General features: G+C 44.2%; 1 protein-coding gene across 1 annotated transcript; it reads right to left on the bottom strand.

The window, feature by feature from the left end:
- Window positions 1–11768: 11768 nt before the first annotated feature.
- Window positions 11769–78945, bottom strand: pkdcca (protein kinase domain containing, cytoplasmic a). Its single transcript, XM_078229712.1, has 7 exons — window positions 78047–78945; window positions 65209–65331; window positions 62255–62526; window positions 55177–55256; window positions 51105–51212; window positions 17209–17382; window positions 11769–13212 (listed from the first exon to the last, which is right to left on the bottom strand). Exons 1-7 carry the CDS (start codon window positions 78740–78742, stop codon window positions 13127–13129), a joined length of 1539 nt encoding a protein of 512 aa, XP_078085838.1. The 5' UTR covers window positions 78743–78945; the 3' UTR covers window positions 11769–13126.
- Window positions 78946–144179: the final 65234 nt, after the last annotated feature.

Consider the following 144179-nt stretch of genomic DNA (forward strand, 5'->3'; position numbering starts at 1 on the left):
CCCCACCCTCAGGGCCCAAGGTGAGGGTAAGGATGTCAGTGCCAGGCTGCCAGGGGTAGCATACCATTGGCACTGCTAAGGTGCATGCCTGAAGGTTGGCTGAGTGGGGATTTGAGGGGGAGTAGGGCAGTGAGGGGCCTGGGGGATGCGAGGGACTGAGTGGGGGGTCTGATGGGGGAGAGGAAGCTATGGGGTGTCTGAGGGGGGAAGGGAACTGAGTAGGCGTGGGAGGTCTGAGGGAGGGGGCTTTGGGGGATTGAAGAGAAAGGGGGCTGAGTGGGAGGTCTGAGGTGGGCTGAGTGGGAGGTCCGGGGGAGAGGTGGCTGAATGGGGGAGGTCTGAGGGGGAGGGGACTAATTGGGGGGATCTGAGAGAGGAGGGGGGCTGAGGGGAACCTGAGGGTTGGGTTGGGTCACCTTCATGCCTGTTATGGATGGACCCATTATTTGTGGGTGTGGGGGAGGATGCCCCTCTTTGCCAAGGGGTTGGTGATCTGGTCAGTGGAGGGATCACCATTTCATTTTCTGTGGGGAGGAGGGACCTGTCTCCCATTGCGGATATCGGGGCACCTTTTAAAACCAGCACCCTGATCTCTGAACAGCTGGGCTGGCCGGCGACCTTCCTGGAATGGGCTCATTTGCATCTTTCAGGTGGGTGAATCCCAGGTGACAGACGCTGCCAGTTCCAATGGGAAATTCTTCTGTTTTCCCACTGCTGTGGGCACTTAGCTTGAAACGGGAGAATTCTGCCCAGTACCTCTTACTGTAACTCCCGATTCTCGGCATTTCTTTCATTTGTGCCTCTGAACTTGCCAAAAGCTTATTAAAAGCAATTTGCAGAGAGTACAGAGAATGATATGACCAACTCATATCGTAAACCAATAATGCAGCCTCCAAGCACATTCCTCAGTTTCTCTTCTTTACAAAGACATCTGCTATATCGCTGTTTTACAGAAAACCTCTTGAAGATTTCTATGAGAATATTTGATAGATTCTTGCCCAGTAATATTTTGCAACCATCTTTAAAAAACAGTTTGGGCCCTGATAAACTATGGTACCCTGAGTTGGTGCGAACTCAATCTTTCCAATATGACACAAGACATCAACGTGCAATTAAAGGCAGCACGGTGGCACAGTGGTTGGCTTTGCTGCTCCTCAGTGCTAGGGACCAGGGTTTGATTCCCGGCTTGGGTCACTGTCGGTGCAGGGTCTGCACGTTCTCCCCATGTCTGCGTGGGTTTCCTCCGGTTTCCTCCCACAGTCCGAAAGACATGTGGTTAGGTACATTGGCCGTGCTAAATTCTCCCTCAGTGTACCCGGACAGGCGCCAGAGTGTGGCGACTGAGGGATTTTCACAGTAACTTCATTGCAGAGTTAATGTAAGCCTACTTGTGACACTAATAAATAAACTTTAAAAAGGTTGTGACAGATTATCAGCAGTCCCGATATACTCACAAATCCTACAATTGGCAGATTTCTTTTCCACAGTGAGCAGTTCAAGCAGAAACGTAAATGTGTACAAAACTGTTACTGCTTTATCTTCTCACCTGAAACATGGCATTTAAAAGAATCCTGAAAATCTTGGGATTTGTGAATGAATTGAGTTTTACTGCTGCTACGTTTAGCACCAGACATCTAAGCTAAAAGTGTTAAATCTCTCACTGCTGAGGTGCCTCCTCAATAACTACTCCACAGCCAGGCATCAGGGAACACACATCTTTATTCAGTCTACTCGCTCCACACTCCAAATGTTGACTGCCCACTCGGGGTGGTTCCCAACCAGCTCACACCACACCCCAGGTCACATGACTTGTTCCCTTAAAGGGGCTATGCCCCAACATACATAACAAAAAGTATTTGTCATTTTGTTGCGACAAAAAAAAATCCTTTAAACTCCGAAATAAACCCAGAAAATGACCAATGCGTTAATCTGTCACATGGGTTTGGCATTGAGGAAGCCTATGTTGAATTGCTGTTGAATTAATTGACTTCACTGGAATGTTGCATTCAGCCTTGTGCCCCAGACCCAGTTCCTGATCCCAGTCACTATCCAGGGGAGCCAGCTTATTGAGCTTGTGAATGGTCCTTGGATGGGTACAGGATCATGGCTGCTTGCGATGTCCTGTGGGGTTGCACAGACATGTCGCCCTTTACTGTTTTAGGTGCCATGTGAAGTCTGGCCAGATTGTTTCCCTGCAAAGATATATAGAGAGGAGAAGAGAAATGTCAGAAGAACAAGTCAGTCAGATCTTTTTAGTTTTTAACCAATTGTTTGTGGAATTGCAGCACGCTTGCGACTAAAGATTCTCAATTATGTATATGAGTCTCTCGAATCTCCCTGGAGGATGAAAGCAAGAAGATAAAAACAGATGCCTACTTTTTCAGTCAGCTTGTAGTGCACTTTCCCTCACTTCATAACAGAAGATATAATTCTGTACCAGAGAGGTAAAAACACTTTGCACAAGTGACTAACAGAGAGATATGTGTGGAGCTTGTTGGGGAAACATCAATTTTTGTGACTGCTACAACTGCATGTTGGAGAACATAAACTGAAGTCTATATTAAATATTGCCAACAAATTACATAATGGAATCATTAGCTTTCTTTAGTGATGGGCATCTATCCAGCTTGGCTGAAAGTTTGAGAACATTAAGCTCCTGGATACCTACAACAAATAATTCATGCTGACATTTTTCTCTATTCAGCGCTTCAGTCATCATCAAGTATTTAATTTCCTAAATCCCTGGCACAACAGAGCTTTCATTTATATTTTGATGACTAATGGATCTCTCTTAATAATCTGTGCTTTACGGACACTGACACTCATGGCTTTGATTCTGCATCAGTACTGATTGATCGGGGGAGGTGATGGCCTAGTGATATTACCACTAGACTATTAATCCAGAAACTCAGCTCATGTTCTGGGGACCTGGGTTCGAATCCCGCCACGGTAGGTGGTGGAATTTGAATTGCATTGAAAAATATCTGGAATTAAGAATCTACTGATGACCACAAAACCATTGTCGATTGCCGGAAAAATCCATCTGGTTCACTAATGTCCCTTAGGGAAGGAAAATCTGCTGTCCTCACCTGGTCTGGCCTACATGTGACTCCAGAGCCACAGAAATATGGCTGACACTAAACTGCTCTCTGAAATAGCCTCGGAAGCCACTCAGTTTAAGGGCAACTAGGGATGGGCAATAAATGCTGGCCAGCGGCGCCCGTGTTCCATGAATGAACTTTTAAAATGCCGAGGGAGGGCAATCGGTGGTAATCAGCAGAAAGTTTCCTTGGCTGTGTTAGACATGATTCCATGAGGCTTCATGGAGTTGGCATCAATGTTGAGGACTCTGATGGCAACTCCCTCCTGATTGTCTACCACCCTGTGCTGCCACCTCCGCTGGGTCTGTCCTGCCACAGAACATACCCAAGAATGGTGCAGGTGGTGTCTGGGACATTGTCCATAAGGAATGATGAGTCTGACAATGTCAGGCTGTTGTTTGACCAGGCTGTGGGACAGCTGTCCCAATTTTAGCACAAAGCCCCCAGATGTTGGTAAGAAGGATTTTGCAGGGTTGACAGAGCTGTGCTTGCTGTTGTCATTTACAATGCCCGGGTGGTGCATCCTTTTTGACTTTGCTTGCCGGGCCATTTAAGTGCCAAGCACATTGCTGTGGGTCTGGAGTCACATGTAGGCCAGTCCAGATAAGGATAGCAAATTTCCTTAGTGAATGAGATGGGGTTTTTTTTTACAATAATTGACATTTCATGGTTTTAATTTAGCTTTTATTCAGCTTAAAATAGTTTTTAATTCAAGATTTATTAATTAATTGAATTTAATTTCTACAGCAGCTCTGCTGGGATTTGAACCCATGTCCACAAAGCATTAGCTTGGGCTGCTGGATTACTAACCCAGTGATGTTACCACTATCCTACCACCACCTTAAATAATGGCAGCAAATATCCTGTACCAAGAATATAGGGTGCTCATTACTATTTCCCAAATTAGACTTTGATATTGCTCAGTTCATCGATGATTCTATGAAAGCGTTTTCCCACAAAGTTAGGTGGAGACAGAAGACATTGACACCTTTTGTCACAGAGCCCAGCCCCAAGGAGAGCAGCAGTGGAAGGATTTGGCCAGGGTAATCAGTGCCAGAGAGAGTTTAATGACGTTGCCAAGGGTGGCAAAGTAAAACGAACTAGCTAAATCTTTCAAGAATATATGAAAGATTGTTTGTCATTTACAATCATCTCTCCCTCAGTGCTGTTAAGCCTGTGAATGACATGCCAAAAACATCCATGAAATGAGATAATGCTCCTTATACCTCTAGCCTTCACCTGCAAGTACTCCTCCCCTCACATCTTTATATGATTTCAGCCTACTGAAGCATCACATGGCATGTAATTGTCTGGTTCACGTACCTGTCATCACCCCATTGTAGGCTGCATGCAAACATCTGGGTTTGACTACATTTTCACCAGAAGACATTCTCGCTTTTTGGAATGTTTTGATAGAAGAAGACGCCTATAACAGCTGAGAAAAAAATGGGAACAGGCAGTGAACCACTAAAGCGCTGCCTACCCATCCCAACAAAGAGGAAGCACTGGAGCACCTGGGAGAGTGGCCATAGTGGGAGGTAGAGAGATAGCGAGGCAAGTGCCAGCTGTAGATTGTCATAATATTCTACTTCTCTTTTTTTCTCATCCTATTGTATTGAACATTAAATAATGTCACAAAAACCTCAAGTTATTCGCATTACTCAAAACGACCCGTGAAGTGCCCCCCTCGGCATTTTAGACTCTTTTCCTTGTCAAGATGTGTTTGAAGAAACTGAAGAAGACTCAGGCCCCTCTCTCGGCATCTGGCCCTGCCAGCACTCCAGTGTATGTGTCATCACTCACTCGCTCCCCTTTCAAGTGCTAACTGCGAGACGTCTGAGGAATAAGAGAATGTGTCAAAGGGGAATATATTGAGATAAACAGGCATGAATGAGCAGGAGCAGCTGTCAGTGGATGGTATTGAAGAAGACATTGCTCATTGGAATGTCTCCCCTCGATGGAAGAACCTGGAAGACTAATTCTCACAGATCTAGCAGGGGCGGCACAGTGGCACGGGGTGGCATGGTGGCACAGAGGTTAGCACTGATGCCTCACAGTGCCAGGGACCCAGGTTCAATTCCAGCCTTGGGTCACTGTGTGGTGCTTGCACGTTCTCCCTGTGTCTGCCTGGGTTTCCTCCAGGTGCTCCGGTTTCCTCCCACAGTCCGAAGGACGTGCTGGTTAGATGCATTGGCCATGCTAAAATGTCCCTCAGTGTACCCGAACAGGTGCCAGGGTGTGGCAACTAGGGTATATTCACAGTAACTTCATTGCAGTGTTAATATAAGCTACTTGTGACACTAATAAATAAACTAAATAGATCTGCTTTTAAAATGCGGATGCTTGCAGAGACTAGACTTACGTACAAGAACTGAGGATCATGTTAGACAGTGTGGATAAGTGGTGGAATCCGCTACCAGTATGAATGGTAGTGTGATGGATACTTCAGCTTGTGCAGAAGCCTCCACCAGGTCTGCACTGAAATTCTGTAAAACAGAGATCCTTGCTCAGTGAATACTCAGACTGTTGTCTTCGAGGCCATGAGCATCAAACTGGGGAGAACTTTCTTGTCTAGCCCCAGAGTGATTGGCATTATAATATAGTCATCTGACTTTACAGATATCATTCATACTATTAGGTCCTCCTTTCCACCGATAAATGGCCATTGGACAGCTCTTAACAGTACGAGTGTTGTGCTTTCTCTCACAATTTCAGTATGTGTAACCATCAACAGACCTTTCCCCAGCCCCTCGCCCTTTTAGGTGGGTTTCTGATTTAGAGGCGTCCAGCCTTAATCCCACAATTGGTAGCTTTGCATCATTGGCTCCTCAGCCAAGCCCATACACATACACCAAATGTCTGAACCTGCGGTTCCTGCGGGGACTGAGTCTAGGGTAACAACGTTTGCAGACGACACAAAGGTAAGTGGAAAAGTGAATCGTGCGGAGGGCGTAGAAGGTCTGCAGAGAGATTTGGACAGGCTGAGTGAGTGGGCGAGGATCTGGCAGATGGAGTATAACGTTGACAAATGCGAGGTTATTCACTTTGGAGGAAATAATAGCAAATTGGATTATTATCTAAATGGAAAAAAAATTGCAACATGCTACTGTGCAAAGGGACCTGGGAGTCCTTGTGCATGAGACGCAAAAACCCAGTCTGCAGGTGCAACAGGTGATCAAGAAGGCAAATGGGATGTTGGCCTATATCGCAAGGGGGATAGAATATAAAAGCAGAGACGTCTTGCTGCATCTGTACAGGGTATTGGTGAGGCCGCAGCTGGAATACTGTGTGCAGTATTGGTCCCCTTATTTGCGGAAGGATATATTGGCCTTGGAGGGAGTGCAGAGAAGGTCCACCAGGTTGATACCGGAGATGAGGGGTGTTGATTATGAGGAGAGACTGAGCAGATTGGGTTTGTACTCATTGGAATTTAGAAGGCTGAGGGGGGATCTTATAGAGACCTATAAGATAATGAAGGGGCTGGATAGGGTAGAGGTGGAGAGATTCTTTCCACTTAGAAAGGAAGCTAGAACTAGAGGGCACAGCCTCAAAATAAAGGGGGGCCAGTTTAGGACAGAGTTGAGGAGGAACTTCTTCTCTCAGAGGGTGGTGAATCTCTGGAATTCTCTGCCCACTGAAGTGGTGGAGGCTACCTCGTTGAATATGTTTAAATCACGGATAGATGGATTCCTGATCAGTAAGGGAATTAGGGGTTATAGGGATCAGGCGGGTAAGTGGAACTGATCCACTTCAGATCAGCCATGATCTTATTGAATGGCGGGGCAGGCTCGAGGGGCTAGATGGCCTACTCCTGCTCCTATTTCTTATGTTCTATGTTCCTCTCGTACTGAGCAGTATTACTATTGTAACTGTTTCTGAAATAGTAAAATTAACCATGGAAGGGTGTACAAGAGGTATGGACTTTAGCAAGTCCATTTGACTATGCGTCTGGGGCCATCTCAGTTTCAAAAGCCTCGTGAAAGATCATATCGGAGAACTAGTTCCTGGAATGCTGCTATTCCTGTAGCACTGTAACAGGATGTTGCCTGGTACGGAGGGCATTAGCTATGAGGAGAGGTTGGAGAAACTTGGTTTGTTCTCATTGGAGCGATGGAGGTTGAGGGGAGACCTGATCGAAGTCTACAAGATTATGAGAGGCATGGACAGAGTGGATAGTCAGAAGCTTTTTCCCAGGGTGGAAGAGTCAATTACTAAAGGGCATAAGTTTAAGGTGCGAGGGGCAAGTTTTAAAAGAGATGTACGAGACAGATTTTTTACACAGAGAGTGGTGGGTGCCTGGAACTCATTGCCGGGGGTGGTAGTGGAAGCGGATATGGTAGTGACTTTTAAGTGGCGTCTTGACAAGTACATGAATGAGATGGGAATAGAGGGATATGGTCCCTGGAAACGTAGGGGCTTTTAGTTAAGTCAGGCAGCATGGTCGGTGCAGGCTTGGAGGGCCGAAGGGCCTGTTCCTGTGCTGTAATTTTCTTTGTTCTTTGTTCACTCAGGAGGAGACAGGATCACAGTGAAGAGTTTACATTAGTGCCAAGGTGACGCATGGTGATAACACAGGATGTGCACACAATATGTTTTTGTTAAATTAAAACAGTGCCTGTGTTGCATTTGGCTTTTGGAAAGATTTAACAGTTTATTTAATCCAGGAATGGGAATTTTGTACTTTGTAGCATGCCCAGAAACTTCTATGGGTGAAAGAGGAGAGAAAACAACACAGGACTGTTGATGGAGAGCTCAGATATTTAATTCATTCATGGACAAGGGCGCTGCTGCCTGGCCAGCATTTATTGCCCAACCCTTGTTGCCCCGAGAAGTTGATGGTGAACTGAATGTCTCACTTGGTCATTTCAGAGGGCAGCTGAGAGTCAACCACATTGCTGTGGCTCTAGAGTCACATGTAGGCCAGGCCAGGTAAGGACGGCAGATTTATTTCCCTGAAGGACACTATTGAACCAAATGGGTTTTTCCGACAATCAGCAATAGTTTCATGGTCATCAGTAGATTCTTAATTCCAGATATTTTTTAAAATTCAAATTCCACCATCTGCCCTGGCGGGATTCGAATCTGAATCCCCAGAACATTAGCTGAGTTTCTCAATTAATAGCCTAGTGATAATACCACTAGGCCATCGCCTCTCCCATTATAAGGAGGAAGTTTCCGAGATCATGAATGGCCTTTCAGCGGACTAATGGCTATCCTTCGTTACCTTCCATTTACTGTTCATGCTCATGGAATGATGGAATGATAAAGCACAGAACAAAGTCATTTGGCCCATTCTCCTTGTGCCTTGAAGGAATCACCCTCTGCCATTTCCCCAAAGCCCTTCAAAACCTTCTCCTAGATTTTATCCAATTCCTCTTGTGAAAATTATTGAATCTCCTTCCACCATCCACCATCCTTGGGGGTGTGGTGGGGGTGGGGGGTGTGGAGGGGGTTTGGGGATGTTGGGGTGGAGGCGTGTGGTGAGGGGTGGGGGTGTGTGGTGGGGGTGGGGTGGGGGTGAGGGGTTGTGGTGGGGGTGGGGGTGTGTGGTGGGGGTGGGGGGGTGTGGTGGGGGTGGGGGGGTGTGGTGGGGGTGGGGGGGTGGAGGGGGAAGAGATGAGCTGGGATATACATTATAGCTCCACAGCAAGTGACAGTAATTCAACTCAGAGTTGGGTGGAAAGAAATGGTGAAGGTGAAAGATTTAGTCAAGCTTTCAATGATCTGCACTAGGCTCGAGAAAATAAATGGAGAGGACTCTCTGACCCCTCCCCCGCTCAACAACTCCCTAATTTTCACCCTGTCATCACGCAAAGTCTGAGGCATTAAAATGGGGCCACATCAGAAAGAAGTTTGGGACGCACTGACCTAGTGACCTTTATTTCACAGTCACTATCACTGCTGAACTCAAATGTGGTACAAATGATGATGAATAGAATGCACCATGTTAGCAAGTCGTTAATTGCCCATTCACTTAAATACTGGGACTAACAGTGAAAACTTCAGAAAGGTGCCAAGGGTCTGGTGTAATCATCCCTGCGTAATACCCCATCTACCTGAGGGCAATGTGAACATCAGGCAGAAGGGTCGAGGCTGAGTGAAGGTATAATCTGGCTCACTGTGTGAAAGAAAGAGCCCCAAAACCTGAATGACCTTGGCTCCCGTATGAACAGTGGTTAGGCAAAAAGGTACTTGTCCCTTTGGGAATTTGATTGCGGGATGAACGTCTGAATTCAGAAGAGGGGAACACAGGGAGGGGTCAAGGGAAGAAATGTAATGAGCTGTGTAAAAATTTTATTCAATTTTTTTTGATGAAGTAGCATGCGATAGCTTGCCCTCCCCTCACCACTTTAAATTCAACAACCTCCCAACAAGTGGCACAGTGGTTAGCACTGCTGCCTCACAGTGCCAAGGACCTGGGTTCAATTCCAGGCTTGGGTGACTGTCTGTGTGGAGTTTGCACATTCTCCCCGTGTCTGCGTGGGTTTCCTCCGGGTGCTCCTGTTTCCTCGCACACTTCAAAGATGGTGGACTGGCCATGCTGAATTGTCCCTTAACGTCCCAAGATGTGCAGGTTAGGGGAATTAGTGGGGTAAATGTGCGGGGTTACAGGGATAGGTGATGCGCTATTAATAAGGCGAAAGACTACCGATATGCCAATATAAGTGTAGGCTTTTATTCACAACAGAATCAGGAGCAGATCCCAACATATAACCAACCTGGACTAAACAAGGGGGAGGAGACAGCCACCTTTATACTAGGTGCCGTGGGGAGGAACCAAACTGGAAGGGGATGTGTCCAGGTATGACAAGCACACACAACGGTGGTCCATATAGGACAAAGGCACAACTGAGGTCCACCACAATAGGGAGGTGGACCTGGGAAAGATGCTCTGTCAGAGAGCAGACTCAATGGGCCGAATGGTCTCCTTCTGCACTGCGGGGATTCTATGATAACCCCAACCCCCCACCTCAAAGCTGAATCATTTGTCAAATATCCACCTCCAATGCTTATTAGCAAAATGGACATTTTTACTCCATTGCTACTGCATCACATATCACCCTCCACAAGGCGAAGATGTGAACGTGGATTGTGTATAATAAAATGCCAGTAGCAATTCGAAGTTTGAGGAAATGTATGCTAAATCATTGTGCGTCCCTATTCCAATCATCCCTTTGTCCGACAGTCACTTTTCATCAATGGCTTGCTGGTCTCGTACTGAGTAAATATCATTCAGCTGCTTTTCCCCCCCAGATTTGTTTATCTTGTGCTCTGGGTCAGCCATTCAGCAGACCCTGGATCTTCTTTCAGAACAAGGGTTACAGCGTCTCAGGTCTGAAGTGGAATGAGTGAGTGGATGTGTTTGAAAAGGCAAAAGGGCAGGTCAGCCTGTTTGAACCTCACAGTGAGGATAGAGTAACAAGCAATCCATCACACCTGCCCCATTCAACACGCACATTGCTTTAATGTGAAGCACTGTCCATCTGTTAACTGGTTTAAACACATTATTTGTCTTACAAATTTATCTATTTCAACCGGCAGTTTGGGATGCTTCTTTCCCCTCCCCCATATTTTAAAAGGCTTTGATGGACTGTGCTCTGTTCTGGTCTAATCGAGTGTGTAATCAAAAAATCATTTTGTCCTGGCTACACACAGACCTCACCACACTTAGCACATCCTTTGTAGATGTGGTTCTGCGGTTGCCAGACTGAACATGTCAGTCACACTTTAGCTTTATGGGATCCACAGTACACTTTGCACCCAGCGCTCCTAACTTCACCCAGATCACACAAGCAACCATCACAGAGCATAGGTGGCAATTAGTTAAGTTTCAAATTGCGTTGATACAGTGAAAATGCCATTGCATCATACCAACACAACACTAAGCAACTTGCCCACTGTGAGTTCTGACAGTCATCCAGGCTTGAAACTTGTGTGCCATGGTGTGGCACAGTGGTTAGCACTGCTGCCTCACAGCGCCAGGGACCTGATTTCAATTCCGGCCTCAAGTCTATGTTTGCACGTTCTCCCCGTGTCTACCTGGGTTTCCTCCAGGTGCTCTGGTTTAATCCCACAGTCCAAAGCTGAGCAGGTTAGATTGATTGGCCATGCTAAATTGCTCCTTAGGGTCAGGGGGGCGAAGGTAAATATATGGGGCTGGGTGGGATTGTTGTTGATGCAGGCTTAATGGGTTGAAAGGCCCCCTTTTGCAATGTAAGGATCTGTGATTCGATGAAACGTTGCTCTATTCTCTCTCCACAGTCAAACCTGCTGAGATTTTTCAGCATTTTCTGTTTTGTTTCAAATTCCAGCATCCACAGTATTTTGCTTTTATCCCCAATGTGTTGCTACATGGTACCTACCAAGTGACTTCCACTCCCCAACATCGCCCACCCCTCACCCACCAACCCTCCCCCGCAATCCATCCCCTCAACCCCCTTCCCCGCCCACCTCTGTCCACATCCCCTGCCTAGTTGTGGCCCCCACACACCACATGAAGCAATTCATCCCAGATGTGGCTCTCAGGCCAACTTATTCTGCTACAACTGGAGTAAATAAAAGCTGTTGAGAAGCATTATGTCCGCCCTTGGAGATGTTCCACACTACAGTATTCACACAGGAACTCACACACTCGCACTCAACAAAATACGCTCGATGTTCATGTCATCAGTTTAATGCTGTTTTAATACAAAAAAATAAATAAACGTTTACTAAAAATATGTATATCACATGTTAAAAAATATTAGAGGTGATTTTCTGACTTTATGCGCTCAGTAGAAAGCCTCACCCATATCAGAAATTCAGGCATGATTCTTACGATGCCTTAAAACAATAAGCAGAAAATCATGCACAGTGCACACCCCAATTTCCAATATGGGCTCTGATGAGCAATATTCCTTCACTGAGGAGAAAAATTGGAAAATTACCCCTTGGAGCCAGAAAGGATCATAACAGATGTCATTGCATCGATAATACTTTCACTGAAAGCAAATAAGCAAGACAAATTTTGTCCATCAAAGGAAGATAAATTTAAAAATACACCTGATTAGTCGTTTCTTGGTGTACATTAATGATTTAATTTCCTTAGGTTTTTAGGTTCTCCTGCTCTGCTAATGTTACTGAATGGCACCGAATCTTCAAGGGATAGATTTCAAACCTGAGATTCCCTGAGATTTTTTGGAGGAAAAATTTCACCCACATATACTCCCCTTTCAGTAAGAAGACTCACAACACCAGATTAAAGTCTAACAGGTTTATTTGGTAGCACAAGCTTTCGGAGCGTTGCCCCTTCATCCTGAAAGCTCGTCCTACCAAATAAATCTGTTGGACTTTAACCTGGTGTTGTGAGACTTCTTACTGTGCCCACCCCAGTCCAACACCGGCATCTCCAGATCATTCCCCTTTCAGCTATGAGGAATAGCTTCAATGGAGCCTTGAGCACAAGATTGTGCAGGGAGTGACTGTGTCGCAAGTAGGGTAGGGAATGGAGAGACAGTACCAGGAAATAAAAATGAGGGCAAATAAACTCTTGTTATATTCCAATGTTGAAAATGCCAGGAGCTCACTGTGACGGAATTCATTTCTGGATCCTGATAGATGGGAAATTGTTATTCTTAATGCACAATCATTTTCAAAACACCGGTTTCATCTACTTCAAGCAACGTCTTACAGTTTGGCCTATTTCACATGGCATCCTGAGATGATCTTTCAGCTTGCTCAGTGACATGAGAAGTGGAGATTTGCCCGACTGAATAACGTCCAAACAAAATGTCAGTGGCCTTGCATTAGAAAGCCATGTACACGTGTGTGGGCTGTTCTTCGGTACATTTTCCCCACCCTCACAGTATTGCACGTTTTCCGGGTCATCCCGATCACCTCTCTTTCCTCCCATCTTGTCATGCTGTAGTGGAGGGAAAGAAAGTCCCACAAGCAACTGTGTGCATGTCACCCCATCGAGGGCCTCGCTTTTTTATTCCCTGCCAGGTCCGCTTGTGCTCTCGAGAGTGGTGAAGCTCGTCTGGTACTCAGTCCGTCACTTTGACGAATGTTATCCTCTCCGCAGCAGGCACCATGTGATTCGAGCCGGTCTTGAAGAAGACAAGATGCCGCCCTGTGAGTGGAAGGAAAGTAATATCGGGTCATTTTCACTCATAAGAGTAAACTAATCCTGCTGGAATGCCCACTCCAGCCTGTTTCAGCAAAGACAGTCAAATATGCCAAATGAGGAGCTTCCTTCACCTGCCCACTTTTATTAGACAGGCCTTTATTTTCAAAACTTCCTGTTAAATTACTGAAGCAGCGTATTATGCTGACAGACAAGCACCCATTACAGTCACTGCTACACTGGTTATCCTTCTGCAGCTCATAGAAGTAATTAAAGCCATCTTTCAGTACAGCGTCATTTGCAGATTTCATCGGTGCCTGGTGTTTTCACACTCTGACCTCGTACAAGCTGAACTGAGCTCCCACTCGCATTCTCCAACAGCTGGACTGGATCCTAGCCTGTGCTGGCAGTGATCACTGAAGCATGCATCAAGAAATGACAGAGAATGATAGATCAGTGGTTCACGCAGCTCCCCATTGGAATGCAAATTGTGGCTTGCTATGACTTTCTTTTTAACTAAATTTCCTTCCTCCTCTATGTCATCCAATCATACTGCATAGCACTTTATCTTCAGAAATCTTCTTTATTTTCAGAATATTCTCTTCATTTAAGAGTTTCCTTAAAACCTGAATACATATTAAACAAAAAAACTCATAAAACTGTGGCATGGTGGTACAGTGGTTAGCACCACTGCTTCACTGTGCCAGGGACCCGGGTTCGATTCCCGGCTTGGGTCACTGTCTGTGTGGAGTCTGCATGTTCTCTCCATGTCTGCGTGGGTTTTCTCCGGGTGTTCCGGTTTCCTCCCACAGTCCAAAGATGTGCGGGTTAGCTGGATTGGCCATGCTAAATTGCCCCTTCGGGTCAGGGGGAATAGCTAGGGTAAATGCTTGGGGATAGGGCCTGGGTGGATTGTAGTCAGTGCAGACTCGATGGCCTCCTCCTGCGCTGTAGGATTCTATGATTCTATGTTGTATCTTGTTTGAGTTTGAAGGGGAGGCTATGGCCCCACGGTATTATCGCTTGATTATTAATCCAGAAACTCAGCTAATGCTCTGGGACCCAGGTTCGAATCCCGCCACGACAGATGGTGGAATTTGAATTCAATTTTAAAAATCTGGAATTAAGAACCACTGTTGATTGTCGGAAAAACCCATCTGGTTCACTAATGTCCTTTAGGGAAGGAAGTCGGCTGTTCTGACCTGAATGTGACTCCAGAGCCACAGCAATGTGGTTGCCTCTGAAATGGCATAGCAAACCACTCAGTTGCCTTGAAGGAAGCTCACCACCACCTTCTCAAGGGCAACTCAGGATGGGCAATAAATGCTGGCCAGCCAGCAATGCCCACATCCCACGAATGAATAAAAAAACAATTTGGATGCCCTACAAAATGGAAGAGTGATTACTGGGGTTCCTCAAGTACCCTGAATATTATTATTACACTGATGGAACCATGCCTGAAATTGTTATCATGATTCCATGCTAGTCAAAGAACAAAGAACAGGACACCACAGGAACAGGCCCTTCGGCCCACCAAGTCTGTGCTGACACAGATGCCTCTCTAATCCAATATTTTCTTGCCTCTAAGTATGCTTACATTAGCACTGCAATGAAGTTACTGTGAAAGTCCCATAGTCGTTACACTCCGGTGCCTGTTTGGGTCCACTGAGGGAGAATTTAGCATGGCTAATGCACCGAACTAGCACGTCTTTCAGGCTGTGGGAGGAAACCGGAACACCCGGAGGAAAGTTACATAGACATGAGCAGAATGTGCAGACTCCACACAGACAGTGACCCAAGCCGGGAATCGAACCTGGGTCCCTGGCGCTGTGAGGCAAGAGTGCTAACCACTGTGCCACCATGCCACCCATCTTGCTATCTCTATCCTTCATTTTTACAGGGACATACTTGTCCTGAATTGCTAACAACTGACTTCTAAAAGACCCCCACATATCGGATGTAGATTTACCCTCAAACAGCCACCCCCAGTCTGTTCCTGCCTAATACCGTCGTAGTTAGCCTTCCCCCAGTTTACTACTTTCACTCTGTGTTTTTGTTTTACGACTTCTATCCTTTTCTACAAGTATCATGAAACTTATAGAATTGTGATCACTGTTCCCAAAATGGTCTCCCACTGAGACATCAATCACCTATCCAGGCTCGTTTCCCAGAACCAGGTCTAAGATAGCCCCTTCCCGAGTTGGACTATCTAAATGTTGCCTCAAGAAGCACTCTTGGACACACTGAACAAACTCTGCCACATTCAAGCCCTTGGCACGAAAGGAATCCCAGTCTATGTTGGGGAAGTTAAAATTGCCCATCACAACAACCCTGTTGTTTTTACATCTTCCCATAATCTGCTGACATATCAGTTCCTCCACTTCACACTGGCTGTTGTGAGGTCTGTAGTACAACCCCAACGGTGTGACTGCACTGCTCCAGTTCCTGAGTTCCACCCATAAGGCCTCACTGCATGATCCCACCAAGGTGTCCTCCTCTGTACAGCTGTGATATTCTCCCTAATCAGTAAAGCAACACCCCACCTCTTTTGTCACCCACTCTATCTCGCCTGAAACATTTAAATCTTGGAATGATAAGCTGCGAGTCTTGCCCTTCTTTCATCCAAGTCTCCGTAATTGCCACAACATCATAGTTGCATTTAGTAATCCAAGCTTTAAGTTCATCCGCCTTACCTGTCATGCTCCTTGTGTTAAAGCGAACACACCTCAGACCATCTGTCCTGTCATGTTTTGCACACTCTCTCTGTGTTTTATTTCACTTAGTCTTACTGGACCCATTCTCTGAGTTCTCCACAGTCTCTGTACTGTGGCCCTTTTTGATTTTGATCTTTGGTTTCTCTGCCTTCCACTTTTCTCCTTACTGCCTTTTGTTTCTGTCCCCACCTTACTTCCCTCTGACTTCCTGCATTGGTTCTCATCCCCCTGCCGCATTAGTTTAAACCCTCCCCAACAGCACTAGCAAGCACTTCCCCTAGGACATTGGTTTCAGTCCTGCTCAGGTGCTGACCGTCCGATTTGTACTGGTCCCACCTCCCCCAGAACCAGTTCCAATGACCCAGGAATTTGAATCCCTCCCTCTTGCACCATCCCTCAAGCCACGTATTCATTTTAGCAATCCTGACATTCCTAATCTAGCACATGGCACTGGTAGCAATCCTGAGATTACTATCTTTGAGGTCCTACTTTTTAGTTTAACTCCTAACTCCCCAAGTTCAGCTTGCAGGACCTCATCCCATTTTTACCTATATCGTTGGTGCCTATATGCACCACGACAGCTGACTGTTCACCCTCCCCCTCCAGCCACTCTGAGACATCCTTGACCCTTGCACCAGGGAGGCGCCATAGCTCTGGAATCTCATTTGCATCCGCAGAAACGCCTGTCTATTCCCCCTACAATTGAATCCCCTATCACTATAGCTCTGCCACTCTTTTTCCTGCCCTCCTGTGCAGCAGAGCCAGCCATGGTGTCATGAACTTGGCTGCTGCCACCTTCCCCTGGTGAGCCATCTCCCCCAACAAAATCCCCAAACGGTATATCTGATTTGGAGAGAGATGACCTCTGCACTGCCTTCCTACTCTTCCTCTGTCCGGTGGTCACCCATTCCCTATCTCCCTCAGTACTTTTTAAAAATCCTATTCAAATGAAATAAAGCCCTATCACTGTGACAAAGATACATGCCATGCATGTCCTGGGATACCCCTGAGAGTTGTTTCATTCAGGTTTATCTTCCACTTTGAATGACTCATTAAGGTTATGAGCAAGGCGGCCATTTTATCTTTTTTATGAAAAGACAAAGAGAATAGAAAACTTCGGTAAAGACCCAGAATCGCAAAGGAAAACCCGATTCGTGAATATTGTCAGGTAAACCTAACTCTGACCAGCCCAATATTCTCACTAAATTTGCCCTACTATGGCAAGTCTTTCACTCAACCATTGATGCCACACTAGATTGGATATTGTCTGGGCTAGAATAAGGTTTACCTGTCCAAGTTGTCTGATTGGTTAGAACAAAAGCATGGCACTGGGAATGATTATCACATATCTCCATGGCCTCATTCAGATCATAGATGGACAGCAGGCAGCCGTCATGGTGGTAGGATGGCCAACACCTGTAGTTTTCATCTGGTACAGCAACATTGGCTAATTGTTTGTATTCTGTAAACCAAGCAAATAAGTGAGGTTAACATCATTAATCTAACCAAACCAATCTGCACGATACTGGTGGAACAAATCCCGATTTTCAATTACGAGCAGTGTGTGTGTGAGGTACTCTCAAACTGCATCATTTTGATTAATTGATCTTATTCACCACCTTTTGGTTTCTTGGTCTCTCTCGCTCTCTTTATTCCTATAAACTCTTGTCTCCACAACCACGTTCGTGCTTTCTTATGCTTTCCAGCAAGAGAAATGCAGTACATCATAAGCACAGTGTACATGATAAGTTTTGGCAATTCCTAGGAGGTCACTATCTCCCTCATTGTACTCCCGTGGTCAAGAGGAGAGTTAGTCAGCCTGGACAAATTCCATATCAGGGAAGAGTGCAAAATGCTCGAATGACCAACAAACTGTGGAAGAATCTGATAGTACAGTTACCCAAGCTTTCACATATCTTAGTGGATGGTCAAATGGTCTAGTTATTCTGAACAAATTACCTGTGAGAATACATTAAGTACAATTTCATGTAGCCTGGAGTCCAGACACAATCTCAAGCTTGATCATGGCCGCCACTGTACTTTGCGTTTGATCTATTTTCCAGCAATGGTGCAAGTGTCTACCTCAAACATCCAGGCACTCTATTTAATACTAAATTAAGGTTTGGAATGTCCAGTTCCAAACATTCTGACATGTAGGACATCAGATGTAGATTGTGTCCCGTGTAAGTGAGTTGCTACACAGGGGGATTAAATATTACAATGTGGAAAGATACTGTAAAGTTCAGGTAATTATATTTTGAGTCATTTTTTAAGCCTTCCTTTTTCAATCTTCCACTCCTGCCACCCCAACTTCCTCATCCTATCCCTGCCAATGAGCCTTTTGTCAATTGTCATTTTTATTTCCATTACTGGCACCAATGTCTTGCCCAGTGGGAATTTCTTTATCAAGCATATTTAGAAGATAAGCAGCAACAAGGATGTCAAGCAGTTTAGGCCAATTGCTGATACCATGCCCCTATCCCCACCCTCATCCCCCAACCCCCTCACCCACTCACCCACCAAATCCTCCCAGGCACCTCCAGACACAGCGTACCACTCTTTGGCTGAGACTCCTTTTCCGATAGGAAGTTGGTATGGGGACTAGGTGGCATCACTAAGATGTGTGAAAGCTTGGGTAACTGTACTATCAGATTCTTCCACAGTTTGTCATGTTTTTAACATCACTGAATGTCACGCCAGTGTGAACAACAGCTAATGTACCATGATTAGCTGCACTTGCCAAAGTGCACTGGGTATTTCTACAAATCCTGGCATACCAGTGATAAAAAGACTTGCCTTTCAAGACCTCAGGATGTCACAAGGCAATCCGGAAAGTAATTTTGAAGTGCAATTGCTGTTGTGATGTAAGAAACAGAACAGCCAATTTGTGCACAGCAAGCTCCCATGAACAGCATTGGGATAACGACCGAATAACCTAGTTATATTGGTCAGAGGATAAACACTGGCCAGAAAAGTGTGGGGAATTCCCTAGTTCTTCTTTGAAATAGTGACCTGTGTGGTAGTTGCCATCACTTTCTCAGTGATGGGCTGTAAATGTGGCCTTACCAAGAACAAAAGGGTCTTAGAAATGATGCAGTGAAGTGACACAGAGTGCAAATCTTCTTGTAACCTTCTCCACTTCAGTACTCATCAAATAGGGTTGGACACTCCTTAAAACCTACATCATCTTTCCCAATATGTGGCTCAGTGGGACATTTTGTTTCATCAGTGCCTCCTAAGCCCTTTAAGACATTTTAGCGTGGTAAAAGCACTATACAAATATATGGTATTTTTACATAGGACATACTTGGAACTCCCTTCACAACAGCACTGTGAATGTGCCTACACCACACGAACTGCTGCAGTTCAAGAAGGCAGCACACCACCACCTTTTCAAGGGTGATTAGGGATGGGCAACAAATGCTTGTCTTGCCAATGATGCTCACATCCCACGAAAGAGTAAATAAAAAAAAACAGCAGAGAATTTATTTGCTTCGACCATTTCTGATGGTATCCAGTTCCACATTTTCACCACTCAATCGACAAAAAAGTTTCTTTGGAGTTCCCAATTGGATTTCTTGGTAACCATCATGAATTGATGACTCCTGGTTATATTCTTTCCTACAAGTGGAAACATTCTCCCTGCATCCACATGATCATAAATCTTTCAGAATTTTACACGCCCTTATCAGGACACTCCAAAGCATTCCTTTTCAAGACATAGAGAGCCAGGCTATAAGACATAGGAGTAGAATTAGGCCACTCGGCCCATCGAATCTGCTCTGCCATTCAATCATGGCTGATATTTTTCTCATCCCCATTCTCCTGCCTTTTCCCCATAACCCCTGACCCCCTTATTAATCAAGAACCTATCTATCTCTGTCTTAAAGACACTCAGTGACCTGGCCTCCACAGCCTTCTGCGGCAAAGAGTTCCACAGATTCACCACTCCTTGGCTGAAGAAATTCCTCCTTATCTCTGTTTTAAAGGATTGTCCCTTTAGCCTGAGGTTGTGCCCTCTGGTTCTAACTTTTCCTACTAGTGGAAACATCCTCTCCCTGAGCACTCTATCCAGGCCTCGCAGTATCCTGTAAGTTTCAGTAAGGTCCCCCCTCATCCTTCTAAACTCCAACGAATACAGACCCAGAGTCTTCAACCGTTCCTCATACGACAAGCTCTTCATTCCAGGGATCATTCTTGTGAACAGCCTCTGGACCCTTTCCATGGCCAGCACATCCTTCCTTGGATGTGGCGCTCAAAACTGTTCACAATGCTCCAAATGGGGTCTGACCAGAGCCTTATACAGCCTCAGAAATATATAATATATTGACAGCCTCAGGCTGTCAATCCTTTGCCAATATGTACACCCCACACATTTCTGTACATCTTCTTAGCACCCTTTATATCCATTTTATGATTTGGCAACCCCAGCAGACGTCATGCGAGGATCTGATAATGATGATGGTGACCAGAACTGAATGTAGTCCTCTAAGAGAAAAGCCAAAGTGGTCCTGAGAGGGATACCACCAGAGCAGGTCAAAGACAACTTGGCGTAGAACTGTGATGGCCAAGCTGAGTGAGATGGAGCTCTCATGGGGTCAAGCACAAAATGTAGCTAAAGATTGAGAAAGGTGGCAAAAGCTCATAGCTGCCTTATATCCCTCAAGGGACGAAGAGGATAAGTGAAGAAAGAAGTGGGATCTAACCAAGGTTCGCTACAAGTTGAGGATAATTCCCTTACCCTTCAATTCTATTCCTCCAGAAATAAAGTCTACTGCTAGGTTTGTTTGTTTTTATCATCTTGCTAATCTATGGCTCAACTTTTAGTGATTGACGTATTGGAACTCTGAGATCACTTTGTTTCTCGATCCCACATAGAATTGTACCTTCCGAGGTATAAGTGATCTGCTACTCTTTCTACCAAAATGGGCTACCTCATATTTACCTACATTGAATTCATTTGCCAAGTATTTGCCCACTCTGTAAGTTTATTAACGCCTGCCTGAAAGTTTTCGCAATCTTCCTCAATAACACCACCCAATTGCAACCGCCATTACCCACCTCCCCTCCCAACCATAAGGTGCCCTTTGCAGATTCAGGTATTGTGTTTTTGGTTCCAAAGTCTAAATCATGAATGTAAAATGTGAACGCCTGTGGTCCCAGCACCAAATCACCGTGGAACGCCACTTCCCACACTCTGCTGCTCTGAGGAACCAGCTTTCATCCCCAGTCTTTGTCTGGGAGCAATCCATTCTCGCTTCTCCTGTGGCTCTGCACTCTCAGACCTTATTCGTTAGCTTATTATGGGGCATCATGGAAGGCCTTTTAAAAATCCAGTTAACGTTTTTGTTGATGGTGTTTCATGACATGACGGGACATAACCTGAGTCTGCAGTAATTTGTAGCCTGGATTCCCCAAGTATGAACAAATGCTACTTTGAAATGAGATTTCATTGAAACATACTGCTTTGGAATGCTGCTTTAATCTCAGGGTCGTGCTTCTGCTAATCAAATACAAGGTCAGTAGGTTAAGATGAACGGCGACAAATAATTACAATTATAGTTGCATTTCTTTTAACCTCCTATTTATTTGCAATTATAAGAGCAAGTACTATATTCATTCTTGCGTGAGATTGATATCTACCATCAAATAGTGCCATACTATCACAGATCAGGACATGGAAAGATTAAATATCTGTAATTACCTACTGTAACCTATGAGTCTTTGAACTTGAAGGCCTGGTCTGATTTTGATTTCAAAAGAATGTTAATTGCCTTGCCTTTATCACTCAATGAATATTATTGAAATTTCTTCTGTTTCTCCCATTTTAGTGAATAGAGAAGCAACATTGGAGCTGGAATATGGCTATTCGGCCCCTCGAGTCTGCATCATCACTCAATTAGATACTGACTGATTTGTATCGTAATTCCATTCATTGCCTTAACTCCTAATCAATTTATCTGACAGAAAAAAGAGAATTTGCTGTAAGCATTTAGTGCAAATCAATTTTCAATCGAAATATATTCCTTTTCACATTAACTTTAGTTGAAAACAGCTTGAGAGCAACTGGAATTACAGAATTCTCTTGGACAGGAACTATAATAACTCATAGTACAGTAAGCATCACAAACTCCAAAGTTAATGGTATTTTTTGGGGTGATCCATATTCTTTCCTGATTTTCTAATATCATAAAGTCATAGAATCATACAGTGCAGAAGAGGCCCTTCGGCCCATCGAGTCAACACCGACACATTAGAGGTGCCTGAACTCCCACCTAATCCCATCTGCCAGCACTTGGCTCATAGCCCTGAATGTTTTGATGTGCCAAGTGCTCATCCAGATACTTTTTAAAGGGTGTGAGGCAACCTGCCTCCACCACCCTCCCAGGCAGTGCATTCCAGACCATCACCACCCTCTGGGTAAAAAGATTTTTCCTCACATCCCTCCTAAACATCCTGCCCCTCACCTTGGACCTATGCCCCTCGTGATTGACCCTTCAACTAAGAGGAACAGCTGCTCCTTATCCACTCTGTCCATGTTCCTCATAATCTTGTAAACCTCGATCAGGTCACCCCTCAGCCTTCTCTGCTCCAATGAAAAAAACCCAAGCCTATTCAACCTCTCTTCATAACTTAAATGTTCCATCCCAGGCAGCATCCTGGTGAATCTCCTCTGCAGCCCCTCCAGTGCAATCACATCCTTCCAATAATGTGGCGACCAGAACTGCACATAGTACTCCAGTTATGGTCTCACCAAAGCGCTATATAACTCCAACATGACTTCCCTGCTTTTGTAATCTGTGCCTTGATTAAGGCAAGTGTCCCATATGTCTTTTTCACCACCCTACTAACATGCCCTTTTGCTTTCAGAGATCTGTGGACAAACACGTCAAGGTCCCTTTGTTCCACACAACTTCCTCGTGCCCTACCATTCATTGAGTACTTCCTTGTCAAGTTACTCCTTCCAAAGTGTATCACCTCACACTTTTCAGGGTTAAATTCCATCTGCCACTTATCTGCCCGTTTAACCATTCCATCTATATCTTCTTGTCGCCCAAGATACTCCGTCTTACGGTTAACCACCCGTCCAATCTTTGTGTCATCCGCAAAATTACTAATCCTACCACCCCCCCCCCCCCCCCCCATATAGTCACCAATGTCATTTATATTTAGGATGAATAATAGGAGGCCCAACACAGATCCCTGTGGTACGCCGCTAGACATTGGCTTCCAGTCACTAAAGCAGCCTTCTGTCATCACCCTCTATCTCCTACAACTGAGCCAATTTTGAATCCACTTTAACAAATTAGTCTGTATCCCATGTGAATTTACCTTCTTTACAAGTCTTGCAGATGGGACATTGCAAACACTACCCTCATCTACACACCTGGTCATCTCCTCAAAAAATTCAATTAGGTATGACGTCCCTCTGACGAAACCAAGCTGACTATCAGTGATCAAGCTTTGCCTCCCCAAGTGGAGATAGATGCTCTCCTTCATAATTTTCTCTAATAGTTTCCTTACCTCTGACGAGAGACTCACTGGTCTGTAGTCCCCTGGTTTATCTCTACAATTCTTCATAAATAGCAGAACCACATTAGCTGTTCCCCAGCAATCTGACACCTCCCCGTGGCCAGAGGGGAATTGAAAATTTGGGTCAGAGCCTCTGCAATCTCCTCCCTTGCCTCCCACAGCAGCCTAGGGCACAATACATCTGGACTAATCCACATTTAAGGCTGCCAACTAATATCGACTAAGGTTCCAGGCTGGCAACATCCCTGTGGGCTCACAGCAGAAGGAGGCCATCCGGCCTGCCCTGCCTTTGCTAGTATAGTACTCAAGTGGCCATCTTTGTTTAAGTGTGAGTTTCAACAGTGTTTCCGTGTCAAGCCAAACCACCACAATTAGACAAATGGAAAGTTAAGACATTTTCAAATGTGAGCCATTTATTGGTGATAGGAAGGCTTGTCTTTTCACCCTTGAGGTAGGTCACAGGAGTTGGGAAAATTTCCAACCCTGCCAATTTCAGGAGAAAATGCCGGCAAAGGCAAAATCTTCATTGTCAGGGGTGTGGGTATGGGCTGTTGTTGGGCCAACCAATCCAGGAACATGCTTGGAAGGGCGAGCTATTTAAAAGACCTGCGTTGGTGCTGTGGGACTTTGACAACAGTTAAAATAAAAACAAACAGGCAGTCTCACACCCTCTCATCTTCCAAACAGATAACCAAATAAGTGGGGCAGCTTCTCTTAGGCCAGTAAAGCAGGCTCCTAAAGTCAGGTGGAACGCCTGACTCCGATCCAAGACTGATAAAATGAGATGGTTAGGTAATAGGTAGGGCACAGCACCCGTCACCATGCCACCATGTATACCCCCACCCAGCCCCTCGCTTGCCAGCCTACTCTTGGGAGTGGGGTGAATGGGAGGCAAATAATTCCAACCTCGTCTTTTCTTCCAAATACTCTAGACTATAAAGAGGCACGCAGCTTAGTGGGTTAATTGAAAACAAATGAATTAGTATATTGTGGTGATTTTCAAGCATGCTTGAAAAAAAACTGCCTGTAGCCTGTCCAGCTCTAGAAATGTTTCCTTTATTTCATGAAGCATGTTCTTTAGCCAAGCAGCATTACCTTGCCACGTGCAACCGAAATGGATGACTAACAGATTTATAGCCACAGGATCAGGCCAGTTACATTAGTTATTGGCAAACAGATATTTTGGACTGTCCATTCAATGCTGTTGGATTGGGTTCAAAGTATCAAAAGATGAACTTTGACTAGGGAAAAGAGCAAACAGTTAAATTCTTGGCCACTGAACTTCGTACAAAATGTATTTCCTCTTATAAAAAATGTTAATTCGTTGCATATCCTTGATAAATATACCGCCTAGGAAGCTCTTGTGAAAGTTTAGTTCCTGGCAAAGTCAGTAACACGCTGCCTGGAAACCCCAGTGTTCGTCAACAATATAAATTGATTTAAGATCAGATTTGACGTATCTTTTGCTGGGCAGTGTGGTTTTTCTGTTTGCTTCTCAATTTGCCACACTTTCCAAAGGCAGGAATATACTGCTGAGATACTGATGAGACCACATTTAGAATATTGCGAGCAATTTTCGACCCCATATCTAAGGAAGAATGTACTGGCCTTGGAGAGGGTCCAGAAGAGGTGCACGAGAATGAAAAGCTTGACGTATGAGAAGCGTCTGGGGACTCTGGATCTCGATGGAGCATAGAAGGATGTGGGGGGATCTCATTGAAACTTATAGAATGATGAAAGGTCTGGATCGAGTGGACGTGGGGAAGATGTTTCCATTAGTAGAAGAGACTAGAACCTGAGGGCACAGCCTCAGAGTAAAGGGACGACCATTTAGAACTGAAATTAGGAGGAATTTCTTCAGCCAGAGGGTGGCAATCTACGGAACTCATTGCCACAGAAGGCTGTGGAGGCCAGGTCATTGAATGCATTTAAGACAGAGATAAATAGGTTCTTGATTGGTAAAGGGATCAAGGGTTACAGAGAAAAAGTGGGAAAATGGGGTTGGGAAACTTATCAGCCATGTTTGAGTGGCGGAGCAGACTCGCCGGGCTGAAAGACCTAATTCTGCTCCTATATCTTATGGTCTTATGGAATCATGCTAGTTCATACAGATTACACAGTAAGTTGCCCGGGTGACCATTCTCTATGTATGAACTGTGTCGTTGGGATTAGCCAGAGGTCCGCTGACTTCAGGTGGGAATCTCCATTCCCGTGGTGGGTGAGCAGACTATACTTCCTCTCAGGTTCCCTCAACCCTTTCACACCCAATATCCAAAGATAAGTATTTATTGGACAGCGGCCAGAATGGTAAACCCTCATTGATCTTAATCCTTCCTAACACAGGAGTGCTAAACACAAATATCACATCTCTACCATCACCAAGGTTGCGACCAACAGGCATATCAGAACAAGTATTAGACCCTGGACCTTTTTAATTTGTGCAGTGAAGTATAATATCAGATGACGAACCTATGTAGTAAGCCATTATTGGCAGAGCATGCCAAGTAACTTTTTATATATGCACCATTGTATGTTTGGTATACAAACACAATAAAGTGTTTACAAGATACAATTACATGGTTACACACTCCCTTAAACAGTTGTTTAATGGTGTTAAGAATAACAACAGGCTAATCTCAAGCATTTTCATTTCACTAAGGTAATTCAGTGTTCGTGATGCTAAGAGTGTACTAAAAACCAGCCTCTCCTTTTCTCAGTGTGCACACAGGCAGTATAGTGGCACAGTGATTTAAAAACATAACACGCCATGGTCATATGCTCAGGCACAGTCGTATTTCGGGCAGTAAGTTCATATTTGGGCCATATCGGCAGAGCAAGGAGTCAGCTGGAGGCTAGGCACTTAGAGGAATGGAAAGCAATTTGCTTCAACATAATCCATGCCCTTGGTCACTTTCATATAAAACCTAAAACCTTCATGTCAATCTTCCATCTCCATGGGGGGGAGGCAATGGCCTAGTGGTATTTTTGGTAGACTATTAATCCAGAAACCCATCTAATGCTCTGGGGTCCTGGGTTCGAATCCTGCAACGGCAGATGGTAGAATTTGAATTCAATAAAAGAAGTCTGGAATGAAGAATCTACTGATGACCATGAAACCATTGTTGATTGTCAGAAAAACCCATCTGGTTCGCCAATGTTCTTTCGGGAAGGAAATCTGCCGTCCTCATCTGGTCTGGCCTACACGTGATTCAAGAGTCATAGCAAGGTGGTTGGCTCTAAACTGCCCTCAGACAACTAGGGATGGGCAATAAATGCTGGCCAGCCAGCGACACCCATGTCCCACGAATGAATGAAAAAAATAATACGGGGACATTTCGCTGATCCCACCCTCCCAGGATAGTGAGCAACACTCAGTAATAAGATGATAAACTGTGCCAATCTTTTGAAATCAAAATGAGAAATGCACTGCTGAAATGAACAACTTTGATATACCTTTCCTTTTTCAGATGCTGATTGACCTGCTGTACACTTTCAGTATTTTGTGTGCTTATTTCTTCTGAATTCCATTTGCTTTACAGCTAATGATGCTTTAGTTAAATGAACCTGATGAAAGGGCAACGCTCCGAAAGCTCGTGCTACCAAATAAACCTGTTGGACTTTAACCTGGCGTTGCGAGACCACTTACTTAGTTAAATCCAGCAGCAGTTTAAAAGCAAGCTTCTCAAAAGCAATACAACTAATTGTGGTTTTTCAATAATGGAACAGGACAAGATGTTTAGCATACTTCAGCAGTCGAGTGTTTAAATGTTTAATCATTGACTTTTCAATTATTCACAAGCGTGGAGGAAAAAGGTGTTTCTCAACCATCTCAAAATAAAATGTAAGAAAATGGCACTAACTGCAACCTCAAAAGTTCCTTTATGATTCACTGCACAAAGCTCTATCTATTAAATCTGCAGAAAGCCGACATACTTCTGAAAAAGATGTTGCAGATAAATTTGGTTCAGCAAATTCAATATCCATTACTCTGAGGTGCATGTCTCTATTCTATTCAGTTCTCACAGAAAGAATGCAGCTTTTAATAAGTAGCATCCATTCAACTGAACTATTTCTTCATCAAATCCCAAACACTGAGTTTGATTGTTGCTGTTAGAGCTGGACTGGCGTCTTCTGCTCCTCCCCCCAAATCAGAAGCGCAAAACTATTTGGCTTTTTCTTTCCCCTCCCTGCACATGAATAGTGCAGAGGCTTTTAATTAACAAAACGTTTCTTGCTCTGTTTGACAAAAAAAGGTTTCTTGATGGGATTCTAAGAAAGGAGTACATGAAGCATGTCGGTTTGATACTTGCCCAGTTCTTCTGGCCTGCCCTGCACTGCACCCTTGGCTGCCATTCAGTCTCGCTTCCCTTCATGAACTCTCTCTATTCTGTGTGGTTCAAGGGGAAAAAAAAATGTGTCCTGTCTCTCAACTCCCCAGCTGCCTCTGAACTTTAAAGCTAAGCCATGCAGCAGCAAATTAAAATAATCACTAATGAAGATTTTTTTTTTATTTGCAGCTGCATGTAGATTCCACCTTTTAACCTTGTTTGAAGTCTTCTGTCGAACTACATTCTCAGCAACAAGTATCCCGACAATGTCACATCAATGTTTCGGGACGACTTGGAATTTCGACGGTAACTTTGGCTGCTACTGTAAGCAACGTGTTCCATTTACGTCACAACCCATTAAGTAGCGGTAGCACCGAACAATAAGCACAACTTTAATTTCTTGTCATGAGTTCTCTCCTCTTGGCTTTGGACGAGCCACACCAGCCACTGAAAATATAAGTAATTTGCTGGTGGCCAGTGAAGGGATTGAGCAACCAAACAGCCTACGGACACAAAACAACATGGTGGCTCGCACCTTATCATCAACAAAAACAAGTTATATTTATGGAGTTCCTTTAACATAATGAAAGGTCCCACAGTGCCTCATAAGAGCATTGTAACTAGGTACAATGATGTAGGTACTATTGATGCTGTTGAGGTGCCAATGTTGTTCTAGGGGCCTTGATCGACAACAGGAGCTGGGTTGAGATGACTTCAAAATTCTCTCCTTTTACTCAATGGGAATATATTTAGCAACTTGCTATCCTATTGAAGTGATCACTGCTCAAACGTTCTGATAACGAGTACGAGCAAGTTATTGGACTAATCCACACTTTCAGGCAGTGGTGATTATGTACAAATCATGATTGATAACCTCAGCTGATCTTCTTGCCCCTCTCTGGCTGACCAGCTAATTATATCTCTTATCCTCATTAACAAAGACCCTTCCCTCAACACACATCAAAAACTGAAACTGAAATTTTCTGGTTCCTGTGACTCGGAATTATACTGGGTGACACATCACTCCAATTGAGAGCGTTTTGAACTTAATTTGGTGCCAGACCCTCACAGTTGCCAGTGGATGGAGGTTTCACCCTCTGATCTGAGCCAAATCGAAATGCTGGTGTCAAAGGTGCAAAGATTAACCTACTGGCCCACATGGGCATCCTGGAGCCTTCTTGTTAGACCATGCTGAAATTGCTCTCTCTCTGATCAATCTTTATCACGACAGCTGAATTGACAAAATCTGAAAAATGATGCACTTGAACCTCGGTCATCAAATTCTGTTGAATTAGTTGATTGTTAGGTTGATTAAAGCCATCACAAAGAGCCTGCACCAGACTGAAAGCAACTTTTTCTCATGTAACTTAAAATATTGGGACCAAAGTTAAGAGGTAGGCGTCCAAATACAACTAAAGTAGTCATCAAGAATCATAGAAATTCCTTACAAGTATTTCATGCGTCCAAAATTGAGAAGGTTACACAAAACATTGTGATGAGCACTTTGCATCAGACACTAGGGAAACCAACTGGTAACTTCAAGATAACAAGAGAATTGGCCTTTAGAACAGTAGTGGCACCTAAGTAACATCATATGTACCTAGATAATGTTTTGTGTTATAACGCTTCCACAAACGGTCAAAGGTTGATTAAGGGGCTCTGTGTAAAGTAAATTGATGTTCTGAAGAAGCTTGATTTGGGACCATGACTAGTATTTCCAAACTTACAGAGCGCCTCCTACCACAGCCCTGCTTGTAAAACAGAGCCGACTTTCCCAGTAGCTCAGTTGGTGAAAATGGTGCTTCATTGAACCATACAGAGCAGAGCTTGCTAAACTAGCTGAGCACACCCAAGGTGGCAGTGGAAGCATCACAATTAAACTGCCTTTTGGCTCATATATGTGAGCACAATACTCTGAGAAAGGAGGAAAATAAACACGCAAAAATAAGGTGACACTCAAGAAAGGATGCATTTAATCATTAAACTGCCAAGTTCATCATTAAAAATGATTTACAGTTTGCACTCTTGAAGGTTTCTCTATTGGAATTATTGTTCAAATCGGATAAACAAATGAGTTATGCAACTCTAGTTAGAAATAGTTTGGTGTGAGCCATTTGAAGAATTGTCTTTCATCACCTCGATGGTCTGATCGCTAAGACACATTTCCAGAACGTGTCCCAAAGCTCTGGTGAAGGCATCGCTGTGAAGAAGCAGCAAGCTCTATGAGGCCAGGTGTTCTCCCCAGTGGGAGAGGGGGAAAATTGGAAACAGAATTATCCCAGGTTTGCTGTTGCAAAGCAAATAGTGGCTTGTTTCAGAGGAGCACTGATGGTGTTTGGAAAGCTGGACAATCAGTCACCCTTTCGAATTTGGTGTGACGCGGAAAGACTCCACCAGAGCCGGAGAAGTAAATCACCTTTTAAAATGGAATACTTTTTTAAAAAGGTGCTTCCAGGATAGGCACAGAGTCTATGGCTGATCCTTTGCTTCTGCTGTGGACTGTAATAACTAGAGTCACTATTTACAACCTCTCACATGTGTGAAAATGCTTCTGCACCACATGGTAATGCAATTTCCCAACACTTTCATCATCATTTACTGCGCTTTCCTGCACATTGTCAGTCAGTGTGCCTTCCCTTCATATTTAAACTGTTTACATGGAGCTACTTGAGGCTGCGATTAGATTGGCCTTCCAAATCATGTTAAAGTAGTACCATGTGTTACATGGAGCATTGGAGTCCGCAACTGGCCAGGTAAATGGCAAAGGAAAGATTTAAATATAGGAGATATACCCACGTGAAAACTGCCTATAATTACTCCGTCATAAAATACAGTCTATACATGACACTATTATTAGTCTGCTACTTCAATTTGCATGGTTATTAATTTCATTCATTCAAAAGTAAAATTTCTCTGTAATGGTTAGATTTTATATTCTAAACATTGGACAAAATAGCCTTTGTTTGATAGATGCCCATCCGCATGCCTCAGCGATTGTTTAAAAACTCAGGTACATCTTACCTGTGATTTTGATGCTTAGCCTATTGATTGGCTGAGCTACATAGACCCTGTGTGCGGAATACGCTGACCCCCAGTGAGAGATGGGGTAGGAATGTTACAAATAGCATAGCTTTCCTAGCTCAGGCAGAAGAAGCTAGCCAGGGTTTCTGCTCTTCATCACAATCCGGCAACCCTTGCTAAAATGCACATGTGCTGATCTTCTTACGGTGAAGACAATAATGCGTGCATATAGCCCACTCCTGAGCTCCCATGGATTCTCCTATAACCGGCAAGGGGTTATGCAGGCATGAATCTCAGTCCAGATTCCCTGCTACAACCACTAAGAGATGCCACAGATTTACTCAATGCTTCCTTTTTCATCACATTAGAAGTCTGTATGTGTCCTGCATTAATGCTCCATGGTGTCTTTTTTAATATTGGCAGCGGTTTGTTTTCTGCAATGAGTAAATATTTCCTACAGGCCTTCAAAGTGAAGCTGGCCAGATTCCAGGAAGAGAACAGTAATCCTTTACAGAGGATAGGTTTGCAGTTTAAATAGGCCTATCTTTTGGTTGACAAGTAAGAGGTGACACTGAGTCACTCCAGTGACACTAGAAAGAAATATTAAGACAAGTGCTAGGGTGCTACAACCTGATAAAAAAAATTAACAATGTACACACCATTAAGGCAAGTGCTAGGACACTACAATATGATAAAGAACCATAAATAGATAACATTGTACGCTCCATTCCACAAATAATAATTGAACTATATGTGATTGCAAGGAATGATTACAGATAGTAGGATTTATGAGTTATTGCGATTTGATGGAACTTTCCCTTGCTTGCCTTATGAGTTGGTGAGCACATTCACAGTGTTTAACCTGCAGGTATTCTCATCTCTCCCTGGAATTTGCATGACTATGAGAATGGATCAATGATACACATGATTGTACCATGGGATAGTCTAGATGTGTTGTATTGTCTTTGTCCAATCCTCTATTTAAGTACTGTAACAGTGCAAATAACTTATGAAATATCCTGGCAAGCCACTCAGTTGGACCAAATTGCTAGGAAGGAAAAAAGTATCGAACCAGATGGGCCACTTGGCTGGAACGCAAACATTGAATCAGGACACAGGGGAGGTGCAACCACCCCACCAAGTCCCCCTCACTAACATCTGGTGACTGCTGAGGATGAACTAACCAGGCATAATGATGGGAGTCATTGCTGTCAGCCAAGGTCCCAGTCTCCTCCATCACTGTAGGAACAGAACATATGTACATACAAATTAGGATCAGGAGTAGGCCACTCGGCCCCTTGAGCCTGCTCCGCCATTCAATAAGATCATGGCTGATCTGCTTGTAACTTGAGCCCCACATTCCTGCCTGCCCTCTAACCATTCATCCTCTTGTTACTCAAGGATCTACCTAACTCTGCCTTAAAAATATTCAAAGATTCTGCTTCCATTGCCTTTTGAGAAATCCAGAGACTCATGACGCTCTGAGGGAATAAATTCCCCTCATTTCTGTCTGAAATGAGCGACCCCGTATTTTTAAACAGTGACCCCAAATTCTGGTATCTCAAACAGGAGTAATGCCATTCAGTCTCTCCAGCCTGTTTTGTCATATTATGCTTGATCTGTACCACAACTTGATTAACCTGCCTTTGCTCCATATGTCTTAATATCTCTACCACAAAAATAATCAAGCGGTCTTGGTTTTGAACGTTTCAATTGATCTAGCATCTGCAGTTTGCGGGGGGGGGGGGGGGGCACGGGGGGGGGGGGGGGGGGCACGGGGGGGGGGGGGTGGTGGTGGGGGGGATAGTAGTCAAGCTGAGGTATCACTGCACTTCAGGCCAAATAAGCGCTCCCTGATTTCACTCTTAAATGGCTTAGCTCTGATTTTCTCTGTTCTGAATTCCCCCCCCCTCAGAGGAAATTGCATCTCACTATTCACCCTCTCAAATCCCTTTATCACTCTGAACATCTAAATTCAGTCATCCCTCAACCATCAAACCTCAAAAGGAACACAAACCAACTTTACGTCAGCAGTCGCCATGTTTTAACATTTTAACCCTGATGTCGCTCTGGTGAATCTGTGCTCTCTGCCTTTCAAGGCCAAGATACTCCTCACGGAGGTTCAGTACTCAAAACTGCATGCAAAGGCTCTGCACAACTGAAGCATCACTTGACATAAAGGCTGACATTCCATTAACCTTGTTGATCACCTTTTGTACTTGTGTGCTAGCTTTTAGTTATTAGTGTGCACGGACATCTAAATCCATTTGCTCCTCCACAGCTCCTAAGTTCTCACCATTAAGAATATGTTTCCATTTATTTTTCTCAGACCCAAAGTGGATGACCTCACGTTTTCCTTCATTGAACTCCATCTGTCAAAGACCACTCACTTGGTCTGTCTATATCTGCTTATAATTAATTCCCTGCTCCCACCCACATAACTTACTCCAATGAATGGCATCATGGGAAGATGGCTTTGGCCATCGGGAGGTCAGCAGCTCAGATTCACGGTTTCATTGTAAAAATTCCTCAGGACAACAGTCTAGTCCTAACTATTTTTACTGGCGTTATCAATGATCTTCTCTCCAATATAGGGCCGGAAGTGGGGCTGATCACTGCTGATTGCACAGGGTTAGCTCCATGCACAATTTCTCAGATAACAAGCAGCAAGATCAGGATAATGTCCAGGCTCAGGCTGATACATGTCAGGTAACAGTTCTGCCACACAAGTGCCAAGCAGTGGCCACCTCCAATAAAAGAGTGCCTCTCTTTGGCATTCAATTACCTTTGCCAAGTTTCATGCCAACAACAAGGGAGGGTGTGGTTGGGGGGGGTGGCAGGAGGAGAGAGAGAGAAACGGTGGGAGGTGGGGGCAGAGGGAGGTTGGGGGAGGGCACCATTGACCAGAAGTTCAATTGTAATAAGCACATAGGCGCACACAGAAAAAATATGACAGAGAATGAGCAGATCAAGACCTGCATTTCTGTAGCAAGTGGGTCATCTTCTGATATCCCAAAATCTTTCCACCCTCTGCAAGTTATGTTGGGAGTTTTATGGAATAATCCCACTTGCCTGGACGGGGGGAGGGGCTGGGTCACATGGCCTGAAGCAAGTCTCCATTTGTCTGATTTCAAGAAGAAATTAGATATAGCTCTTAGGGCTAAAGGGATCAAGGGATATGGGAGGTAGGGAGGATCAGGATAGTGAATTCGATGATCAGTCATGTTCAAAATGAATGGTGGAGCAGGCTCCAAGGGCCAAATGGCCTTCTCTTGCTTCTAGTTGTTACTGTGTTTCTAACATCCTGGAAATAACCACAAATGGGCAATAAATACTAGCAATGCTTGCACTCCAAAGCTGAATGGAAAAAAATCAACCATATTTATCTCAATTCACTTCTTTGAATAAGAGGGACCTGCGTCAATTAATCAGTGTCATTTTTGCTGATTGGTAACAGTGTGTTGCTGAAGGATCACCACCCACTCTGCAAAGATCTTTTTACGTTCAATATGGATGGTTCTGGGTGTCAGCCAAGACAAGTTTGGCAACTATCAGGGACACCTGCTGGAGCTCCGAAGAAAAGGGGTCTTTCTACAATGCATCATGCAGATATGTAAAAGGTATGCTTGCGTTGTGAGCTTCTGTTCATCTCTGTGCCAAATCCTCCCTGCAAATCAGTAGTTACTCCCATGCCTTTCACAGTCATTCAAAGCAGTCAGCGTGACCGGCTGATCTCAGTTAGAGAGACTACAGATTTCCTGTAAGCAGCGACCAGCCTCATTCAAAACAAAACGCCAACAAACTTCAACTTATTAAACATCCAAAAACACATTCTCAACCAGCTGTTCCCGCCACTGGAGACATCCCACTGCTTTGAATCTGTTATATTGAGGCTTGGTCGAGTTCAGTCCTGTGTCCTGCCAAGAGAGACCCGAAAAGTTTCAATAAAATTTGAAGGCTCGCAGTGATAAATCATAGTACAAAAGGCAAGGTTATGGTTGATTTACACCCTAATGGTCTTTTAAAGTATTAAATGCATGTCTATCACCAGATAGGACACAGCAATAAAATCACACATTTGCATTGATTGCAATGCATTTAAATGTGAATCTACATAAGTTGCATAAAAGTTGCATAAAAACTTTTGCAAGACTAATGAAATCAGTTGCTTTTTAAACCATCATTGGGTGTTGATATCAGTGTTTTTTTGTGTGTGAGACTGTGGATAAAGTGCCATTTAATCAGGCCGTTTGATGTTTCTCTCCCCCCAGACGGCCCGTTTCCCAGACAAGGCAGTTGAAGCAGTTTCGAATTGTAGCCTGGAGTAATATTTCCTGGCAGCCGCTCCTGGGTGATTTCGTCCTTTCTAATGCTGAACTGTCTTTGCGATCGGGGAACTTCCTTTCGTGCCGTTCTCCCTCTTCTTTTACTTTGAAGCTTTTATTTGAACTGACAAGTCTTACAAGTTGCATGCTGCAGCCTCGTAAAGAAGGACCTGAAAACCTCTGCTTTGCTCGTACACGTTCGCTTCCAGTTTGCATCTTTGGATCTTTGTTTTATTTGGGAGATCTGGAGGTAGAGATATTTGACTTCATGCGTTCATTTTAATAATTAAAGGAGGACAAAGTCTGATAATTGAAAAGTTTTTCAATCCGTTTGCAACCTGCACACTCATCTCCTTTCCCATTGGTTCCGCACCATCTTTGGCCTCTGCCAATGCCAGTCTGAGCAGCCAATTGGAACTGGATGAATGTGGCCCAACACTGGCTTTCTTGCTGATTTCCCTTCCATCCTGGGTAGAAGTTTCCACTGATTCTGCCATAAATCACAATGCAGAATTTTACTTTCCTATCCCTCCACCCAAAGATTCGCCAGGGATCGCATCCCCACCGATGCTGTCAGCCCCGCAATCATTTAACTTATGATTTGGCTGGAGAAGGGATTTCTGCCCCTCACTCAAGAGGACGTCCCACCCCGGAGAGCCCAATCAGATTGGCCGGCAGTTCTGTAGTCCCAGCTGCACCACTGGGAGTAGTGGGCAAGCCTGGGACTGCAGCAGTCAGAAGTCTCACAACACCAGAAGTCTCACAACATTTCTTGCTGTGCTTACCCCAGTCCAATGCCGGCATCTCCACATCATGACTGCAGCAGTCCCCAGATTCTATAACCTGATTTGATTTGATTTATTATTGTCACATGTATTAACATACAGTGTGTGGTGGACTTCAGTTGCGTCTTTGTCCTGCCTGGACCACCTTTGTGTGTTTGTCATGCCTGGACACTTCCCCTGCCGGCTCCTCCCCTTGTCACCTAGTATAATGGTGGCTGTCTCCTCCCCCTTGTTCAGTTCGGTTATCTGTTGGGATGTGCTCCTAGTTCTGTAATGAATAAAAGCCTACAGTTGTATTGGCACACAAGTAGTCTTTTGCCTAATTGATAGCGCATCACAGTGAAAAGTATTGTTTCTTGCTCGCGATACAGACAAAGCATACCGTTCATAGAGAAGGAAAGGAGAGAGTGCAGAATGTAATGTTACAGTCAAAACTAGGGTGTAGAGAAAGATCAACTTAATGCAAGATAAGTCCATTCAAAAGTCTGACAGCAGCAGGGAAGAAGCTGGTTGCTATGTGACCCCAGATTTTTGTATCTTTTTCCTGATGGAAGAAGGTGGAAGAGAGAATGTCCGGGGTGTGTGGAGTCCTTAATTATGCCGGCTACTTTTCTGAGGCAGCAGGAAGTGTAGACAAAGTCAATGGATGGGAGGCTGCTTGGAGAGCAGGATGGAGGAATGTGTGGGGGATTGGGGGGAGGGAGGCTCATGCCAGGGATGGGGGGGGAGCCCAGAGTAATGGGGAAAGAGAGATTAAGGTCGTGACTGCAAGACCATAGAACCATAGAACCATAGAAAATTACAGCTCAGAAACAGGCCTTTTGGCCCTTCTTGTCTGTGCCGAACCATTTTATGCCTAGTCCCACTGACCTGCACTTGGACCATATCCCTCCACACCCCTCTCATCCATGAACCCGTCCAAGTTTTTCTTAAATGTTAAAAGTGACCCCGCATTTACCACTTTATCCGGCAGCTCATTCCACACTCCCACCACTCTCTGCGTGAAGAAGCCCCCCCTAATATTCCCTTTAAACTTTTCTCTTTTCACCCTTAACCCATGCCCTCTGGTTTTTTTTCTCCCCTAGCCTCAGCGGAAAAAGCCTGCTTGCATTCACTCTATCTATACCCATCAAAATCTTATACACCTCTATCAAATCTCCCCTCAATCTTCTACGCTCCAGGGAATAAAGTCCCAACCTATTCAATCTCTCTCTGTAACTCAGCTTCTCAAGTCCCGGCAACATCCTTGTGAACCTTCTCTGCACTCTTTCAATCTTATTTACATCCTTCCTGTAACTAGGTGACCAAAACTGTACACAATACTCCAAATTCGGCCTCACCAATGCCTTATATAACCTTACCATAACACTCCAACTTTTATACTCGATACTCCGATTTATAAAGGCCAATGTACCAAAGGCATTCTTTACGACCCTATCCACCTGTGACGTCACTTTTAGGGAATTCTGTACCTGTATTCCCAGATCCCTCTGTTCAACTGCACTCTTCAGAGTCTTACCATTTACTCTGTACGTTCTTCTTTGGTTTGTCCTTCCAAAGTGCAATATCTCGCACTTGTCTGCGTTAAATTCCATTTGCCATTTTTCAGCCCATTTTTCTAGTTGGTCCAAATCCCTCTGCAAGCTTTGAAAACCTTCCTCACTGTCCACTACACCTCCAATCTTTGTATCATCAGCAAACTTGCTGATCCAATTGACCACATTATCATCCAGATCATTGATATAGATGACAAACAACAATGGACCCAACACCGATCCCTGCGGCACACCACTAGTCACAGGCCTCCACTCAGAGAAGCAATCCTCCACAACCACTCTCTGGCTTCTTCCATTGAACCAGTGTCTTATCCAATTTACTACCTCCCCATGTATACCTAGCGACTGAACCTTCCGAACTAACCTCCCATGAGGGACCTTGTCAAAGGCCTTGCTGAAATCCAGGTAGACAACATCCACCGCCTTCCCTTCATCCACTTTCCTGGTAACCTCCTCGAAAAACTCTAATAGATTGGTCAAACATGACCTACCACGCACAAAGCCATGTTGACTCTCCCTAATAAGTCCCTGTCTATCCAAATATTTGTAGATCCTATCCCTTATCACACCTTCCAATAACTTGCCCACCACCGACGTCAAACTTACTGGCCGATAATTTCCCGGATTTCTTTTGGAACCTTTTTTAAACAACGGAACAACATGAGCCACCCTCCAATCATCCGGCACCTCCCCCGTGAATACTGACATTTTAAATATGTCTGCCAGGGCCCCTGCAAGTTCAACACTAGCTTCCCTCAAGGTCCGTGGGAATACCCTGTCCGGTCCTGGGGATTTATCCACTCTGATTTGCCTCAAGACAGCGAGCACCTCCTCCCCTTTAATCTGTAAAGGTTCCATGGCCTCCCTACCAATTTGCCCTATTTCCGTAGACTCCATGCCCGTTTCCTCAGTAAATACGGATGCAAAAAAACCATTTAGTACCTCCCCCATCTCGTTTGGTTCCATACACAGTGTACCACTCTGGTCTTCAAGAGGACCAATTTTATCCCTCACTATCCTTTTGCTCCTAACATACCTATAGAAGCTCTTTGGATTTTCCTTCACTCTGTCTGCCAAAGCAACCTCATGTCTTCTTTTAGCCCTCCTGATTTCCCTCTTAAGTAGCTTCTTGCACTTTTTATACTCCTCGAGCATCTGATGTGTTTCTTGCTGCCTGTACATTTCATACAACTCTCTCTTCCTCTTAATCAGTGTTACAATCTCCCTCGAGAACCAAGGTTCCTTATTCCTATTTACTTTGCCTTTAATCCTGACAGGAACATACAAACTCTGCACTCTCAAAATTTCTCCTTTGAAGGCCTCCCACTTTCCATTTACATCCTTACCAGAGAACAGCCTGTGCCAATCCACACTTCCCAGATCCCTTCTCATTTAATCAAATTTGGCCTTTTTCCAGTTCAGAACTTCAACCCGAGGACCAGATCTATCCTTATCCACGATCAGGTTGAAACTAATGGCATTATGATCACTGGATCCAAAGTGTTCCCTCACACTCACATCCATCACCTGCCCTAACTCATTTCCCAATAGGAGATCCAATATCGCATCCTCTCTAGTTGGCACCTCTATATACTGATGTAGAAAATTCTCCTGAACACATTTTACAAACTCTACCCCGTCTAAACCTTTAACAGTATGCGAGTCCCAATCTATATGTGGAAAATTAAAATCCCCTACTATCACAACTTTGTGTTTCTTGCAGTTGTCAGCTATCTCTCCGCTGATTTGCTCCTCCAATTCTCGCTGACTATTGGGTGGTCTATAATACAAGCCCATTAATGTGGTCATACCTTTCCTGTTTCTCAGCTCCACCCATAGTGCCTCTGTAGACAAGCTCCCTATTCTATCCTGCCTGAGTACCGCTGTAACATTTTCCCTGACCAACAATGCCACCCCCCCCACCTTTTATCCCTCTGCCTCTATCCCGCCTGAAACATTGGAACCCTGGAACATTGAGCTGCCAGTCCTGCCCCTCCTGTAGCCAAGTTTCACTAATGGCTATAATGTCATATTTCCACGTGTCTATCCACGCCTTCAGCTCATCTGCCTTCCCCACAATACTCCTGGCATTGAAATAGACACACCTCAAAAAATTATTTCCACCACACTCTACCCTTCCATTTGTGATTTTGCTTGAACTAACCTGTCTTTTTACCCCTGCTCCACTATCTGCTCTGGCACTCTGGTTCCCACCCCCCTGCAAATCTAGTTTAAACGCTCCCCAATAACACTAGCAAATCTCCCTACAAGTATATTGGTCCCCTTGTAGTTTAGGTGTAACCCGTCTCTCTTGTACAGGTCCCACCTGCCCCAGAAGAGATCCCAATGATCCAAGAATTGGAAACCCTGCCCCCTGCACCAGTTCCTCAGCCACGTGTTTATCCTCCCAAGCATCCTACTCCTGCCCTCACTGGCATGTGGCTCAGGTAGCAATCCTGAGATTACTACCCTCGGGGTCCTGCTTTTTAACTTCCTTCCAAGCTCTTTGTACTCACTCTTTAGGACCTCCTCACTCTTCCTTCCCACGTCATTGGTACCGACATGTACCACGACATCTAGCTGATCACCTTCCCTCTTTAGAACGCTGTGCAGGCGATCAGAGACATCGCTGACCTTGGCAGGAGGAGATGGAGCATCTGAAGGGGAGGGGGAGCTAAACATCATGCCCAATCTTGAAGGAGTGCCAGTAATGGAGGGGGCCCTCCCTTTTCCACCCAAGGACTCAGCAGGATAATCTGCGGGGCTTCCCCCCCACAACCCTGAACTCCTCCCACTGGCCAAAAGCTTGTGACCCAATAGCAAGCAGCCCTTCGTCACTAATGGTTTGCATTGGGGCCAGGCTGGATAGGCTGCCCTGGACTTTGCCCGCCCTCTGTAAAATTGCAGACAGGTCAGGAGCAGGTAAGAAGGCGGCAGGAATGCCACCTGCAGAATGTTATGGGTCTCCCACCTGCAAACCTGCAGGTGAGAGACATTAAATTTCTAACTTAAGAATCAATAATCTGCTTAGAAAAAAAGAGTCTACTTAAATGCTCAACGGATGAATGCACTCCCCAAGCTGGGTTTGAATCAGTAGACCATAAGACCTAGGAGCAGAATTAGGCCACTCGGCCCATCGAGTCTGCTCTGCCATTCATTCATGGCTGATATTTTTCTCATCCCCATTTTCCTGCCTTTTCCCCATAACCCCTGATCCCCTTATTAATCAAGAATGTATCTATCTCTGTCTTAAAGACACTCAATGCCCTGGCCTCCACAGCCTTCTGCGGCAAAGAGTTCCACAGATTCACTACTCTCTGCCTGAAGAAATTCCTCTCCATCTCTGTTTTAAAGGATCATCCCTTTAGCCTGAGGTTGTGCCCTCTGGTTCTAGTTTTTCCTACTAGTGGAAACATCTCTCCATGTCCACTCTATCCAGGCCTCGCAGTATCCTGTAAGTTTCAAGGAACATCTGAGGTGTGATCGACAGTCTCTGCTGGGTCAGCTGATCTCAGCTGGTGCATTGACTCCATAATTTCCATCAAAGCTCCTGACCTAAAGAGGATGAAAAGAATCAGGCAGAGTTGCTGCTCTTGATCATTATCTTTCCAGAAGTGCATACGTGAACAGCAGACAAGGCTGAGTATATATTCAGCTGTGATTCCTCTCAGTCAAATAATCTGTGCGCTCACACTCTTGGTTCAAACATGAAGAATAACAAATGGAGTCAGGCGCCAGAGGACAATAGGTTCCCATGGAACCATATCCCAGGACCTTCAAAAGAAAAGGGAAGAAAATTGGAAGAAGCAATACTGTAGTATCGTTTACATTACTGGCCAGCATATTCTCCATGGCAGCTTTAATATCTAAATAAATGACTCTTATGGGGAGATAACCATATGCAGCCAAGCTGACTGAATGTCTGCTTAATGGTTAGATCAATTCTACAGTCTAAACAGAAACTAGATCAAGTGCCCAACTTGACATTTTTTCTTTGTTAAAAAGAATCCTTGATAAAAATCTTAAAGTTTGACGACAATTTCCTCTTTCGATTAATGTGTTGTTTGAGTTGAATTAACTTGACAGTCATGCTTCTTTCAAAGAACGAATACCATACATCACATGTAAACAGTCTTGCCGAGTACAAAATGATCTGTTACAGTTTTGCCTCCAGGCAGGGCACTGTGAACACATATAGGCAAAAAAGCACAAAACCGATTACAACAGGCACAATTCACCAGTAATAACTCAGCCTTGTATACATTCTCAATAAGCCCACATCCCAAAAGCCTGTAGGGTCAAACAAACTCACTTTACAGTTTAATGCAGTGTAATAGGTGCAATAGATTGTGGTCTCTTTATTCAGTTTGTCTCAAGAATCCCTGAAGCTGAATTTAATCAGCCCTAATGACCATTTACTCTGCTCATTGCCGTCAGCTTGTGATTTACTGCTCACTGCCGATCCTGGCTGGAAAAATGCCAGACTTTCCCAAGTTATCACTCGCAAATGCAACGTCATTCCAGAACTTCAGCTGCAGCAAAATAAAATGTCAGCCCACCGTTTCGACTGCGACTCACCAAAAGGAAGAAAAAAGTCACTTAGTTTGAAGATTTGAATGCACACAGAGCGTAGCCACCTATTCTGTGCAGTGATTAACTCATTTAAACTAAACATGGTGGCACAGTGGTTAGCACTGCTGCCTCACAGCGCCAGGGACCCGGGTTCAATTCCGGTCTTGGGTGACTGTGTAGAGTTTGCACATTTTCCCCATGTCTGCATGCGTTTTCTCCAGGTGCTCCGGTTTCCTCCTCAGTCTAAAGATGTGCCAGTTAGGTGGATTGGCCATGCTAAATTGTGCCTTAGTGTCACGGGGACTAGCAGGGTAAATACGTGGAGTTATGGGGATAGGGCCTGGGTGGGATTGTTGTTGGTACAGGCTCAATGGGGCAAATGGTCTCCTCTGTAATGTAGGGATTCTAAAGCTAGTCGCCATTTTATTAATGTGAGACATTGCAAAGTCTTCATAATTTGTACATTCAAATTCCAATTTTCCTCTTATCTGTTCTCTGTTATGTGTTGATCCTCTTCAACGTAAAGGTGTCGGACATACACAAGGATTGGTGAAACAATAATGTGGGTTCTTTGTTTAAAGATAAGACGATACAGAAAATGCTCACTGGAAGACTGAGACGCACTTGTCTGACCTCACTCATTGATGCTTGTAGACTGACTAGAAATCATGAGACTAAGACATCACATTCTGTCGAGGTAGTAATGATTGACAGCAGCTTAAGATATATGCCCTAAAAGGTGCATGTCATAATATCACAACATTCTCCATTGGAAGTGTGGGGTCAGTTTTCATCTTTACTAAGCAGTAAGCTGGAGGGTAGATTCTTCAGCAATTACGAAAATTAACTGATTTTAATGAGATGATAAAATGGGGGTGGGGGGTGCGGTTCTATAATTCAATATCAGGCTCAGCCTCACCACTGTGACGGCAGAGACCACACATCTCCAGATGTCTGCGCACAGAGTGCGGGATTATCTGGAGACACTAAATTTAGCATGGCCAATGCACCTGGAGAGAAAACTCGGCTGTGCAGCTGAAGAGCCTTCCTGCCTCAGCCAGCACTCTGGGGACAAAAGACAGGGAAAATCGGGAGGCACAGTGGCACAGTGGTTAGCACTGCTGCCTCAAGCTCCAGGGACCTGGGTTCGATTCCTGGCTTGGGTGACTGTCTGTGTGGAGTTTGTACGTTCTCCCCGTGTCTGTGTGGGTTTCCTCCGGGTGCTCCGGTTTCCTCCCACACTCCAAAGATGTGCAGGTTAGGTGCATTGGCCATGCTAAACTGCCCCTTAGTGTCCCGGGATGTGTAGGTTCGGAGGATTAGCAGGGTAAATATGTGGGGTTACGGATATCGGGCCTGGGTGGGATTGTGGTCGGTGCAGATTCGATGGGCTGAATGGCCTCCTGCACTGTAGGGATCCTATGACTGAGTAGGAAGTTTCACCCATAGTTTCTATAAAGATGGATGATCTGCCAAATTTAGTAAAATCTCATAATACGATTTAGCTACTTCACCAATCCAATCTCCAAGGCAGAAGACCCTGACTGCAAGAGCCAATTTCCATTCAGATACTGTTCCATTCCAGAGAACCAGGCAGTAAAGAATAGAACGGGAGGCAATCCTCGCATCTTTTCATTAGTTTCTGTTCACAGATAAACACACAACAAACACGCATCTCGTAACCCAGCCACTAGTTTCAATTTGTTCCTATTTATAGGATTCCCCAGTTAAAGCCCGCCACCTGCATCAAATTAAACACAATTAATAGAAGCTGTATCCCATATTATGTAGCTGAGAGCGTACGGCCTCCCTGTGCCATCTAGTTTCTCAAGTGGTGAATTGTGCCTGTGCAAGTGCACAGACTCTCCTAGACTTGTGCAGCACTCTGTATTAATATACAAGCCTTACGATAAGTGAAAACACCTTTTCAGCCCTCCTCTGGAATTAGCGGTGTGCGTTCTCCCTCTTGGTTTTATTTCTGACTTTAGAATTTAGTGTCTTTTTTAATTTTGCAATTCACAAATTATATTTTTTAGAGTTAATTTTGTCCCATATTTATGGCTGATTCTCCTTCCTGCCAGATATTCACTTATTCAAAGGGGAGAGAGACTCAATAGTCAGGTTGCACCAACAGAAATGCAATGGAGAAGGGCCTGAGGTTAGCTCTGAAGCATTGCTGGGTTTCTGCCGGGGATTGAGGTTTAGCCTGAAGTGGGGGTGGGGGAGGGGGAGAGGGAGGGGGGGAGAGGGGAAGGGGTGGAACACCTATTGTTGCAGGAAGACTATTAAATGTGTGATTCTTTCATGTATAATCAACGTTCAATCAATGGAATAATACAGTCAGCTCTTAGTGAGACCCCCTTCTCAATTTTAACTCCTGGAGGGAGTTGGGATGAAGTGGACAGGGAATTATCAGGCTCTCTACAATGTGAGATTTTAACCTCAGGCCTCACGTACATGGGCCCCATCAGAACTGTCAGCAAACCTAAAATGAAGCACTAGCCGGCAGGAGGTGGGGGTGGGATTATGCTTGCAAAGGTTCATAGAATCCCTACAGTGCAGAGAGAGGCCATTCGGCCCATCAGGCTCGCACTGACTCTCCGACAGAGCATTTTACCCAGGCCCACCCCCATAACCCCAAGCATTTACCCCACTAATCCCCCTAAACTATACACGTTGGAACACTAAGGGGCAACTTAGCATGGCTAATCCACCTAACCCGCACATCTTTGGACAGTGGGAAGAAACCAGAGCACCCGGAGCAAACCCATGCAGACACAGGGATAATGTGTGAATTCCACAGTCACCCAAGGGTGGAATTGAATTCGGACCCCTGGCGCTGTGAGGCAGCAGGGTTAACCACTGTACCACTGTGGGCTTCAATTAAAGGCCCATAAGTACAGTGGTCATCGATCAAGTAAGCAATTAGGAATGGGGACCCTCGAGGACCTTGCAATTAGCATATGGAAGCATGAGGCAGGGAGGCCTAAGCTAATCTTGCTTAGCCTGAAAGTGTACACCTGCTCACTGGACAACCGACAGTTTAGAGAAATTAATTCCATCTTGCTACCCATTGTAACGTATCATAAAATAAATATTAGGGCAGCTCATGAAAACCACACTGCAGAAAGATGGGTACGATGGAGTGAGCAAGAAAGTTAGAAAAAGGCACAAACAAAGAAGTCAAGAATGAGATAGAGAGAGAAAGGGTCTGACTGAGAGAGAAAGAAGTAACAATTGCAAAAGGCAGATTAGGAAGAAAGAGATAAGGGGCTGAATTTTCAGTTGCCTGTAGAGTTGAGAATGGTTGTGTTCCATGAAGGCATCTCTGGATCCCGACACCTCGAAACACAATCCAAGTTTCAACAGGAGGGATGGAAACACTCACCTCCAGTTAACAGCTTGTTGATCTTGAGGAGCTTGTTAAAGGGATGAGGAGGGAGAGAATGGGATTTTCAATTGGGAAATCGATGAACCTGAACATTCTGGTACGTGTTGGTGCACAGTGACAGGATTCAGTGTGCTGGGAAAGTGGAAGTTTTTTTTAGGTGGTGGGGGGGTGGTGGGGGTAGAAAGTCATGACCTGATGGATTGTGTGCGTTACATCTCACTTGGCCACTTTCATGTGGGGTCAGTATTGTGTTTCATGCCTGGGAGATGTATCGAGATGATACGCCAGTTTGAGCAGGAGTTTTATTTACAATGCTTCTAAAATGTCTGCAGTCACAAGCTGACAGATTACTGCTGCAGTTTAATTTCCGTTTCTTTCTGGAACTATACCCAGGCTTGACTAATAGCACACAGAATACAGAAGAGTCAACAGGCGCACATAATCAAACATCAACCTATTGAACAGTTAGGCTGTTGGCTCTCCAAAGTGCTGCCTGTTCTCTTCATGAAGGAAGCAACAGGTCTCGACCTTAGCTGACAGCTGCCTTTCCTGCTCATGTTCTGCAGGCAGCTCCCGCCTCCTGGTAACACTTGGCGCCCCTAATTGGTCCCAGGTTCACCTCCGGCCCAGTCAGGGCATTTACATTACAAAATAGCATTGCATGAGCGACACGGTTGAGGTGGAGGGTTCGGGGCCCCGGGCACTGTCTGGGCTTCGGGTTCCCAACCCAGATTTGAAAAGTAAGCCCAAGGTGCGAGAGAGAGGGAGATGGGGAAAGAGTGAAAGAAAGTAGCAACAATACATCAGGCAGACAGGGGAAGAAAGACAACAGTGTGGCTGGGAGAGGGAAAAGGAGGCAGAAAGAGAAAGAAAAAAGGAAAAGTACAAAAAATAAACTGTTTTTAAGTGTCACAAATTGGCTTATATTAACGCTGCAATGACGTTACTGTGAAAATCCCCTAGTCGCCACACTCCGGCACCTGTTTGGGTACACTGAGGGAGAATTTAGCATGGCCAATGCACCTAATCCGCATATCTCTGGAGTGTGGTAGGAAACTGGAACATCCAGAGGAAACCCACGCAGACACAGGGAGAACATGCAGGCTCCGCACATTGGCCCCAAGCCAAGAATCGAACCCAGGTCCCTGGCGCTGTGAGGCAGCAATGCTAACCACTGTGCTGAGAGACACCTATAGTGAGGGAGAGATAGAATGTGATAGAAAAGGAGAAAGAAGGAGAGTGACGATTGAACACAACCTGAACAAGGACAGTGAAAAACTGGCCATAGCTTTCCTGCTGTCCCTCAACTCTCTTTTCTGGTCATAGTCCACATCTCATCAATTAAAAAAAAAATCTAACCAATGTACAGCAGTTAATCCGCAGCACCTCAACGGTGAGTTCCGACTTGCCACTTAAACTGGGATCAAGCAGCACCAGAGAAACCACAACCCTCCTAGCACTTTCTCCACAAAGGAATGTTTGTATCATTTATTGTGGCGCTGAGAATAAATTTAATGTGACGACAGGCGTCAGTCAGCGGGCAGCATGACGGATATCAGAGAATTGGAAAGTCATCGGAACACCTGTGCAGCTATTCACGCTAATTATGAAGCAAGGTACATACAGACAATCCGGGGTTATTCCAGTTCGCTCCGACAATGAATGGCTTTTCTGTCCTTTCTGTTCCCTGCTCTGAACTCCGCAATCCATCATCACTCGTCTCCCTTTCCTATACAGCTGCAGTGAAGCAGTAAGCGCCGGACGCCCATTTCAAATCAAACAACCCGTCACCACGCCGGAGAGACTGGGCAGCTCAACCGCAGCCGGCTTAGGGCCTGCCCACAACCCAGACCTGCTCGGAATCCCTCTTTACAATACCCAAGTGTTTTTATTTTGTCTCATTATACTGGTCGGAGGTGCTGCATCGAGCAATGGAATGTGACAGATTTGAACATTACAACATGAAACAATCAGAGCGTGCAAAAAAAATACACAGGAAACACAAACTGAACTTTTGCTGTGTTTGATTTTTTAAAAAATGGATATTCCATATAGTAGAGAGAACAGAAAAAAACCTAAAGAGTAAGGAGTAGTTTCTAATGAAGAGACCTTCCTAAACTGTCTTTTCTCCTTCTGGTATTGACAGGCCTGCTATGAATTTCCAGCATTTCTGTTTGTATTTAAGCTGAACAAGTTTCCTGTTGTGCTGTTTAGGATAAGGCAGCGGCTATGCTGCTTTATAAATAAAGCAAGGCACACTGGCTGCAATCTTACCACCCTGATTGTGAACCCAATAGTGTATGATGTCTCTCTAGATATGCAATCTTATCGGAGAGGCCAGTTAACATGCTGCCTGCAGGAGCCCCTTCCAATACAGAGCAGAGGCCAGGTCGCACAGCCGGAGGGACTTGTGAGGGGGCATCCTGGACTTTGGGTGGCTGTTGCCCCACTCGGCGAGAGAGATGCCCCACGATGGAGATGCCCACTTCAGCAAAAGCTTCAGTTAAACTGTGGCCACAGCTGGCAGGTCCCCACTATGGCCGATGGGATGGCCTGCAGCAGGAGCGTAAGCCCTCAGGCACCTGCGACCCTGCTGAGGGGATGGGGAAAATTGAAAGGAGGCTTGCTGCCGGAAGGCTGCTTCCATTCACCTTCTGGGCTTTGTTGAGGAGATGCCGGCATTGGACTGGGGCGGGCACAGTAAGAAGTCTCACAACACCAGATTAAAATCCAACAGGTTTACTTGGAATCACAAGCTGTCAGAGCGCTGCTCCTTCATCAGCTGTCTGCCTCCAGTAAGAGGTAAAATCCTAGCAATGTCACCAATTTGCCCCTAAGTGGCATTTATGTGTCCTATTTCACGACCTGCTCTGCCACATGTGTAGCTGATGCCAGTCTCACCCCGTGTGTTCCAACATCACTCAGAAGCGGGAAAGCTGCAGATGCCGCCTCGACACAAGATTTTCTAAAAGTCCTCCTTTTTGCCTTTGCGATGCTGATAAGATTCCACCCATTGATCCATGTAAATACGACAGGCAAGAGATTCCACTTCCACCCAAAACTGGTGCAAAGTCTCCCAAGCAGAGGTTCTGCCTGTTGACCCAAGCAGGCCTAGGGGTTTGAGCCACACAAGGCTTTGGGCATCATTTAAATGGCAATGCTGAGCTGTGGATGCCAAGCAGCTGCCCTGGTGCAACTCACCAATCTGGGAAGACAATAAAGCTAACAAGCCAGTTTCGGGAGGGATAAGGAGACAATTCTGGGGGAGGGGGAAGAAATGGAATGAACCAATCAAGGGTCAGACTCTCTGACAAGCCCAGCAGAAATACTCCTGCTTTTCCTGGGCTCACAAAATAAAAAGGCAAAAAAGTTTCCACCCTTTTTTTCCCCTGAGATCCAGTAATCCCTTTCAGGACAATTGATGTTTGGCATAACTAAGCAAACTTTACCCATTTTTTCTCCCTTACGTTTGGATTTGGCAACTCGCGGCAGTCAATGCTCAGTTGATACCAATATTTCCCCTATGTCAGAAAGACATGAGGTCAAGCCTCACTAAAGAGCCTTGAGCACAAAATGTAGGCTGACGCTTCACTGCAGTACCGAGGGAGTGCCACACTGCTGGAGATGCTGCCTTTCAGATGAGATTTTAGACTGAGGTTCCTTGCACCCTCTCAGGTGCATGTACAAGATGTCATGACACGATTCAAAGATAATCTGGCCTGATTTAATTGCTGTTTGTAGGATTTAGTCATGCCCAACCTGGCTGCTGTGGGTCTCACGTGACAACTGAGGGGACTGCACTACAAAAATTGTAGAGCACTACGGGACTTCCAGAGGTCATGAAATGTGCTACACAAATGCAAGTCTCTTTTTCTTCTCAAATCCAATTTATATATTTAAGGATGGACGACTAAAAATTACTCGGGGTAATATGACAACTTGGGCGTTTCCACTGAATTGAAGCCGGAATTGAACCCGGGTCCCTGGAGCTGGGAGCAGCAATGCTAATCACTGTGCCAGCGTGTCATTTCCATTTTCCATTAAATTTAAAAATTAAATTTCCATTTTAAAATTTTAAAATTAAATTTCCATTTAGATTTTAAATTTTCTTTAACAGTGTGACACAGACAGTTGAAGTATGACAGACAGGAAATGGGTGCTAGATGTACCATTTTCACCATTCTACATCTATCACGTTCGCTGCCATTCAAAGATTCACCCGAGCATCTTAAAGAGAGACAACTCAACCAGAGAATGCAAAAAGCCGGTGAAAAAGCATCTTGCAGCGTGACTAACAAGAGGAACACCACCCTGGATCAAAGAATTCTTAGACTCACAGCAGAAAACAGAAACTTATTTGTTCACATTCTGATCATCAAACATCAAACAATCCAACCAAGAGTATTTTACAAATTAAAATAAAATAACTTCAAAGCAGAGTGGTTGAAAAGTCTTTGATTTATGAATACAAACTAGAATTTGAGGTTCCAGAATTAATCTGTAAATATCTCTTGTAGAATGATATCTGGACGTGAATTGTCCCTCGGTTAGGTTAGCGCTGTATGGGTGGAATTTCACGCCCTTTAAAAATTGACTGATTTGAGACTATTTCCAGGTCCTGATACTCCAATTGCCAGCAACACATTCACGGCATGATCTTCCGGGAGGTGGCATCCTAATTGGTCCTTCCGACAACTGCCATCCGATAAAGGATGGCAAGCAGGGTTCTTGAGGCTGCAGACCCAATCTGAGGACAGCAGAGGTGGGCACTGCAAGGTGGCACCTCCATCGTGAGGCACCTTCTGAATCTGTATCACATTTTTTGAAATTAAAATGTGGCCACAGTTGCCAGGCCACCTTGTGGAGGGGAAAGCCGCCTGAGAGGGCAGACCGAGGCTTGATTTAACATCGCATCTAAAAGTTTGAACCCCTGACAGCGCAGCACTCCCTCAGTACTGCATGGCGTATCATCATGGTGTTTTATATTCATTTCCCTGGAGTGGGACTTGAACCCGCAACCTTCTGCCTCAGAGGCATAAATGCTGCCACCAGGCAAATGTTGACACTTTGGAAGAGGACAACTCGCTCACAGTGAAGGGACAGATTCTACTCCGAATAAGTTGTGGACAATATGCTGTTTCATAGACACTCAGTGAATGGTGCTGATCTATTACCCTCCTCCTGTACCCCCTACCCTACAACGCCACATTGAAAATGGACAGAAAGTACTCTACGATACCTCAATGATAATTTCCTCTCGAGAAATATTAGGTTATAACATGGATTACACAATCCAAAGTCGCAAACATCTCAGTTACTACTTTTCACAACATCAATCAAACAAAACTACCCACATGGATCACTGTATAATAAAATAAACGGTACATTTTGTAAGTTACCCATAGCAGTGGATCAACACAGACGTAATCTAGCCCCACCTAATTGCATGCCAGGATTAAAATTACTTTGTAATTATTTTTCTTTATACACTCTGCCTTCATACAGCTCAGATCACAGGCTTTCAGCACAGCACTTTGAACATTTGAATCAATGACACAATCTGTGATGAATCAAAGTTTCCCTGCCCGTTCTATTTAACCTGATGCTCAAACAGAACACAGCATGTTTGGAGGCTTGGCAGTCATGCAGTTAGTGCAATTGAGGCTGTCTTACCCGAGGGTCGGCTTCTTGTGACATTCTGCAGATATAAACCACTCTTGAACAGGTACAGAACCTCCTCTAGCTGAGTCAGTGTCTCGTCTGTTCCCCAGCGCAGCTCCCCTGCAAAACAAACAATGTTTCAGCTAAATGCTTTCTTGTCTCTTTCAATCGTTTGGGTACAATGTGACTTTTTCTTTCCATTTTAGTTCCTCAATGCGGCTATGGTCAGTGCTGCTCTGAATGGTTTTCTCGTGTTCTGCCTCTGACCCCTTGCATTCAAACTGTATTGAATACATTGTACTCATTGTACTGTCCGACTAATTCTTTTATTCGTCCACAGGGCCTTACAGACCAGCTTTCTTTCTCCTCCTAAAAACCATCCAATCCTCAAGCTTTTAAAATCCAAACTAAAGAGTCACTTAACCACTAATTTCTGATATCCATTGGCTTATCTTCTATTTGTCTCATCCTTGCACTGCAGGCCTCAGACCAGCATCCAGGCATCTTAATTAAAAAACCAGTAGAAACCTGATGACCAGGGCCTCGCAGTGACACAGAGGCTGCTAGAAAACAGGTTCGCTCTGCGAGTCCCAGGACAGCAAGTTCCTAACCTCAGTAAGGTCATTGTGTGGAGATGCAGAGGAGAAAGCAGGTACATCCCCACAGGAATGAATGGGAAATCTAATATTAGATGATGCGATCACATTCCTTACTTTCTAACTGCAAAGTGGCACTTGGCCATATCTTCAATTTAGGCAGCAAAAATACATGATATGGAGCAGAGTGTAAGAAGGGAAGTTGGAGAGCTGGTTAATTACAAAGGAAAACATAAAAGTGGGTGGAACTTTCCCATCCCACTCGCCACGGGAATTGTAACAGGCAGGGGACAGACCATGCAAAGGTCCATCGACCACGAGCGGGACGTTTTGGTTTTGGGGTGAGTGCAGCCAGAAGATTCCACCCATGATGTTTAGTAGCACTTGTGTTGGCCATTTTACAATTAACACCAAGCGGAATGGAGCTGTTACTGCAGGATGGATTCATTAATTATGTTATTGCATTGTGGATGTGTCATTAATAAATCTGAGTGTGGGATTAGCACAGTGGGTATGGTACCCAGCAACATTGTCTCATCTTTCACCATTCTGCAGACAAACAGGATGGAATTTTATCGGCACGTCCGCCCGAGGTTCGCACGATCCCGCGTGAGGCCAATGGAGAATGCCGTTCTCCGAGCCTCGCCCGCCCCGATTCCAGGTAAAACTCCGGCCCCAGTTTGCAGTCTGTGCCCCCGTCTCTGCTCTTTTCACATTGCAACTTGACATGATAAATCCCTCTCTCATCCAAGTGTAGATGAAGGTGGGAGAGTTGGGGGTGAGGGGGAGATGGTGGTGTAGGGTGATCTTAGCTGGCTCAACTACCATCTGTCATTGAGTCAAACAACAAAAGTGCGGTGACAAGAGTCATCGAATATAACGTTGTTCTCCTTCATCCCAATAATGGCAGATCCTACTGTCATCCATCGAGAAACCCAGCTGAAAGCCATGTGATAAGGTGCCAAACTATGTGCCAGTGAAAGGCGTGGCTCCATTTTTTCTTACGTGCTATCACACACACAGGAGATCAGGACATTGGTGACAAGATGCATTTATGGTTATCTTATGAAGAATGAAACAAGTTTGCACCTGTTTTGCAGTAAGCAAGTATTGTTTGAAATACCAAGGTGCTGATAAGTACAAAAAGGCTATATCTAATTCACAGGATCCATTTACTGAACGGACCATTTCCAAAGAGCTGGAGGTTATACAGGTAGAAAGTTGCATATTTTTGTTGTATAATCATGATGGATCTGAAAACAATGTTGAACGAGAATGAATGGTTCTCGGTACTTTTTTTGTGGAATATATAATGAAAACAGAACACAAGTACTCTAGATTGGTAAAACCCACTTCTCTCATCTGCAATGTGTCAAGGGAAGGTGGAATTTAAACTGGTATTTGGGACAGGTGTATGAATTTTGTAGAATATTCATACTAGCTTATTTTATGAGCTCGGGGAATCTTGCTCTTCCCAACCAGTGCCATTCTGATTTTTGATTTGATTTGATTTATTATTGTCACATGTATTAGTATACAGTGAAAGGTATTGTTTCTTGTGTACTATACAGACAAAGCATACCATTCATAGAGAATGAAAGGAGAGAGTGCAGAATGTAGTCATAGCCAGGGTATAGAGAAAGATCAAGTTAATGCGAGGTAGGTCCATTCAAAAGTCTGATGGCAGCAGGGAAGAAGCATTTAATGTTGGATGGGACAATAAATGCAGAATATTTGAGTGATTTCTTGAAGCTCGTCTGTTCTGAAAACCTTTTTCAGTGACAATTTACACCCCGCTACAGCACAACCCCAAAAGGAGGTGAATTTCTAGCTTACACAAAATTCCACTTACTAACAGTTATTTTACATTCTGATTTCCACGCCACCCCCACTCCCGCCATCCACCTTATCCAATCATTTGTTGTTCTTCTGATTCTATGCAGCTCTATAATACTTGCAAATTCCCTTGAACTGTGAATGAAAATCCCAGGATGTATCCGTGATCTTATCGTCTAGTTGGATTGTGGGAAAAAGGTTTGAGTTTCCTATTCTGTTTGTGCCTCTGGTTTCAAATAAAAACAAGGGAAACAATAAATCACAATGGGAGCAGCACTTGGTATGTGTTTGCTGTGACGACAGGCTTCCTTATTCCAACCCATCTCTCATATTGCAGGCTGCACTATCTTAAAATTGATGCTGAACGCAATTTGGAGGATATGTTCTCTGAAAGGTGAAAGACAGAACTTATTAAATAAGCAAGTTGTCCAGTAAAGTATCATTTTACATTGTTGGAAGCTCATTCTTTCATCACAATTATTTGCTTGTTCTTTGTCTAAAGATATGTTAGCAAAACCACACAAAACAATTAATCATTTTAATTGAGAGATTGTATTTCTCTGACTGGTAAATTCTGCTGCCCAAAAAGACCTGTGTATTCATCCTCTCATTTCCTCAAATCAGCTTTCTGTATTTCCAACTCCACTGAAGCAGTCCCAACCAAAGACATGAGTCACATTCTCTGTCAGATAACTATGGCTTTTTGCTTCTAATACAAATTACTTCCTTATTGACAAAGATAAACTACTACTCTCTCATACCTCAGATTTACAATTCTTGGTTTTGTACTGAAGTCCCTCCATGGCCTCACTCCTAACTATTTCTGGGGTCTCCTTTAGCCCTACTACTCCAGCCCCATCTCGAAATTCTTTGCTTGCCTATCCTCAGCCTCTTTTGCACCCCCTCTCTAAGTCCCACTATTGGCAGTCATGCCTGCCGAAACTTGGGGTATCACACTCTAGAATTCCTCTCGAACCCCTTTGCACTGCACCAGTGTTGCCTCCTTTCGGTCCCTCCTTAAGATGCATCTCTTTTGACTTGGTGTCCTTTTCTCCCTTGCACCTCTGTGAAATGCCTTGGAACATTTGCTTCTAAATTAGTGGCAATGGATAAATGCAATTTATCAGCATTGCTGCTTGCTATTGCCAGATTGTGGAAATTAAATCAGGAAATCAAAGAAGACAAAATGACAAAACAACTCCTGGAAAGCAATTAAAATAGTTACGGCAGTAAGTGGTTTGTCTTTGTGCACAGAGATATATTCAATAAAAAAACACTGGGATTTTCCAACCCTTCCCTTCCCATTGGCAGGATCTTCCAGTCTTGTTGAGGGCGACACCATCACCCCCCACGCTGGGATCCCCAATGGCACAGCCAGCAAGCAACGCAAATGACCTTTGACTTTGGTGAGACCGGAAAATCCCAGCCAACGAATTCACGTGATTAAGAGTATGTCAATGAAACATATCTAATACAGCTGACTGTTTCATCAGGATTGGAAAGCCAATTTGATTTTAAGTACTCCAGTACGATACTAATCCATTGTAATAACACTTGTTCCATACTTATCAGACTATTGATAAAAATACAGTATGTAAACGGAAACCTTTGGCCAGAATGAAGCCAGCACAATAAACATTTACTTTTCATACCTGTAGCATTCAGTACATTATCCAGCAACGACCGGAGACTTGATGGAGCACTGTGCGGCAAGAGATAGGTAAAGAAGAACCTGCAATGGGAGCAAATATTGAGCTATGTGAAACTCCTTGTTAATAGGTGAGAGATTTATTATTTTTCTTTCCCTCCCACTTCTGATATCTGGCCTAAAGGGTCAGTCAGCTAACTTTCATACAGGTATTTGCCAATGTCACTCTACTATGAATTAACATTCATTAAGAATGGTTCTTACGCCCTATAATCATGATCATTTTAGCTTAAAGCTAGGATTTAGGCTTAGTTAGTCACAAATGTGAGATTGGAGTCACTGGGTGCAAAGTTTAACTTTGTCAGAGGCACAATGGAATGAAGTCAGTGGAAATGGACGTTAAGCGCGATACAGACTGAATGACCAATCCACCAGGACTCATTTTATGCCCCAATGAAGTTAAATTTTATTAAATCATAGAATCCATACAATATAGTAGAAGACCATTCGGCCCATCGAGTCTGTACTGACTCTCCATTAAAGCATCCCATCCTGGCCCCACCCCCATAGCTCCACATATTTACTCCGCTAATCCCAACCTACACAGGACAATTTAGCATGGACAATCCATTCAACCTGCACGTCTTTGGACAGTGGAAGGAAACCCATGCAGACACGGGGAGAACATGCAAAGTTCACACGGATGGTCACCCGGATCCCGGGTGCTGTGAGGCAGCAGTGCTAACCACTGTGCCACCATTTTGCCCATAAAGAAAGACCGACTCGCATTTATATAGCACCTTTGCCAAACCTCTATGACTCTATAACCAGTGGTCATCACAATGGGCTTTTCAGCCAATAAAGGGTTGTTATTTGACCCTCATTATTTCATTGATTAGCTATAGGTCCTATTCAAAAATAAATCCTTTTAATGCTGTATTAGAAATAAGTGGTGTTAAAATTAATCTGAATGTGAAACTGGAAAAGAGATCATTTAAAAATTGGCATTGCTTTGCAAATTATCTCATTTTTTCCATTGAAGTCAGTTGGGTGGCTGTAAAACAAGCTGCCATTTCACTATCACTCGCTTCACATTATTACTAAAAAGCAATTTCCCGACCTTTCCCCATCCCCAATTCACTGTGTTATCGTTTTCTTTGTACAAATAACAAAGAACAAAGAACAATACAGCACAGGAACAGGCCCTTCGGCCCTCCAAGCCCGCGCCGCTCCCCGGTCCAGGATTGAATCCTGAATCCAGGATCCCCGCCCAATTTTCCAGCCTATCTACATACTAATATCCTATCCACCGAGCTGTCCCTCACAGCTACGATGCTTTGTTCATCACAACCTATTAACTCACCCCCACCCCCCCATTCCAGACCATGTGATCTCCAGGGAGAGGCGAAAACCCAGAGTGAAAACCCCAGGGCCAATATGGGGAAAAAAAATCTGGGAAATTCCTCTCCGACCCCCTGAGGCGATCGAAACGAGTCCAGGAGATCACACTGGCCCTGATCGGAAAATGCTTCCCAACCCTATTCATTTCCACTTCCACGAACACCATATGAATTCCCTGCCCCTGAGACAGGTTCCCAACTATCCGCAGTCTCGCTCTGTACTGGCACCAGCAAGATGATCATAGAATGAAGCCTTGAAACGAGAAACAAAGAACAATTAGCCCGCGCCGCTCCCTGGTCCAAACTAGACCACTCTTTTGTATCCCTCCATTCCCACTCCGCTCATATAGCTGTCTAGATAAGTCTTAAACGTTCCCAGTGTGTCCGCCTCCACCACCTTGCCCGGCAACACATTCCAGGCCCCCACGACCCTCTGTGTAAAATATGTCCTTCTGATATCTGTGTTAAACCTCCCCCCCTTCACCTTGAACCTATGACCCCTCGTGAACGTCACCACCGACCCGGGGAAAACCTTCCCACCGTTCACCCTATCTATGCCTTTCATAATTTTATACACCTCTATTAAGTCTCCCCTCATCCTCCGTCTTTCCAAGGAGAACAACCCCAGTTTCCCCAATCTCTCCTCATAACCAAGCCCCTCCATACCAGGCAACATCCTGGTAAACCTCCTCTGTACTCTCTCCAAAGCCTCCACGTCCTTCTGGTAGTGTGGCGACCAGAACTGGACGCAGTATTCCAAATGCGGCCGAACCAACGTTCTATACATCTGCAACATCAGACCCCAACTTTTATACTCTATGCCCCGTCCTATAAAGGCAAGCATGCCATATGCCTTCTTCACCACCTTCTCCACCTGTGACGTCACCTTCAAAGATCTGTGGACTTGCACACCCAGGTCCCTCTGCGTCTCTACACCCTTTATGGTTCTTCCATTTATCGTGTAGCTCCTCCCTACATTATTCCCACCAAAATGCATCACTTCGCATTTATCAGGATTGAATTCCATCTGCCATTTCCTTGCCCAAATTACCAGCCTATCTATATCCTTCTGTAGCCTCTGACAATGTTCCTCACTATCTGCAAGTCCTGCCAGTTTTGTGTCGTCCGCAAACTTACTGATCACCCCAGTTACTCCTTCTTCCAGATCATTTATATAAATCACAAACAGCAGAGGTCCCAATACAGAGCCCTGCGGTACACCACTAGTCACAGGCATCCAGCCGGAAAAAGACCCTTCCACTACCACCCTCTGTCTTCTATGACCAAGCCAGTTCTCCACCCATCTAGCCACCTCCCCCTTTATCCCATGAGATCCAACCTTTTTCACTAGTCTACTATGAGGGACTTTGTCAAACGCTTTACTAAAGTCCATATAGACGACATCCACGGCCCTTCCTTCGTCAACCAATGTACTTCATTAAAAGAAGTTGAGCAAAGTTGAGAGTATCCTCTCCTTGCTGTTTTACAAGAGCAAATGAAGGGGCGAAAAACATGGATGTAGGTTTTGGATCTTCCCACCCCAGTGTAACACTGACTTTGTGGATCTGCCACTCTAATAGAAACTGTATGATTTCTATACCGGACGACCGAATCACACTGCCAATTTTCCAGGCAACCCACCAAGGACTTTTTTTAAACTCCTCCTGGCCTCATCAAACAAAATAAAAGTTTCCTGGGTCCGTTTGCGAGCAGCCTCCTGCAGCCTTCTTAGGGACCTCCTGGTTAGGCATCTCAACTCCTGAAGAAACATGCAAACGTAGATGGGGGGGGGGGGGCAATGGCCTAGTGGTATTATCGCTAGACTATTAATCCAGAAACTCAGCTAATGTTCTGGAGACCCGGATTCAAATCCCACCACAGCAGATGGTGGAACTTGAATTCAATAAAAGAAATCTGGAATTATGAATTTACTGATGACTGTGAAACCATTGTCAACCATCGGAAAAACCCACCTGGTTTATTCAAGTCCTTTAGGGAAGGAAAATCTGCCGTCCTTACCTGGTCTGGCCTACATGTGACTCCAGAGCCACAGCAATGTGGTTGACTCTCAACTGTCCTCTGAACAAGGGCAACTAAGGATGGGCAATAAATGCTGGCCAGCCAGTGGCGCCTATGTCCCAACAATGAATTTAAAAAATGTTTGGGGCAATGTGCACACTCATTCTGTTTATACCTGAAAAGATGCCTCCACAACCAGGGTAAGACACTGATTTGCATATTTAAGCTACGTTCTACCTGTTTCGGGTGCTTAACCCATTTTCAGGACTGCCTGAAAATTGTATCTGTTATTTATTATTATTTATTAGCATCATAATTAGGCTTACATTAATACTGCAATGAAGGCATGTTTCTGATTTCCAATTGTCCTCTGCCCACTTTTCAGTGAGAATTAGGCAAGCTGGTGGGGACTTAAAAATCGGACTCAGGATGACATGGCATGCAGCAAGGATAATCAAAATACTAAAAGCCAATAAAACTGTCTTTAAATTGGGCTTCAGCACTATCAAGTTATTCTGGACTAAACAGATGTTTTAGTACCATGCAAGGATTTCCACAGAAACATTTAAGAGAAAAAGACTTGCAATTCTTTCATGACAATTTCTTTCATGAGGGCAGCACGGTGGCACAGTGGTTAGCACTGCTGCCTCACAGCGCCAGGGACCTAGGTTCAATTCCGGCCTCAGGTGACTGTGTGTAGTTTGCACCTTCTCCCTGTGTCTGCGTGAGTTTACTCCCACACTCCAAAGATGTGCGGGTTAGGTAGATTGGCCATGATAAATTGCCACTTGGTATCAGGGACATTAGCAGGGTAAATACATGGGGTTATGGGGATAGGGCCTGGGTGGGATTGTTGTCAGTGCAGACTCAATGGGCCAAATGGCCTTCTTCTGCACTTCCATAACCAATAACGTACTCTCAACCTATTATGGTGTAGGAAACACAATAACAAATATGTGGAAAGTGAGTTTCCACAGAGAGTGGTAAAGTCAATGACCAGATCACCCACTTTAGATGTTGCTTAAGGGATAAACGTTGGACCAGACATGAGGAGAACATCCCCTGCTCTAACTCGAATTGCACTTCATTCTGTGAGGGTAGACAGGGCTTTAGTTTTAATATTTCATTCAAAAATGGCACCTCCAACATTGCAAAATATTCCAGTGAAGTGTCAGCCTCAGGTCTCTGGCAGAGCTTTCTGTTTATAAGTGAGACCGGGATAACAGTAAATCACTTACAGCCATTTATTGCAGTGCAGTACAGTATCTTCAGTTCGTCAGTAGACAAATTAGTGTTTTTATTTTAATTCCTCCTATTATGTTCAGAAATGTTGCACATGGAGATGTAACCTTTGACCAATACTATTCTCAACTCTGGAAACAATTCTGCCTTAAAAATCATGGAGCGGAATCTTCCGATATTTTGTCAGAGTGTCAGTTGCTGGGAGGAAACAGGCAGGCAGCTCTCCAGCTGCACAATTGAGTTTTCTCTCCAGACTCTTTGGCACTCTATGCACAGAGAATCTGGGGGCATGGTTTGTGCTGTCACTGGCGGGACAGGACCTGATGGAGCTGACATGGCCAGCTCCATAGAGACTGGGACACTCTCTTTAAAGGATGCCCCGATCTGTGTTAGAAATAAACCAGCCCCCCTCCACAACCTCCCCCCGCCCCCCCCACCCACCCCCCCGACAACCATCAGGGCAACCCACACAAGCATTAGGGCAGCTCCCCCTTTCACAAACATCGGGGCAACCCCCATACATAAGGGGAATCCCCTGCCAATGGGTTCGCCCTTGGCACTGCCACCCTGGCACTGCCAGGGTGCCAATGTTTCCCTCTCCTCCCAAGGGTTATGGTGATCTTTGCGCCCCTGGCGGGTTCCACTCAAGAGCTCCAAGTTTTGCAGAAGCTATTGTAAACCTCGGCAAACATACATATAAATTAATTTTAAAATATTCAATCCCCTTGAATTCCATGGGGAATCTCGAATTGATTTCCCTGTGGGACTCATCGAGTACGAGTTCCCTTGGTAACAGGCAAGGGCCTGTCCAGGTGGAACTCATCACCTGAGCCCTTTGTGAGGCAGTCACCGAGAAGGGTCTGCACAACTATTGACCCGGTTGGGACTTGTGTGAGAACTGTTTTCGCGGTGGGGACTTGTGTGAAAACTGTTGTTCCGGCCGGGACTCGTAGAAGGCAAAACGCTAGAAGGTGAAACCCTAAGAGGTGACACACCAGAGAGCGGCACACTGGATGGTGACGTCCGGTAAGGTGTGACCGCGGAAGGTGTCACCTCAAAAGGCGAAACCCTGGAAGGTGACAGATAACTTAACTTCCAATGGACTTCATTTTCATTGGAAGGGAGGTTGTTTGCTGCTGCATTAAGGAGTAGAAATAGTAAAGCATAATAGTAAATAGTAATGATTGCTATTGACATTATATCAGCTTGTTGTTTTAATAATTTATCAGTGTGCAAAAACATTCAGGCCATTAACCTTTGTATAAAAGAGGTTGGTGCTAGCTATCTACCAGATTATTGGGATTGTCATAGTTGTGTGTCAAGTTAGATTGTGGAGGTTTGTTTAATACAGGTGACAGTTAATGGAGAATTGGCCACGTTCTCAACTTCATTAGTAAGGAACCAGGTCAATTCTGTCAGCTTGTTATTACCTAATTCTAAACCATGTTTCAATAGCACCTATTTTAAAGAGGCTGATAAAATGGACTGAAATTGTAATGGATTTGGATTATAATATATAATGTATTTTGATAAATTGTAATGTATTTGGATAAATTGTTTTAATGAAAAGAAAGTTGGGTCTTAGGTATGTGTGCCACGGAATCGTGGCTTTACTATATGTTTAACAATACTGTTCCTTTCCAGTGGGCTTTCTGAGTTATTACACCATCCAGAATGGGCGGGAACCCCATTGCGTCACCGGCGAGGGGTGGGGAAAATCCGAGAATGAGATCTCAGTGAGATTCTCACTCCCACTGTCTCGTGGGATTTTGTGCCAGCATTGCCATTTTCACCTGCAGTGAACACTGGCCCTCCCCCCTAACCCCACCACGTGCCATTTTTACAGTAGTTTTGTAGCAATGCATTTGGCAGCAATTTCTAAATGCATGTTGATGTTCTGCATATCACATGTGAGTTTAGCTCATATTGGGTGCATTGAAATTCAACACAGATTCCACAGAATCTTATAGAGCCATGTTTTTGTTCTGTAACATCTTGTATCTTTCTTATAGCGAGTCTTGTGACAAAGTGGTGTATTGTGCAGACGCTTCTGAAAAGAATTAAATGGAGCGATCTGCACCTATCTGTAAAGATTAGCATGATTGCTTTCTTGTTGTCGCCTAGATTGTGAGTGAACTGAGTTAAAACATTGGGATCATTGCAAACTCTCCGACTATTCATTGCTTTTCTTCTCTTGTCATAATAAACAGTGAGTGCATATCAGACTGTATCGTGTTTGGACATATTATCCCGTCTAAGAACCATGGAACGAAGTCAATGACACAACTTCTTTACAAAGTGGAATGCAGTTTCAAAGCAATTTTGCATAGCAATGAAACTGACAAACAGTTAGTTTCAGGCAATAGCAGTGGTTGCAATCTGAGCTCTTCCGACACATTCAGCAGTGAAAGACGCAGTTACCTATATGCGTTGTACAGATTCCGCTTCTCGTTCATGTTTTGGCATCTACCCTCCAAGGAGCAGATTAAGGTGAAATTCCGAGCTGGAAACTCCATAAAACAATCACTGTTGCTGGAGCAGGGTGTTTCATTGATGCTGGCATCATCCAGATCTGTCACTTTTAGTTCACCGTCCACGATAACAAATTGACGAGGGCGGAAGTCCAATAATGTCACTGAGCCAAGAGGCGAATGGGCCAAATAATGTAATAAGCGTATCAAACTCAAACACACCTGCAATGAAAATAACACAGGGCAGACTTCATACAACTTGCTTAAGTATTTAAAAAGAAAGCTCCAAAAAGACAGCAAAGTAAAATATAGCTTCATTTGCTCTCCATTTAATAACATATGTATAAGGAGGGAATTGTACTGAAATTGCTTATAGAATCATAAAGTAGATTTATAGAATCCTCACAGTACAGAAAGAGGCCATTTGGCCCATCAAGCTGACACCGATATCAATCCTACCCAGGCCCTATCCCTGTAACCCCACATATTTACTCTGCCAATTCCCCTGACACTAAGGAGTAATTGAGCATGGCCAACCCACCTAACCCGCACATCTTTGGACTGCAGGCGGAAGCTGGAGCACCCGGAGGAAATCCACACAGATACAGGGAGAACATGCAAACTCTACACAGACAGTTACCCGAGGCCAGAATTGAATCCAGGTCCCTAGTGCTGTGAGGGAGCAGTCCTAACCAATTTGCCATTGTGCCACCCATACAGAAAGAATAACTGGCTAACATACCTGATCTCATATTTTTACTTAATGTGCTTTCAGATACCTGTACATTCTGTTTTGACTTCTCTATTGCTGCCAATAATGCCTCTTGCTGCAATGCAGTTCCTCCAATGCACAATGGAAGCATAGTCCAGAAGGACACATTTTCTCTGGAACCATTGTGTATCTCACCCATGTAAGTACTCTTTAAATATGAATGAAATAGGATGTTCAACAATATGGGACCGACAGCAGAGTCCAATTCTGCCCTTGCTTGAAGTTTATATAAACTGACTGATTCCTCTCTGACCAGGAACCCCAACTGATGCCCTGGCTAAGATTAGTTAACTCGGCAAAGGCTGAAAACTGAACCCAAGATGTACTGCTCTGTAACAGTGCCATCCCAAGCAGTGTTTTACATCACAGCTCTATCTCTTTTAGCTTCTTCAGATACCAAGTGCAGCATAACACTGTAACAGAGGGAAATTCACTGGGTTCAATTACGCAAAGAGCAAACACATTTAATGAAATCTAAAACAGTGGCGTAATTTTGATTTGTTTGGCACCTTGTAGTTCATTTTACTTAGCAGTGCTTGGAAACAAAATAATACATTAAAGAAGGAATACTAAGAAAATAAGCTGCTGTGGAACTTTATAATTACCAACTTCGGAAAAGAAATGTAGAAAATTCATTGTGACCTAGTAAGAGAGGGCCCTTCAATTGTGTTAAGTTATTAATTATTAATAAACAAATGGAAAATGCACTCTGTAGTCTATAACATCAGAGCAGTGGACCATTGAAAAAAAATGGTTAATATTTCCTTTTGAAGTCTTCCAGGAGGCAAAGTTTTGTTGGTCTCATAGAAAGAAGCTTTCTAGGGGTGGTAGACTGGATGGACTTACCAGCCTGACTGAGAATAAAGGCTTAAGTTGAGGAGAACTTAATGAGAAAAAAAGTTATTTTCCTTAAAAAAAAGGAAGTGAATTAAATTTAGCTTTTTTTTCCCTCGAAAAATTCATTTATAATGAAACATATTAACAGATGCTATTTTGTTTTAAGTTTAGTTACTAATGTCACAAGTAGGCTTACATTAACTCTGCAATGAAGTTACTGTGAAAATCCCCTAGTTGCCACACTCCAGCGCCTGTTCGGGATCACTGAGGGAGAATTTAGCATGGACAATGCACTTAACCAGCATGTCTTTCGAAACCCACACAGACACGGGGAGAATGTGCGAACTCCGCACAGACAGTGACCTGAGTCTGGAATTGAACCTGGGTCCCTGATGCTGTGCTGCTAACCACTGTGCCACCGTGCCGCCCATTACATTAGAAATAGACAGCAAGCAGACTTGGAAGCTCAGCAGTCTTTTTTAAGTTCAAGTTTTTTTTAAAGTTTATTTACTAATGTCACAAGTAGGCTTACATTAACACTGCAATGGAGTTACTGTGAAAATCCCCTAGTCGCCACACTCCTGCGCCTGTTCAGGTTCACTGAGGGAGAATTTAGCGTGGCCAATGCACTTAACGTCTTTCGAACTGTGGGAGGAAACCAGAGCACCCGGAGGAAACCCATGTAGACACAGGGAGAACGTGGGGACTCCACACAGTGTCCCAGGCCGGGAATCGAACCCGGGTCCCTGGTGCTGTGAAGCAGCAATGCTAACCACTGTGTCACCGTGCCACCTGCATGTTCCTTCTCAAAGTGCTTGTTGTGTTTGAGGCTAGTCTCTTTCTGATGCTTTCCTGCAACATTTGGGTTTCTGAGTCTCTGACAACAGTTGGAAATATGATAGTTAAAAAAAAGCATTACAAGATACATGCAAAAAGCTACAGAAGAGCGTTGCTATTTTTAAAAATATTCTGCTAATTGGAATGTTAAACCCAAGAATTCCAAAGAAAGAGAGAAGAGAGATTACCTCGTTATGCTTAATCAGATGAAAATAGTTTAGTTTGACCAACAAAGCTCCTGACTAATTAGATGATTTTAAAGAAGGGCTACCTTGTTTACCAAGCAGGATTTAAAATCCCAGAGAACTGTTATGGAAACAACATTCTTTTGTGGCTGAGACGTTTTCTTTCCATTATTTCCAGCATGTTTTCAATGCTCCCCCCGCCCACCCCCCCACCCCCCACACCCCACCCCCGCCAGCTTCCCACTCAAAACTCCAGAGACTCTCATTACTTACTCGGAATCTCTCTTCCCATGAAGTCTGCAGAAGTTGAATCATCTCAAATGGAGATCCAAGCTCTGTGATAGTGGTTAGTGTGTCTGCGATGTTGTTGCTGTCCTGGTAACAATAACCATATAGCTGCAGAATAGAATCATCAGGAAGGGGAAGGGGAAGGGGGGGGGGGGGGTGCAAAACACAAGAAAGCAGCATGTTAAGCTGTTTAATCAAAGTTGATGTATAGAATAAAACAGACTGGTGTTGGTAATATTGCGGCAATACAATTAATGGGTCTTCAAAACATGATACCTGGGGCTTTCTACATCATAGTTGATCAAATTTTACAGTAGAGAAACAGGCCCTTTGGCCCGGATGCCACTGTTTATGTCCCACATCAGTCAATTCCCACTTTACTTCATCAAGCTCGTTTCACGTAGCTTTCTCTTAAATGCATCTAAGCTATTCCTCTCAACTACTCCTTGAGGTAGTGAATTGACTATTCTTACCTGCTCACTGGGTTAAACTGGAATCTGTTTGTTAATGTGTTTACGTCATAAAATGCTGATAAATGTGCGCACTTTTTCACCAAAGCAACAATAAATGTTAAGGAACGCAAATGTCTTAATGAAATTGAAGCAGTAGGGCAGCATGATGGCACAGTGGTTAGCACTGCTGCCTCACAGCACCAGGAGCCCAACTTCAATTCCAGCCTTGAGTTACTGTCTGTGTGGAGTTTGCACATTCTTCCTGTGTCTATTTGGGTTTCCTTCGGGTACTCCAGTTTCAGCGATTATTTTCAGCGACTGATGCACGAGGACTCCAAGGTCTCGTTGAGTATCCACCTCTCTCAATTTACACCCATTCAAGTAATAATCTGCCTTCCTATTATTGCTACCAAAGTGGATAACCTCACCTTTATCCACATTATACTGCATCTGCCATGCAGATACCCACACACTCAGCCTGTCCAAATCATGCTGAGGAATCTCTGCAGCCTCCACACAGCTCACCCTCCCAAATCATGGGCCATTTGTGTTTTTCACTCATAGAGTGTGCACCACCCCACAGCCGATCATTACCATTTCTTAATATTAGCCCTTGTATAAAATGGAGTTCAACCTGGGAATGTTATTGTAGATTTGTACACAATTTATCTTAGTGTCCCTAAACACTCACATTTCTGGTAAACACAGTTAGTGGAAAAGAACATTTTAATCAAAAGTTTCAAGTGTGCTGCAAAAATAGTCCATTAACCTCAGCCAGTCTGTCAGAACCAAATAAAGAAATACATTGTTTAAAGACATAAAGTACAATAGTGAGGGACTCAAGCACTGTTAATACCCTACATATACATCAAGAATTCAGTCTAATAAGATTACCTCAGATTATTAAAGAACAAATGAAATTTGAATTGTTCTATCTTACATTTCAAAAAATGGTTTATTTACAAACAACAATTTAACTTTCCCCCCATCCTTGCGACCTTCTTTCCTTGTGCTATGACACTTAATAGTCTGAGACAAAATATCACTTTTAAATAAATTACTTTCAGCCTTTCAGTCCAAAAGATGTGCTGGTTAGGTGCATTGGCCATGCAAAATTCTCCCTCAGTGTTCCCAAACAGGCGCCGGAGTGAGGCAACTGGGGGATTTTCACAGTAACTTCATTGCAGTGTTAATGTAAGCCTACTTGTGACATTAATAAATAAACTTTTAAAAAAACTTAAACTTAAAAAGGACTGCTGAGATTCCAAGTTGTACACTGCTTGCCGTCTATTTCTAATGTAATGGGCGGCACGGTGGCACAGTGGTTAGCAGCACAGCATCAGGGACCCAGGTTCAATTCCAGACTCAGGTCACTGTCTGTGTGGAGTTTGCACATTCTCCCCGTATCTGTGTGGGTTTCCTCCAGGTGGCCTGGTTTCCTCCCACAGTCCAAAGATGTGCAGGTTAGGTTCACTGGACATGCTAAATTGACCCTCGTGTCAGGGGGATTAGCAGGGTAAATATGTGGGGTAATGGGGATAAGGCCTGGGTGGGATTGTGGTTGGTGCAGACTCGATGGGTTGAATGGTCTCCTTCTACACTGTAGGGATCCTATTCTATGATTCTAATCATTTTAAAGCAAATTTCTTTTTGTGATCAGGTCAGTATTTTGTCCACTTTCACATATAACAAAGAAAGTGACATTTTTCAGGCAGAAGTTGCTTTAAATCGATTTGAACTTCTTTATGGCACTGCTGTTTGTTTCTGAAAATAGTACCTAATCATGTTTGATTAAGGGAATGAACTATAAATCAAAACTATTGAATTTACATATCGCACCACTCTAACTGTTAAATGTCCCTATTGTAATGTGTTTTTTTTATTTCTAGGCTAAATTCCCCACCATTGTTTTTAATAATGGAAACCTGAATCTTGTAGGTTTTTATATGTGTGACACAACCTCAGCGCAATCTGTCACAGCCACGGTCTCTCAAAAGTCCTTCATTCTTCTAAATAATAGTGACACAGCTGCCCCTTCCTCAGAGAAAAAAGGGAAAGGTTATCCCGTCACACAAAGCTTGACAAGCTCATTGGGGTGAAACACAAAGTGAGGACCTTATTAAGCTGTCATCAGCAAGTTAACAGCATGCAAGCAGCAGCCCCTCATGAATGAATATGCAAGAAAAATGGGCCCTGTTTTGTTGTGTGAAGTGAATAGCAAACAGAATTACTGGGGAGAGAATCCCAGTGCAATTCAGAAGTGGTCTCGTGCAAGTCTCCAGCGAGGCTTTAAGTGAGTTTTTCTTTATAATTGCACTCTATAGAGTTGTGACATCTTCCTGAATGCCTGTGAGCGCATATTTTCATGCTGCAATAAGACATGAAGTTCACTGGGAAAGTCTCAAAAAGGGGTTTGATGCTGTTTAAAATGTATTTATTAGTCACAAGTAAGGCTTACATTAACACTGCAATGAAGTTACTGTGAAATTCCCCTAGTTGCCACACTCCGGCACCTGTTCGGATCAATGCACCTAACCAGCACGTCTTTCAGACTGTGGGAGAAATCGGAGCACCCAGGGGAAATCTACGCAGACCCAGGGAGAACATGCACACAGACAGTGACCCAAGCCAGGAATCAAATCTGGGACCCTGGTGCTGTGAGGCAGCAGTGCTAACCACTGTGCCACCGTGCTGCCCAATGTGGATGAAGTATCTTGCAAAACGCTTTAGTCTGCAAATGATTTGATTTGATTTGATTTATTTTTATAGCCACATGCCAGATGACAACACACAGGCTGGAAGCAGGTTCCTCTCAGTTGATAAATCCCCTTTGATTTGATTTGATTTATTATTGTCACGTGTATTAGTATGCAGTGAAAAATATTGATTCTCATGTGCTCTACAGACAAAGCATACCGTTCAAAGAGTACATAGGCGAGAAGGAAAGGAAAGGGTGCAGAATATAGTGCTACAGTCATAGCTAGGATGAAGAGAAAGATCAACTTAATATAAGGTAAGTCCATTCAAAAGTCTGATGGCAGGGAAGAAGCTGTAATTGAGTCGGTTGGTATACAATCTCAGGTTTTTACATCTTTTTCCCGACGGAAGAAGGTGGAAGAGAGTATGTCCAGGGTGCGTGGGGTCCTTGATTATGCTGGCTGCTTTTCCGAGGCAGCGGGAAGTGTAGAGAGAGTCAATGGATGGGAGGCTGGTTTGCGTGATGGACTGGGCTATGTTCACAATCCTTTGTAGTTTCTTGTGCTATTGGTCAGAGCAGGAGCCGTACCATCTTAGAATCTTAGAATCTTAGAAACCCTACAGCAAAGAAAGAGGCCATTCGGCCTATCGAGTCTGCACCGACCACAATCCCACCCAGGCCCTACCCCCATATCCCTACATATTTACCCACTAATCCCTCTAACCTACGCATCCCAGGACACTAAGGGCAATTTTAGCATGGCCAATCAACCTAACCCGCCCATCTTTGGACTGTGGGAGGAAACCGGAGCATCCGGAGGAAACCCACGCAGACACGAGGAGAATGTGCAAACTCCACACAGACAGTGACCCAAGCCAGGAATCGAACCCAGGTCCTTGGAGCTGTGAAGCAGCAGTGCTAACCACTGTGTTACCGTACCGTACCAAGCTGTAATACATCCGTAAAGGATGCTTTGTATGGTGCATCTGTAAAAATTGGTAAGAGTTGCAACAGACATGCCGAACAGTGCCAAAATCAGTGGCAACAATTATACATGTTGCTGCTCATTTTATTGTCAGCTTTTATTGAGAAGGCATCAAAACTCTCCTTCAAACTCAGCAGGTAAATAAGATTATGTAAGGTGTTGCTGCATTCACACGTAACATATTTTGGTCTACACATCAGGTGATACAAATTGCTCTATAGAAAGTGTGGAGTAGGGCAACAAGGCTAAACTGAAATCTTTTAGACTTAGAAGGCTTGGAGATAGGATCTAGAATTTTATAAGTTATGGCAGATTAAGATATAGTAGATTTAGGTATGATGTTGAAAAGAGATTGCGATAGGACTAAAGAGCATGCCGAGAAAATATGTAGACAAGATGTCAGATTAGATGCCTGTCAAGAGTTTCTGTTTTCAAAAAGTTGAAGTTGTCCACAACAGTTTCCTTATAAATATGGTAGGTAGGGAAATGCTGTGGTATGTGCATTGTTTTTGCTGGAGGAGAACATTGGAGCAAAGCAGGGATGTGCCAGGTCCATTTACTCAGCGATGCATCATGGGTAACCATGGACACCTGCTGCCTGTTTCATTACCTTCTGGAGTTGGATAAGAATTTGCCACCATTTTTTCTGAAATTGGTCGCAAAGCTTGTCCTTCTTTTCCTGCCTTGCCCATGTCAATAATGTTTAGGGAAGGCATTGTATGAGGATGTGCTCATGAAGGGAAAGGATGAGAATTGATCGGCTGACAGTCTTTTGTTTACTCTTCAGAACACAAGCCAGAAAAGATGCAAGTTCACCCCAGGCGTAAACTGCTCTCAGCCAGCGGGATGCCACAACGTGAGTCAGAAAACCAGCCTGGTTTTCTTCTCCTGGTTCTAGCCAGTTAGCCCTGCTGGGAAGTGTGCATCTGTGGATGAAATCAAGCCCCATTCTGATGCACTCCACTGTTAAGTAGTCTGCTGACATTCACTGACACACTTGCACAGCAAGCACTTGGGCAACAGTACCTTCTGAAACATATTTCAGCATGAGTCTGTACCTTTAACAGAGGAGACAAAAAATTGAGAAGAAAAATAAGGATATTGAAAAATCTAATGCTCTAATGGAGAGAGTACATGTCACACAATGTGTGCTGAGAGTAGTATTGACTTCCATTGACATTGTATAGTGCACTGCAGATGGCTGACTTCTTTGAGGACTTTATGAACTCAGCAGAATATCTTAATTGCAGTTATTCCTAGTCAGCTTGAGCCTCCTCAGGTACTGCTCTTGGACATACTGGGTAGTATTGGGTATGTTAATTGTCTGGAATAATACCCCTGTTTGTAAAAACATTCTCAGCATGTCGGCATCGTTACCACGGCCAACATTCATTGGCCATTCCAAGTTGGCCTGCCATGTTGATAGTGGCTCTCTTAAACTGCTGCAGTCTATGCAGCTGTTTGATACAACTCAAGAGTTTGGTAGATCACTACAGAAGGAAATTAAGAGTCAAATGAACTAGCACAGGACTGGACTCACACACAGGCCAATTCAGGGATAGGCAATAGATTTCCTTCCCTAAAGAAGGTGAATGAATCAGTTGAATTTTTGAAGACAGGCCAGCAGTTTCAGGATCACTTTTACTGTGGGCAAATTCTTGATTCCAAATTTTTAAAATTGAATTCAAATTCTTAAACTGCCCTGGTGAAACCTGAAGCCCTCAATCTTCTTGTGCTACAGAGATACATCTGCCACTGGCTGCTACAATAATGCTCTGGGGCACAAACTCTCTTGTATTCACTTATATGACTGATGAGCTTACTAACTCTGAGTCTGACCTGGAATAAAACACTCACTTTTTGACTTGGTTCTCTAGGTGCTGAATGGGCCACACATTATTATTCATAATTTCCTCAGACAATTACTGAGCAAAATGATGATTCACTTTCCCCTGGCCTCTTTAACTCATATTAGCACCAAGTGTGTGAAATAATGTGTTGGAGCTTTCTCTTAACATAATCCTGTATGTTGTGCATTGTATTCATTAAAATTACTGACGGCAAGACTAACTTTCAGTGTTCTTTGGGAAGCTGAATTGAAACAGATCCGAGAGAAAATTACAATTCCAATTAGATTGGATTTAGGAAATCCAATCCTGGTCGGCCTAGTTTATTTCCTCTTTTAAGATCTTGCTGTCAAAGCAGGAGAGTTAGCGTTAATCTAAGTGTAGAGGGCTAGCTTGAGGAACAGGTCTCCCGAATTCTGACAAGCACCAATATGGGAAGTGGGAAATCAAAGTGAGCAGAGACAGCCTCCTGGACTGGATCTCACACTTCTGAAAGGATGCCTGGTCATCTGCTGGATTTTAATACACACTTGTATTCATCAGCAAGCAAAATTACTTTATATCACTGCATGTTGCCATAAAAATGAAGCTTAAAAAAAGCTGCTTTACCCTTCCTGTACCCAATTCTTATTTTTATTTCTTCACTTTATCCCAATTTCCCCCCCCTCACTCACACACAACATATAAAAGAACATAAAAATAGTGCCTTAGCCCATCGAGCTCCCTCCATCTCCCTGATGTAATGTGACCATGGCATTTCTATCCTGAACTTGCTCCAAATCTAAAGGTTTCAACCATATGTAATGGATCCAGCCACCTTTGCAATGTTTGATCAGAATCGATATGTATTGGTTCACTGAATTCCATAGGCAGCAACTCAAAACCAACAAGAATGTGTGTTCCTCTGCACCGAAATGTATCGCCCCCAAAATCCCCCACCCTTTCCCATTGCTTTCTCCGCCTTGCACACAAACAACCTGTAGTGACTATAACAGGCACTCCTCGCCCCTTCTCTTTTGCTATCACTGGAACAAAGCGGGAGAATAATTAAGCTCAAGTAAGCTTCCTTCCAAATCTTCCATCTACACACATACACACAGCCTGTGCTCAGTGCTGAGAAGATAACCTAACAAGAAATTAGCTGCCGTCTACATTCCAACTGATCCTCGCCAGTCACCTGAATAGTTGGATGTCAGGACTGCGTTTGTCCTTCCCCTGAGTTCATCACGAGTTAACCATTAACCATGAGATCAGCAGAACAGACGAATCTGGGTACAATGCCTTCATTTGATGGCAATATTCAGACAATTTATTTCCTTGTCATATGATCTAGATTGGGACGGTTCCTGCGCCGTGTGATGAGGGACACTTGTAGCATTTAAGCAGTATTTTGATGTGCACTTGCGATGCCAAGGCAATATGGATACTGAGCCTCAGGGATGAGCACTGAGTCCCAGGGCTGGCAATGGGCCCCCAGGACTGGGCACTGAGCTCCCAAGACAGGGCACTGAGTCCCCAGGCCGGGCACTGAGCCCCCAAGACTGGGCACTGAGTTCCCAAGACTGGGCACTGAGTTCCCAAGACAGGGCACTGAGTTCCCAAGACAGGGCACTGAGCCCCCAAGACAGGGCTCTGAGCCCCAAGACAGGGCACTGAGCCCACAAGACAGGGCACTGAGCCCCCAAGACAGGGCTCTGAGCCCCAAGACAGGGCACTGAGCCGCCAAGACAGGGCACTGAGCCCACAAGACTGGGCACTGAGCCCACAAGACTGGGCACTGAGCCCCCAAGACTAGGCACTGAGTTCCCAAGACTGGGCACTGAGCCCCCAGGGCTGGGCACTGAACCCCCAAGACCGGGCATTGAGCCCCCAAGACTGGGCCCTGAGCCCCCAATCTGGGTACTGAGCCTCAGAGATGGGCACTGAGCCCCCAAGACTGGGCACTGAGCCCCCAAGACTGGGCATTGAGCCCCCAAGACTGGGCACTGAGCCTCAGCGCCAGGCACTAAGCCTCAGGGCCGGGGAGCGAGCCTCAGCGCCGGGCACTGAGTCCCCAGGGCTGGGGAATGAATCCTCAGAACTGGCAATGGGCCCTCAGGGCTGGGGAATGGGCCTCAGGGCCGGGCGCTGAACCCTCAGGACTGGGAAATGTGCCCTCTAGGGTCACTGAAACATGATGGATGCCTCCTTCCCGCAAGAGGCAGAAAGGTGAGCAGGGGTGACACCCACAAACCACCCACCCACTCTCCATTCTCGCTCAGGAGTGGAGGGGCAAAGATCACCCTCAGTAGTTGGCGAAATGCGAATGCGGAAATTGACAGGCAATCGATCAATAGCAGCTCAGCCCAAGCGGAAAGCAATGAGGTTAAAGAGTATCTGTCATCGCAGATAGCCCAGTCCAGCCAGCCTCCCGCCAGAATAAACCTTTCTTGTTTGCATTTCTGCTTCGAACATCTTTCTCGTTGTAAAGCGATGGCTAATTTGACACATTCACAAAATGAATCACTCGAAAAGAGAGTTTCTGCATTAATCTGAATAAGATTAATTCCAAAATACACAGGAAAGCCACATCCTGCTCAGATGGCGCCTGTAAATGTTCAGACTGGTGACAATTTATGTTACCTCCCCACCCTCCCAGTCTGCTGACAGTTTCTGTTTCCACTGGCCGTTCTTTTTTATCGATATTGGAGGAGCCTGCTTCGCCTGCCTGCCTGCTGCATATATCAGAAAGAGTGACAATGTCAAACACTCCAGTGACATCTTTCACTGATCAGCCACTTCACTCCCGCGCCACACTGGTGAACTCGCGACCGGCACCCAGAGCCGCCTTTACCCGTTAACCCGGTCCATCCATTACATGGTGGTTAATTCCCGACTTTGAGGTGCAAATTCTGTTCAATAATTGGAAGCGCCGCATGCCAGCAGTGGATTAACATCGCCTTTCATTAGATAGAATAGCTGTTGGCGGGGGGGGGGGGGGGGGGGGATGCCTCGATTTCTTGAACACGGTAAGTGTAGGTACATCCACAACACTATACAGATAAATCTAGCAGTAGCAAAGGTCGAAGAGTTGCTGCTTATATCTGTCTCTCAAAATGTCACTCAGGAATTAACTACACACCTTTTCTTAAAATCGGGGTATCATTCTTCCAATGGGTATCCCTGTAAATATCTTAGAATAATCTTGTCTCACCAGAGAAATGGCACAGCAGTGATTTCCCCGATTTGTGGATGGCAATGTGAGGAAACACTCCTCCTGCCGTGAGATTTTTGGTGTTCTGGGGTCGATATTTTTTGTAGTCAGCTGAAGGAAGTCAGTATACTGAGAAATAACTAATACAAGATTCAAAGGGACCAGCGACAGGATGGTAATAAGTGTGTGTGAGAGACAACTCTGGGAGCAGTGGACATCCCCACTTTAGGTGCAACGGCGGGTGCCATTTGGACCAGTTTTGATGAGACCTGGTTATAAATCAGTGATCCACGTCGATCGCACTCTGGCCAATTTCAATTTTTGCATTAAACAGGCCTCACTGAAACAAACATGTCCCTCCTGTCAATAACTTCAATTTCCCAACAACTTTCTCTCCATGTTGTCACCTGTCCTTGGTCAGAGATTTCAGCACGCGGTAGGGGTTCATGCATATTCAAATCTTCCAAAGGGACATCTTTCTCAGGAAACTTCCATATCTCAGTGAGGCAACAAATCTCATATATAGCAGCCTCGCCAGCCAGATCAAATCAATAATATGGTCTGCATTTCATGTCCAGTAATAATCATTGGATGATCTGTTCTCACTGAAGCCCAAAACTCTATCAAAACTTTTGGCGTTGAAATTCACAAAGCATCTCTTCCTGTACCTTGTGAGAATCCAGGAGGTATATTAACACAGGCAACTGGACAGTGAACCAGCGGCACTTTAACTTTCACTGATTACCCACCTAATGTACTTCAATTATCGTAAACTCTTTTTAACCAGCAATGTCCAGTCACAGTGCAAATGGGAACGGTTTCGCTGTTTGATGCTCTGTGTATGTGAGTATTGGATCTATAGATTGAATTTTGGTTAGGTGCTTTCTGACTAGGGGAGATGCGGGGCCGGATCTCGAGCTTTCCTGTTCCTGGAAGCTCTGTGGATTGCATTCTGCAATCACTTAATGAACTGGTGTCCTTTCACGGGCTAATTCGACTGTTAAATTGATTACAGCGACGTGTTAAAGGGCCTATCATGGAGTGCTGGTAGAAGGGTACCGTCTCCGCTTTATAGGGCGACTTACAGACCGAAGTCGAAAATCTGATCAACCTCATTAACTGTTTTGATCTGATTTTTTTTAAAAAAACAATAATGGTTCATACGGCAACGTTTTACACAAAGTTTGAAATAAATCCACCCCGATTTCCTCGTCGCTCTGATAAAAATGTAACAGTCGGAATGCTGAGGGACATAATAGATGTTCTTATTAATGTGGGGGTAGCGGGGTGAGGCGGAGGGTCGGATCAAATGCTATTATTGAGTGAAACATTTAGAATTCAGCCCTTAATCTTGTTTGAAATAAGGTTTTGGAAGGACCGTGAGAAGGAGAGATTTTTTGACTGACTCAGTAATTTCTACTGGGTGCTATCCTTGCTATCTCACCTCGCTGAACCTTCCTACAATAAAGATATAAGTCCTTTAATAACGGAAATTATTAATATAGGCGCCTGTATCCATTTTTTAAAAAAGGTTTTGCCCAGGAAAAGCGCTACTTTATAGCTGAAACCTTTCGGCCAGCGAAGATAGGCCATGGACTGACTGATATTGAAAGCCGGGACCAGTCTGGGCTGAACTGGACAAGACCAGAGTTGAGTTGGATCGGGTCTTAGCAATACAGAGAGAGCTGTTATCTTGCAAATGACACTTAAAGCTGCCATCTGTCCGGAGTGAAATCCCTTCTCCCAGGAAGGCACGGTTACTATAGAAACTGCACCAACGGATTTGACATCTTTCACTGTCTCCCCCAGAAAATTATTCCAAATCAGGACTACATGTGCGCAAATATTCTCCTAATTTGCACCCCTCCCGCCCTCTTTCTGTCTACCCTGGTGTCTATTATCCGGCGGATCTGCCCCCCTCCAAACGCGCAAAGTTCTGGGAGAAAACCATCGATTCGAATGGTGTCTGAGAGAAAAAATCAGAGCGAACAAAACAATCCCCTTTTCTGGCTGGGGAAAGCAACAATTGAAGGGCTGATTCTACATTGCTTGCTGAAGAAGGGGGGAAAAAAGGAAAGTACAGATCATTGAGAGTGAAGGCAGCCCGAGATAGAGAAGGCAGGACGGAAATCCCCCCCAGCCCGAGTTTATCATTAGTGTTGGCCAGCGGGAATGAGTGAAACTGTAGTAAGCGGCCTGGCAAAGCCTTGTTCAGTCCCTGAGTAACGCAGTGGTCTCACTAAACCTGCAAAGAGAAGCTCATCATGTCATGTACGCTCCGAAAACTACCCGGAGCCACGTGGTGATGTGGTGATGGGTTTTATATTCTGTGCAATGTTTCAAAATGTACTGCGAGCAGCGATTATTTTTAAATACTGCGGAGACATCACTTTCCATTTTAGAATCAATTACATTACGACCCAGCAGTGTTAAAGTTGGAGCAGTGATTCACTGATTTCCATTTTAAACATCTTGCAGCCGAAGCCAACGTCTTGCCCCGCTGCCGTTTTGAAAACCCCCTGACCATAAATAACACCGACCTCCCCCCCCCCCCCCCCCTCTCCCCCACCCCATCCCATCCAGCTCTTATAACGCTGATTTAAAACACTTCGGGTTGAAATGTCTTGGAGACAATCGGCACTCAGCGCTGACAATACATTCCAGTTTCTCAGGCTAAAAAGAAACTTCCAGGGAGCGATCTCATAGAATCCCTATAGTGCAGAAGGAGGGGCCATTCGGCCCATTGAGTCTGTACCCACCACAATCCCACCCAGGCCCTATCCCCATAACCCCATGCATTTACCCCAGCTAGTCCCCCCTGACACTAAGGGACAATTTAGCATGGCCAATCCACCTAACCCGCACATCTTTGGATCTCGTCTGAGCAAGTCACCTTAAAGCAGCAGCATGCAGCGGGAATTTTGGCAAATTGCGAGGGAGAGACCGGCAAGAACCCACTCAGCCCAATCTCCTCCGGTAAAGCTAAGCGGCGGCATTCTGAGCAGAACTGCCCCCCTCCTCCCAAATCCCACCTTTCAACAGTTTCAAAAATCCAGAAGGGATGAGTTCCTAAAAATCCCATAGAACTCAATAACACAACGGCAGAGAAAATGGACAACAAACACATTTTAGCCTAACTTAATTCCAAAACCTTTAATTCACTTTCTTCAAAAAAAATCGGCGCATAATTGCGTCTTACGGACTTTGAAAGGTGAATTCTTCCTGAGAATTTCAAAACCTTTATAACATTCATAGCGGGACCCAATTCTACAGAGACTCGGTGTGAAATGATGCCGAAATAACTGGTTAGTTATTACTGAATCATATATAGTCCAGTGTCACATCTACCGCCAGAAACGCAATGTGCTGTCATACGAAGATCAAATAAATATTTTAATGAATGGAATTGTTTATTTTTCCACATTATTTCATGAATGAAGGTATTCCGAAACACCGTGAAGGAGTTATATAGGGTTTATTAAGTACTCGGCACATTTTTTACGCCTGTTTTTGTATCAAAACAGATCAGGATGGGTTCTGAGTGTGACTCACTGCTGAACCCCCAAAATAAAGCCAATACGTTCAGTCCTCCCATTAAGAAATTGCCCTGTGAACAAGTTGTTGGGGTGGACAGTGCCTGCCACTTACCTTAAGGATGTTGGAGTGCTGCAACCGTTGTAAAAGTGTCATCTCTTTGACAAGCTTGTACGACGCCAGTCTATAGCAATCTTCCAGTGTCCCGTACTGCTTGACACAGTTTTCCATGTCATGTCCCCCAAAGTCCACCGACTTTAAGGCCACTGCCAGCGTTTCGTTAAGGACGGCTTTGTACACCGCTTTGGTGTAGCCAGAGCCTAAGTAATGGACACTGCTGGCGTTATTAATGTGGGGACAGCCCAGAGAGAGGGAACGGAATCGAAAAGCGCTGGCTGAGCTGCTGGAGACCAAGGTGCTTTCTCCTGTCACAGTCTTTTGGAAGCCGGGGTTTCTGTGCTGCTGCTGCTGGGTTAGCAGCTGATCCGGGGAGCTGTTCTGGGCTAGGTCCATCAAGCGCCTCTCCAGCGGTCTGGCCAGCCTCCCTGCAGCCGCCGGAGAGCCTGGCTGCTGCCGATAGCGGACCACCTCCTCGTACCTCTCCCTCATTTGCTTCAGGAGGTCTCGGTCGGTCACCCGGCTGAAGAATGAGGACGGGTCGAGGCTGAGCTGATCCTGCCCCGGGCTCTCCAGGCGCTGCTGCTGCTGCTGATGATGGTCAAAGCCAGGGATAAATAACAAATTCAGTAGAGTGCCCAGGAAGAATGAACAGCAAAGCCCGGCTGCGATGGCAATCTTTCTGCGTTTCATGTCGTTCTCACTCTGGGAGTTGGTGTGAAACACTCACTGCAAGAGGGTGCCTGTTTGAGACTGAACTTTACACATTGTACAGTAAAATTTCTACCCTGCAGGAGGGAAGATAACACTTGGGGATATCCCCCCCCCCCTTTCCTTTCCTTATGTATTCTTCACATTGGTTGCACTCCCCCCTCCCCATACACACAAACCTTGATAAGCAAAGCAGCCTGACGCGTGCTGATTGACAGGGTGAAAGTAGCCAGGCACAGAGTGCCGCGCGCGGCAGCGTGGGAGTTGTAGTCCTTCCAGCTTGGCCGCTGAGGGTCCAGGCATTGTCCGGGGACTACAAATCCCAGAGAGCACCACAGCATGCCCTCCCCCCCCAGGCCCCGGGGACGGGCTAAAGCAGGCGCGAGGGATCCCCGCCTATTAAGGGAGATCTTCACCAATCACCGCACCGCACTCCCTGAATGTCGCCATCCTATTGGTCCATACCTATGGCAATCATGGGGACAATTGTGACGCAGGCGCTCTGGCCCCGCCCCCTCCCCATTGACTCCGCCCTCCCCACGCCGCTGGGAATATGAATGAGTGGAGTGATTGGCAATGACACACTTATCCATCAAGCGCACATTACCTGGCTATTAGCCACTAATTAACAATTGCAACCATGCTTCAAATTCTAGAGGAGCCTGAAAGAAGGCAAAAAAAAAAATGTTTTGATTAGTGCGACATTTGATGAATGGTAATAAATGAAGGGCACGCAACCTGGACTCTCTCCGGCAGCTTTTTTGATTTAATTTGATTTATTATTGTCACATGTATTAGTATACAGTGACAAGTATTGTTTCTTGCGCGCTATACAGACAAAGCATACCCTTCACAGGGAAGGAAAGGAGAAGGTGCAGAATGTAGTTTACAGTCTCGGCTAGGGTACAGAGAAAGATCAGCATTAAATAAGGTATTCGGTTCTTTGCATGCAGGTTATTAATTCAGGACTGTTGTCAGCGAATGTTACAGTTTACTGACTGAAGTGTCTATTTAAAGTCACGCTGGATTGCTTACATCTACTTTCCAATGCGTCAGTTCTCAAACCTATTTTTTTTAAGTTTTAAAGTTTATTTATTAGTGTCACAAGCAGGCTTACATTGACACTGGAATGAAGTTATTGTGAAAATCCCCTAAGGAGCAAATCATAAAAATGAAGAGCGTAACTAGATCAAAACAACTTGTATGTTTATAGTCCCTTTATCCCAATGAAACATGCCCAAAATAATGTTATTTTGTATCGTGCACATTCTTATTTCGGTTTCTCCCATTTTACTTGGAATCGACACGGTGTACGGTATGTAATATTTACACAGAGAAACCCAACCACCGCGTTTTCTGCAAAATACATACTGTATTTCGGGCTGGGCCATTCTTAAGGAAGCAAGTTGCACCGCCACGATCCCAGTCAAACGGAATTCTGATCAATATGCATATTCGCTTAGTTGCAAAAAGAAATCTGCATGGTGGGAAAGTAATGGATAAATTATTCTGAATGAACACTGAAATATATTGTAAAAGAGGCTGAAGAATTCGGGTGAAGCACCCACATTTGAAATGCTTAGTCGTTTTGTTTTCTCTCTCCATAGATGCTGCCTGTTTGGCTATGCGTTTCAGGCATTTTCAGTCCCTATTTTAGTTCGTGTGCGTCAATTGTGTTCCAGCTCTTCTGTGACTCCAAACCATTTCTTAAATCACATTGGAGACATATTTATAAAGCCCCAAAGCATTGCACAATATATTTTCTTGCAGTTGTTTCCTGGCTGTGTCATTCTAAGCAATTTTGTTAATGTGTGCGGCATTAACGTGTGTCCCTTTACTGATTCATGCGCCGCTTTCAGGCGATCTCTGCATTATTTTCCAACTTGGGGGGGAAAGAAAGCTTCTTGCCTTTTTAAAGTTTTAACTGTGGTTAGACCTATTTTGATGGAAATGTCGCTTCAGTGTGGGTAGGGTGGTACTGCCAGAACAAGTAACACATTTCGGAGACCAAAATTCGAGAAATGATATTTTGCAATTAAGAAATACGCCATCTACTGTTTCGCCCCGCTGAGAGGGGTTCGCATTCCTGGATTGAGTGGTCCGGAAGATTCACAGTAATAAATGCAATGAGTTTTAAAGAGACACCATCCCCACTGCTCACTTATCCAGAACATGTCAAACTTCTTTACAGATCTACACAGCGCACATTATATAACCGAGCCTTCAATTTTGCCAACTGTATTATAATAGCATCGTAAAATAGAAGGCTAAGTAACTTCATTTAACAACAACGATCTTCTCTCCCCCATGCTAACTTGCATGAGTTCGTACTTGTGGTTTAAAGAGCGGAGGGAAAACATGTTCTATTTGCATGTCATTTTTTTTAAGTTTGGATAATCTGCACGCTCATTTTCACAAATACAAAAAACTAGGAATCTGAAAGTGCCCCGGATCGGACTAAGGAGCAATCAAACATCGCCTTTTAAATTCCTCCAAACGTAAGAGACATCGGTCGCCCTGCCAAGAGTCAATATAACAGCAACACTTGTCTTTAATTTTGGAAAATGCAATTTCTGTTGGCGAGGTGAAAGCAGAAAGCACGGTCTGAACAGCCACACAACTGCTGATCTATCGAACACACACTTAAGCTGTTGTCTTACAAGTTTGCAAGTGAGAACATTGGAGGCTACTTCCAGGGATTTTACTGAGGCCGGCACACGTTTCGCAGCCCAATGAGAAGGAAAAAGATCCATTCAAATGGAGGGTAACATTAGCAATGAGAGCGGGGAAGAAACAGAGCGCACAGAAAGCGGCAGTAAATCAGTTCTCCCCGACTTAAACTTGGCTGGGTTTAACGTCCCCTCTCTCTGTATTTCTACCTACCTCAGTGACCGTTTTTGCCGCTTTAGGATTGATTTTAAAAATGCATTTTATGCACACTGCTATCATGATGTGCACTGCACAACCTGGCCGACTGTTATCATTTCATCACGCCGGTAAAGATTCACAACACCAACAGTTCTGAACTCCAGGGATTGCAACTCATCCTTCAACATATCTAAGTACTCAATGTGCCAAATTTCAAGCATGAATTAATGATCCAGTGATCCATAATCTCAACACAATATTGTCTCACGACAGGCATCTTATGCACTGTGGCGGAATGAGTCAACTGGTATAAATAGCCTGCTTCCCGCACTAATAGCTCAAGCACCGAGAGAGAGAATTATTGAACGAACGAGGGTTGACAACGCGGTCAGTTTACTAATGAAGGAAATTTAGCACGGTATTAGATTTCAGCCTTTAATCTGTCGTTTATTAATAGATGAATAACGCGCAGGGTGGTGGATGTTACTCGGGGCGATTAACACGGGGGCGACATTTCATTCCAAATGCCAGAGATGTACATCTTGGGAGACCTGGCTTTTCCCCGGGTACAGTACTTGCTACGAGAAAGCCGCCTGTACGCAAATCACCTTGTGTATCACAAAAAGGCGGGATACAGTGAGGCCACCTATCATGGTTACATTTTGTATTATCAGTAACGTTATTGGATGACCGCTTGTGCATATCGTATGATTTTAATTCGTCAGGTGGTTAAAAAACCTGATCCCGTTACAGTTAGATAAAAGGGAAAATAATTTACGAATTAATGCTGGCAGTACGCAAATTCAACAATACTTCAATCTGATAATATTGATTCTGAGAAAAATCATGCTGGATATGTCCTATACCATAATCTATTGTACCATAATCTATGGTACATGACAAAAACTATAACTCTTCTACATGTATACAGGAAGCATCCTGTTACGAGAGGTTAAAGTCAGAAGGAGCAGATTTCTCCCAGAGTGAAGAGGAGAGAAAGACAATGATTTCTAACTGGAATTGGGTGTAGAATCGAATGTTATTCATTTGAAGAATTCGACATCGGAAATTGTACTAAATTCACAGGCGAATTTCCCCGAAATATCGAATTATTTCCAACCACTAATTCACAAAATGATGAGCCCCAAATCAGGTTCACACCACAACAACGACAACACATTCCAATATCCACAATGTCCCATGCAATCAGGCATGAAGATAGACAGAACGGTATATGTTAGCTTCTGTCTCCTGTCTAGATAACCACAAGACGTTTTGGTCTATTTAGTGAGTGAGAAAGAGACACATATTAAAGTTGTTTCCATTTTTACTTCTGTAAACTGTAATAAATACATAGAATTAATGAATTGGTATAATGTAATATTTACATTGAATTAAATAATTTGTAAACTGTAATATATATATTTAAGTAGTTAATTTGTAAACTGTAATATATACATTGAATTAATTAACTCGCATAATGTAATAAATACATAGAATTAATTAATTTGTAAACTGTAGTATATGCATTTAAGTAATTAATTTGTATAACGTAATATATGCATTGAATTAACTAATTTGTATAATGAAATAAAGGCATAGAATTAATTAATTTGTAAACTGTAATATATGTATTTAAGTAATTAATTTGTGAACTGCAATATATGCATTTAAGTAATTCATTTGAAAATTGCAATATATACATTAAATGTAATAATTTGTGGAGTGTAATATATACATTTAAGCAATTAATTTGTGAACTGTAATATATACATTATATATTTAATTTGTGATCTGTAATATATATTATTAATTAATTTTTGAACTAATATATGCATTTAATTCATTGAGTATAATGCTGAGCATTTTAGATTTCGATATAAAGGATTTAAAATAATTGTATGAAATAAATATTATTTTCAATAATTCAAAATGAACATAAGGGGATCTAAAAGCACCAGTAACGAGCTATGAGAGTGTGGAGGCTGACACTCTACCTAACTATTGCGGTCTTTACATTAACTGCATTTCAGTTTTTATCGAACATTCAGTATCAATTCAGAAATATTCTGTTATCCCGTCCACGTGATCTCTACTTCTATCCCCCATACCATCCATTGCTAGAAATATGATAGCAAAATACTATTCTGAGCTATACTGCAGGAAGGCTAATATTCAGTGGGATAAAACTGCGGTTAAAATTGCTGACATTGCGACCACTGTTTGCAGAATATCACACAGAGAGATGTTAGGAAGTAGTTCTGTGCTACAGTCTGGGGAGAGAAAATGAAGTAAGGTGAAGCGGAGTTCCTGTTAACACAATATTTCTCAGCGGTTTACTGGAAACTACCTAAAGGCTTGGTTGGGGGGGGGAAATCTTTCAGTAAATAACTACTTACTCCAATGTATTTCTTGTGTTTTGATTTTACTCAACTTGTCAAATAGACGTAATTATTATCACGCCGTTTAATTGACACGTTGGAACTATGTAATAATTCATGGAGTTTTGACTGTGGGTTGAAATATTTCAGACCCGTAATTAAAAATGTATCTGCCTCCGCACTTATCTAAACAACATAATATCAAGTCAAATAAAAGTCCAAGTGCACAGTATTGTATACGGGGGAATGCATCAGATATGGATGCAGTGTCTAGAAGCTATTCAGACGTCTGGCTGGCCATTTACCCGAGTGTGTTGAGCTACTGGAACTAAGAATTTCTGTAGTCCCCAGGATTTTCATCGACTTTCATTTTTTTCCAGCAGCAATATTATGGATTACTATTGAAATGATCACATTGTGTTATTTTTTATTACAGTGAACTGGGTCCGCTCCAGCTCTTACCCCGATGACCGGATTGAGTTTGTCCCAGTATTAATTCATCATGTGGTGCACTGGACTATTTTTCTTTATACCATTACTGTTTAGAACTAGGGCCAATAAGGCATCAACTCAAAAATACTTTACATCGGCATCGGATTGCTCACGGGATAATCAGGGGCCTGGGGATTCTTGTGATATTTCCCTAACATGGTGGCCTGTCTCTTTAAGGCCATTTCTCAGGTACTTCCTGTGTAGCAGAGGTCTGAACAGGCACAATTGGAAGTTAATTGCTGGAGGAAGTTTCCGTCGATTGGTGGGTGCGCGGGGGGGGGGGGGGGTATGAGAAGTTAGCCAGCTTGGGGGGGAAAATGAGCAGAAGCTGATTGGTTTTCTTTCTATATCTTTGGTTTCATTGCGGTTTCTGAAGTGTAAACGTTCATAAACAGTTTTAAAAAAGTGCTGCAGATGGGGGAAATCTGAAATCAGGAACTGAAAAGGTTGGAAAGGCTCAGCATACGTGGCCCGCTGGATGGGAAAGATGCTGGGTCAGAAAAGGGAGGGGAGTCGAGTGAGGGCAAATGTGTGGGCCCAGAGAGGTGTGGAGATGGGTGGCACGGAGCCTTGACACATCATTTATTTATCCAATGTTGCAGGCAAATACGAGTTAAAATATATCTAGGTCAAATGCAAAATCTAAGGATTGAAAATACAGGCAAGCAAGCAGACTGAGTTACAAATAGGAATTTGGGCAGATGGGAGAAGATGCTATTCAGTTCACTGTATTGTTCCACCAGTGTGGAAAAACCTGCAACCACGACAGAGGTTGTAACAAATTTAACATCTTGTTCACCACTCTGCCTCACAGTGCCAGGGACCCGGATTCCATTCTGGCCTTGGGTCACTGTCTGTGCAGAGTCTGCATTTTCTCCCCGTGTCTGTGAGGTGCTCTGGATGCTTTGGTTTCCTCCCACAGTCTGAAAGATTTGCTGGTTAGGTGCACTGGCCATGCTAAAATTCTCCCTCAGTGTACCCGAACAGGTGCCGGAATGTGGTGGCTAGGGGATTTTCACAGTAACTTAACTGCACTGTTAATGTAGGCCTACTTGTGATAATAAATGAACTTTAAAAACTAAGTAGCTATGAATTTGCTCAATCACTCCCTCATCTTTAATGTTCTTATAGAATAGAGATTCGAAAACCTCAGAATAGAAGGAGGCAATTTGGCCCATTTAACCGGCACCAACAATCCCACCCAAGCCCTATCCCTGCAACCTCAAGTATTTACCTTGCTGATTCCACTGACACTAAGGAGCAATTTAGCATGGCCAATCAACCTAACCCGCACATCTTTGGAGTGTGGGAGGAAACTGGAGCACGCAGAGGAAACCCACACAGACATGGGGAGAATACGCAAACTCCACACAGACAGTCACCCAAGTCCAGAATTGAACCCGGGTCCCTGGCGCTGTGAGGCAGCAGTGCTAACCACTGTGCCACCATGCCACTCACAATCACCAGCAAATCATTGCTCTCAAATATCATCATCCTGATCTTTCCCTTTGGTTAGCTCTCATCTTTGCTCCCTCATCTAAGTGATATCTGGTGGTTTATTGATTTAGTTGTGCAAACCCAAATCTATCAGACCTAACTCTTATCTTCCAGAAACATCCACTACTCAAGGATCGTCCTGGAGTACAAAAATTACCTCTGGCTTCATTTCTGCACAGTAAGAATAATATAAATTGAGTTTGTGTCTTTGTGCCCTGTTTGTGATCAGAACTCCCACCCACCTGACGAAGGGACAGCTTGTTCCGAAAGCTAGTGGCTTTTGCTACCAAATAAACCTGTTGGACTTTAACCTGGTGTTGTTAGACTTCTTACTGTGTTTACCCCAGTCCAACGCTGGCATCTCCACATCATGACTTCTGCACCATCAGTTATCTCCTTAAACTCTTCGACCGTAATCCATCTACCCTCACTTCTAATAACAAATGCAAACAACTCCATTCCTTTTGGTTACTCTTGTTCAGACTATCAGATCAAATACACCTGTTGCTTACCCCCTTCCCTTTCCCACCATGCTATATGACCCCAGGCCTCACTCTACCCTGACCCTGAACCCACATCTCTTTGTAGTTTCTCTGCCATCTCTCCTTGTAAGATGCACCGTCAGAGAGTTGATGCAGAACCGATGGGCTGAATGGCCTCTTTCTGCACTGTCGGGAATATATGACTGACCTACTTCTTGTCCTCATTTAAAATGTTCCCCTTTGGCAATATTATCAAAAGGCATGTAGTCAGCTTCCATATACATTTTGATGGGTCCTTCTCTGTCTATCATCTCCTTTCATTGGTTAGGTTTTATCAAAGTGCTTGTTTGATATCCAGTCTTGCCTGAGCACAATTCCTTTGAGTTAAACAGGTCTCCACCACAAATTCAGTTCCAGTGCACTGTTGGAGGCATCACCTTTCAGATGTGATGATTTAATGGGGCCTATCTGCTGTCTCAGGCAAGTGTTAAAAAAAGTCCCCCATCACTACTTCAAAGAAGAGCTGGGGAGTTCTCCCCAGAGTCCTGGCCAATATTTATCCCCAAACCAACATCATTGGAAACAGATGATTGGTCATTAGCACCTTGCTTTCTGTGGCCTTTTTTTGCTGTGTGCTTATTAGCAACTGGAACAGTGAATGCAAAAGTACTTCAATGGTTGTAAAGTGCTTTGGGCCACCCTCAGGTTGTGGAAGGTGCATTATAAATGTAAGTCTTTGTTTTTCTTTTCTTCACTGCAATTTCAGAATATATAGACAAAGGATGGACACCTCGCAAAAATGTGCCTTTTCCCAAATTCCTATCATTTGCCCAAATTGAACCCTTGTTCCAGCCAGGTCCAGGAACCACCAGCGCCCTACACCATTTCCCTAAAGTAGTTCTGGATATTGCAAATGAGATTTCAATATCTATCAGAATGCCTGCTGATTGATGGTTACGATCCTGACGGCTTGCACTGAGAGAAAAACATAACATTCATTGACAAATCAGACAAAATTATTTGTAGTGAATTTTTGTTTGCAGGTTTGAGGGGTCAAAATGGGCAGCACGGTGGCACAGTGGTTAGCACTGCTGCCTCACAGCGCCAGGGACCTGGGTTCAATTCCTGTCTTGGGTCACTGTCTGTGCAGAGTCTGCACATTCTCCCCGTGTCTGCGTGGGTTTCCTCCAGATGCTCCGATTTCCTCCTACACTCCAAAGATGTGCGGGTTAGGTTGATTGGCCATGCTAAATTGCCCCTTAGTGTCCTGGGATGCGAAGGTTAGAGGGATTAGTGAGGTAAATATGTGGGGTTATGGGGAGAGGACCTGGGTGGGATTGTTGTTGGTGTGGACTCGATGGGGCCAAATGGCCTCCTTCTGCACTACAGGGTTACTATGAAAATGAGGGAATGAGAAATAAAATCAGCTTTGTGTTTTTCTGTTGCCTTCTTTGCCTCTGTTGCTTTTTCCTTCACCCCCCCTCCCTCTCTACCTCCCCCTTTATCTCCCCCTTCCTCTCCCTCTCCTTCTGCCCCCTCCCACTCTACCTGCCCCCCCCCCCCCACCTCCCCCCACCCCATCTGCCTTGCACCACAGGAGCAGCCTGGCAGAGGCTTATCCAACACTAGACAAGCAATAGGTATTCAGTCTCTTCTTTGTGGAGATTAAAATCTTGGTGCAAGACTTTGTGTCTTTTCATCAGAGCTTTAGGAGCTTTATCAGTTAATTGTGTAAACACAGAGGAATGTTTAATGATCCTGAAGAGAAGCCCGCGATTTATTTAATTTTTCACTTTGTACAGGATTCCTACCTGTGGAGACCCAACAATAAGGTGGCCAAGGGAGTAAGAGAATGCAAAGCAGGTTTATGGAAATCTTTTTTTGTCGTGCATGCTTTTGTGTACCACTTGTTGAGTGAATACATTTAAATAGATAATTGAACACACACCGACACACTCAGCCAGCTGCCAATAATAGAGATACTATCCTTGAGAGTAAAACTTGTGCACCACAAACTCTCCCCAGTGCGATCATTGTTTACTTGTATCGTGCAGTAACCCCCTTATATATCAATGTCCAATGTCAAAGAAAACTTACTTTCCAGCTAGCAATGATAAGGTGGCAGCAGTGCTTTACACTGAGAAATGGTGAAAGAGTTGTTCTTTAACATCGCTGCACTGGCCCCAACACATTTTGCGTGCAGTAAGAATGTCAATTCATGAGGTCTTAACGACAAATTACATTTACCTAGCATCTTTCAAGTAATAAAGCATCCCAAGGTGATTCTCAAGAGTGTCATAAAGCAAAATATGATGCTGTACCAGCTAAGTACATGGAGATGTTTTTTACACAGAGAGTGATAGGTGTTTGGAATGAGTTGCCAGTGGTGGTGGTGCAGGCAGATACAAGAAGGGCATTTAAGGGGCTTTTAGATAAGCACATGAATATGCAAGAAATAGAGCGATGTGGACCAAGACAGGCAGAAAGGATTAGTTTAATTTGGTGTCATGTTTAGCATAACATCGTGGACCGAAGGGCCTGTCCCTGTGCTGTTCTATGTTCTATGTAAGTAGATATTAGGCCTGATGACCAAAAACTTGGTCAAAGAGGTAGGTTTTAAGGATTGTCTGAAAGGAGGAAAGTGAGGTGTAGTGGCAGAGAGGTGTAGGGTAGGAATTCCAGAGCTTAAGGCCGAGAGAATCGAAGGCACAGACATCAGTTACAATCTGAAATCTTGGATGCTCAGGAGACCAGCACTAGATGAGTACAGGTATTATGGAGGGTTGTGAGGCTGGAAGAGATTATCGAGACAGGGAGGAATTTTCAAACAAGGAAGTGAATTTTAAAATCAAAATGTTTCTCGACCAGCAACTAATGTAGGTCAAAGAGCACAGGGGTGATAGATGAACTAGAATTGGTGTGAGTTAGGACATTGGCAGCAGACTTTTGGATGACCTAAAGTTTAGGGAGGGTAGAATGTGGGAGAAGCAGCCAGGAGTACATTGGATTAGAGGTAACAAAGGCATGAATAAGTGTTTCAGCAACTGATGAGAAAGGGGGGAAGGGGGGGGTGGTTGAAATCGGGCAATGTTACAGAGGTGGAGATGGTTTTAGTTACATTATGAAAATGTGGTCAGAATCTCATCTCGGGCAGAAATGTGCCAGGTTACAGGGAAAAGGCAGGGGAATGGCGCTAAATCATGATGCCCATTTGGAGAACCAGTGCAGACATGATGCGCCGAATGGTCTCCTTTTGCGCAGTAACAATTCTGTGATCCTAAGGCGGTCAACAATCTGGTTTAGTTTCAGACAATTGTCAGGGAGAAAGTTAGAGTTGACAGACAGGGAATAAAGTTTGGAGCAGGGACTAAAAAGCAAAGACATCAGTCAGTATTTAATTGGAGGAAATTTGTGCTCAAGCAGCGCTGGAGATCAGGTAAACAGCCTAATACTTTAAATAAAACAGTAGAAGAGTCAAGATAAGTGATGTGAGGTAGGATTGGGAGACATCAGCATACATTTGAAAACTAACCCCAAAATAAGATACAAGGTGGATATGGATGAGCAGGGCAGTTCAACCCATCCTTATCCATTCAGAGATACAGTTCTCCATCAGAGCATTCAACTATTACCTAAACATATTTAGCGGCCAATAATACAAACTTTGGTTTCCAAAGTGATGCTGATCATCAGGCACTGACTCCTTACACCATAAACACTGAGGTATTCTAAATATCAAATGCACAGCACACACAATAATCTCTCCTGGATGTGGCTGAAGCATTTGGAACCCAGTGGTGCACTATAGGCTCGTTAAAGTCCAATTAACATGCAAATTAGGAGAGGCCTCCAATATGCGATTTCAGTGCCCCATTGACTCAATCCATATTAAATGGTTATTGCACGGGAGGCCTGCTCCCTTAGGCGTGCCCTTGCTCTGAAAGATACATCATTTGTTTTTCTTTTAACTCTTTGCAACTTGGCAGGCTTTCATTGAAAGGAATTTACCCACCTCTCCATGAATGTATGGCTAATCTTTGACCGTAGTAACTCAATTAAGTGCATAAATGCTTATTATCATGGCAGCTCACATAATTGCTTCACCCTTTGGTCGTCAATGGTGCCAGCCTAATCTGACAGGCTGTTAGTTTGAGAGGGAGTCACTCTGCACTCTGCCTAAATTGTTTCCGCACTTCAGTGCATTTTATAGAGATGTCATAATAAACCAATGTTTCGACTGGATTGCAAGCAGTCGCAATAACAATTAAACTTTTCCAGCTGCCAATAAAAATGTGCCAAACTTTGCAGATGTTCAATAAACGTATAATCTGTGTTGGGTGTTCATCAGAGATCAGAACCTTCAGTCAACTTGAAGAATATCAGGTAATTATTCACTAAATTAGAAGCATGGATGTTTTTATTTGCGGAAAACCTGTTTAGTGCTCGTCAGGGAATGGTTCCTGAAGGTAAAAATCAGAAATGACTTAAACATAGGATATAGAACAGCAACTCAAGATGTTGGGCAGGATTTTCGATTTGCATTGGAGTTGGGGGAATTTTAAAATTGGCCTCAGTGAGTGACATGCCTGGTTGTGTCTGGGCCACTTTAAAAGTGGGTGGTTGGGATAGCGTGGCACGGGTAATGGCTAACGGCAAGCAGAAAATAGCCAATTAATGCTCTTCAAGTTTCTATTGAGGGTATTAGGGAGACACCCAGTCTGTAATTGGGCTCCACATGGTGACTTAATCCCACCCAAAGCATGGAGTGACCCCCACAGGCAATCAGGAGTGGGAGTAGCACTGTGAATAAGATTTTTAACCTCCCTCATGGCAGTGTCTATCAGTTGGCAATAGCTGCGGCCACAGACCACCCTGTGGTAGGATTCCCCCTCCAAAGTAGTGTTTTGGTAGCTGTTGGTAATGCAAATTTAATCTTTCTTAAAAAGTCTGCAGTGGACACTTCTTTGTTGAGGTTCCCTTTCTCTCTTAGTGACATCTACAGTTCTGACACTAGATGATGGGGCTGTTGATCTTTCAGGGATTAAGGGCCTTCCATTGGTCCTCCAAAATTTAGTGCCCACCTATCACCTTTAATTGGACAGCAACACACATATTGGCCATTAATTGGTCAACCACTCAAAAACTGCATTGGGCCTCAGGAGCGAGGCAATGTGGAGTTGGGACCTGAAGTGGTCTCAATGCTATGGTCCTAACCCCAAAACAAAACCCTGCCCATTATGTCCATCTACTGTCGGCTGGATTTACATGAACTTTATGTGAACTTTTTTGTGTGACTCTGCATCGGAAATCTGCATGATTAATTTTTTTAAAAACAGCTTTCTCCACTCTGTAAACGTTTCTCTAACTTACATTGCTTCAAAGATTGCATTCATGTCTTCCATAAAATACCATCATCTGGCAGAAGAAGCAAAGGCAACTGATATCAACATTCGCATTTTAATAGTCTATAGAAAGTTGTAAGATAATCAAATGAAGACAGTACACCAGCTCATTGTGAATGTGCCAGACAAGCAGCAACATAACCCACAAAAATTATCTCTGGCTACAGAAGCCAAAAAATGCAATGTGGTTTGGCTGCATGTACACAGGAAATGAAACAAGGATAAAACAAAGACACTAAATCTTATTAGCCTATTTAGGATTACAGTGGAAAATTTGTAGCGTTTTATATGATTAGACTTCATTATTAATATCATTATGTGAAAGGGGAACAGACCCAAGTGTCTGACTAGTCATTGTAAAACTCAGCTCTGCCCCTTTTATTCTGTTGTTGCTTATGGATTACACTCAGAGTCACATTTATTGCCCATCGCTGATCACACTGAGTTAATGGTTGTGGGCATCCTTCTCAAATCACTGAAGTTCTGTCTGATGGTGTCATCAATGGTATTAGTTAGGGAATTCCTGAATATTGACCTGATGACAACAAAAATTCCCAACACCTCAAGAAACTATGAAGGGTCGTGAATGAAGCCCAGTCCATCACTCAAACCAGCCTCCCACACATTGACTCTGTCTACACTTCCCGCTGCCTCGGAAAAGCAGCCAACATAATTAAGGATCCTACGCACCCCGGACATTCACTCTTCCACCTTCTTCCATTGGGAAAAAGATACAAAAGTCTGAGGACACGTATCAACCGACTCAAGAACAGCTTCTTCCCTGTTGCCATCAGACTTTTGAATGGACCTACCTCGCATTAAGTTGATCTTTCTCTAAACCCTAGCTATGACTGTAACATTATATTCTGCACTCTCTCCTTTCCTTGTCTATGCTTTGTCTGTATAGAGTGCAAGAAACAATACTTTTCACTGTATACGAATACATGTGACAACAATAAATCAAATCAAATCAAATGATTCTATATTCTGCTACTGGAGGGAGGGTCATACATGCACAGATTGAAAATATTTATGCAGGGTAAGTTTTCATACAAATACGTAAAAAAACACACACCCTTCAAACAATTGGTTCAGATCCCAGAATGAACTTGCAGTTTTCAGAAGTAATCTATGCTATCATGTAAAACATGTGACCAACACAGAAAGCAGTTGTATAAATAAACCCAACAGTAGTAAGCACGGATGTCAATGTCAAATCTTCACAGTTGATGAAGTGAAAGAACAAGCTCTTCAGTAGAAATAGCTTAGATGTTCAATTTTATAGATAGTGGTCCTGTAGATTCCTGAGTTAATTCAACTGTGACAAGTTCAAACAATTAAATACTGGAGTTTCTGATGCCTTTTGCATTTACCAAAGAACTAAAGGCAATTTACTCCTAATTTTAAAATAAATAGCCCCAAAACTGCACATTCTAGCTGTCACCGTTTTATTGAGTTGTAATGTGTCTGCTTTTGAACCACATGAACCTCAGTGACAATCTTGGGTGACAAACATAGCTAAGGTTTATGCTCATAAATGTAATGTTAAAAAAATGTAGATACCAATGAAAAAAGAGCATTTATTCTATGAGCAATTGCTAAAATTTTAAGGGCAATTCCATGGTCCTATGCTCTGAAGGGTTTTCTCAATGGGAACACTGAAATGTGAAATCACTCCTGTTGTATCAAGTGAATATGTGTACGCATAGACAGATATTCAGTTTGGCTTGGACTGTAAGTATCTATTTAATTACATATTTAAAAATGTACAAGCTTTCTCTAAAACAGACATTAGGGGAATATTTTCCCATTAAGAAATGGAACAGCCTCCAGCTAAAGAAAGTGCTTACACTGGGGATTTCCTCAATATTTCCCACTCCGCAATGTAATTTGGTGGAAATCCCACCTCCATCTACAAACTGGATTTCCACCGAACAGCAGTGGAGCAGGAAAAAACCCCAAAGAAATTCTTGGTTGTGGTTTGGAATGAAATGCAAGGTTATGGAGAAGGACATGTACATAGACAACCAAGAGCCTATTGATAAAGTATTACAATTGAAAGAGGCTGCCATCCTTGTCTACGTAGTAGGAATGAGAGTTCCAGATACAAAGGAGGTGCTAAAATTGCAAGTCAATTAAGGGTTAAATGAAACTTGGTGTAGAATATCAACTCGCCAAGACACCATCCAATTCTGCAACCTCTACTACCTAGAAGAATAAGAGCAGCAGATGAAGGGAGTGCCCCCACCTCCAAGTTCCCTTCCAAGTCACACACCGTCTGAACCTGTAAATATTCCTTCAGTGTCTCAGCCCTGGAACCCTCTCTCTAACAGCACTTTTGGTTTACCTACACCAAATGTGTGTGTGTCAGGGGGATTAGCAGGGTAAATACCTGGGGTTATGGGGATAGGGCCTGGTTGGGATTATTGTTGATGCAGGCTTGATGGACCGAATGGCCTCCATCTGCACTGTAGGGATTCTATGATTCTATAATTCTAAATGGACTGCAGCGGTTCAAGAAGGCAGCTCACTACCATCTTTTCAAGGGTAATTAGGGATGGACAATAAACAAATGGTGGCCTTGCCAGTGATTGCCCCATCCCATGAGCAAATAAAAAAAGTAGCTGAATTCAACTTTTGAAAATTGTTTCTTCTTCCGCCTCCTTCTCACTCAGTGTAAAAGTCTTTCCCGTTTTGTATCTTTCTATCTATATTCACATCAATGACCTTTATACACTCGGCAATTAATCCTTTATCATGAAATTTCAGTTTATCTAAACATTTATCAACTGTGGTCCCAGAGATCAGCAGAGGCAATCTTGTTTAGGTTTGAAGTGAAGGATAGATTAAGCTTCAAGCTATGCTGTAGAATGACAGCTATACCACAAAGTGAGTTAGTCTCTGAACGTGCATGAATTATGAGAAAGTTCAGGATGAAATATAATCAATGGGAGAACAAATTTTCTGTGACCTATGCGAAGAGTGCCACTGTCAGCCAAGTTCTCCAAACGTTTAACCTTCAAGACTTAAAACAAAGTGGATTATTTATTTACAAAGTTAATTCCCTATTTGCTCTCAATCTCCTAATAGTCCCCCCATTGTAAGGTAGATTGCACCTTGTCTTTAGAAGGAGAAAACTTGAGGACTGATTACTCTGTGCGGAGTCTGCACGTTCTCCCTGTGTCTGCATGGGTTTCCTCCAGGTACTCCGGTTTCCTCCCACAGTCCAAAGGACGTGCTGGTTAGATGCAACATTGGCCATGCTAATTTCTCCCTCAGTGTATCGGAACAGGCACCGGAATGAGACAACTAGAGGATTTTCACAGTAACTTCATTGTAGTGTTAATGTAAGTCTATTTGTGATTAATAAATAAATCAACTTTAAACTCTTTCCTCATTCAGTGTTTACTTATGATAGAAAATGGCATTTGGGGGATTTTCTCATGAGGAATTATGTGCAAAGTAGAAAAGCTATTGACATGGTAGACAAAGAACTAGCTCAAAGGATTCATGGCTTCTGAGACCATGCAGAAAGATTTTGGACCATCACTAGCTTCAGATTGTTAATGCTTGGCATGTTTGGCGATTCCACTCCAAAAATATGCTTAGAGGATATCTTTCCTCACTAAATTGGGCCTTTGGACTTTATCGTTAACTGTGTCATACAGAATACTAATGAATGGAAAAACACCTCATGCAAGTGGAGTTGCACGAGAAGTAGATCATGGAATAACATGATTCATCACTTACTTCTCTTTACTTTCTTATTCATTCAAGGGATGTAGGCATCACTGGCTAAGCCAGCATTCAGTGCCCATCCCTAATTGCCCTTTAGAAGGTGGTGGTAAGCTGCCTTCTTGAGCCGCTGCAATGCATGTGGTGTAGGTTCACCCACAGTGCTGTTAGGGAGGGAGTTCCAGGATTTTGATGCAGTGACAGTGAAGGAATGTCAATACATTTCCAAGTCAGGATTGTGTGTGGCTTGGAGGGAAACTTCTAGGTAATGTTGTTCCCATGTATCTGCTGCCCTTGTCCTTTTAGATGGCAGCGGTTGTGGGTTTGGAAGGTGCTGTCTAAGGAGTTTTGGTGAGTTCCTAACCTCCATTTAACATTCTTTTATTATTTAAATGTCTATAGAAGACTTTTGGATTCCCCGTTATGTTAGCTGCCAGTTTCTTCTCAGGCTCTCTGGTTGCTTCTCGTTTTTTCTTATTTCACTTCTTCTCTGAACTTTCTATATTCAGTCAGGTCCTCACTTGAGACATCAACCTGAGACCTGCATCCTTTATCTCTTCATCATACTCTCTATCTGTTTGTTTTTTTCCCCTTCATTTATGGGATGCGGCCTTCGCTGGCTAATTCATTATATTTTATTTATTTTTTATTAGTATCACAAGTAGGCTTACATTAACACTGCATTAAAGGTACTGTGAAAACCTCCTAGTCACCACACTCCGGCACCTGTTCGGGTACACTGAGGGAGAATTTAGCATGGCCAATCCACCTAACCAGCACGTCTTTCAGGCTGTGGGAGGAAACTGGAGCATCCAGAGGAAACCCACACAGACACATGGAGAATGTGCAGACTCCACACAGTGACCCAAGCCAGGAATCAAACCTGGGTCTCTGCCGCATTGAGGCAGCAGTGCTAATCACTGTGCCACTGTGCCACACACGAGAAGATGGTGGTGAACTACCTCCTTGAACCACTGCAGTGCATGTGGTGTAGGTAGAACCACAATGTTGTTAAGGAGGGAGTTCCAGGATTTTAGCCTACCAACAGTGAAGGAATGACGACATAACAAAGAACAAAGAAAAGTACAGCACAACCACAGGCTCTTCGGCCCTCCAAGCCTGTGCCGATCATGATGCCCTAACTAAACTAAAAAAAACTTTCTGCCCTTACTCGCTCCATTTCCCTCTATTCCCTCCCTATTCATGTACCCATCCAGATGCCTCCTAAATGTTGCTAATGTGCCTGCTTCTACCACCTCCTCTGGCAGCGCGTTCCAGGCACCCACCACTCTCTGTGAAAAACCTCCCCCACACATCTCCCTTAAACTTTCCCCCCTCACCTTGAACCTGTTCCCCCTTGTAATTGACACTTCCACCTTTGGAAAAAGCCTGTGACTATCCACCCTGTCTATGCCTCTCATAATTTTGCAGACCTCTATCAGGTCTCCCCTCAGCCTCCATCTTTCCCGTGAAAACAATGCGAGTTTATTCAATCTCTCTTCGTAGCCAACACCCTCGAGACCAGGCGACATCCTGGTGACAACAAAAACAGAAAATGCTGGAAAATCTCAGCAGGTCTGACAGAATCTGTGGGGAGAGAATAGAGCCAACGTTTCGAGTCTAGATGACCCTTCCCCAGAACTCATCCTGGTGAACCTTCTTTGCACTCTCTACAAAGCTTCCACATCCTTCTGGTAGTGTGGTGACCAGAACAGCGCTCAATACTCCAAATGCGGCCTAACCAATGTATTAAATAGCCGTCCAAGTCAGGATAGTGAGTAATTTAGACGGCAGCTTCCAGATAGCGCTGTTCCCATGTGTTTGCTGCCCTTATTCTTCTAGATGGTAGAAGTTGCACATTTGGAAGGTGCTGTCTAAGGAGCCTTGGTGAATTTCTGCAGTGCATTTTGTAGATGGTACACAATGCAGCCAAAAAGGTCAGTTGTGGAGGGAGTGAATGTTTGTGGATGGGTTCCCAATCAAGTGGGCTGCTTTGTCCGAAATGATGTCAAGCTTTTTGAGTGTTGTGGAGCTGCTCTCATCCAAAAGGTGGAGAGTATTCCATCAGACTTCTGACGTGTGCCTTGTAGATGGTACACAGGCTTTGGAAAGTCAGGAGGTGAATTACTTGCCACAGAATTCATAGTCTCTAACCTACTCTTGCAGCCACAGTATTTATATGGCTAGTCCAGTTGAGCTTCTGCTCACTCGAAATCCCCAGGATGTTGATAGCAGGGGTTTCAGGGATGGTAATGCCATTGAATGTCAAGGGGAAATGGTTAGATTCTCTCTTGTTGGAGATGGTTATTGCCTGGCACTTGTGTGGTGTGAATGTTACTTTGCACTTATCAGCCCAAGCCTGGATATTGTCCGGGCCTTGTTGCATTTAGACATGGACTGCTTCAATATTGGAGGAGTCATGAATGGTGCTGAACATTGTGCAATCATCAGCGAACATCCCCATTTCTGACCTTTTGATGGAAGGAAGGTCATTGTTGAAACTGCTGAAGATATTCAGCATGTCAATTGTACTGATTCATCTGCTGAGGGGTAGCAGTGTGTGATAATCAGCAGGAGGTTTCCTTGCCCATGTTTGACCCGGTGCCATGAGACTTTATAGAATCCGGAATCGATGTTAAGGACTCCCAGGGCAACTCCCTCCTGACTGTATACCCCTGTGCTATCACCTCTGATGGATCTGTCCTACCAGTGGACATTGTTTGCAAGGTTTGAAAGGCTGTTGTTTACCTAGTCTGTGAGTCAGCTCTCCTAATTTTAGCGCAGGCCCCCAGATGTTAGTAAGGAGGACTTTGCAGGGTCAAGGGTCAAAAGGGTTGGGGTTACCATTGTCTTTTCCGGTGCCTAGATCAGTTCCATTTCTTTTTATTGGCTTTTTAGTGGTTGGCTAGGTCATGGGGTCACATGTACACCAGACCAGGTAAGGACAACATCCTTGATCCCAGATGGGTTTTTTATGGTTTCATAGTCGTCATTAGACTTTTAAGTCCAGATTTTTTTATCGAATTCAAATTTCACTACCTGCTGTGGTGAGATTCGAACCCAGGTCCCCAGTGCTCTTGGTCTCTGGATTACTAGTCCAGCAACAATAACACTATGCCACTGCCTCACCATGTGAACACATAATATCCTATCAATTCACTGGGACATTGAACAGTAAAGGCAATAGTAGGTTGATGAATGCAGAGAATTGTGGGATGATGTAGCAAGTGAAAGGGATAAAAGTACAGTAAATCATTGAGGGTGGTTAGTGGTAGGCTGACTAATTAACAGGGAAGAGCTCATTGGAATGCCAATAATATACTTCCCTATCTTTTAAATGAATCATAATATTAACCCAGAGATCAGCAGGCCTCATAGTTGAGTGAAAAGAAACAACTCTGAACATTTGAATTTGTTGTAATTTTACAATTTCATGAGGAATTTACTGGGATGCAGATACAAGACAGGAAAATCTGAGGCAATCGAAATAGTTTGCAGTGACCCAGGCACCTGAAACAGCAATGGCAACACTCATCTCCCAGTAGCTCTCCAAAAGAGAAAATGCTGGAAAATCTCAGCAGGTCTGGTAGCATCTGAAAGGAGAGGAAAGAGCTGATGTTTCGAGTCCAGATGATCCAAGTGATTGATTTGGCTCTGGTGTCCTGGATTTTAAGAGAGAAGGATGGCCTTGTTCACTGTTGAACAATATTTCCCTGGAAATCCATGGGCAGAAACTCAGTGGGTCTTCAGTCATTGTGAGGGGGGTGGTCCATAACCTTGCATAGGCGGCCTTCCTGTTGCCCTCCTGCAAGCCCCAACCTGTCTGAAAGTTTAAGGGGGTAGGTGCAGACGTGGCTGAGAGTGGCCTTCCCTTGTCCCATGTGAGGTTGGCAGGAAGAGTTCAAGGGCATGGGTTTAAACCCGGCTCGATCCTGAGGTGAGTAAAGCAGGGTGGGGGTGGAGGGTGACGTGTGGGGGGTGTCACATCCCTCAAGAGCCCTGTTTCCATTTCAGACACTCCACCCCCAAAGTCAGTCCCACATGGTGCTCCATTGCCCCTCCCCCCAGGCCTATCCATGAAAACAGCTCTTCTGTATTCAGCAGTCCTGCCAGGGAGGAGGTGACTGCTGATCCCATCGAGGGCCTGGGGTCGAGGAAGGGCCTAGCACAGGAGAGCGATGGCAGGAAGGGGCATGCTGGGTCAGCTACACGACAGGCAAATGGCTTTTAGTATCCCTGGATTAAATTCCACCCTCACAGTACAGAAAGGCTGGAGACTAGATGTATACTATCAGCAGCTCTGTAAGGGTTACTGGATGTCATACAGCATATATCATATATTAACGTATTATAGACAAATATCAACTGCTGCTGGAGGGTCATCAACTCGGTGAAGGGCGCACTTTGGTCCGCCCGAAGCTTGCTGATCTTCCAGCTGAAAGAATTGTCCTCGACCGAGTGTTGCAGACTGGCACATTCCAAGGTCCAGGACTACGTGCTCAGGGACGCGCTCAAGCTTGGGGCAGCCGCCGCAAAGGCACAATGGGGAAAAGCCACCGTGTAAAGCGTCTCAACCGAGGCAGACCGAGGGCCCGGTAACTGCAGAATACCCTCAGCCTGCGTAACTGTGTGCTAAACTGAAAAATAACAGCACACAGTAAACTCTGATGTATGTACATAGTTTTAAGTAATGAAATGCAATGAATGTAATGTTTTGTATATAAGCACTGTATTGTACTGGAAAAATGATTCATTTTTTTGCACTGTTTGTAACTTTTGGATCTGTCGTTTTGCAATGATTTATTTGAGAGGTTTTTTTAATGAATAAAGTATATTTTTGAAATTTAAAAAAAATACATTAATTATATGTTAACACATTCTACAGTGCAGAAGGTGGCCATTCAGCCCATCGAGCCTGCACCGACAACATTCTCACCCAAGCCCTATCCCCAAAACCCCATGCATTTACCCCATTAAACCTCCTGACACTAAAGGTCAATTTAGCATGGCCAATCAATCTAACCTGCACATCTTGGGCTGTGGGAGGAAACCGGAGCACCGGTGGAAACCCACGCAGACACGAGGAGAACATGCAAACCCCACACAGACAGTCGCCCAGGGCTGGAATTGAACCCGGGTCCCTGGTGCTGTGAGGCAGCAGTGCTAACCACGGTGCCACCATGCCACCCTTAACTGAACCAGCTGAAAGTTCCACAAAATATCAGAAGTGAGATGGGAGCCAGGTTGAAGAAACTGTCTGTAAATTTGGCTCTTGTACAGCAGCAAAATGGGTGAACAGATTAACAAGTAATTACCTTCAAAAATAAATAGTTGAAAACACAGCAATTCCTGGCAGCAAGTCAACATTCCTAAAATGAAAAATAAACAGCATTTTGGAAGGATCTCCGCATGCAACTCATTTTCATCCTGTCATTGTATAGATGAAGCACTGTTCAGGTAGCCAAGTCATGATTGAATGATCTCCGTTTCGCAAACCATTTGGACCATCCTTGGCCGAGTATACTTCGATCCGGAAGTTTGCCGGGATGCGATCCCATTGGTGATATATCTCCAGAGAAATGGGGCTGGATTTTCATGGAGTTGGGGAGACTTGCTGGAGGATTGAACATGGTGGCTGGGAACCAGCTTTCTAAGTCCCGCCCTATTCTTGGCATTTCCAATTTTTTTGCAGCTTGTGTGATAAGGAGGTGGGCGTAGAGGACACAGGTGGCAGTTACAAATCAGGCGGGCCATGTAAAGAGATAACAGGAAACAAGAAGTTGTGACTTTTGCTGTCAAAGGGCGGCACGGTGGCACAGTGTTAGGGTGGCGCGGTGGCACAGTGGTTAGCACTGCTGCCTCACAGCACCAGGGACCAGGTTCGATTCCCGGCTTGGGTCATTGTCTGTGTGGAGTTTGCACTTTCTCCCCGGGTCTGTGTGGGTTTCCTCCGTGTGCTCCGGTTACCTCCCACTATGTCCAAAGATTATGGGGATGGGGCCTGGGTAGGATTGTGGTTGGCGCAGACTCAATGGGCCGAATGGCCTCCTTCTGCACTGTAGGATTCTACGATTCTATGAAAGCATTCGCAATTTGCAGTGTATGTTCCAAGACTGGTGTTGGAGACATGGTAAGAAGTCTCACAACACCAGGTTAAAGTCCAACAGGTTTATTTGGTAGCAAATACCATAAGTTTTCGGAGCACTGCTCCTTCGTCAGATGGAGTGGAAATGTGCTCTCAAACAGTGCAAACAGACAAAATCAAGTTGCAGAATATTGATTAGAATGCGAATCCTACAGCCAGCCAGGTCTTAAAGGTACAGACAATGTGGGTGGAGGGAACATTAAACACAGGTTAAAGAGATGTGTATTGTCTCCAGACAGAACAGCTAGTGAGATTCTGCAAGCCCAGGAGGCAAGCTGTGGGGGTTACTGATAATGTGACATAAATCCAACATCCCGGTTTAGGCCGTCCTCATGTGTGCGGAACTTGGCTATCAGTTTCTGCTCAGCGACTCTGCGCTGTCGTGTGTCGTGAAGGCCACCTTGGAGAACGCTTACCTGAAGATCCAAGGCTGAATGCCCGTGACTGCTGAAGTGCTCCCCCACAGGAAGAGAACAGTCTTGCCTGGTGATTGTCGAGCGGTGTTCATTCATCCGTTGTCGTAGCGTCTGCATGGTCTCCCCAATGTACCATGCCTGGGGACATCCTTTCCTGCAGCGTATCAGGTAGACAATATTGGCCGAGTTGCAAGAGTAGGTACCGTGTACCTGGTGGATGGTGTTCTCACGTGAGATGATGGCATCCGTGTCGATGATCCGGCACATCTTGCAGAGGTTGCTGTGGCAGGGTTGTGTGGTGTCGTGGTCACTGTTCTCCTGAAGGCTGGGTAGTTTGCTGCGGACAATGGTCTGTTTGAGGTTGTGAAGTTGTTTGAAGGCAAGAAGTGGGGGTGTGGGGATGGCCTTGGCGAGATGTTCGTCTTCATCAATGACATGTTGAAGTGCTCCCCCACAGGAAGAGAACAGTCTTGCCTGGTGATTGTCGAGCGGTGTTCATTCATCCGTTGTCGTAGCACATCAATGACATGTTGGAGACATGAACAGCTCTGAAGGCCTGAGAAGATTATTTCTAAGCCTTATATCGAGTTGTGTGAAATAATAGCTTAAAAGCCTTGAATTTGCCACTGAGATAGGGGCTGCTATATGACCTCATGGAAGGGGTGGCCAGGAAAGAGGAAGAACATATCCTCTCCATCATTCCTTGCCATATAAACCAAGTGGGCAGCATTTCATTCTGCCTGTCTCACCGGTTGAGGAGTGTGTTGTTGATGAAGGAAGGGAAGTTGAAGAAATGGGCACAGCTCCCTCCACAGCAGAAAGAGGAAAGGTGATGGCAGCAGCGTATGGCTGGAACCAAGATACCCAGGCAGAGTGGCAGAGCCCCGAGATCAGCAAGAAGGAGGAGGGTGAGATATTACCCTGAGTCAAGGGTATACAAGAACAGTTCAACTCCCTCAACATGACAGAGAGACAGTGTAGGACGGCAGAATTGGTCAGGGAAATCTGCGCATGTTGGAGATAGACATGCAGGATCCAGAGCCTGATGAAGTAGCCCACTCACCACAGGAAGAGGTGGAGGACGATGAGTCTCAGATGAAGCTTTAACTGAGGAAGAAAAGCTAGAGGAGGAGGGAAAGTATTGAGAGCCATGGCCGGGTACCTCGGGATGGCTCAGGACAGGACACCAAGGTCAACAGGGAGGTTGTAACACAGAGGTGTTTTTTCCTAAGTAACATTGAGGATCCAGATGCAGTCTTGGAAGCAAATGGTTGTCAAGCTATTGCTACACAAGTGCCTTTGAGACAATGGGTACTTCACATCTTCCAGGAGAAGAACAAGAGAGAAAATCTGCAAGTGCCCTTGAGACTCTCTGGCATCACAATGGCTGAAACCTCCCCCTTATCATTCAGCATTCAGCCATCTTGAGGAATTGAACTTGAGATGACCTGCCCTAGAAGGGTCTCTTTGGAGATGCACGGTAGCACAGTGGTTAGCATTGCTGCTTCACAGCTCCAGGGACCCGGGTTCGAATCCCGGCTCGGGTCACTGTCTGTGTGGAGTTTGCACATTCTCCCTGTGTCTGCGTGGGTTTCCTCCGGGTGCTCCAGTTTCCTCCCACAGTCCAAAGATGTGCGGGCTAGGTTGCTTGACCATTCTAAATTGCTCCTTAGTGTCCCGGGATGCATAGGTTAGAGGGATTAGCGGATAAATATGTAGGGATATGTGGATAGGGCCTGGGTGGGATTGTGGTTGGTGCAGACCCAATGGGCCGAATGGCCTCTTTCTGCGCTGCAGGATTCTATGATTTCCATGAAATCCACAGAGAACAAGTCACCTAGTAACTAATCTAATCCTGGCCCCTATGTCAGAGTGAGCGGAGACTCAGCATGTGCAGAAATTGATGGTCCAACAGAAATGCTGTGACTTGAGACTGTGAAGAATAAAGGCACCCAAGTGATGGCCAGACCATTCATCTACCTTCAGTTGAATCCAGCACCATAAAGGTCCACTATGGTCAGTGTAGCAACTCACCGAGGATCGTTGTTCAGCCCACGGCTGTCACACGTGGAAGGACAAGGACAATCATCTCCTACCAATGCAATATTACGTGAAAGGCACGTGTCGTCCTGACCTGTGAGGTCACCGCTGTACATTGAGTGAGAATTTGCAGATCATCTCAGGACTATGGGTGAGCCGACACCAGACGGATTGTTTCTTCTCATTCAGGGAACTCAGCACAGACGCCCCATGGTCACCAATGTTTGAGGGGCCCCCGACGTTCACATGTCATGGTTGACTATCATCAGCAATGGAAGTTTAACTGGGCAGCAGACTTTACTATGGTGAACCTGCATGGCCACACCATAGTAAAGAGTGTAAGAGGATTGCTTGCGGCCCTGTATCCACGATCTTTCATATTCACCAAACGTGCTCACCGCATGCTCTTCCCGACAACACATGGGTTCTTTCTGTCTGTTGGATACAGGTTGACCCTCTGGTCTTTCATCTCCCGCATCAAGATCTCCAGGTCTTGGTCACAGAACCTGGGTACATTTAATTCACGAGACTCACATATGCTATTTCATTCCGTCAGGACAATGAATAAAGCCATGGATGAGTAAGGAATCTCCCTTTCTGCAGTGCTACTCAATCTCCACATGCAATCACCTGCTGGAATCTTTGTTTCGGGTTGTGCCCAGACTGATGTATTTGGGGTGAGGTTCCTAGGTTGGGCGTACTGTTCTTGTGCATACGCATCCTAGAATGTTATGGTGTGTTATAGGACTCTGCTACAATAATCCATTGGAGTCCGGATTGCATGTGAGGACAGTATACAGATGTCACGGAAAGGCTCTTCTGAGTGTTCCCATTTGAAAATGTGACAGGTGAAAGGGCAAGTGACAGGACATTAAGGATTTGCATGCAGTGTCCTGAGGCCAGGTGCTGAAGTATTAGCTTCATTTCACTTGCTGACTTGCGACTGCCAAGATGCAGACACCTACATGGCTGGGTGCACTGTGATGGATCTCATAGAATCCCTACAGTGCAGAAAGAGGCCATCCGGTCCATCGAGTCGGCACCGACTCTCTGAAAGAGCATCCCAACCTGGTCCTCCCCTTCAGTCCATCCCTGTAACCCCACGCATTTACCATAACTAATCCACCTAACCTACTCATCTTTGGACACTAAGGGGCAATTTAGCCTGGCCAATCCACCTAACCTGCACATTCTGCACTCTCTCCTGTCCTTCTCTATGAATGGTATGCTTTGTCTGTATAGCACGCAAGAAACAATACTTTTCGCTGTATACTAATACATGTGACAATAATAAATCAAATCAAATCAAATCAAAATCAAATCAAATCTTTGGATTGTGGGAGGAAACCAGAGCATCTGGAGGAAAATCACACGGAGAACATGCAAACTCCACACAGAAGGTCACCCAAGGCCGGAATTGAACAGGGATCCCTGGCACTGTGTGGCAGCAGTGCTAACCACTTGCCACTGTGCTACCCATGCATCTTTGCCAACCTTGAATGACTCCTTGCATATTTGTAATAGGCAGACTTTATAATCTAACGTTTCCGATGGAAGGATCACGATGAGCCATCTCTTACAGCGTTAATGACCAGCTGGTCAACATTTACAACCTTTACTCACATGACAGTTTTCTGAAGCCTCCTCCCCTGCAGTCTTGCAAACCCTTGACAACTTCATTCCTGTCACAGCGAGTGACCTCCAGAGCGACCCTTTATATAGGGGCCTGGGTCACAAATAACCCGACTCCTAATTCGATCCGGCCTCTGGCTCCGAAATGTTCCCGGGATCAGTTGGCCTGACATAAGCCCACAACCCCCTCCTGCAATGAATATCACTCATCCGGGGCCACTTTTTCCCAGGGGTGGGTGCGCAAAGCTGGGAACTTTTCTAAACCAGCTGCCCACCTCGAAGATGAAAATCCATGATGTCCTAACTGGGGCGATTAAACAAGTTCCTCAAGTAGGATAACAGACTGTTGGTTGGAGGTGAACATGTTCCTGACTCCCTCCAGCTCTGCCCTCACTTTGAAAATTGGAACATGTCCCAAAGTTGTCAGATCCAGAGATGTCTTCCGGGACAGTGATTTTTAAATCATGCCCATTCCCAACTCTGCTGGCAATTACTTACAAAAATGCAGAAATCTCTTGCAAGCTTACCTGAGGGCTGATCTGTGTAAACAGGAGGGAGTTTTGGCGGACATATCTCAGAGATGACATAAATGGCAGAGGAACTTTACAGTGTTTCAGCAGAAATCTGGGTTACGCACAAATTCCCTCTGAAACAAAAGCCTCAAATCCATTTAAATCATAGTCGTGCAGAAATTTTCCAGGGATTGCAGGGCCTACATATGAAAAGGGGCACTGTTAGTCAGAGAGCCAGAACCAATGCTTGTTATATTAAAGTTGGCATTAAAAACCTATACAAAGGGAAGGAGAATGTGTTGCGTTGCATGTTTTCCTTCAATCAGACAAAACTGAAGTAAATTGAAGCGAATGCCTAATGTTTCTCAGTGTATGTTCCTACTCAATTTAATATTTAACTGAACTGCTTTATTGTTCGAATTTCTGAATTACCTTAGTTGTTGAATCAAAGTAAGACTAATGAGGTGTGAGTGTACTTTGGATGAAATAACGTCTAATGTTCTTGGGAGCATGTCTGGTAAAGTTAATGTTATCCTTTTGCAGGATCTTTCGCATTCCGCGTTTTGACATTTAATTCCCGGTAAAAGTGAAAGGCCCTTCTCATAACTTGAGATATTTTTCATCTGGGCAGTACCCAAGTGGCACAAAAGACCTTGCACTGACATGTTCTGAAGCCTTCCGCTTAAGTCCCACAGCGACATTCGAATATTAACCGCCATTTGATGGCAAGGAAAGAAAGAAGTGCATTTACCTAGCAACTTTTCATAATCCGGGAATAACCCAGATCATTCCACAGCCGATTAATTACATTCTTTCTAAATTATAGCCACTGTTGGGATGTAGGAAAACCATGGCAGCCAATTTGCTTCAGGAAAAGTTTATGAAGTATGGAATAAAAGAGAAAGGGTTAACCCTGAGCCAGATTCATTGCCCATCTTTCGAATATTAAATTGCTTCCTAGCCCCCCAATAAGGTGGGCTGAAATTGCATGCCAATTACAAGCTATTATTGTGCAGCACCCCGCCGCCCCCCCCTACCCCCCCCCCTACCCCCCCCCCCCCCCCCCCCCCCCCCCCCCCCCCCCCCCCCCGACCTCCACCTTGTTAAAGACCAAAATATTTGTTGTGCCATGCCTACCCATGGCTGAAATAATCATTAGAGCCTTTGCATATCTCACTGATTACAGACAAACCCTCTCCTTCTCACACTCAGCCACCGATTACTCCAACCCACAATACAGCAGCCTGAAATTCGAACACCTTTCATCCAGGTCCCATATACCCGCTCTGTTAACCCATGTCACACTACCCACCTCCTACAGCCCCTCATAACCACCCCCCCCTCCATCCTCCCATATCCCCGGAGCCCATATGCCAACTTAGTGGAACTCATGCCAGTCCATGCCCTTTACCCATTATCCCTTGCCTTTCCCCTCCATGCTAACTCACCTGGTACCCTTCGACAGTTCCTTAACAGCTTTGGCAGTTCACTGACTTAATAAAAATGAAATTTGATTCTCAATCTCAGGTCTGCCTCAGGTCTCACCATTCAGGTGCCAGGTATCCTTGCATATGAGGATACTCCAATTTCCAAGCCAATGTTTAGTGGATTAATAGGATGTGTGGGAATTATACTTTGCCCATCTACTTGATGTAGGAAACGTGAGTTTGCTTTCACTTTGCAGCAACCTTGAATTTAGAGAATTGCTTTTGCATTTGCTATTATGATGTTTGGATGTTGCAGATTTAACTTAATTTTGCCTCTAACTTCTCCCAGGATTACAAAACGCTTCTGAGAATAGGGAGTCCAAAAGTGCCAAAAATGGGCAGTTTTTAATTCATTTATTGTCTGCAGCTGAACCCTCTGCATAACAAAAGCTTAAAATTTTAAAAGTTTTTAAAAGTTTATTTATTAGTGTCACGAGTAGACTTACATTAACACTGCAATGAAGTTACTGTGAAAATGTGTTCTTCTGGCACTCTCTCTATCACTCAGTTAGACACCCAGGCCCAGGGTTTTGTTCCCGGATCGGGTGTTTGGAGATGAGAGAATTTCCAGCTCTGCAAATCCTCGGGCTCTGGAGGTGGGCTGGGTAAAAGGCCTGCCTCTGTTCTCTGGCACTTGTTTATCTTATTTTTAAAAAGTTTAAGACGAAAAACAGCTCTCCAATTCTCACCATTCAACCCACCTCGCCATACTCCCCATGCCCCATCCATGCCAACTGTTCTCAAAATCAGACCCATGGTCCTGCTACCCCCCTGTACCAACCCATCCAATTAACCAACCTCCCATGACTCCTCATATCCCCATCCTTGCACATCTCCATGGCCCGTTACATCAGCAATGCTAAGTTAGTGCCAACTAATGCCAACCCATGTCTTTCACCCATCATCCCTTGCTCTTCCCCCTCCATGCCAATTCACCGAGTATCTGTTGATAGTTCTTTGACAGCTTTGACAGCTCATTGACAGCTTCAACAGTTCCACTGAGTTAAAGTTAAAGTTTATTTATTAGTCACAGGGCAGGCTTACATTAACACTGCAATGAAGTTACTGTGAAATTCCCCGAATCGCCACACTCCGGCGCCTGTTCGGGTCAATGCACCTAACCAACACGTCTTTCAGATTATGGGAGGAAACTGGGGCACCCGGAAGAAACCCACGTAGACACAGGGAGAATGTGTAAACTCCACACAGACAGTGACCCAAGCCGGGAATCAAACCCAGGTCCCTAGCGCTGTGAGGCAGCAGCGCTAACCACTGTGCCACCATGGTTGATGCACCTCTTGTGCACAATAATGTTTACTTTTAACAATCCCAAAGGGTGCCTTATCTCTTCCAAAGGGATCCCAGGACCATATCCAAAGGAGTACCGACCTCTCCAAAGAGGCCCAGAGCCATATCCAAAGATGTACCGTACCTCTCCAAAGAAGCCCCATAACCATATCAAAAGGAGTAACTTACCTTTTCAAAGGGGTCCAAGAACCATACCAAAAGGGGCACCTTACCTCTTCAACGATGTACCCTGGCCATCAGAACAAATCCATCAAGTTCTGAAGTTCCTCATACCTGGTCTAGTGTGCACATGAGAGATTTCACTCTCCTGGCCTGCCAAAATCCCACTTCAGCAGAGGCAGCTGGTGATTTTAACGAACAGCAGCCTCCCTAAACCACTCACACATGAACCCTGGCCCAACCCCAGACCCACCCCTGTAAAATAGGAAATGTCGTGTTTGGGGGTGGGACTTCGAATTTCCGGCCATTTCTGAGATCTTCACCAGGACAGATTGCCTCTCCACCATAGCGGAAATCTGGGCCCCAGTTTCAGCTTCAAATGCTATACAATGAAAATGCCACTTTAAATGTGTGCTGCCCCCTTTAAATTGCCGCTGCCTTCATTTTACAACTTCATCATGTTAGGGTGCTGTGGAGGAATATATAATTGGAGCACCCCTGAAGGTTTGGTGGCAACAGTTAAGTGGCTGGGCTGCTAAGTAACTTTCTCACTCGAGAGATCAGATACCGGAAAGTTCACCATTCTGCTTCAACAGACATGGTTAGACTGTCAACTCCTGGAAAACTCTGGTGTAATGTGATGGAGACACTAGGGTGGGATTTTCCGGCTGCTTTCGCCCCAAGACCGGAAAATCCCATCTGAGGTCAACGGACCTTTGCATGGTCCATCCCTCACCCGCTATGAATTCCGTGGCAGGCGGGACGGGAAAATTCTGCCCTAAGTCAAGCTTATTTCACATCAATTGTAAAATTTAATGCAAATCAATTCAATGTGAGGTTATTGAAGTAATATGCAGTTGCATGGCAATAGAATTACTGCTGATACAGATGAGCGCAATAAGAAGTCTCACAACACCAGGTTAAAGTCCAACAGGTTTATTTGGCATCACGAGCTTTCTCTACCTTTCCTCCTTATTTAATCATAGAGTCATACAGTATAGAAGAGGCCCTTCAGCCCATCGAGTCTGCACTAACAAAATGACACTTAATCTGCAGTTTAGTATCAGAGAATCCCTACGGTGCAGAAGGAGGTGATTTGGCCCATCAAGTCTGCACCAGTTCTCTGATAGAGTGTCTTACCAAGCCCTCTCTCCCACCCTATCCTCGTAGCCCCATACATTCACTCTGACAAATCCCCCTAATCTACACATCTATGGACACTAAGGGATAATTTTGCATGGCCAATCCACTTAACTTGCACATCTTTAGACTGTGGGAGAAAACTGGAGCACCCGCAGGGCAAAGGGAGAACATGCAAACTCCACACAGACAGTCACCCAAAGCTGGAATTGAATCCGGGTCCCTGGCACTGTGAGGCAGCAGTGCTAACCACTGTGCTGCCATGCCGCCCACATTGGAGAGAGTGCAGAAGAGGCTTACAAGAATGGTTCCAGGGAGGAGAAACTTCAGTTATGAAGATAAATTGGAGATATTGGGACGCTTCTCTTTGGAGAGAAGAAAGCTGAGAGGAGATTTGATAGGGATGTTCAAAATCATGAGAGGGTTGGACAGAGTAGATAAGGAGAAGCTGTTCCTGCTTGTAAAAGGATCAAGAATGAGAGGGCAGGGATTTAAAATGATTTACAAAAGAAGCAAATGTGATGTGAGAAAAAACTTTTTCACTTATGTGTTTCAGATCTGGAATGCGTTGCCTGGAAGTGTGGTGAAGTCAGGGTCAATCGAGACATTCAAGAGGACATTAACTGATACTTGAACAGAAAGAATGTGCAAAGATACAGGGAAAAGGCAGGGAAATGTCAGTAAACCATGATGCTCATTTGGAGAGCCGGTACAAACACAATGTGCCAAAAGGCCTCCTCCTGCGCTGTAACAATTGTGTGATTCTGTGGATTCAGGTGAGGTGTTTAGGTAAGTATCTATTTAATTTTGGATTTTCATCCTTTGTTCTTCACATACTTAGTATCATGCCTTTGTTGAAAAATGTTTTTGGAGTATGAATGAGCAAAAATTCCCTCCAAGTATATATCGGGAAGACTGAAACCAATGTCTCCAGTTCCCATTCCAAACTCTATTCCCTAACTACTGACTCAACCCGTCTCTCTAGCAATTCAGTTAGCCTAGTAGGTTGGACAGCTGGTTCATGATGCATAGTGATGCCAACAGCGCAGGTTCAATTCCCTTACTAGCTGAGGTTATTCATGAAGGCCCACCTTGTCCCTCACCTGAAGTGTGATATTCCTCAGGTTTAAATCATCACCAGCCAGCCAATGGTCATCTGGGACCATGGTGACTTTATCTTTACCTTTTATCAGAATCTGAACAAGAGTGTGTGCAACCTTGGTGTCATTTTTAACCCAGAGATGAACTTCTGATCACATATTCAAGCCATCATTAAGACTACCTATTTCTACCTCAGTAGCATCCCTCACTTTGCTCCTGGCTCAGCTCATCATCGGCTAAAATCCTCATTCATACCTTTGTTACACCTAGATTTTATTTTCCTCGTGCGCTCCTGGCTTAACCCCCATATTCTACACTTGATCGATTTATGATCATCCAAACCTCTGCTACCCACGTTCTTATTCACCCCAATTCCTGTTCCTCATATCACCCCTGTGCTCGCTGACTTCCTGGTCAAGCAACATCTTCATTTTAAAATTCTCATCCTTGTTTTCAGCCACCTCAGTGGCCCCACCCTCCACTAGCCCCCAGGCCCTGACTTTTCCCTTTCTATCTCTGTAATCTCCTCCAGCCCCACAAACTTCTGAGGTAAGAATGCTCTTCTAATCCTGACCTGTGGCAAGAAGCTGACTCAGCAATTGTGAGTCTTCAGCTGCCTGTAAAAGCAGACATGTTTTGCTGCTGCATAGAGTAACATGATGACTGAGTGCTAAGTCAGGAATTGGGGACAGAGGGGGAAAGTAGTAGCAGCCTCCAGTAGATTTTTTTTATCCATTGAAAGTGGGCATTGCTGGCTGGGCCAGCATTTATTGCCCATCCCTAATTGCCCTTGAACTAAGTGGCTTGCTTGGCCATTGCAGAGGGCATTTAAGAGTCAACCACATACCTGTGGGTAAGAATGTCAGATTTCCTTCCCTAAAAGACATTAGTGAACCAGATGGGTTTTTACGACAATGGCTTCATGGTCATTAGACTTTCAATTCCAAATTTTTATTGAATTGAAATTTCATCATCTGCCATGGTAGGATTCAAACCCAGGTCCCCAGAGCTTTAAGATGGGTCTCTGGATTACTAGTCCAGTGACAATACCTCTTCCCCTGGATGATGAGTGTTCTACTTGTGATTCCAAGCTAAGCGATTTACTATTACTTTGGCAGTGCAAATAATAACACATCTGGCAGGGTTGATAAGCTGCAACACATAAACATCTGTGGAATGCATTGCAGTTCCATACAATTGTATTTGCAATAAGTGCCTACGGATTGAGTAGCTTTCGCTCAGAGTTGCTGAGTTAGAGCCACGTTGCAGAAATTGCAGACAACAGGAAGGGGGAGAGAATTACCTGGACATTTCTCTCGTGGAGGAATTCATACTCCTTAGCTTCGGTAGAACTCTCAGATTGGTCAATGGTCCAGCAGGGATGGGATCCAGCTGGTAGTGATGGAGGAGCCTGAGCCCTTAGCTTTGACCAGTAAATACGGGGTGAGAAAGGCAAATACTGCAGATGCTTGAATCTGAAACAAAAATAGAAAATGCTGGAAAATCTCAGCAGGTCTGACAGCATCTGTGGAGAGAGAATAGAGCCAACGTTCCAAGTCAGGATGTGAGAACTGAAGACAAGGAAAATCGGACAAGATTTATACTATGAGGGTGGGGTTGGGGGGTTGGGGCAGTGGTTGGAGGGGCTGTAATTGGTAGGAATGGCATAGACAAAAAAGCAAAGGGAATTTTTTAAATTAGTGTCACATTACCACTGCAATGAAATTACTGTGAAAATCCCCTAACCGCCACATTCCGGCGCCTGTTCGGGTACACTGAGGGAGAATTTAGCATGGCTAATGCACCTAACCAGCACGTCTTCCGGACTGTGGGAGGAAACCGGAGGACCCGGAGGAAACCCACACAGACACAGGGAGAAAGTGCAGACTCCTCATAGACAGTGACCCAAGACACAAATCATACCCGGTTCCCTGGTGCTGTGAGGCAGCAGTGCCAACCCCTTTCTGCCACCGCGCTGCCCGGATGGTGATGATAAAGGCTGAGAATGGTGCTAAGAGTGTCCATTAAGAGGTCAGAATGAGTAAATGGCAGAACAAAGGTGCAGAGTGTCAAAGGACAACCTGAGGAATGGGGCAGTTGGCTCTAGTGGGGTTCGGAGGGTTTTTGAAAACAAGATGAAAAGTGAGATATTAGAAGCGGAAAAATAAAAATAAGAATATAAAGCAATAAAAATGGATGAACAAGATGAAAAGAAGAAATGAAATGAAATAATGGGGTGCTTGCTACTTTCGTGGATGTAGAGAAGGACTGCAAGGTGGATGGACAAACTGACCTTGGCACCATGGTGAACGACACCATTCAAGTGGTGGCGGAGGGAGGGGGGTGGGGGATAATGTCCCCAAGAGGAAGAATGGAAGAGAAATGGGAATGGCCACAGATAGATTCTTGAGGAATGTGATAGGTACGAGGAAGTGAAGCATTCCAACTGATGCTCTGGTTATGATTAGACAGATAAGAATGAAGCCAAGTAAGATTGATCCCACCCTGCTGGATGATGGTGGAAAGGTGTTGGTGGAGGATAGTGTTGTCTTTCTGTCAAAAGCTGTAGACAAGTCAAGAAAGATGAAGAAGCATCAGTTTCTCACCGTGACCTCGGATTCATTTGTAACTTTGACAGGCTTCAGTACTATGGAGGGATTCGAACATGGAATTCTGGGAAGGAGGTGGGATTTGGAAAGGGATTGTGTCAAGATGTTTGGAGAGGAAAGGGAGGTTGGAAACGGGGATGCTGGTTTGCAAGGAAGGTGGGGTCAAATGATGTTTTCTTTTGAGCAGAGTGTTAATGATGGCAAATGTAAAGGAGAGAGAGATAGGCCCTGAACTGAGAGAACTCTTAACAATATTTACTAATTTGGGACCATGAATGAAAATTAGGTGATCTGTAATTTCTTAGGGATAGGGTTGAGGGAGTAGAAGGCGAATCCTATGGACAAAAGGAACTCGGAGAAGGTATGAGTGGAGATAGAAGGGAGATAGAGGAAGATGCCATTTCTGGACTAGGTCAGCAGGGATCTTGAGAGGAGGTTTGGCCTGGTCGACTAATGAAAGGGAGGGAAGCAGTAGAGGTACCTGATCAGATGTTCTTGATCTTAGTGACAGAGAAAGGCATGAGCTCCTCATGCTTATTGTTGGAGGTGAGGGTAGAGGAGACGGGGAGAGGGTTATAGAGTCATAGAGTCATTGAGGTTTACAGCATGTAAACAGGCCCTTCAGCCCAACTTGTCCAACCCCGAATCTAGTCCCAGTTGCCCGCATTTGGCCCATATCCCTCTATACCCATCTTACCCATGTAACTGTCTAAATGCTTTTTAAAATACAATATTGTACTCGCCTCTACTACTACCTCTGGCAGCTTGTTCCAGACACTCACCACCCTCTGCGTGAAAAAATTGCCCCTCTGGACTCTTTTGTATCTTTCCCCTCTCGCTTTAAACCTATGCCCTCTAGTTTTAGACTCCCCTACCTTTAGAAGGGTTATAAGAAGATGCAGTAAGAAGTCTCACAACACCAGGTTAAAGTCCAACAGGTTTATTTGGAATCACGAGCTTTCGGAGCACTGCTCCTTCATCTGGCATCTCCACAGTATAAGGAGATGGTTTGCAATAGAAAAAAGAAGCTGGGGGTTACCTGTGCATTCCAAGATGATCCTGGAATCGTGAGCAGTTTTAGCAGACAAGGGCCTGATAATGCTTTATCTGGTCCAGCCTGATCCGATGATGGATGGCTAAGCCAAGTGACTACTAAAGACCTTCAAGTCTGTGTGCCTTGTATACAGACGAAGGCTGAAGCAGAGGAATGACCAAGGTGAGGGAGAGTAATGGTTTTATTGGGGACAAAAGTGGAGGTGAGAGTGCACTGTTGAGCAAATCAACATCTGCAGAAATGTTGTGGCAAATGGAAGGCCAAAGACTGGGACTTTCAAAATACAGTTGTAATTTATGAACATAATTTATGGAACATGAGTTATGAACAAAATGTTTTGAGACACTCAATGTCCACAAAACTATTGATATTGGGAAAATGCCAAAATGTAAATATAAGATGATGTCTCCTCCGCCTAAAACTTGAGCTGATAACTTGACTGAGGTTCGGGGGGGGAGCCTGTGAAAAGCCTAAGGAAAGAATATTCCAAAATATACCTCTCTCCTGAGCCACAGCATGACGGGCAGCCTTCCAGAGAACTGCCCAATAGATCTTCAGTGAACTTAGTAAAATTAGTTCTCCTTCCCACACTTTTCATAATAAAAGCATCTTGACATTATCCTTTGAGATTACAAAATATGCAGGATATTTTAGAAGCATAACCCTTTGGACCCTAACCCTTAATTGTGAAAGGTCCTGTAATTTTTGTGTAACAGTCCTGTGGTGAAACAGGATACATTATTTTATTTTTGCTTTCTATGATTCATCTAGAGGAATACAAAGTATTCAATACTCAGAATTTGAAAGATTATACTGATGTTCTCAGAGAATTCACATGAGGGTAATGGGACAGGAATGTAGGCATAATAGGATTTTTACAAATTGATTTCCATTGAGCGCCATTTCAATTATCTTCCCGCACCTAGTGGTGCACAAGGCAGACTTTTGTCTGTTTCCATGGCTCGTAATTCCCGGAACAGGCCAAAAGTCTGTCACCAGGGCCTTATAGCTTGAGGGGTGCCACTCCACATCAAGCATGGCTGACCAGGTGTCTCTCCCACTCTTACCTTTTGCAAGGGCTTGCAGGTTGTCATACACAAACTGTTTGATCATATTCTGAACACTCCTTCCTTGGTCATCAAGTCCTTAGGTGGGACTCGAACCCAGAGCTTCTGGCTCACAGGAAGGCACACTACCCACTGCGCCAGAAGATCACCTATTTAGTAAGGTTAGCAATCATTAGTGTTTTTATTCTATGGACAATTATCTATGTCGTCCTACAGAACAAACTATATGACCTTAATTCAAAATTTACACTTAAGATGACATTGGGAGAAAAATTCACCTTCAATGGGTTCATAAAATGAGGGATCGTGGATCAGTTGTTTGTTATAGAACACTCTCCAGTACCTCTTCTATTGAAGACAATGGAAAAGATAATAAGGCAATGCCTATAAGGTGCAGCTTATCCACTACAGCTTTTAGAAAAGATCAGCAGTTTTTCAGTTGGGGCTCCACGATTGATATTTAAGCTCAAAGGGGGAGATGAAATCAGCTGGTGTACAATCTGACAACACTTGTTGAATAATGTAGGGGCAATAACTTTGTTTTGGGCAGTAATACAAAATGAATGCCAGTCAATTGGATGGCAGTGGAAAAGAAAAGAATGGCGTGGAAAATGGGCCACCAATTCAATATTGTCCTTTTCTCACTAATCCACAAGTCAAATACATTCTATTCCTCTTATGTGTAAGCAGTTGGTAAAGACAAATAGGCTTATTTTTCATTGTTTAATAGCCTTCCAGCACTCACTGTTGAGATTAAACATGCAGGACGATCACTGCCACAGAGTCAGAATTTGTTGGGGTGAAATATGGAGGACAATTTGAAAAACAAAAGGTGTGGTGGTACAGAATTAGAATGAGTATCAAGCATAGTTCAAGGTCTGCTACCTTTCTTTGAAGGAAAAATCATAATATTGGGCAAAATTTAATTTTCAAGTGACTGCAGAGTACAGACCCGAAACTTCTCTCATTGCTGAGAATCTTTTTGATCTTGGCTGTTTTTGTGCACAGTCACCTCTGTATTGAATTAAACAGTTTGATCGCAGTACGAGCCATCTCTGTCACTTAGGTTTATGGTAGTTATTCTAAAATCACTCAGCTTGATGAGTCTAGACTTAAATGCGCATCTGACCTTCAGGCAGTTGAGTGAAAACAATTGAACTGGTCCTTTTATTGCAAAGCAATAACAATGTCATTAAATTCTGGTCTAGACCAAATTCCCACCTACCCTATAAAGTAAATGGCTTTGCAAGCATTAACAGTGACAAGCTAACTCTGCAGGTAACAAGTGAGTCTTGAACACAGCAGCTCATGTAGTTGTGAACTTGGTGATTTACAAAGGGCACCCTTTCTGGCCTCAGTTGCACAATAATCTCTATTTCTGACAGTTTTTGGATCATTGCTGCTTGCAAGAATCATAGAAGACTTCAGACGAGACAGTCCATCCACACAGACAGTACACATCTTGTTAAAAGCATTTCTGGAAATCTGCGATCTACAGTTGTGGAAGGAAATCAAATAATGGATGACTTCCTGTATATACTGACTGAACATTAATCATCTACAATTATACACAATAAAGTGGAGTATTTTGGGGGTGCCCGCTAAACTTAGAAATGAATCATATATTTTTAAAAAGCACAAAGTGCAAAGCCCAGTTTTATAAAAAAAAAAGATTACTTAATCCATGGAAATACCTTCAGAACCAATCGATATTTCTTCTAATAAATGCCTAAGTTTTAAACTTACCTGTTTATAATACAGGGAATATTTAGATACCAATGCGAACTCTGGCACAACTGTGCAGATGTAATCTTCCACGTGGGCATTTGCTAAAATAAAAGTTATGATATTGCAATTTTACAGTCCGAGCCTCAGATACTCCTTGATGTGAGAAAAGCAATTGTCAAGGCTAGAAATGTAGCAAAGATACATGATTAGCCTGTGTGGATAGGCTCATCAGAAGTCAGAATGAAATGGCAGCCATGATAGCTACTGACTGTATGTATATCTTTGCAGCAGCTATTAATGCCTTGCTCCTGAACTCAAAAAGCACCTTTGTCTCCCTGCCTTTGACTACTGACCCTGAAAGTTAACTCTAGAAATAATATTCTGATTGAATCTTACCAAAAATGGCAAAATGTCAGGGTCTGACTGAAAACCGGTATCATAGAATCATAGAAACACTACAGTGCAGAAAGAGGCCATTTGGCCCATTGAGTCTGCACCGACCACAATCCCACCCAGGCCCTACCCCCATATCCCTACATATTTACCCGCTAATCCCTCTAACCTACCTAGGACTCTAAGGGGCAATTTTAGCATGGCCAATCAAGCTAACCTGCACATCTTTGGACTGTGGGAGGAAACCGGAGCACCCGGAGCAAACCCACGCAGACACGAGGAGAATGTGCAAACTCCACACAGACAGTGACCCAAGCTGGGAACCGAACCCAGGTCCCTGGAGCTGTGAAGCAGCAGTGCTAACCACTGTGCCACCGTGTCGCCCACATGTTTCCCCTGAGACAAACAGGCCGGTTTTCTCTTCAGATCTTAAGGAACTTTGTTTAAAAAATCAGGGGGAGGGGCGTGATGATTTTTATTTATCAAACACCCATATGGAAGATTACATCTGCACAGTTGTGCCAGGGTTCGCATTGGTATCTAAATTTTTCCTGTATTATAAATAGGTAAGTTTAAAACTTCACAGCGTCATGTTGAGGAGTGGGGCAAAGCCAGCTGCACTGTGCACAGAGGGTGCCCCAATCAGAACAAAATATAACCTTCCCCCACCCCACCAGGGAGATCTCAGGGGCTCCTCCCTCTCCCGCGATCAAAGGCAGCATCTCACCCCCATTCCCCCCACCTCACTGTGGTTAATGCTGGCATCACCATCTCTCTCTCTCTCCCCCCACAACAGTCATCGCTGGCACAACCTCCACCCCCTCCCTTTGAACATCGCAGTCATCGGATCCCTTTCCTCCCCCCACCCCACAAACAGCCATTGCTGGCATCCCCACAGCTCCCAGACCTGCTCCCCATCACCACCACAAATAAATGCCCCCCACCCCCCGTCCCCCCCACCATGAGGGTCTTGGGACACTGCCCTCAGCACATGTTGGCATTGCCAGGGTGGCAGGATGCTAATCTTGCATTGCCAACCAGTGCCAGGGGGCATTGCCAGGGCAATCATGTCGGTGAGGTTTGAAAATATCACTAGGGGAAATATATGGCAAGAGATCTTTAATTAAATTAAAATGTATGGAAATGCATTGTAATGGGTGTGAACCTGGTTACGTCGCTGGCAAGGGGTGGCAAAAATTGGCGATGATGATCTCGCCAGTGAGATTCGCAGTTTCCAGATTTCGCCAGATCTTGAGCCCCCTTCGCCACTTGTGCAGACAGCAAGAGTGGGTTCGAGATTGCCCCCACCAATATCAATAGGTTGTCAAGAAGCCTTGTCCAGTCTTTCGTATAACAATTTCCAATCGATATTGCTCATGTGTAACTGCTTATGTAATACTTGCTTAAGCAGGCACAAAAATGCAGTAGAAGCACATAAGATGATCAGACTTGAACTTCCCAATCAAGTGTTCTAATCTATAATTTCCCTTCAGAATCTTTACCAGCACATCATTAAATGCAGCTTTCAGTTTGTTCATAACATTTATAGCTGATCTGGTCGAAATGGGCGGCACGGTGGCACAGTGGTCAACACTGCTGCCTCACAGCACCAGGAACCCGGGTTCAATTCCAGCCACGGGGTGACTGTCTGTGTGGAGTTTGCACGTTCTCCCTGTGCCTGTGTGGGTTTCCTCCGGGTGCTCGGTTTCCTCCCACACTCCAAAGATGTACAGGTTAGGTTGATTAGCCATGCTAGGTTGCCCCTTGTGTCAAGGGGATTACTAGAATAAATACATGGGGTTTGGGGATAGGGCCTGAGTGGGATTGTTGTCGATACAAGCTTGATGGGCTGAATGGCCTCTTTCTGCACTGTAGGGATTCTATGAATCAACGATAATAATCAATAGATTTCGGATCGACTGATATAGATTTGGTCATCTAAGATCTGGTTGCCCTTTTCCATTACCAAAAGTGGTGTTAGCTGTGGTCATTTTAAGTCTATCCTGTTTGTTTCTCGGAGCTTATCATCTCTGCGTATGCAGGAATGCGTTTTATGCTAAACCACAAATGTAACTCTCTTGATCTTGTTGTGCACATTGATGTTAGGAAGGATCTGTGCAGGTTAACAGTGCCAAAGGCACCAAACCTACATGTGCATGTTGAGTGGTAGGTGTACCTCTCTAATGACCATGGGCAGTACTTGTGGCAGGAGGTAATGAGTTAAAAGTCTGGAGCACTAAATGTTTCAATAATTTTGTTGGACAGACATTCCAGACAGAGCCAGACATTCAATCCACAGGTTTCTGCTGATGGTGGGGTTGCCATCAGAGGTACAATCAATGGTATAAAAGAGACATGGAAGTGAGTTGAAAAGCACAGCAACGCGGCAGGTTCAAGTATCACAAGTGAGTCCAACCCTCTGTTTCCATCCATCATTCATTCTTGCTGAATTTCATACGTTGTGGTTAGTTTCTGTACTCCTCTAGTATTACAGTTTTTTGCTGATATTAAATGTTTCCTGTATAGCACTGAGCACTCAGTAATAGCTCATGTTAAAATTAATTTTGCAGAGTTCTTTATTGAGAGAGACAGTTGCTGGGCGTTCTGAGGATTGTGTGCAATGTAGTGTGTTCCTGCCACAGTCTCAGGCGAGCTGCTCTTTGTCTTACTCAGTGACAGAGAGGGGCAACTTGAGGGGGTGGGCGCACAGCGAGGTATGAGTTCAGGGTATGAATTCTCAAGCCTGCTTTGTTCCTGCTGAAAATTCACTAAGAAATGTAATAACCTCAAATGTCTCCATATCAAGAAATACAAAAGGAAGTAGAAAAATGAACTTGTGTTTCAAATTGCAGGCTTTTGGTTTCTGGCTTACATTTTAGAAATCTCTAGACAACCCCCTCAGTTAAAAACAAAAATGGTTGGGTGGCAACTTCTGTCTTCAGTTCTTCAATGTTGCGTGTATATTCTTCCAGGATGTGGTTGTTTCAACAAACCCTGACAGGTTCAAGTTAGTTTAATATTGCAGCGCAAGTCTTGGGAGATTGGGTACTGCTTTCTCACGGCAACCTTTGTAGAGGGCAGTGGGTTTCTCTGTAATCTGGCTATATAGTGATGGCGTGCCATTCTGTAAACGCACTGAGTGGCTGTGGCACTTTGGCGAGTGGACATGCATGATGTGGCACCATGGTGAGCTTGTGAGACCCCCAGATCCACGATGAAATTATTACCTTGTGTGATATCACAGCAGTGTAGTTACTGGCCCAGAAAGATTGGAAGCACTCAGGAAGACAAACTTGAAAAAAAACAGCTCTTTCTGACATCTGGTCTCAAAAAGAAATCTTGTGACTATATTTTGATGTAATGTCTGGCTGCCGCAGGGACACTACAGGAATCGAATGATAACCAATATTAAAGCAGCTTTAGATGGCCATCTTTAAGAGCCAAACATCATATTGGCATTCCTGTCTGTCAGAGTATTAATTTATAGTGCACAAGCTTGGCACTTGGTTTAATTGCAATGTGTTGCAGATTAACCAACCCGGACAGAGTGAGGAGAGCTCTTTTGTAAACTCTGTCATGGGCAATCTGTCATGGTTTAGGTGTCGATTGTTGTCTCATCACTTCACTGAAGACGAGTAACCGGACAATATATTAACTTCAGGTTATGAATCGGAAGTGAACACAGTTTTAAAGTGGAACGCTAGAACTCACCTGATGAAGGAACAGCGCTCTGAAAACTCATGATACCAAATAAGCCTGTTGGACTTTGACCTGGTGTTGTGAGGCTTCTTACTGTGCCCACCCCAGTCCAACGCCGGCATCTCCACATCAATTATATTCTTGAAATTGCACCACATTTTGAAAAACAGAAGGACTTGCAGTGATATCGCAGCTTTCACATCACAGAAGATCCCAAATAGAGCAAATGAAACACTTTTGAAGTATATTGAAGTTTACGGTATCGAAGTACACACAGCAACCAATTTGCTCACAGCAAGGCCCCAGAAACAGCAATGAAACAATGACCATACAATCTGTTTTTAATTTTGACTGAGGGTTAAATATTGGACGAGTCACTTATCTCCTCTATTCCTCTTTGAAATATTGCTATGGGTATTTATATGTCCATCTGAAAAGGAAGGCAGGACCTTGACTTAATGGCCCTTCCAAAAGGATGCGGGACTCCCTCAGTACTGCACTGGAGTGTCAGCCTAGACTTTGTACTTGCATCCCTGGATTGGGTCTTAAACCCACAATCTTCTGCATCAGAGGCAAGAATTCTAGTAACTGAGCCACAGGCTCACAGGAGAAACAATCAGAAATCAGCCACAAATCTCAGACCCTGGGGTTGACTTTGAATGTGGAAGGTCAGGAAGGGGATCTTAATACAGTACACCTCAAAATACTTCAGAAGTGTTTCATTTATTCTATTTGGGATGTCCTGTGATGGTGAAGGGGCCGGCATGATGGCACAGTGGTTAGCACAGCTGCCTCACAGCGCTAGGGACCCAGGTTTGAATCCCGGCTGGGTCACTGTCTGTGTGGAGTTTGCACGTTCTCCCCATGTCTGCGTGGGTTTCCTCCAAGTGCTCCAGTTTCCTCCCACAGTCCAAAGATGTGTAGGCTAGGTGGATTGGCCATGCTAAATTGCCCCTGAGTGCCAGGGGACTGGCTAGGGTAAATGCATAGGGTTATGGAGATTGGGCCTGAGTGGGATTGTGGTCAGTGCAGACTCGATGGGCTGAATGGCCTCCTTCTGCATTGTAGGATCCTATGATTATATGATCAGGTATGTTGGGAGTGGGGGCTTTCAGAACCAGAGATATCAACAGTACATCGGGAAATTGGCTCCATATTTGATTCAATGCTCGGCTGCCCTCAGGCCAGGCCACCATTGGGAGGTGCCTTGTCAACTCCTTTGTGCTAATCTCTCAATGGGTAAAATATTCATGCACCGTTTTCACTTTAATGTCGGGTCCATGAGTGTGCCATGGTTCCTGAAACTTGCCAATTTAACCAAGGGTGATGGAAGATATTAGTTGTGACATTGATTAGGGCTGTTTTAGTGTGGTGGTTTTGTGAACAATGTGCACTGTTCTGCTTTGGGCAGTGTCAGTGTTCATTCAGCTTCACAAATATTCTAATATTACCACGGAACATTTCCTCCAAATAACCCAAATGCTTCTCCCCAGTGTAAATAAATTTTCCTGCTTGACAGTGTCCAAGTTGTTTAAGAATCAGTCTTACAAGCAGCTTCTAATAGATGGAAATAGTTGACAGCTATACGAATTAGCAAACAACTCATCTCACAAGGGAGCTAAAGAGAACATAGTTTCTTGGAATTACGTACTCTTTCAATAATGATATTCATTTTATGCCAGATCAGATCTTGGCACATTGAAAAGCATAAGTAACTGCTCACTTTGTCATTTTCTGTTGCTTAATTGACTCTTATTTCATCACCTACTTTGTCAAGTATTCTAAAGCATTACAATAACTTCAAACCATAATATTATTTTTCAGTCTCAATTTATAATAGTCAGTTTTACATTTGCATTGTAATCTCAGGTGGCTCAATTTAAATTGCCCTGATGTATTCAGAGAGGTACTTTACATAAACAAATCCTTCTTCATTAACTTGGCATTGTTTCATGTCTCAGTTTCACAGAATACATGAACTGAGAAAAAAAGACCTATCCAGCCTCAGTCACTACTGTTCCATCATTAACCAGTTAACATTCAAACAACCAGCACCAGATACCAGCGACAAGGCAATTCCATCTCCACACCCTAAGCGAGTTTCCACCACAAGAGCTTTCACTCAGCATGGATGATCTTTCACGTCTAGTTTAGAGAGGCCAGTGAGAGGTTCTTAGGGAGCTTTTGAAATATCTTCCGCTCTCAAGAAGACACTGCTTTAGTGATCGGGAAAGTAGAATGTTATTTTGTTTGGGTATCTGTGAGGGAATGGCTGTCGGTTAGGTCTGACAGAGCATGAACAAATTGTTAAATTTCACATTTGCATGAATAAATTTCACTGCTGTGTTCTCACGGGAAGACCAGAGAACTGCGACATGATAGAATCAATGTTCCAAACCATACTCTCTTCAAGAATAAGTGTTACGTTCAAGAGTTTCAACTTTGCCCTGTGATATACATCATGCTAGTCACACAGCACATGACTAATTTGTTGATGACGAGCTCTGCTTCTCCATTACTTTTTAACACTTTTCTACCCCTTTTGCTATCAAATTGCTTGTTAAACATCCAATCTTGGGCAAGTTTTCATTTGCTCTACTTAAACATCGGGAAGATTTAAGGCACTTTCTTTGGCTCCTACCACTAAAGCTGCTACTGTGTCTCTGGGTGGCACGGTGGCACAGTGGTGAACACTGCTGCCTCACAACACCAGGGACCCAGATTCAATTCCGGCCTCGATCACTGTCTGTGTGGAGTTTGCATGTTCTCCCCATGTCTGCATGGGTTTCCTCCGGGTGCTCCGGGTTTCCTCCCACAGTCCAAAGATGAGCAGGTTAGGCTGATTAACCATGCTAAATTGACCCTAATGTCAGGGGGATTAGCAGGGTAAATGTGTGGGGTTACGGGAATAGGGCCTGGGTGGGATTGCAATCAGTACAGACTCGATGGGCCGAATTGCCTCCTTCTGTACTGTAGGGATTCCATGATTCTATGATTGCATTGTCCTTATTGACTGCTCCCCCAGCCTGAACCAAACAGTTTGCAAGACCATCTCATGTTTCACTCCGAGCTAATTTTCCAACCCTGGTTATTGCGACATTCCCTGATTATAGCTCTGGTTGTATTCCATGAGAAATGAGACTGTGATCTGGGACGTGGAAGCCCCTGGCCTTCCATGGAAGTTTCCTCAATAACCTTTGGAAGCAGAGCCTTCACCCACCGCAAACATTTTCATAAAAGGGTCGGGACAGAGGGAACAAATTCCTACATGAGTGTTCCCAATTCTTGGCACACACAGGGACACAGTGTATGGCTCACAAGATGTAGAGCGTTTCTGGGAGTTCAGGCTGAGGTTATTGCCTGGATCCCCAAGGCGAAAGGGCAGCAATCCTCACAATATCCCTCTTCCACCTGTCTGCATTTTTATTTAAAACTAACACATGGAGGGAAGTATGACCATAATGATGAGTGGAATAGTTCAGGTAGGATCAACTACTTTCTTTAATACTCCAGCACTAAGAGAGCAACAGCCAATGCAGACAAGGAAGATGCCTCAAGTAGGAGCTGCCCTCTAGCATTTTTGAAATTTTTGATATCAAGATGTCCATTGCTGTCAGGTCACTATTGCGAAAGGCCATCGGCAAAACAGAAGAGTTTAAATCTTTCTCATGATGTGGCCCCCCCTCTATCTGTCATCTCCTTTCACTGTGTTTCAGCCACCATGGGGGGATCTGACTACTCTCTAGAAGATTCAAGTTGGTGAGACTGAGAAGTCTAAATAGGTCCCCCAACTGCCTTTATTCACTACCGGCTGCTTGTGGGCGAGTCACCTCTTGATGCTGACCCGGTCTATTTGAACTTATCGGGGAGATCAGACCGTTCCGGCAGGATAGCATGCCGGCCAAAGGTGGGAAGTTTTGTGCCCGTGTACCCTGGTACCGCCTCCACCAGTCACTGAAAACTCAGCCCATGGTATCAACGGACAGTCTAGTTGCAAATGACCATGTTTGGGATGGATGGGGGCTCTGGTTGGGAATGTGAATAAGCTGCCCCATCCCTTCTCTTTCAACTTGAGGTGGTCACCAAAACCATGGTGCCAGTGGCCTTATGGTGGCCACTTTGTGGAGGATACAACACATCACCATGATTTGAGACTTGTGCACTGGCAAATTTTGGAAGCCTCCTCTTTAGCGGTCCAGGCAGTGGAATACGTCTTCAGCGTCCGGACAGTTTGCTCGATAACATTCCTTATTGCAGTCTGGCTTTCACTGAATGTGTGCTGGCCACGTGGGGTGGTATTGTGGAGGGGAGTTACAGTCAGGTGTAAAGTGTGATGCGGAGATGCTGGTGTTGGACTGAGGTGGACAAGATGAGAGGTCACACAACACCAGATTATAGTCCAACAGGATAATTTGAAGTCACAAGCTTTTTGGAGCGCTACTCCTTCATCAGGTGTAGTTGAGAGAGGCACACGGGCACAGAATATATAGGCAGAGTGACGATAGCCCAATACTCACAGGTAATCAAAAATGTCAATGGATAACTACAGACAGTGCAGTGCAGTGTAAAGCATAACGGCACTTTATCTGAATGCTCGTAGCATTTGAAACAAGGTAAATGAGTTGACAGCACATTGTGAACGAGTATGATTTGGTGGTCATTACAGAGACATGGTTGCAGGATGGTCACGACTGTGAGTTGAATATCCAAGGGTATCAAACTGTTCGGAGGGACCGACAGGGAGGTAAGGTCTAGCTCTGATATTTAAGGATGATATCAGGGTGGTAGTGAGAGATGATATAGGTTCTATGGAAAAAAAGGTTGAATCCATTTGGGTGGAAATTAGAAATAGTAAGGAGAAAAAGTCACTGATAGGTGTAGTCTATAGGCCACCAAATAATGACATCATGGTGGGGTGAGAAATAAAGAAATAACTGATGCATGTAAAAATGGTATGGCAATTATCATGGGGGATTTTAATCTACATATCAATTGGTCAAACCAGGTCGGTCAAGGCAGCCTTGAGGAGGAGTTCATAAAATGTATCCGCGATAGCTTCCTTGAACAGTATGTAATGGAACCTACGAGGGAGCAAGCTATCCTAGATCTGGTCCTGTGTAATGAGACGGGAATAATTAATGATCTTGCAGTTAGGGATCCTCTTGGGAGAAGTGATCACAATATGGTGAATTTAAAATACAGATGGAGCGTGAGAAAGTAAAATCCAATACCAGTGTCTTGTGCTTAAACAAAGGAGACTACAAAGGGATGAGGGAGGAGTTGGCTAAGGTAGACTGGGAGCAAAGACTTTATGGTGGGACAATTGAAGAACAGTGAAGGACTTTCAAAGTGATCTTTCACAGTGCTCAGCAAAAGTATATACCAGTGATAAGGAAGGACTGTAGAAAAAGAGATAATCAGCCATGAATATCTGAGGAAATAAAGGAGGGTATCAAATTGAAAGAAAATGCATACAAAGTGGCAAAGATTAGTGGGAACCGAGAGGATTGGGAAATCTTTAAAGGTCAAAAGAAAGCCACGATAAAAGCTACAAAGAAAAGTAAGATGGATTATGAGAGTAAACTAGCTCAGAATATAAAAATAGATAGCAAAAGTTTCTACAAATATATAAAACAAAAAAGAGTGGCTGAAATAAACATTGGTCCTTTAGAGGACGAGAAGGGGGATGTAATAACTGGAAATGAGAAAATGGCTGAGGCATTGAACAGGTATTTTGTGTTGGTCTTCACAGTGAAAGACACAAATAACATGCCAAAAATTGATGACAGGAAGGCTATGGCAGGTGAGAACTGAGAAACTATCATTATCATGAAAGAGGTAGTGTTGGGCAAGTTAATGGGGCTAAAGGTAGACAAGTCTCCTGGTCCTGATGGAATGCATCCCAGGGTACTAAAAGAGATGGCGGGAGAAATAGCAAATGCACTGGTGGTAATTTACCAAAATTCGCTGGACTCTGGGGTGGTTCCCGCTGTGGCCAAACGGGCCATCTAAAATGGCGATTTGTAAAGCACTCTGGGACAATTGGGCAAGAACTAAAATGACAGACTGCAGCCTAAAAGACAGAGATAAACAGGCTGCAACCCAGACGGGTGAATACACAGGATATGGGTCATCTCCAGGACAAAAGAGATTTTCTGGTCAAACTGGGTTGTTTACCAGACATAGGGGTGCCATAACCCCTTATTTGGGAGGGAGGTGTGTGTCCTATGTGCCCCCAGCACCTGCAGACATGGCCGTTGGGGCCACACCCAGAGATTGGTGTGGCAGCACCCAATTGGACTTTATCAATCAGGGTGACCAAATCCTGATCGATTGATTGGCAATGGCCAAAAGGAGTGCGAAACCCAACGGGGTATAAAGGGTGTTGCGCAACCAAGAATCTCTCTCTCTCTCTGACCCCATGAATGAGCTTCAACAACGGTGACCATCGCCAGCGACGACCAGCACGAGGAGAGCCACCACACCCGAGAAGAAAGGAAGACCAGAGCTAGAGTGCCAGACCAGACCAAAGGATCAGACGACGCAGAGGACGACCGAGACCAACGCACAGATAAAGGCCAAGATCTGCTTGGGTACTTCCAGTCACGCAAAGTTAAGTCAAGGTCTTGTATTGGACTTGAACTCTAGTATTTTCTGTAAAGATAACTTATTGTTGGTTGGGTGGGTGATTATTGATTGTGTGTCTTAAATAGATATTGGTTGTACTAACAAGACGTCTACTCGCAGTTATTTGTCCACCGTATAAGGATTAAAACAGACTGTGCTGCAGGCACAACACCGCAGATTGGAAAACAGCAAATGTGACGCCGCTGTTTAAAAAAGGAGGTTGACAAAAGGCAGGTAACTATAGGCCGGTTAGCTTAACTTCTGTAGTAGGGAAAATGCTTAAATCTATCATCAAGGAAGAAATAGCGAGACATCTGGATATAAATTGTCCCATTGGAAAGACGCAGCATGGGTTCACAAAGGGCAGGTCACGTTTGACTAATTTGGTGGAATTCTTTGAGAACATTACATGTGCAGTGGACAATGGAGAACCATTGTGGTGTATCTGGATTTCCAGAAGGCATTTGACAAGGTGCCGCACCAAAGACTGCTACATAAGTGTTATGGGTAATGTATTAGTATGGATAGAGGATTGGTTAACTAACAGAAAGCAAAGAGTGGGGGTAAATGAATGTTTTTCTGGTTAGCGATCAGTGACTAGTGGTGTGCTTCAGGGATCAGTGTTGGGACCACAATTGTTTACGATTTATATAGATGATTTGGAGTTGGGGACCAAGTGTAGTGTATCAAAATTCGCAGATGACACTAAGATGGGTGGAAGAGCAAAGTGTGCAGAGGACGCTGAAAGTCTGCAAAGGGATATAGATAATCTAAGTGAGTGGGCGAGGGTCTGGCAGATGGAGTACAATGTTGGTAAATGTGAGGTCATCCATTTTGGTAGGAATAACAGCAAAATGGACTATTATTTAAATGGTAAAAAATTGCAACATGCTACTGTGCAGAGGGACCTGGGTGTCCTTATGCAGGAATCTCAAGGAGTTGGTTTACAGGTGCAGCAGGTAATTAAGAAGGCAAATGGAATTTTGTCCTTCATTGCTAGAGGGATGGAGTTTAAAAACAGCGAGATTATGTTGCAGCTGTATAAGGTGCTGGTGAGGCCACACCTGGAGTACTGTGTACAGTTTTGGTCTCCTTACTTGAGAAAGGATATACTGGCACTGGAGGGGGTGCAGAGGAGATTCACTAGGTTGATTCTGGAGTTGAGAGTGTTGGCTTATGAGGAAAGACTGAGTAGATTGGGGCTATACTCATTGGAATTCAGAAGAATGAGGGGAGATCTTATAGAAACATATAAGATTACTAAGGGAATAATAGATAAGATAGAAGCAGGGAAGTTGTTTCCACTGGTGGGTGAAACTAGAACTAGGGGCCATAGCGGGATAATGGGAATAGAGGGACACAAACGGATGGTCTAGTTAGGAACACATGATCGGTACAGGCTTGGAGGGCCAAAGGGCCTGTTCCTGTGCTGTATTGTTCTTTGTCTTTGTTAGCCTCAAAATAAGGGGAAGCAGATTTAGGACTGAGTAGAGGAGGAACTTCTTCACTCAAAAGGTTGTGAATCTGTGGAATTCCCTGCCCAGTGAAGCAGTTGAGGCTACCTCATTAAATGTTTTTACGGCAAGGATAGATAAAGTTTTGAACTGTAAAGGAATTAAGGGTTATGGTGAGTGGGCGGGTAAGTGGAGCTGAGCCCACAAAAAGATCAGCCATGATCTTATTGAATGGCGGAGCAGGCTCGAGGGGTCAGATGGCCTACTCCTGCTCCTAGTTCTTATGTTCTTATGTAAACTGGCTGAATAACAAGTGTAAAGTAGTTAGTCAAGTAACCACCCTCAACTTTGACGTGGTGGCTGGAAGATTGCTGGTGCAGTGGACTCATGCAGGATGACTGCATCGTGACTATTGCCTGGATAGCAGGCATTCACTAACACAATGTACTGGAGGTGATCACACTCCAACTGCATGTTAATTGAGTGGAACAATTGAGCGTTACAGAACATCCCGTAAGGCACCTGCAAACCACGTTTGTGGAATCAATGGAACCCTGTACCACAGGGAAGCCTGCTATTCAGACAGAAGAGTGTGTGCCTTTCCTTTCCTTCTCAATGAATGATATGCTTTGTCTGTATAGCGTGCAATAAACAATACTTTTCACTTTATACCAATACATGTGACAATAATAAATCAAATCAAATCAAATCTTTCAACAACCTGGCACTTCTACTAGCTCCACAAGAACCAATTAATCATAATAAATAGGTAAACTGCAAGTTAGATGGATCCCTTTAGTCCTAGTCAGGGGTCCTGCAGCGGAATGCATGTCCATTGGTACACCTTAAAGAGAAGGTGTTATGTGAAGTGACATATTTTACGTGTCGAACCACCATTAGACACTGACTGACTTCACAAACTGCCTCCTCAATGTACCTCCAGTGAATGCCTGCAACACATGCAACACCAGTGAAATCGAAAAACATGGTGGTCAGTGTGGGCAATTGGCAAACTCACCATATTTCACCATATTGGGTGACTCTGAACCTACCAGTGCTCGGAACTGAACTTTGTGGCCTAAGAATATTACTGAGGTTGGGCATATTATTATGATGGGGTTCTCTATATCATTCTGAAAAATGGCAAATGGAGTTTAACCCTGATAAATGTGAGGTGATTCATTTTGGTAGGACTAATTTAAATGTGGATTACAGGGTCAAAGGTAGGGTTCTGAAGACTGTGGAGGAACAGAGAGATCTTGGGGTCCATATCCACAGATCTCTAAAGGTTGCCACTCAAGTGGATAGAGCTGTGAAGAAGGCCTATAGTGTGTTAGCTTTTATTAACAGGGGGTTGGAGTTTAAGCGCCGTGGGGTTATGCTGCAACTGTACAGGACCTTGGTGAGACCACATTTGGAATATTGTGTGCAGTTCTGGTCACCTCACTATAAGAAGGATGTGGAAGCACTGGAAAGAGTGCAGAGGAGATTTACCAGGATGCTGCCTGGTTTGGAGGGTAGGTCTTATGAGGAAAGATTGAGGGAACTAGGGCCGTTCTCTCTGGAGCAGAGGAGGCTGAGGGGAGACTTAATAGAGGTTTATAAAATGATGAAGGGGATAGATAGAGTGAACGTTCAAAGACTATTTCCTCGGGTGGATGGAGCTATTACAAGGGGGCATAACTATAGGGTTCATGGTGGGAGATATAGGAAGGATGTCAGAGGTAGGTTCTTTACGCAGAGAGTGGTTGGGGTGTGGAATGGACTGCCTGCAGTGATAGTGGAGTCAGACACTTTAGGAACATTTAAGCGGTTATTGGATAGGCACATGGAGCACACCAGGGTGATAGGGAGTGGGATAGCTTGATCTTGGTTTCAGATAAAGCTCGGCACAACATCGTGGGCCGAAGGGCCTGTTCTGTGCTGTACTGTCCTATGTTCTATGTTCTATTCTCCCCAAATGAAGCAGCACAACTTCATCCTTTCCTGTGTGCATCTATTAATGGGCTTGGCTCCCTTACAAAACTTGGGATTGAAAAGTGGGATTGTGTACAGGTGGATGCTGCTACACACAAAATACATATGACCATATAGACTATGCTTCCAGATGACCTATAAGTGGCCCAAACCTTTTGGAAGCTATATGTTTGGCACATATAAATATGTTCCAGATGACTGCTACACTGATTAGAATGCAAACATGTTCAAATGGTTGCAGATGCAAGCAATTATTAGCGATAGTGTATATTGCTGAACCGTGCAAGCAACTCAACCCAATCTAGGACTGTTGATAAGAGCCCTCCTATGACAAGGGCAAAAGTTTCTTTTAATCAAGCATTCCTTTTAAGTGAACATTATGTTGCCAATGGAAAATAAATCACTAACTGATTTCATGTAAACATTCTTGTTAACAGGGTTTTCATGATTGTATCTGGCATCTAATGTGACAAAACGTCTACCCATATTAATATTTACAATAGTTCATGTAATAAATATGTAGGGTGAGCTGACTTTAGGACCTTTATGTTATCATTGTCGGTCACTCAGGTTGATCTTGGCTTGAATTTTCCCTCTTGGGTCCGGAGTGCAGAGTCAGGGTCAATTCCTGACTCCACAAACACGACCCAGTAAAATGTGCCCCAGAAGTTTTGGGGGAGATGGATTAAGATAGGAGTTGTGGAGGGCAAGCCTGGAAAGAGCTCGGAGCTGCTGGATGAGGAGGCAGGCTGAGCAAAAGGCCAGCCCTGGTGCTTTGCTACTATGTCAAAGATATCCAAAAACAAAAAAACCTCAGCCCTCACATCCCCTCACAACCCACACTCTCCCCATATCTAATCCATGTCAACCCAAGTCATCTCATACCCAAGGCCCTCCATACCAACCCATGCCCCTTGACCCACTCAGCATGCCTTGTCAAACCTTCCATTTCAACCTGTACCTCTCCACCCATCACACAGCTGTTTATACCCTCCATGCCAACCTATGTCCCTCCATCCACCCCATGGACTTTTACAACCCTCTGCCAACTCAGTACCAACTCATGACAATCTACGCAGATACGTGAAACATGCGTGAAAGCAGATATACAGCACTAATGCTGCAGTGATAATCCTCACACTTATGTCAACAGAGTGAGATAGCAAGCACTGATTTTTTTAACATAGCAGCGAGTTTTTTTAATATTTAAAGGATAGGATATTTAAAGCTTGACAGATCTTTTGACAGTTGTTTTGATAGCTCTCTTGATAGTTCCAAAGAGCTTGACAGTTCCCCTTTTTATGCATATTCCTATCCACTTTTAACAATCCCAAAGGGCACCTTACCTCTCCCAAAGGATACCTGAGCACTCCAAAAGAGTACCCTAACTCTCTGAAAGCTGTCCCAGGATCATATATAACAGGGTGCCATACTTCTCCAAAAAGGTACCCTATTGCTCTAAGTTGTTTTAGACCTTCTCCTACCAGTCTAAAGTGCACAAATCATGTTTTAGTGATCCCACTAGACAAAATCAAATCTGACTGAGGCAGCTACACTTTAACATGTGCAGTTGTCACCGTGAAACACAGATGTGTACATTAGAACTTGCCCCACTTCCCTCTCCCTGGGGAGGGCTGGGTTCGGAGACATGACTTCCGGATCCAGGCCTCCGCTACCATATTTACACGAATGAGGAGCCTCTCCAGCTGCGGGAAAATTCTGACCTTTGACTTTGTGTGTTATATTGCGTAAAGATTTTTATTTTGCTTGAAGTAAACTGAAGTAAAAATTGGGAGGAATATAAAACAGGCTGCTAACTCACTACTACCAACACATATTAGTTTTGAAATTTACAACAATTGATATACCTGCCAATGTCAGCCATTCCAGCCACTCTGTGAACAAATCTTGTAATAGCCACTTCCTTCCATTTGAACATGAAAGCCTGCCCAACAGTATCTCTGATTACTAACACAAAATGTTTCAAATATCCTAATTTAACTTTACCACAAAGCTCTCTCCAAGAATATGCCAGTTAGCTGAATTTTCTTGAAGTTTAAGAAGTTTAAATTATATCAAAAGCAATCTCTTGCCAGTTAAGCCTCTCCAAAAATAATGAACAATTAGTTTAAGGCTTCACTTTATTGTTAAGCATTTTCAATGTGTTGTTTTCTGAAAAACACATCCTGCTATGTTTACTTCCTGGCTTTAATCCCGATCCAGTTTTCAAACTAATCCTTAAACAAATCAATTTAAATCCTTGTTTTTCACTGTTCTCCCACACACACCACCGCCCCACACCCACTCATCTTCATCTTCAATGTTTACACTAATTTGGCAGGGGCAGGATATTAGATTAGGCTAATTAGGGAGTCAACAGACTAATCCAGTTTCAGTAGATTTGCACCTTTGGAGAGAAAATATTACCAACACTGATTGAAGTTGCTCTTTCTCATGGCCACAGCAGGGAAGGATAACCGTGAGTGCACATATTTAGATAGTGTGGGATTATGCGTCCAGAATTGCTAGGAACATCTGCTCTTTTCAGTGGCACAAAGATGTGATGTAAAATTGAAATAGTTCATAGCTTCTTCAGGATGCAGGGGAATATTGGCGTTTTAGCGACTAAGGTATTCAAAATAGAAAGGGTTCTTTTTGAAGATCAGAAATGATCTTATTTATGCTTGCTTTAACATTAAACTAAATATAACAAACTTAATAAAATAATGGATGTAGAATGCATTACTTCACATACACATATATCGCTTTGTTAAAAGTATGACCGATCTTTCTCCATTTCATTATTGTATATAGTTTTCTTGGATATACACTATGCCCGGATGCAATAATAGCGCCCCTAGCATGAGAGTAGAGGCTTTGGGGTTTGAGTCCAACACTTGTTGACCATGGAAGAAGCATTCAACAGGCTGATAATCAGCTTAGGAATCCTTCCAGCACTTCCCGCAAAGGGTGAAAAACAGGATGGGTGTGAAGATATGCTAACTACATGGATATATACTAATCACAGAATCCTACAGTGCACAGGAGGCCATTCGGCCCATGGAGTCTGCATCAACCACAATCCCACCCAGGCCCTATCCGCATAACCCCATGCATTTACCCCAGCTAGTCCCCCTGACACTGAGGGGCAATTTACCATGGCCAATGCACCTAACCCACACATCTTTGGACTGTGGAAGGAAACTGGAGCGCCAGGAGAAAACCCACGCAGACATGGGGAGAATGCGCAAACTCAACACAGACAGTGACCCAAGCCAGGAATCGAACACAGGCCCCTGGCACTGTGAGGTAGCAGTGCTAACCACTGTGCCACTGTGCCGGCCCAAGGATCCACAGATTTAAAAATCCATTTACGGATATGGCTGTCACTGGTTAGGCCAGCATTTACTGCCCAGCCTTAATTGCCCTTGAGAAGGTGGTAGCGAGCTGCCTCCTTGAATCGCTGCAGTCCCTGTGGTGTAGATACAACTGCAGTGCTGTTAGGGAGGAAGTTTCAGGACTTTGACCCAGCAACAGTGAAGGAATGGCAATATTTATCCAAATCAGGATGGTGAGCACAGTTATTAAATATTTATATATTATTAAAATAGATGCACTTCCTGCATCCGCCATTAAAAACTATTATGTGATCATCTACCTATGGATGTTGCCTGGAACTTTAGAGTTCCTGCAGGAGTGGGCTGGAAGATGCAAGGTGTACATAGAATCAGGTATCATACCATGGGGCAGATTAGTGACTACATAGGAGGCTTCTCCTTCCGCTGTTGGTATTCTACCAATGTTGAGGGGTATCTTCACCATGTGGCAAGGCCACTATGTGAATCCTGGTTGTAGGGTTGAGGTGTTCCTCCCCCACAGAGGTTTCAACACCATCCCCACTCTATGATATACCCCATGCTGATTGTTCATAGGTTGGTCCCTGGGATTAGAGCATTGTCTTATGATGAGAAGTTGAGTAAATTGGGCCTGTACTTCTCAGAGTTGAGCAGAATGGGAGGTGATCTCATTGAAACTCTTAAGATTCTGAAGGGACTTGAAAGGGTGAGGTTGTTTCCACTGACTGGGAAATCAAAAACATGGAGAAACAGTGTCAGGATATGTAAGTAAGGAAGTCAGAGAGTCATAGAGGTTTACAGCATGGAAATAGACCCTTCAACCCAACTTGTCCATGCTGCCCAGTTTTTACCATTAAGCTAGTCCCAATTGCCCATATTTGGCCCATATCCCTCTATACCAATCTTACCTATGTAACTGCCTAAATACTTTTTAAGAGACAAAATTGTACCCACCTCTACTACTGCCTCTGGCAGCTCATTCCAGACACTCACCACCCTCTGTGAAAAAATTGCCCCTTTGGACCTTTTTGTATCTCTCCCCTCTCACCTTAAAGCTATGCCCTCTAGTTTTAGACTCCCCTACCTTTAGAAAAAGATGTTGACTATCTAGCTTATCTCTGCCCCTCATTATTTTATAATTCTAATAATACTATAATTATTCTATAAGATCAACCCTAAGCCTCCTACACTCCAGGGGAAAACAGTCCCAGTCTATCAAGCCTCTCCTTATAACTCAAACCATCAAGTCCGGGTAGCATCCTAGTAAATCTTTTCTGCACTATTTCTAGTTTAATACTGTCTGTGTGGAGTTTGCACATTCTCCTTGTGTCTGCGTGGGTTTCCTCCGGGTGCTCCGGTTTCCTCCCACAGTCCAAAGATGTGCGGGTTAGGTTGATTGCCCCTTAGTGTCCCGGGATGCGTAGATTAGAGGGATTAGTGGGTAAAATATGTAGGGATATGGGGGTAGGGCCTGGGTGGGATTGTGGTCGGTGCAGACTCGATGGGCCGAATGGCCTCTTTCTCTACTTTCTATGATGATTCTATGACAATATCCTTTCTATAATAGGGTGACCAGAACTGTACACTGTATTCGAAGTGTGGCCTTACCAATGTCTTGTACAACTTCAACAAGACGTCCCAACTCCTGTGGCCTGAGATGAGGAGAAATTTATTCACTTAAACGGTTGTAAATCTTTCAAATTCTAAATTTTCCCTAATTTGGCCAGTTAGTGGATATTTTATTATTGTATATATTTAAGGCAGGGATAGACAGACTTTTGGTCTTTCAGGGAGTCAAGGGATATGGGGAGGGTTTGAAAAAGTGGAATCGAAGATCAGTGATGGTCTTATTGAATGGCAGTGCAGGCATGAAGGAGCGTATCCTTCTGTGTCCTTGTGTTCTTTTGTCTGCCCCCACCCTCTTCACTGGGACTTGCTTGACTGGCCCCGACTGAAGGGCTCCACTTACCCAAGTGTCTGGCTCCAGCAACGATCCTCAAGTGGGACAAGTTGCAGTCCCAGCAGTGGCCAGTGCTCCCAGTAGCGCTGCTGGGACTGGAGAACTAGACTACAAGAGCAAGGATGTACTTCTGAGGCGATATAAGGCTCTGGTCAGACCCCTTTTGGAGTATTGTGAGCAGTTTTGGGCCCCATATCTAAGGAAGGGTGTGCTGGCCTTGGAAAGGGTCCAGAGGAGGTTACAAGAATGATCCCTGGAATGAAGAACTTGTCATATGAGGAACAGTTGAGAACTCTGGGTCTGTACTCGTTGGAGTTTAGAAGGATGAGGGGGGATCTTATTGAAACTTACAGGATACTGCGAGGCCTGGATAGAGTGGACGTGGAGAGGATGTTTCCACTACTAGGAAAAACTAGAACCAAAGGGCACAACCTCAGGCTAAAGGGACGATCCTTTAAAACAGAAATCAGGAGGAATTTCTTCAGTCAGAGAGTGGTGAATCTGTGGAACTCTTTGCCGCAGAAGGTTGTGGAGGTCATGTCATCGAGTGTCTTTAAGACAGAGATAAATAGGTTCTTGATTAATAAGGGGATCAGGGGTTATGGGGAAAAGGTAGGAGAATGGGGATGAGAAAAATATCAGCCATGATTGAATGGTGGAGAAGACTCGATGGGCTGAGTGGCCTAATTCTGCTCCTATGTCTTATGGTCTTATGGTCTTAAGAGCAGGCAGCCATCTGACTGGTCGGCAGCTCTCGGAGGCAGGACTTTCTCCAACACCGGGACGGAAGTCTTGACCTGAGCCAATTAACAGGTAACCGACTGTCAAATCAGGTCAGCAGTCTGCACTGCATGCCAAACAGTCACTCATTCTGATTTTCCCTGATTTGGCCAGTTAGTGGCAAAAGGTGGGCTTGCCATCCATAGGTAGGGTCTTTAAGGTGGAGGGTATTTGGGAAAGTAGTGACAGGATGCCATTGTAGGTAAATGTGAGAGAGAGGGGCACCCCAAAATGGAATAAGAATATGAAATATTTATGATAAGAGATGGGTTTTGCAGTCAGGCCAGCACTGTGAGGGGAGATCCCTCTGCTGGACAGCCTACAGCTGCTGTTGTTTCAGGCAGGCAGCATGAGGCCCTCGGTCGGCCTGGAGTACTGGCCCACCCCCTTCCTCCCTCAGGTTTGCTGCCAAAAGGCCATCGCCAGGAAGTTAACTATTTCTTGCTGCCTGTGGGGACTGGAAACTCCCAACCAGCCACTGTTAACAGGCCTTAATAGGCCTTTAATGGCTCAATAAGCTTCCAGCCACATTTTGCCACCAACCCCCGCCTCCCCCCCCCAAAGTCCTGCCTTCAGGAGGGTGAGAGGGAGCGAGGGAACTGGAATGCTAACAATGAACCCTTCAGCGATAGCTATTTTTGTGACCACTGTTGAGCATAACTTTCAACATATTCAAGTTATTTTCTGTTAACACTCGTTCTGACTGATAGGTTAGTTGGATAGTTCTATTTATCCAAGAAGGGTTGTAAAATAATCGTGGACATACAATTGTTTCCTTATCCCGTAACAGGGTACCATTCAGCACTGGATAAAAGCACTACCATTCAGCACTACTGTTCCACGATATTCATCACCAGTGTGTCCAGTGGAGCATGGCGGTGAGGTGACGCTCCACAGTCAAGAATGAGTACTCAATAGATGCATAGTTAATCCACGTCAGTGACAAAGTTAATAAATTCACTCCAACACCTTTCATCAATGAAAGCAATTTATTTACTGCAGTTGGATAGATGGTCAAAATAATTGGATGTGAAAAGTCATTGATTTAATTCCCATCACGATAAATAGCTACCATCCATTTCAAAACATAGGCCTGAATTTTTTCAGATGGTTGTGCCTTGCTTCCCACCAACCAGACAGTCGGGAGAAAGCATATCTCCGCTGACTCCGAGTCGATGAGCATTAAGTGGCTGCGGGCAGGACATTTGCCCCTCACTCAGGAGGAAGACCCGCCTGAGATCCGATTGGCCGGCAGCTCTCGGGGTCCCTGCGGCAACAGTGCTGCAGTGGACAGAAGTGGAAATGCAGGAGGGGGCCGGAGCCTGAAGCCAGGAACCAGAGGTCCAGGTAAGTTCAAAGGGTCCCAAGACGGAGGGGGTGGGGGGGAAGGGGTAAAAAAGGCCTGAAACGTGATTGGGGAGAGGCCCAGGGTTGGGGAGAGGGACATCCAGAGGCCATCAGACCTTAAGGGTGTGACGCCTGACTTCAGAAGGGGGCTTCTAACAGCGGCATGCCTACCCCCTTCCCTCCTGTGATGTAACTTTGTTGTTTTCGGCCTTCCCCCACCAAGGTTTTATCTCCCCACTGGCCTAAACATTGAAGCTGGGTGGGAAAAGGCCCTTAAATGGCCATTAAATGGCTACTTAAGAGCCTCAAGTGGGGCAAAGACAGGCTTCCCATTCGAGGCCTTGCCCGCCCCAGTGTAATGTCACTGTGTGATTGGAGTGGGCACCTGGAGGGAATCCTGTTCCTTCAATGACACAATCCACCCCCCCCCCCCCCCCAACCCCCCACCTAAAAACCCACTGGGTTGCATCAAATTCTGGCAATAATGTTTTTCTTAACAAGCCTCCTCACTCTTCAACTCATAGAATCTCGACAGTGCAGAAGGAGCCCATTCAGCCCATCAAGTCTGCATCGACTCTCTGACACAGTATCTTACCCAGGCCCTCTCCCTCACCCTATCTCTGTAACTCCACACATTTACCATGACTAATCCATCTAACATACACATCTTGGGATACTAAGGAGCGATTTAGCATGGCCAATCTACCTGACCTGCATATCTTTGGACTGCGGAGGAAACCCAGAGGGGAGGGCCTGGGTGGCATGTCCTATTGGAGAGTCAATGCAGACTGGATGGGCTGAATGGCCTTTTTCTGCATTGTAGGGATTCTATGATTCTGTGAACAATTGTCTTACATTTTAGGAGGGAGGAATGACAATGTAAGTGGATGACTTTGTATCTGTGAATCATCAACATTCATTAACAACTCCTTATGCAGGTTTACATTTAATTAGCTTTGACCATAACATATAGGTTGGATAAAATGATTTTCGTGTCGAACAGAAGCACAGAGGTAAAGCAAACCAAGATAAGATCAATGCACCTCCAATCAAGAAACTAGTCAATGTGACTCAGGAGAAAACTTTAGGAAGAATACTAGATGGGCAATCCATTAAAAAAAATCCATGATTAAATATTTGATCTGAAGGTCATTCCATTGTATTTGATGAATTATCCATAACATTGAGTTTTTCTTCAAAGTCTCATTGACACAATCCTATTACACACTAGCTACAAAGATGACGAGGTTGGCACTTTATTTCTAATGGTTTTGCTCATGAAAACAAGACTATATGAGGTTAATGCTAAATTTGATATGGCAATTAGAAAAAAAAATGTATATTTTGAATAATAACAAACAGGGATTTTTAAAAGGATTTCATTATATACATTTCAATGAACAAACAGTGGAAATATTCTTTGCTCAGAATGTTTCCTGCCTTTTGACCTTGTAGTGCTTTTCAACTGCACAAAGTATCCAGTGGAAAATATCCTGGATTAGAAACTTGATTGTGCGTTATGTATGTACACTTCCTCTGCAGTTCTGTCAATCTATATCTGTCAATGGGACAGACTGATCAGTATTCCTGACAGCTGATGGATGTTAGTCTTGTAGCAAAAGTAAACAGTGTATCAGGAAAGCTGGATGTCTTGGGGATATTGTATTTCTGGGTCACTGACTTTGAAGATTTAATGCAAATGCAACAATAACACTTCTACACGTTCCAGCTTTTCCTCATATTTTTTTTTCTAACAGCTTAGACGACTCGCAGGAAAATCTCATAAAATGGCTCCGGTTCTGACCTGCCGTGCAACTTGACCTAGCTAACCAGGGGAAATTACCATTGACCTTTGTTTGACTAATTACCATTCTGTTTAAATCTGGACGGTGGGTTCATGGATGAGAAGGCTGTCGATGGCCATACCAGAAGGAATATTCCTTTGTTCATTCATCACAGCTAATTATCTTAACATCATGCTGGACGGTACGGTGGCACAGTGGTTAGCACTGCTGCCTCACAATGCCAGGGACCCAGGTTTGATTCCCGGCTTGGGTCACTGTCTGCGCAGAGTCTGCACGTTCTCCCCATGTCTGCGTGGGTTTCTTCCGGATCCTTTGCTTTCCTCCACAGTCTGAAAGACGTGCTGGTTAGGTGCACTGGCCATACTAAATTCTTCCTCAGTGTACCCAAACAGGCGCCAGAATGTGGCGACTAGGGGATTTTCACAGTAACTTCATTGCAGTGCTAATGTAAGCCTATTTGTGACACTAATAAATACACTTTAAACTTTAATAGGGCAATATACGATGAATGTTGTAACATTGAGAAATGAATTCAGCTACTCAGCAATGCAAAATCCACAGTACGACTGAAGTCAAACCAACCTTGGAACAAGCTGTTATGTCAAGGACAAGGAAGTGGTCTAACACACCAGCTGCAGTATAATTGCAACCATTACACAGCAAACATTTAAAATTGTAATTTCCTGGAAAGTTCACATAAAACTCATTTTATGCCCACACGTTCCCTTTGACTTTCTGGTATAAAGACAGGACAGTCCATATGTTACCAAATTCATTTCCATTTGTGTGCCAGTTGGCGGGGCAATGAACATTCATTTAAGTGCATATTTGCCGGGCACTGCCTAACCTCGATCTGTGAGCAATGGCACGCAGAGCTGCTGGTTTGCACTCCAAGCTAAAGTAGTAACTCGCGGAGGTGTGCTTACAAACACCTTTATTTGGTGTCCCAGTAATCTTTTCTTATACAATTATATTTTTGACATTGCTACTTTAGAAGATTTCAAACCCTTGTGCAACTGGCAAATTGCCAACCTGGTCTGTTTATGCATCAAACTTGAAAACTCATTGCTCGTGACCTCTAAGGGGTTTCAGGTAGAAAATACTCTGCTAAACTATGGACAACATTTTTAAAAATGATCATAATATTTCTTTTTCAGTCAAATGGTAGTGAGAGCAACCAACAGCACCAAATATTGGCATGAACCCAGATTACTGAGTCTATATCAGTTTCACTACATCTACCTGCTTTCAAACTGCATGGTCTCTCTGTTCTTCATCTTCCACATTTAAGGAGAATTGCCTGTAAAATGTAATCTTGTCTTTAACAATAATTTATAACAAGTGACACCCGAGGCCACTGTACAGGTTATTTTTCTGCACGATGCTCTAATACACTTAAAACAATCCAGAACGCATGTCAAATTTGAAGCAAGAGTTCCCTGGGCATCCTGCCCAACATTCATCCCTCAGTCAACATTGGCAAAACAAGTTAACCTCTCATTTAATCATTGCTGTTCATGGGGCCTTGCTATGCACAAATTGACTGCCGAATATACCCACATAACAGCAATGACTATAGTTTAAACAAATGCTCAGGATAATCAATTGCACATTGTGCATTGAAGAATTTGCTGATGTCCACATCTTTCTTGCAATCCAACCATTCAGCAAAGGTGGTCAAAGTGGTAACGGATCCTTGTTAACCCTTACTATTCTTAGGCTTTCAATACTATTGCCCCATAGCATGCAATTTAGTTGCAAGTGAGGGCTTATAAATTGACTGTTTAATTGCGAGTTTTTCTTTTTTTTAAATTCTTTTTTCTTTTATTCTTTTTTTCAAGCAGGATGCAACATCTACCATTCCTCAATCTTTCCAACAATGTTTTTAAAAAGATGGCTAATGTTTGTTCTCTAACCTCCTTCAGTTTTCTGGAAGTCTGAAAACCGGTTCATGTATTGGATCACACACAGAGGGAAAATCAATTCCCCTTCATCTGATGCACATGTTTTCTGCATATGATTCTCCTCAGCGGATAGCTACCCTGAACAGGGCAATTTGGAAAAACAGCTCCTTGTGTTCACTGAGGATCTTCCTTGTGGCATAGCCAGCTACACAGTGAATTTGTGTAATGGGTATGCACATATATATTCCAATTAGTTTTCATTTTCGGGTGAACATTGTCACAAAACTGCATAATTAGTTGCATTACCACTATGGCTATGTGTTAAAATATTAGCTACGAATTTAATTAATGACTGCTTGGCTATTCATCATATACATTGAGCATTACTACATATTATAAACTACTGCCTTCAGTCCTCGGTACTTATGACCAGTGACCAAATATTATCAGTAGGGGCACGCTGACATTTTGCATGGGATTATTCAAGTTAATGTTCTTACTGAGGTCTCCGGAGTTTCCCATTTATTTCTGCCTCCCTATGAAATAGTCCACGGCTTGCAGGCTGCTACGAATGCCTTTTCCTTTCTGAAGGTAAAACCCATTTTAGGATAGCTGCCTTTAACTCACTTGTATAACAGAAGTGTTCTTTTCAGTAATGGCTTGAATTGCATTCAAAGAAAAATAATTTTAAGTAAATTGTCTGTGGAAAGTGCATGTACTGTATAAATATAGAACCACTGAAGTCATTGTAAAGCACACAACATTTACCAGACACCCCAAAATGCAAATGTTTAATTTTATGCTGCATTTATGTTGCAGAGTTGATACTTGAAACAGTTCTGTAATAGACCATGACGGCTTT

The sequence above is a fragment of the Mustelus asterias genome, chromosome 15 (assembly GCF_964213995.1).
Source record: "Mustelus asterias chromosome 15, sMusAst1.hap1.1, whole genome shotgun sequence".
Taxonomy (NCBI): domain Eukaryota; kingdom Metazoa; phylum Chordata; class Chondrichthyes; order Carcharhiniformes; family Triakidae; genus Mustelus; species Mustelus asterias.

What these genes read in the sequence shown, in the direction of transcription:
- pkdcca (XM_078229712.1), bottom strand. Translation starts at nt 78,742, where the DNA reads ATGAAACGCAGAAAGATTGCCATCGCAGCCGGGCTTTGCTGTTCATTC. An exon ending in AATCTGTACAACGCATATAG is followed by an intron (nt 55,257 to 62,254) that starts GTAACTGCGTCT and finishes CTCCCATTGCAG; the next exon opens with GTTCTTCTTTACCTATCTCT. An exon ending in CAATCAGACAACTTGGACAG is followed by an intron (nt 13,213 to 17,208) that starts GTAAACCTTATT and finishes TTCCACTCACAG; the next exon opens with GGCGGCATCTTGTCTTCTTC.